Source organism: Drosophila kikkawai, chromosome 2R (genome assembly GCF_030179895.1).
Source record: "Drosophila kikkawai strain 14028-0561.14 chromosome 2R, DkikHiC1v2, whole genome shotgun sequence".
NCBI classification, from domain to species: Eukaryota; Metazoa; Arthropoda; class Insecta; order Diptera; family Drosophilidae; genus Drosophila; species Drosophila kikkawai.
Window position 1 is genome coordinate 7,265,725 of NC_091729.1, and position 144,179 is coordinate 7,409,903.

Genomic DNA, 144,179 nt, shown 5'->3' on the forward strand with positions numbered 1-144,179 from the left:
GGCGTTTTTGGCGAGATAAACGGATTAAATGAAACTTGGGGAAATTTCCCCCGTGGATCCGCCACTGCCTTAATAATAATATCATACCTTAATTTTCAAGAAAAACTATGTTTTTTTAGTTTTATAAGTTAAAATCGAATATTAATGTTGCTCAGATTTTAAAGTTGTTTTTGTATGTTCTTATTTTTATTTTGACCTTTACGAATAGGTAATAAAACAAGCTTGAATTTTCCATTTTTTAAATTTAGTTTTTCCTAGGTCATAAATTTTATTCGGGTTTGAAATTGAAAAAACAAAAAACCGAATATTAATGGGATCCACTGTATGTGCTTGGTTACGTGGCTCTTCTTGCAGTTTGGGAAAGCAACAAACTCAGTGTACCCTTATTTTTATACCCTTGCAGGGTATTATAATTTCAGTCAGAAGTTTGCAACGCAGTGAAGGAGGCGTTTCCGACCCTATAAAGTATATATATTCTTGATCAGCATCAACAGCCGAGTCGATCTAGCCATGTTTCTACGTAAACTAGTCCCTCAGTTTTAAAGCCATCTGAATGAAACTTTGCATATAGTCTTCTGTATACTCTCACTGCTATATACATATACATATATCGGAACGGGCCGGATCGGACGACTATATTATATAGCTGCCAAACGATCGATAAATTTTTAGAAAAAAATTATAACTTGGCTGTTTTTTAACATTTCTGCACCATTTTCAAGACGGCGATCTTTTATTATTTCAGGTTTTCGGGTTTAATTTTATGAAAATCGGACGACAATATCTTATAGCTGTCATAGGAACAATCGGGAAATTAATAGAAAAAATTATAACTTCGTTGTTTTTCAACGTATTTTCACCTACTCAGTGGTATAAGCTTTTTTTTTTATTATTTTAGAGTTTTGGTATAAATTGAATGAAAATAGGACAACTATATCATATACAGTGGCTCACAGCTTATTTGACCCACACCTAATAAATTCTAAACCATAAGGGCAACCCACAAAAATTAAACGCAGAATCGTAAGCTGATATTTTAACGTAAATAATATAATTTTATTTATTCATTTTGGCCAACAACTTCTTAAATATATAATAAAAACTTAAAATACTGCTTATTTCAATATTACAGCTTATTTAACCAAGGGTCTTTGATTAAGTAATACAAAATTATATACTTTTTTTAAATTGTAATATTTAGTATGTCCGCCCTTTTGGTCAAGAACGAATCGAATCTAAGGTAATTAGGAATTGATTCCACCAATTTCTTTGTGGTTTCTGGTGGGATTTTAGCCCATTCCTCAATTAAAGCAGTTTTTAAATCATTTTTGTTTAAAATATGACGTTCACGAATTTTGGAGCTCAGTATCGACCACAAATTCTCAATAACATTTAGATCAAAAGACTGTGCTGGCGGTTTCATGACATGATGACGTTTATATATAAGCCAATACTGTACAATTCCAGACTTACATATGCTTCGGGTCGTTGTCTTGGTAGAACCGACCATTTTCTTTTATACCCAATTTCTCAGCACTTTGGAGTAAATTATCCTTATGGATATTGAGATAAACATGTTTATCCATTGTGCTTTCAATAAATTGAAGGGTCCCGACTCCTGCTGCGGACATACAGGCCCATACCATAACATGGCCGCCACCATGCTTAACGGTTGGTTTCAAATGTTTGTCTTGCAGCTTTATATTTGCTTAGTGCCATACGTAAGAACGACCATCGGACCCAAAAATATTTAATTTTGACTCATCCGAGTACTTGCTGATGTGCTCTTTTGCAAATTTCAAGCGACACTCTCGATTTTTTTTATTTATAAACGGCTTCTTACGTGCAAGTCTACCGAGAAAATCGTTATTTCAGAGAATTCGACCTTTTATACCCCGACAAAAAGGATTTATTGTTATCGAAGTGGGCTGACTTCAAAACGAGTGTTATAGTTTACTATGAACATAATATAACCAATAAATCCTGCAAAGAGTATTTGAAGACAGCAAAACTTTCCACGTGCAAACCTAAAAATTTCATCTAATGATAATGCATTATATTGAAATGGAGGGGGCGGAGTCAGCCAAAAGGTATGCGTCCTTCTCGGGTGATGTCGGTGGCCGCTGGAATGGATGCTGAAGGTGGCTGCTGACTCCCAAATAATATTCCAATTAGAAGGCGAGGAGGTAGCTTCATTATAATCACAATTAAGTTGCTTCACTTCTTGATTAATACTAACTTATGTCTATGTATAAAGGGCTGCAGGGACCGCGGAGTGGTGAATTCGCGGGCTGGAGAGTAGCGAGAGAGAGGGAAACGGGCAGAACGGAGGAGACAGCCAGCGGGAGCAAAAGCTTAAGCGCAAGCGTTGGCCACTTATACTGCCGACCTTCTGGCGTGAATTCCTCCCCTTACGCTAGAAAAAGAAAACAGGATTGGCAGGATCATGACTCCAGAACTGCTCCGGAAACGGTCCATCCGAAAACGGTGCTCTGAGCAACGGGCAAACCATCCTCAAGTTTTAGGAACCCCGGATGGATCAGCTTCGCAAAAACGTCTGAGCCTAACACGAGGGAGATGGTTGCCGGGCGGTGGAATTGCTCATCCGCAAGACGGATGTGGCGTCGCTCAGAGCCCGAATAGGAGTCTGGACCTTTAGGCTCGGGTCGAGCTTCAGGACGACCTCGAGCGGGGCCGGAGAGTCGCCGAGCAGACCTCGTCCTCTCCCAGACGGGTAATGGGCAGCCGGACAAACCAACGTGGCCACCGATGGGGTCGGAGCGGACACCTCCGGACGTGGACGCTTAATGGCGACCCGATTTGGCGACGGAGAGCGGGAGACGGACCTGGCGGAACGGCGGGGATGCGACCTGGCGTGTTGGCGAGGACGCGAGCTGGCGGGTTGGCGCGCCTTACGCAACGGGTGTGGTGGTGACGACGGCAGCTCCTCATGCATGTGAAGCAGGGTGTGGTGGTTCCCACCGCACTTCTTGCAGCCGCCTTCGCTGCGACAGGTTGGTGGGCGAGGCAATTTGAGCAGTACTTATTAATAAGCACTGCTCGGAGGCCCTTCTCGGTGCTCAGCTTTCGGAGCCTCTTGCATTTCTGAAAAGGATGGATTCCCTGGCAGACTCGGCAGCGGTAGGATTGAATACCTCGGGAACGTCTGCTTTCCAAGGACTTGGCGGTGCGAGGACGAGCAGCCATTGTAAGAAAAAACGGGTCTTGCGATGAAAAGAACAAAAAAACGAAGTTTTTGAAAGGGTGGTACGAACCGTCGAGCCTTGGAAACTGAGAGGCCCTAGTCCCAGGGAACGGAGGATTCCTTATCCTCCGCAGGGAGAAGTATGACCTTGTGGACTGTGCGGTTAATTGTCCCACGACCTGTGAGGTTCTCCACAGCTCTAATCAGGTCATCGGCTCCTGGGAAGACAGAACTAATTCTGCGGAGCCGCCATTCGTCCGATGGCAGATTGTCCTCCTTGACGACTACCATGTCGCCGATTTGGAGGTTCCTGGTCGAATATTGCCAATTGTAGCGTTTGTGGAGTTATTTTAGATATGTACTCCTCTTTCCACTGAACACTAAACTGCTGATGTTGTGCCTTTAGATGTTGCCATCGATTGAGTATCGACATGGCTTCACCCTTTATCTCGGGCTCCGCCGTGGAGAGCAACGGTCCTCCAACAAGAAAATGGCCTGGTGTGAGGGCCAGCAAGTTTGAGGGATCTTCGGACATCGGGGAGAGGGGTCTTGAGTTGAGGCAAGCCTCGATCTTTGCGAGGAGCGTCTCAAGTTCCTCGAAAGTGTACTTGCGGGTCGCGGAAGCTTTGTAGAACAGAGTCTTGAAACTCTTTACTCCCGCTTCCTACAGACCCCCTATATGTGGAGCCCCTGGTGGGGTAAACCGCCATACAGTCCCTGACGTCGAAATCCGACATTCCGGCTTGGGAAGACATGAACACCTTCCTAAGCGAAAGATATCGCAAATTAGAGGCGATCGAGGATATGAAACCGACTCAAGCAGTCCCAAAGAAGCTTCAATCGTTCGAAACTAAAGTCAGCACCAAACAAAAAGGGTGTGACGCTCTAAAGAGAATCGTCCAGTACGATTGTGCCCGCTGGAGGCATCATACGGTGCTACATCGCAGTGCAACTCCTGCAAATTCGAGATCCTCCACGCCCTCTGCTCAACCATCCTCAGGACCCCATAGCAGTAATGCATCGACGCGCAATCCAACGGTGCAAAATTACTTCGCCTCTGGCACTACAGCCGTTCAGCTGAGCACGGAAATTATCGACGCGTATCATCTGGGCACGAATTACCGAGCACGAGCCTTAATCGACTCGGGATCCGAGGCGACTTTCATTTCCGAAAGCCTCTTCAATTTGATCAAGCTGCCATTCCGCAGCATTCAAATTCAAGTCTCCGGGCTGAATCAATCTATTTCGGCAAAGTCTACCAGACTATGCCATGTTCAAGTTCGATCTCCTACTAAGCGGGTTTTCAGGTAGACACCGCAGCCTACGTCCTTCCGGCATTGGCGGGCAAAAAATTTTATTTTATAATTTTATTTATTTATTTATTTTTTTTTGTACAGATACGGAGGATTTTCTATACACCTTTTGCTTACATCAGAGTTTCTGAAACGGATTGCGTATTGCTCAAAATTTAATTCGTTTTTAGAAGCGCTCGACACTTGCTTTAAAATATTTCAAGTGTTAAGCCTAGTACTCTGACGACGAAAATCCGCTGTAACACGTGTGATAGCGAAATCGCTCTATATTTGGCTACCGAGCTAGTGCGACCAAAAAAATTAAGGAAAAGCCTGAAACGCCATGAAAAGGGTAATACTGAACAGCTGTCAAAGAACAAATAAGCAAAGATGAATTCAAACCGATTGGATTTTGGTGTTTTCTTTATGTATTTCCCCGCTAAGGAGCTGATTAAGAAAAAGAAAACTTTGAGGAATTGTTCACCTTAGTAATACCGCATTTGGTACAGAACAGAACTTCCCGTTCGGATGCAATACCACTGGAAGAAAAATTGGCCCTTACCCTTGAGTAACAACGGTACGGTAGATGTATTCATAATTTAACATTTCATATTCTAGGTACCTCGCTTGCGTAACCTTGCAACGTCATATGGCCTCATGCTACCACATAAGTAAGCAACATGTGGGTGTTATTATTCCACAAGTTTGCGATGCTATATGTGTGGCGTTGTCTGGTGATATCGAGGCATGGGATGTAAAAGCAATGAAAAGAAGAGCTCAGGAGTTTCAAGGACTATGGCAATTTCCAATTTGTATTGGGGCTATAGAGACAAAGTCCTTCCTAAGCTGACATAATAGTAATAAACTGTGCATTTACAGGGCTTTCATTCAATAATACTATTAGCTATATGCTACGCATCCTGCAGGTTTACGTTTATAGACGTTGGTGCATATGGAAGCGAAGGAGACATGAAGGCATTCTCAAAGTCTTGGATTGGAAGGGAGCTACTTGAGGGTAACATGGAGTTTCCTGAAGACACCACACTCGGTGGAGTTCGGACTCCGTATTTCTTTGTTGCAGATGATGATGCTTTTCCGCTACACAAGCGGATCATAAAGCCATACGGCACCCGCAACCTTACTAGAGAGGAGAGAATTTTTAATTACCGTTTGAGCCGAGCCCGACGGTGCATTGAAAATGCTTTTGGCATATTAAGTGCGAGGTCGGCTGCTGTGCAACGCACTTAACTATGCCATCCTGACAGAGCAAAAAAAAATTATTTGTGCAGCTTGTGTGCTGCATACTTATTGTATGCGAACCAACCGGGCTAACTACGAGTTGCCTGTGATTTCTGTGGAGACTACCGATTCACATACAAACCGTGGGCGGCCTTGCAACTATCCGAAATTTGTGCGAAATAATATAAAAAATTATGTTAATTCGGATATGGGATCTGTTCAATGGCAAGACGATTATGCAGGCATTTTAAACAATTAGGAAAAAGAAAAAAAAAATAAATATGTAGTAAATTTATTCATAGTTTTTTGGTCTTTTTTTCAAATTCCACAACAATTTGGTTACACGTTCTCCCGCTTCATCTTTCAGTTCTTGTGGCAGCTCTTTTATTATTTCGGCCCATTAGGTGACCAACTTATTAACTTCACTTTATCCTCGCGGGCTCTTTCAATTTTCGCTCCATGTTTGGGGTGTAAAAATAAGTCAAATGAATTATTGTTACACCCCGAGATCAGCTGTTTACTATTTTGATCTGGCAACGCCATTCAATTTGACAGCCATCATTTTCGTCGTTAGAGTACCGGCAAAATCTAGGAGGCACAAATTTCTTCTTCTTCCTTTTTTTACACCGTTTTTTTATATGGAGTTCGGCCGCTGTAACACGTGTTACAGCGGATTTTCCCCGTCAGAGTACTAGGCTTTATCGTTAAAATATCTGGACGCCTGCTACCACACTGGTTATTTATTCAAAAATACATTTAGAAAAAGTACGTAAAGAACCAAAAAATATTAATTATATGAAACAAAACATGAAAAATAAAGAAAATAGTGAAAATTACAATTATTACAATTGCCATAATGATTTCCAAAACATATTTTTACATAATGAAGAAATGTGTGAAGCAGTGAATAATAATGAATTTAAGTTGAGCACAGATGGCACATGTCCAGAAACATATGTTAGAAACAAGTGGCTATAAGTTAAAATTTTGTTAATAAAATAAGATAATAACCAATGGAATATTAAAATTTAAGCTTCAACAATAGGATATCAGAATTTAATGATAAACAATAAGAAATATAGGTATAAATTGAAATTACATTTAAAAAATAAAAAAAATAAGAAAATATAATCTTAGTAAATGTCTTTTTATTCTTAAATGAAGATAGCCCACAATCTTGGAATAATCTTTTTTGGTATATAGCATGAAGAAGATGATATTCCGGAAAAACTAATAACGTTTTCTTGACGTTCGGAAAAATGGATTCCAAAGCATTCAAAATCCTGACTAAAAAAATTTTTTCCGGTCTGAATATGCCAGCTGTGAATTCCAGGAATGTTATTGATGTGGTTTCGGAAAAATGCGGCAAAATAAAAGACAAACTTACACTTAACTTAACTAAATGGATACAGCCACTCGATGTAATCGAGGTATTCTTGGAGTCAATGCGCAATTTTATAATGGAAGTGAAATTGGGGTTTTTACTTTGGGTCTTAAAGAGCTTAATAAAAAGCATACGAGCCGAAATTTGTGTGCTAAGGTTACATCCCTTTTAAATAGATAGAAGATGATCAATGGTTAGATGATGAAAATCTTCTTAATGGCTTTCGCACTTACATCGTCCAAGCTGTTAAAGGTGCTGCACACACACTACAACTCGCTATTAAAGACTTCTTTAAAGAGCTTGAGTCGCTTAAAGGCAAGCCTTTAATTAGGGAAAAGTCTCTGCCATACCCTCAATTAGATGTTCCTAGGCGCTGGAACTCATCTTATACCATGTTCAAGAATTTGTTAAGTTTTGAACAGTTTTGTGAAGAGCACTGGGACCCTAACCTAAAGCTCACGGGCGCCGAATGGGAAGATCTAAAAGAGCTAGTTGAAATTCTGGAGGCAGCTTTCATTGCCACATAGAAATTGCAGAGCACACAATTATATATGGGCGACTTCTACAAGCTTTGGTTAAAACTAAAACTTACTATTGGGAATAAGCATGGCAGTATTTTAAAAACGTGCATCTGATCTCTAGAAGTACCGTTCATGGAAAATAAAGGGGATTTTGCTTAAAAATCATATCAGTTTGATGCAGGCAAGAGCTCAACTAAGCTTTTTATTGTTCGAATTCTGAAGATGGATTCCGAGGATATTATATTCGAATTAATTATATTTCTTCCGTAAATTTTTGTGACAATTCTGAACTTCTCTGTTTATAGGATGCACCGCGGTGTCTTCGGCCATCATCAAATTCGCAAAGACCTGTCCAAAGTCTGCAACCGATTGAGGAATCGAATAACTGTTCACTTGTAACTGACTTCCTTAATTCTATTGAGGTTGTATCAGAGGACAAATATTCAAAAGACAGCCAATGTGAACATATAAAGGCTTCCCAGCTAGAGATTGACAACTACAATTCAAAGCCATTTGACTTGAATATAGACATTATGGAATATTGAGAGACTAAATTTACCTACCCATATTATTTAATGCTGGCAAAAGTAGTTCACGTCGTTCCAGCAAGTCAAGTCAGCGTGGAAAAATCGTTTTCGGCTCTTAAATTGGTGCGATTTAGGAACGAATCTTTCTGCAGATTTATTGTAAAAGGTGATTTATGTTAAATTAAATAAACAAAATTCTTGGTTAAAAAATCGTTATAGTATTTTTCTGGGTTCGCAGATTTCGATTCATAGGAAATTACAATTAAGAAAATTAGTTTTTAATATCCAATTGTATTCATATTCGCGCTGAAAATCTGAAATCTTGAAGAACAAGTCTCAATATAATTTCTAAAAAAGAAAAAGTTTCATAGCAAAGGTAAGATGTAAAAAAACATAGTTTTTTGATTTGATTTTATTTGCCTTCCTAACGCTACAAGTTTAAAAAACCTATAAATTAGTGCGCTAGTCACAAAGTTTCTTAGAATTTTTTTTTTTTATTTTCTTTCAGATGAAAATTATTAATAACTATTTTGATGGCTGTGGCGGCCAACGTGGTCGTGGCGGCCAGGAAGAAGGACGCGACAGGCCCCAAATCGGCTGGAGAGGGTGGCGTTGGCCGACATGGCGGCAAAGCATTACCCGGCGGACCAACAACGCCTGATCCGCCGCGCCATAATGGAGACTCTACGACCTAAGCAGGCCCAAGATCAACGGCAGCAACCAGAGCCCCTGGAGTGACGAGAGCCCCAGCAACACCGGAGCAGATGGAGCAAGCCTTCGGTTTAATAAATTTAAATTAAATAATAATAAAATACTCCGAAGTTTTATTCCTTCTCTTGACAAACACGTCACTTCTGAGGTTTAGGATCCAGTCGATGGACGACCTGAGTCTGGGGAGGAATGCAAGGTGTATGCTTTTAAAAAGACAAATTTTTACTTTTTAAAGAATAAACATTAAATATTTATATAAAAAATAACAACCCCGTCCAATTTTTCCAATTTTTAGCTCTAGACTTTCAGCTCAACCAGTCTGCAGAAGTCATTATTTATTATTATTATTTTTAAGCACATATATGTATAATCCATTTCTTCGCCTGATTTTAAAAGAATTTATAGATAATGTTAGCCTTAATCACTAAATTTATATTAAATCTGAATGTTTAATGAAATCATGATGTCTTAAATATCTGCGTTTTACCGACTCGAAGATGACTCCACGGTCATAAGGATCAAAAGGGATCACCAGAGCCATGCTCTAGCGGCAGGTGATCGTAGGTAGGGTGGGCAACATGCGAGCACAACAACATCTGTGTCTCCGCAAACAAATTAATTTTCTCTCTGTCCGTCTATCTTTTCTCTAAACTTCTGCTTTTCCTCTAACTTCTCTCCTTCAGCGAATTTTGTTTATCACATCTTCCGATTTAGTTCTAGCTTTTATTTTTTTTTGTCGCAGCACGCTCAATTTCTTGTCTTGTTAGTAATGATGTGTAGTCCGTGTCCGAGGTCTAATAGGGCATCGGTGAAAAACCACCATGCAGCTTTGGAAGCAGGAAAAGATTCAAAATGATACATGGAATGAGTTAGAGTTTTTTAACGTAACGCAAACAGTTTACCCCCGGCTGTTGGCCATTTTTGCATATTTTGAATTTAAACTCCCAGCTGACTAAAAAGACAATTTCTTTAGAATTTTTAGTTCAAAAAAGAAATGAGTTGCCGCTAAGACTTTTTATTTATTTAATGCCTGGATGAATATTAAAACTTCAAAATTAAAGCTTAATAAATAAATAAACATTGTATTATTGTTGTTTACTTGTCCTTGTCAGACTCGGCAGCGGCAGCCACTGGATTCTGGACAAGGGGAATGGCCAATCGGCTCTTGTCGGTGATCTCTGTCAATTTGCTGCGCACCAGATCCAAGTAGGTGTCGATCGATTGCTTGTTGTTCTCGTAGACCTTGGGCAAGGTAAACCGCGACATAGGGCAAGATGACCAGAGTCATGCTATTGAACCAGGCACCGATGTAGGTGAACACCCACAGAAGACCGCCAAACTTGATCGAATCGATGAGATCCTCAACCAAGAACAGACGCCTCAGCTCTGCGGTAAAGCCATTGATATGTGCCACAGCCACGCCGACAATGTTCTGCACCTCCTCCTGCGACAGCGTCAGATCCAGTTCCAGGTATTCTTTGAAGGGGTGTCCGTCGTTTGTCTTTGGCACGGCCTTTTTCACGGATTTGTAGATTACGAAGACCACAGTTCCGATGAGAGGGAAGAGCGACAAGTAGGCAAAGACTCTGATCACCGAGAAGCCGGAGATGGCCAGCAGTGTGATCAGGCCGGCTCCGAAAACAATGCCGGACTTCTTCACATCGCGCCAGTAGATCGGCGACATTGCAGACATTGTTATTACACTTTCTGTCGGCACCAGAATTTCTTTTCTTAGCTGTTTAATAATTTTCGTGGTTTTTCCGTTTTCTATTCGATTGTTTTCGTTTGCGAGAGTATTACGACGTTAACGTATTATTACGCTATAAGAATAAAATTTCACTTCCGTGTGTGCTGCGGCCTCACGACGCGTATAGAGATTCACTGAGCAGAGGAAATTATTAAAGCTTGTTACTGAAAAAATGGATTACGCCACATCGCCATTGCCACAAGCTTTAGCAGTTTTTGCGCATTTTGAATCTAGGCTCCCATTTGACTAAAAAGACAAGACGCACCGCCCAGCCAGACCGACCCTATCAAACAACGGGCGACGATCCATGGTCTGGCCCTCTTTATATAGGGCCTGTCGAGGTTTAGTGTGGCCGCCACTTTTGTACGAGATTATACCTTCTTGGTGTGACTGTCGCCAGCTTGAGCAAGTAAGATCGTGGGCCGGCGCGCCATTCTGATTTGAATTTGTGTGGAAGAATTTAATTTTTGATTTTCTCAAAATCTGTCTATCCGACAGGAAATCAATAAGATTTAATTCGAAATTGGAGCTAAATTTTCTCTTTCGATTGATGTTCGCAGAAATTCGCTGAGCACTGCAAAAAAATTTTAAAAATTAGCGTCGAAAATATCGTATGGAGCACGACACATCGATAGGAAGTGGAACGCGCTCCTATCGATACGAAGCCAGTGTTAATTAATTGGGGTCGGAAAATAGAAGCACCTGATTTTCTCAAAATCTGTCGGATAGAATTCAATAAGATTTAATTCAAAATTAGAGCAAAATTTTCCCCTTTTTATAGCACCATACACACTCTTGGAGGCAAATGCCTCTTTGTTAGAGAAAAATCATTGTAAAATCTCAAATTCCTCGTCATCTATTTAATTATAGTTTGATGTAGTTTTAACAGCAATTGCCCAATATTGCCTTAATGGTAACAAAAAAAGATTTTAAATAAATTATAGTTTTCTTTTTATTATTTATTATTCTATTTAATTCCTCTTTTTACTTCGAATCTCTCAGAAATTGGAGAAGCTCCGATTGGAACTTCTCCTGGCCGTATGCCATTCTTTGCAGAATCTCCCTCTGAGTTCGCTACTCCTTCAGCCACTCTCCAGCAATTTCGACCAGCTCGCTTTTCTGGTCTATTCTTGTTCTTTTCGCCGGAGGCAAACTGCCGGAACGCAGACCTCCGCAAAAATTTTTTTTTCTGGGTCCTCCACAACGTCTTCCGAAAAATACTCCGTTGTATCTGTAATAAACATGTTATTAATTGAATGTAAATAAAAACTATCTGAGAGGGAACATACTCTCGTTGTCCACCGTATCCTGCTCCATGTTATGGACACGGAACGAGCCGAGGAACGCGTGCAGCGTCTCGAAATGCTGCCACACAGATGGAGTCCCACCGCTTGGCCCCATTTTGTCTTTTTCCTACCTGCAAATGATAATAATTTCGCGGAATAATACAATTAATGCAATGTATTCTGGTACTCATATTTACTTTTATTTCCTCAAGCTTTGTCTTGACTTCCTTCCATGACACATCATACCCAGCCTCCATCATGGTCTCGAGCATTTCCATATAAACATGGCTGTTTTTGCGAGATCCTCACAACTGCTCAGGTACTCCACCTGCTGGGTCCACCTCAGCTTGCCACCGGCCGTTCTAATTTCAACTGCAAAATTAAAAACAATTATTAATGTTAAAATGTAAACAACCTGTTAATATACAACATGTTTCTTTGGCACCTTCCATATTTCAATTGTTCCTCGTCAACTTTGTTTACAGAAGGAATAGTGAATGGTCAAATTTTCACTGTTAAGAAGAAAAAATCAGAGTTGCACCGAAAAACTATCGCTAAAAAACGGTGGTTAATAGGGTCTTCCCACACAACATTAAAGCGCATTTAGCATCCGTTGAACAAATGCTCCATAAGGTTTTGCCGTTCCGAATTTTCCCAAATGGGCCGGCGTTAGTTCAGCATTAAAATCTAACCACGGTTTGTTTGGCGATAGTTAGGCGATAGTTCTTCGGTGCAACTCTGAAAATTTGACCATTCACCACGAAAATGTAAACAAACTTGGCGAGGAACAAATGAGATATGGAATTTAAAACGTGGCGCCAAAGCTACAAGCATGCCCAAATAGTTGTTGGCGTTTTTTCTGTATATTCTTGCCCCAATATGTCCCCAATTGTTACTATTTAATATAAACCGCCTACCTCCTACCTTATTTTAAAGATTTTGGATGCCTATACCACCTATAGACACTCTTCGGGGAATTTGCTCTTTGTTAGAGAAAAATCATTAGAAAAACTAAAATTCCTTGTCATTTAATTCTTTTAAATTTAGTGCGGATAAATTCTGACGCAATCTGTGCATAATAGTTGTCCAAAATAGTTGGTAAATGCTCCATTTCAAATTTGCAACTGCCAATTCGACAGCCTTTGTTTACGTTTTCATGAGCCACAGCTGATCGATCAGCTGTTCGGATGCTAAATGCGCTTTAATGCTGTGTGGGAACACGAGTTTCACATTTGTGAAAAATCCCAAACGTTCCTCACAAATGTGCTGTGTGGGAAGACAGTATAAGAAATCAGAGTTCCACCGAAATACTACAGTGAAAATTTGACCATTCACCATAAAAATCATAAAAAAGTTACAATTGGAAAATGAAATTTAAAATGTGGCGCCAAAGCTATAAACATGCCCAAAATAGTTGTTGGTGTTCTGTATATTTCTGTATATTCTTGAACAATCCCAACGGCATAGCGACATAAGTCCGCGTTTTTTTTCCGGCGATCTTATGTCGCCGAAAAGCGTCATAAGTTCGCGCGAAATTATGGCGTTCAAAAATTACTAGCGGCGGTCTTATGACGCTTCAAAGCGCCATAAGTTCGCCACAGAAAAAACGACATAATTTCGCCAGTCGCGATCTTATGTCGCCGAAAAGCGTCATAAGATCGCGCGAATTTAAATACATACATATGTTCATACATTTATTTCGTTTGTTTGTACATTGTAAATATGTACACACATGTAAAAATACAACAAAATGTTAATTGTCTGGCCGATTTTTATATGAAAACACTGCTATGTAAACTTTGTATTTTGGATTTTTTTTTTGTTGTTTTTTTTTTTTAGGCTTTGCTTTTATTTATTGAATCTTCTCATTTATGAGAATAACAATAAGTTATATACAATAAAATCTTACAATCCTACCTAACTAGCAGTCATGAGACTGGTACAGAGTAAATGGCCCTGAATAATTATGGCTTCTTCTGGAAACTCGTATCAAGTCCCTTGCTAAAGGATTTGGATGGGTGGAGAGTTTTTCCTTGTAGGACGCTTTTTGTTTTTCTATTTCGTTCTTAACTGCAGGAATGCCGAGATCCCTGTGGATGTGTTCGTTGCGAATATACCATGGTGCCCCAGTGATAGTTCTCAGGATTTTTGATTGGGCGCGCTGTATGATGTCTAGATTGGTACTGCACGCGTTCCCCCAGAGCTGGGAGCCATTCGTCCATATTGGCTTTAGTGTGGAGTTGTAGAGCAGGACCTTGTAGTCCAGACACAGGGGCGATCGGGAGTTTATGAGCCAGTGGAGGCTGCTGGCTTTTAGTTTTAGATGAAGTTTCTTGCATTCAATATGTCTTCGCCATGTTAGGCGTCTGTCCAGGTGGACGCCCAGGTACGTTACCACGTTGACTTCGGGGATCAGTGTGCTGTTCAGGTAGAGCGGGGGGCATGTTTGTCTGTTGAGAGTGAACGTTATGTGCTTACACTTTTGTTCATTTATTTTGATACGCCAGTCAGATAGCCACTTCTCGACTACCTTGAGGTGGTTGGCGAGCTGGGCTGTTGCACGGACTGGGCATCTGGAACGTCTGAGGATCGCAGTGTCATCAGCGAAAGTGGATAATGTTAGCTGGTCGCTTGTGGGGATATCCGCTGTGTATAGAACAAATAGGGTAGGCCCAAGTGCGCTTCCTTGTGGGACTCCAGCTTCGATTGAATAGGTGCCGGATGTTGTTGCGTTGCACCTGACTGCGAAGACTCTGTTGTAGAGATACGACTCAAGTAATTTGTGTGTGTATACCGGCAAAAGTGTTTTTATTTTGTGCATGAGGCCGTTGAGCCAGACGCGGTCGAATGCTTGAGAAACGTCGAGAAATATCGCGCTGCAATATTCTCGATGCTCGACGGCTGTGCGAATTTCTGATGTTATTCTGTTAACTTGCTTGATAGTTCCATGTTTTTCTCTGAAGCCAAATTGATGAGCTGGGATGATGTTGTGAGCTCCCAGATAAGGAATTATGCGCTTTAGTAGGCATTTTTCAAATAACTTGGACAAGCATGATAGTAGGCTTATTGGTCGGTAGGATGATGGAATCGTGTGGTCTTCTCCGGGCTTCGGTATCATTATAATTATAGATTTTTTCCATTTAGTTGGGTAGTGGCCGAGACTTATGATCCCATTGAAGATTTTACAGATGACCTCAATAGCACAATTCGGAAGTTCATCATTTTTTGAGATATTAGGTCATCGCCTGGAGCCTTTTTCGGCTTCAGTTCCCTGATAACCTTCGTTATCTCGTTCGGACGAAATGATGCTGGAGTAGATTCCGTTTCAGTGTGGATTTGCGGTAGTTCAAATGGATTTGCAGCAGGGTTCGGCTGGAAAACGCCCTGGAGATGTGAGGCAAAAGTTTCGGCTCTGTCTTTGTCGCTGCGGGCCCAGCAACCAGTTGACTTTCTTATCGGGGTGATGGTTTCAGCCGGTGAGCTTAAATTTGGGTGAGCTCTCCATAAGGGATGCTTTGTGCTGGTTGGCGAGAGTTTTTCCATATATCTTAATTGTGCTTTTTCGGCATCTTGCTTCAGGGCACGGCTTAGTTTGCGTGTGGCTTCATTTAGACGTTGCTTTGAGCATGGCGATCTATTGGCTTGCCACGCCCGTCGCAGACGCCTCTTTTCTTGGATAAGTTGTTCAATTTGCTGGTTCGTTTTGAATTTGATTTTTTGCACATCCGTCTGTTGTGGTGTTGAGATTCTGGCTGCAGTCACAAGTACCTCTTCCAGTGCGGAGGTGGAGGAGTCGATGTCGGTTTTAGTATTGAGCTGGGGGGCTAGCTCAATGTGGGAACTCACATACTTTTTGTATTTCATCCAATTGGTTCTGTGCGACGTCAGCCTATGGGGGCGATCCGTAGTTTCTGGGCTTTGAAGGAGGGTTATCAGCAGCGGCGAGTGATCTGAGGAAAGGTCTGGAAGGGCCTTGGCGTTTATTAAATTTCGTGGGATGTTTTTTGTCACCGCGAAGTCAATTAGATCGGGTATTTTTCTGGGGTCTGCTGGCCAATATGTGGGGCTACCAGGGGAAACGTAGTCCAGCTTATTTCTCACATTGATGAGAGCGTTGTACAGTTGTCTTCCCTTGGGGGTCACGAGGCGGGATCCCCAATGCGTATGCTTGGCGTTGTAATCTCCTGCAGCTATAAATCGATCTCCAAGTGAGTTGTAAAAATCCATGAATTGACCTTCAGAGATTGTAAAGCGAGGTGGGCAGTAGACAGCAGCAATGCAAAGGTTGCCGTTACCTGACTGCACTTTTACGGACGTAGCTTGCAAGAAATTTGTTGCAAACCTTTGGTGAAAATGGTGTTTGATGCGTTCTCTGATGAGGATGCTGGTCCCGCCGTGGGCTTTACCATCTGGATGATCTGTGCGGTGGAAGGTATAACCTCTTATATGAAAGTTGTATCTGCTTGTGAGGTGCGTTTCAACCAGTAGCATGGCGTCGATGTGGTTTTCGTTTAGAAATTGTGTTAGTTCAAGTTTATGCCGTGAGACGCCGTTGGCATTCCACGTGGATATACGTAGATTAGACATTGATTATTTCGACTGTTGTGCTACAAGCAACTGTATCACCATATTCTGATTCTGGACAAGTGTTTGCATGGTCGTTTTCATAAATGACATGAGTTCCATCATACTTTGTTGCATGGTCACCATCATGGATTCCAGGTTGTTTTGTGACTGCCCTGGGGCCTGCTGAGCGTTTACCAAGTTTGAGGGGGGAGGATTTTGCATACCTGTTCGTAGAGCTTCAGCGTAGGAGATGCCCGTGGGGGCACTTGGCGGACCAAAAGAGGATCTGGCTGCTTTGGCAAAAAATACTTCTGGAGTAGTTTTTGAATTATAATACACATTTTGTGTATTTTGTTGGCGTGTAGCTGTTGCTCGTCGCATGCGACTCTTCAGCTCCTTGTAGACCACGCAGCCTCTGTAGTTAGCTGTGTGATTTCCTCCACAGTCTTCTTTGTTCGCAGGGCAGTGTGCGGAATTGTGGAAGTCTCCACAGACTACGCAGACTGACCGAAGGGTGCAGTATGTCCTTGTATGTCCATACTCCTGGCAATTTGTGCATTGCACAGGACCGTTGCGTTTGTGCGGTTCTTCCACGGTGATTCTTCGATGCAATTGGAACTGCAACTTGTAGATCGGGTGAACTTCATTCTTCTTCATGGTTTTACTTTCTGGCTCCAGTTCGACTTTGAAAAGTGGTTGCGGCTTTTTGTTTTTATTTATAATGTTGCTGACATTCTTGGCAAAGAAACCCTTGCCTTTCAGGGCTTTCACTATCTCAGAGGGGGCGACGTCTTGTTCAATTCCTTTTAACACGACTTGCAGTCCCTTGCTGCTTTTTAGCTGGTAGGTGTAAAAATTCTTTTTGGATTCTTCCAGGTATTTAGACACAGCCCGGAAGTGTTCTTCTGTTTTGGTTTGAATTTTTGTTTCGCAAATGTTCCCTTTAATAATCGGAACAACATGAAAGTTTCCGTCCCCGACCAGCGCAACAATTTTGTTGACCAGGGCGTTTGAGCTTTTCTCCCTAATATAAATGGGTGGGGGCTTTGGCTGTTTTTGGGTCTCCTGCTCCGGCTCTGCTTGGTTATTCTCATCAGCTGCTAGCGGAGAAAATTTGTTGGTGTTGTTCGGGTAGTAGCTTTTGGTGATACGGTTGATCTTAGGCTTGTTACCAACCGTGTTATGTGGGCTGAGCTTACGCTTAATTTGGATGTAGCGATCCATGCCAGTCTGTATGGCCGGAACCGCTTGTTGCTTTTCGGAGTTCACGGTTTTTGTTACCATTGAATTTGGTGATGCGGCCGTTGGCACCGATTTCGCAATATCGGTCGTTGGTTTAGTTGTTGCTGTTGCTTTTGCTACGTTTGCAGAAATTGCAGCTCTGCTTGTTGTTGGTGCGTCTTCCATCGAAGCCGGTGGTGGTGGGGTTTGGCATTGGGAGCTCCAAGATGTAGGAGCTGGAATGAGTAGGGCGGGTGAGCAAGAGCGCGCTCTCGTGCCGTCGCACAGTAGCGCCTCTCGAACAAAAGCCGTTGCAAAAATCGAAAAAGTCATAATCGCAAAATCGATTTAAACCATAAGAAATCGACAGCGAATTTCCCAAGGATTCCGAATCTGTAACCAAAAAAATTTTCCGTTTTTTTTTGAGGAAGATATGAGCATTCAAAGTCGAAATTGTTTTCCATGTATGCGTCATACAACAAAAAATAGGTAAATTAGTCGACTTTCAGGTAATATTACACAAAAACTACATAACCAATGGTCTTGATTTTTTTTTTAAATAACAGGTATATTCATTACCTCTTATTCAAATTAAAAAAAAAGGGTAGTTTTGTGTGGGCTTGTACAGGTAAATCGCTACCTGCCAGGTGTCTATTTTTTTCACCTTTTTCAGGCTAAAGTAGTCTATAACTTCTGAAGCTGCCCAGAGCCGGCGACTACACTATGACTACGCACTGCGTGTATCTTTCCTGAATCAGAATCCGTTTAGAAAGTCTGCGTCCAGCTGCGACTCTGGCATTGCGAAGCAAAACACTGAAACAACTCAGGGTAAAATATACCAAAATACCGACACAATTTCATACAAACCAACAAAAAATACTAACTGTAGCGCTCACGGTTCTGTGGCGGTTAAACATAGAACAAAAAAAAATTTTTTTTTTCAGTTTTCAAATTATTTTTATTTAAGCAAATATATTAAAATAAAGANAAAAAATTAAATAAAAAATATTTTTAAAAAATTGTCTTCATTGAGAAAAAAATATTTCTTCACTTTGATACCCTTTAAACAGGCGAATGAGTGGGCGTGGCAGATTTTCCAATACATATGTAAATTTTACAACAATTACCTGTCAAATGGCGTTTAAATTATTTAGTTATCTTGTTTTGTTCAAAAGTTATGATTTTTGCAACGTAAAATGAGAAAAGGCGCTACTGTGCGTCGGCGGTCAGTAGAGCCGGGTTGGGCTTGGTAGACGTTTTTTCTGCTTCGTTATCGCGAGTTGAGAAATAAGTGAAAACACCGTTTCTTTGGTTTACAGAGGTTCTACGCTCATTCTTTTGATCGCCGCTCATTATTTTGAGCTTGTTACGCGTGGCACCATATGAATGAACTTTGCAGCTCAAAAACACGTCTCACGCACTAGTGTCCGTATGTCATACGCACTGTAGGGCTTGGCCTAGCTGACAGTACGTAGTTTAGAGTTCCGAATTTACTTTTTCACCATGAAAAAACACTTCGAGAATAAACCCCGCGTAGCGGTCCAAAAATAAATTTTCATAATACAATGAATACATAGCTGTTTTCATATAACAATCGGCCAGAAAACTAAAATTTTGGTATTTTTTGAGCATTTTAAGAGCATTTTTATATTTAATTTTTCGAATGCAAAACAAACGAAATGTTTTCCCCTTTTCTAAAAAATCTTCTCTAATAACTTGATTTCAAGAAAATATGAAGTTATTTATACGAAAACGTAAGGTTAAAACATAGAAAATCTTGTACCGTTCGCGATGTAACGTTACAAATCGGTTTATAATATAATATATATTATAATATGTAATATTTTGAATTGAATTTGTATTATAATGAAATAATGGGAAAAAATATGACCATTTTCTTAAATGTTTTTTTGCACGATCGATGCATTTGACCAGTACTAATTGTATTATAAAAGGCAAACTTTGGGGAATTGTCATATTTAAATTATTTGCAGAAAACAATGCATCGCAAACGGTACAGAAAACCTAAGTCTTGTTTGACTTCAGCCTGAAAAACTAAAACCACAATAAAATACTGTTGCTTTCCATTTATGAAAGTTATTTTTATTTTAGAAACTTAAGCTTAGTACTCTGACGAGAAAAAATAAATTTAGACAGCGGCCAAACTCCATATAAAAAAAAACGGTGTCGAAAAAAGAAGAAGAAGAACTTTTAGCCGCGTCGCACAGTAGCGCCTTTTCTCATTTTACGTTGCAAAAATCATAACTTTTTAACAAAACAAGATAACTAAATAATTTAAACGCCATTTGACAGGTAATTGTTGTAAAATTAACATATGTATTGGAAAATCTGCACCCGCACACTCATTCGCCTTTTTAAAGGTTATCAAAGTGAAGAAATATTTTTTTCTCAATGAAGACAATTTTTAAAAAATATTTTTTATTTAATTTTTTATCTTTATTTTAATGTGTTTTCTTAAATAAAAATAATTTGAAAACGGAAAAAAAAAATTTTTTTTTCCAAGTTTAACCGCCACAGAACCGTGAGCGCTACAGTTAGTATTTTTTTGTTGGTTTGTATGAAATTGTGTCGGTATTTTGGTATATTTTACCCGAAGTTGTTTCAGTATTTTGCTTCGCAATGCCAGAGTCGCAGCTGGACGCAGACTTTCTAAACGGATTCTGATTCAGTGCGTAGTCATAGTGTAGTCGCCGGCTCTGGGCAGCTTCAGAAGTTATAGACTACTTTAGCCAAAAAAAGGTGAAAAAATGGACACCTGGCAGGTAGCGATTTACCTGTACAAGCCCACACAAAACTACCGTTTTTTTTAATTTGAATAAGAGGTAATGAATATACCTGTCACTTAAAAAAAAATCAAGACAATTGGTTATGTAGTTTTTGTGTAATATTACCTGAAAGTCGACTAATTTACCTATTTTTTGTTGTATGACGCATACACGGAAAACAAATTCGACTTTGAATGTTCATATCTTCCTCAAAAAAAATCTGAAAATTTGTTTGGTTACAGATTCGGAATCCTTGGGAAATTCTCTGTCGATTTTGCGATTATGCCTTTTTTGATTTTTGCAATGGCTTTTGTTCGAGAGGCGCTACTGTGCGTCGTTTTTTCCGGTACTCTGACGACGAAAATGAAGCCTGCGACAATTGAATGGCGTTGCCAGATCAAGATAGTAAACAACTGATATCGCGCTGTCTAAATAATTCATTTGATTTATTTAGACACCCTTAATGGAGGGAAAGTTGAAGGAAAAAGGTGGCATTGATAGGGGCTGTCAAGAGGAAGCCCATAAATTGGAATTTAACCCACAAAGGACATTTTAATGCCATATTTATTAATATTTTTTTTTGAATATTTGTTTACAAACAGCTGTCCAGTGTGACCAAAGAAAATCCTTAAACGCCATAAAAAGTACATTTTCAAGGCATTTCAGGATTTCCATTAAAAATTTTTTTGGTCACACTAGCTCGGTAGCGAAATAAACAGCGATTCCGCTGTCTAATTTAGACAGCGGGTTTTTCTCGTCAGAGTACTAGGCTTTATTTCAGATTTGTAACGTTACATGGCGAACGATACAAGATTTTTATGTTTTTACTTCACGTTTTTGTATGAATAAATCAGGGCACGTAATCATTATAAGTGAAAAAATAAAAATCAACCATTAATGATTATCTATTGATTTTAAAATATATTTCGCTTGCCATTAATAATTATAATTTTATATTTACTTCATCGCTCAAAGAATAATAATTATTATTTTGAGCGAAAAAAGTTCGATAAAAAAATAATGATCATTTTTTGAGCAATATTTTTTCGCTCAGTATTTCGCTCAATGTGTAATAACTTCTTTCTGCGAGGTTTCTTCGAAAAATTGTTTACATGCTTATATGAATCGAAAACAGACGAACCCAAAAATCACATTTTTAAATTAAAAAAAAAATTTGTTAATACCTTTTTTTATTTTATTGTTTTTTAATAAACTTTTTTTAATTTTGTAATATAATTTCTTATGAATCGAGAACCGACGAACCCAGAAAATGCATTAAAAAAATACTATAATGATTTTGTAAATAAGAATTTTATTTTGAATTTTTTATGCCGACGCGCTGGAATAGCGCATACGAAATGATCAAGCGAGTAATTCTGACAAACGAATATATTGGTGTAGTATTGGCTGTATCTCACAATGCCCCTTCACCGTTGTCTGCCGAAGATATTGACGTTTTAAAAGAGATTTCGATATTGCTTGCTCCATGCGCGGATGCAACCTTGTCGGTTTCGACGAACACCAATGTCTCAATTTCGTTGATCATTCCTGTAATTTGTGAACTTTTCCACAAAGTTAATGGATTCGATTTAAAAACAATTGAAGGAATCGCTGCCGCAGATTACATGAAGATTCGTCTAAGGGAAAGATTGTTTGCATATGAAACTAGAACGATTCCTCGTATCGCAACAATTCTCGATCCGCGATTCAAGAAGCAAGGGTTCCTTGCCCAATCGAACTCGGAGGAAGCGGCCAAGGCTTTGCAGGAAGAGCTGAACTCCGTTATGACAACAACTCCACGACCGCAGCCAGCACCACCAACAGAGGAACCTACACGGTTCTCATTCCTCAAAACTAAAATGGAGACAACAGTTCAATCACTTCGGGCGGATTCCATTATACTCTTACGCCAACATCTAGAGAAAGGGAACCAACCGGAAAAGTGCGATCCCTTGGCGTATTGGGAGGTAAAACTTTATATGCTAAATCTTTTGTTCTTCAAATATTCAATTAAACAAAATATCTTATTTCAGATGTCAACTGATGAACCATTTAAAAAGATCTCGAAAAAGTTCCTTTGTATTCCAGCGTCCTCATGCGAGTCTGAACGCCTCTTTAGCAAGGCAGGCCAAATGATTTCGGACCGTCGCACTCGCTTATCGCCATCAGTCGTCGATAAGCTTCTGTTCCTTAACAAAAACAAAAATATTAATAAAATTAAAATATAATAACAAAAAAAAAAAAATTTTGTTAAACATCGATTAAACATCGATGTTTTTCACCAAAAACATCGACGTCCACAAACATCGATTATTCTCCACTTCTACTAGCTTGGCAGCCTTTATCAGTTCACTATGTCCTTTATCAGTTCACACTGTCTTCTGAGTCTTCGTCCCCTGATGCAACCTCAATGGAATTAAGGAAGTCAGTTACCAGCGAACAGGTATTCGATTCCTCAATCGATTGCAGACTTTGGACTGGCCTTTGCTGACTTGATGATGGCCCAGGACTATCAAAACACCGCGGTGCCTCCTATGAACAAAGAAGTTTAGAATTGTCATCAAAAAATTAACGGAATAAATATAATGTTGAAATATAATTACCTGCGATCATCTTCAGAATTTGAACTATTAAAAGCTTCAGTTGAGCTCTGGCCTGCATCAAACTGATAGGATTCTTAAGCAAAACCCTTCTTATTCGAGGGTCCAAATATAAACTGCAGACGACAACGTTGTTTTCTATAAGAGATGCCTCTCGAGATTCGATGCACGACTTTAGAATACTGCCATTTTTCTGCTTTACAGCCCCAACAGTAAGTTTTAGCCCTAGCCACAGCTTGTAGAAGTCACCCATATATAGTTGTGTGCTCTGCAATTTTCTGGCTAAGAAAGCTGGCTCTAGAACTTTAACTAGCCCTTTTAGATCTTCCCATTCGGTTTTTTACCATGTTACGTCCGTTGTCTGTTGTGACGGTATATATTTGGTCTTTGGTAATGCCAAAGCTATTTAAGAGGTATGTAACCTCAGCACACAAATTTTGGCTCGTATGTTTTTTATTAAGCTCTATAAGGCCCAAAGTAAAAACAACAATTTCACTGCCATTATAAAATTGCGCATTGACTCCCAGAATACCTCGATTACATCGAGTGGCTGTATCCATTTTTAATGAAATTATTTTGCCTTTTAAAAGACTCGTAATTTTGTCTTTTATTTTGGCACATTTTTCCGAAACAACATCCATAACGTTCCTGGAATTCACAGCTGGCATATTCAGACCGGAAAAAATTTGCTCAGTCAAAGTTTTGAATGCTTTGGAATCTAAAATAGCAAATGGCATTTTCTCGACCGTCACCAGATCAACGCAAGCCTCTTTCACGGCACTTTGACTCATAGTCGAAGAAAACTTTATTAGTTTTTCCGGAATATCATCTTCCTCTTGCTGGGCCAATTCAGACAGATATATTTTGTTGTGCTTGGATTTTAAATGCCGTTCCAGATTGCAATTATAGTTTCCGGAAAATGTTTTATTGCATACTTTCCACTTCAATAAGTTTTGTCCCACGTCGAAATCAAAAAAACTCCGCGAAACATAACTACGATTACGGCCCATTTTTTTATTATTTGCAATTTTTTAAGCGAGTACGATTAGCGAGCGGTTGCTTGTAAAGTTTAACTGCATAGACTGCCAAAACATACAGGCCTGCCCCGGTAATCGTAAAATTTTTTCGATTTCGTTTTGGGCGTTTTTGTTTTTTTAGCTGCTAGAGCTTTGGGCTTTTATGTTGTAAACAAGACAATGAGCATTAAACTAGGTACACTTATATGCATAATAATAATAAGTAAAATTAAAAATATAAATTAATATTATAAAATGAGTGAAATTAAAAAAAAAAGTATTAAAAATTTTTTTTTTAATTTAAAAATGTGATTTTTGGGTTCGTCTGTTTTCGATTCATATAAGCATGTAAAAATTTTTTCGAAGAAACCTCGCAGAAAGAAGTTATTACACATTGAGAGAAATTCTGAGCGAAAAAATATCGCTCAAAAAATGATCATTATTTTTTGATCGAACTTTTTTCGCTCAAAATAATAATTATTATTCTTTGAACGAGTAAATAAAACTCAATTAATAATTAAAATTGGTTTATTATATAAAAAATCTAGATTTCAGCAATCATTGGTTATCTCGAAAGAGCATCCAAATTGTAGCCGATTGGTATAATTCGTTTCTTTGTGCGACTTTTCCAAGTGAATGATTTTTTTGTTTAAAGAAAACATTGATAATCATTATTTACGGTCCCTCGAATAAATTCATATTTTCTTGAAATGCAACTTATAGTATATTTACACCGACCTGAGTTACCTATCGAAATCGAAATTAACGCAATAACGCAAGATGCTAGTTTATACTACAAAAGTTGCGTTATTGCGTTAGTTTTTGACAGCCTGTTTGAAATTATTTGAAACAAAAAAAATTACGAAAATGAACAACGACGAAAGCTTGATAATATCAGCAATAGAGCAACATAAAGATGAAGTTCATGGAATTGGCTGGGATGTCTCCAGCAACCTTCGAGGAGCTTCAAAATTCAGGGATTGCCCTGAACACCTTTGGATCCTCTGCGGAATACCCCACTATAGCGAGGTCCCTTGCCATATCCAGAGCAAATAAGTGCAATAAGGGATGGACAACCCGATCAAGAAACTTTTATAGGAAATGCAAGCGAAAATGCTAAACGCATTAGGTAAGCGTTGGGCGTACATTTCCAATAAATAATTTGCATATACATTTTAAATTTATAGATTTTTATTTTAATTGTTTGTTTTAAGTTTGTTTCTGTCTTCCTGATGAAGCAGAGTCTACCAGTTCTTCCAATTGGTCCCGACAATTCTTTCGCTGCCCAGTCTCAGGAATGGACGACTGGCTAAGACATTTTCCCCCCAATCCCCTAGAAGTGCGCCCAACGGCAGCTCTTCACACATTGTGTATCGCACAAATCTATTTTCGGCCATTTTTGAAATCAGATTGAATTATTTGAATTATCAATCGTCAGCTGCTTAGTTTTTTTTTTTCGATTTGGTGGTGGAACTTGTTCGATAGTCCGAATATCGAGTAGAAATCTAACAAATTTCTTGTAATCGACACGACAATCAAACACATCTGTTTTTTTCGATATGAACGCAACTTGGACGCAACTTAGACGCAACTTTTTCCCATCACTAAAAACTACTAGTAAAAAAAACTACGTTTACTGAGTTAACGCATTAACCCAGCCTGGTGTAAATAGGCTTTTAGTGTGTACTTAATAGATATCAAAGAGAAAATTGTGTAGAAAACATTTCGTTTGTTTTGCATGCAAAAAAAAAAAAAATAAATAAATAAAAATGCACTTAAAAATACCATAAAAAAACATAAAATACCAAAATTATAGTTTTCTGTCCGATATATAAGTTATGCATGTATGTACATACATGTTCATACATACATACATGTTCATACATACATACATACATACGTACATCCAAACCGCGAAATGATGTCATTTTTTCTGTGGCGAACTTATGGCGCTTTTCGGCGACATAAGATCGCGGCTGGCGAAATAATGTCGTTTTTCCTGCGGCGAACTTATGGCACCCGCAAGCGTCATAAGATCGCGCGAAATTATGTCGTTTTAAAACGGCAAACTTATGGCGGCGGACTTATGTCGATACCCCTACTGCGATATTAGGTCTATGACACAAAATTGTATATTCAAACCGTCTAGAGATCTGAGGGCATATGCGTAAGCGACATATTTGCTCGTATGGTTTTCAAACTGAAAATATTCTTAACAAGAAAGGAAGCTAACTTTGGCTAGCCGAAGTTGAAATACCTAACCTAACCTAAGTATACACTCTTACAAGCTATATTTAGATTTATGATGGCTATAAGGTGTTTTATATGTAAGGACAACAGCTTTTGGAACTCCAGAGTCAGAAAATATCCAATCAATTTGGGTTTGGTGTTTTCTTGTTGCAAAATTATACAATGACAAAAGATTATGTCTATTCAAATATTCCTCCAAAACATCGCTCGCTGAGGATCTGCAGATATTAAAATCTCCTGATATTACCACTTTATTATTATCTAAATGACGTGTCAAGACATTTAAAAACAATCGATTAGTGGATTGCTCTAGGTGTTGGCGATTTCTTTGTCTCCAAAAAGAAACTGCACATTTGACGAAAAACTTTGTTTAGCATATATACGTATTCCGTTTTTTCTAATACCATTTAACCGATTGCTATCAATTCTTCTTATAATGTCGACATCCTTTAATTTTAATTTTTAGATGCAGAATATATGGCAGTCCCTGGGTTTCAGACATTTTCATATTTTGGGCATTTCTGAGAGTTGTTTCTTTGTTTCTTACTGATTTCACAGTATCTATGGCAGTTGAAACGAACTCTTCTGTGGCGATTTGAGCGAGCTTTAAGGCGTTGTACTGGTCGAATTGTTTCAGTCATGAAATTGTGGGAATACTCTAGCTTCCTTTTATGGTGAACGTGTATGACATGAGTCAAATCAAAATCTGGGAAGTCAAAGCCTATAGAGAGGCAAAGGGATGGTAATTTGCCCTTTGAAACGCTCTGACGACATGTGCTGCAAAACTGGTATTTGCCGAACGGACTCGGAAATTTCCTACTTAAATAAAATGCGTTGTCTACATTTAAAGTGGGAAACGTAGCAGGTATAGAAATTTTATACCCAAGCCATTGTTGGACTCCGCAGCTTCCTCTGTGAGTTCTCCAATTGACAGCAACGCATTTTCTATTACCTACGCACCATGAATTAAAATTTAGTGCACTGTCGCTGGAAGATAGTACCATGGATACTTTTTTATTAACTGCTTAGCAGTATCCAAGGCATAGGTTTCGAATTTTTTAACATTAATAGAATATCCTGATGCTAAAGCTTGCAAGATCGTCGCGCATCGGGTTATCACATCTTCATCAATGCCTGTAATCTTAGCTGCCAAACTTGGGTTACCAAAAAATTTCCTGTCAGTATTTCCATCGTTGGAAGTTCCTTTTCCTCCGTCTCTTGGCTTATCAACAATTATTTCCATTTCTTCTCGAAATTCCGCTTTGATTCGTTGTTTTCTTGGCAGTACGTTAAGCAAGATCCGCGCTTGCCACATTTTTGTTTCTAACTTGTATGATATGTGCAAAAAATACTCGAAAAAACGTATATAGGAATGAAGTGGAGATAGGCCGAATCCGAAAACTTTTTCTCAACTTTTTTTGTAAGACATATTTCTAAATCATTCATTTCGGTGGGTTTTGCACCGCATATAAAACATTTCATGGACGACGTGTGGCTTAACGAGTTGCAAACTTTACCATCTACCATAGTAAGTTGCAGACTATGTTTTATGAGTAATTTCTTACAGAAAATTTGAAATTCGGCAGGCATTAGGTTCTCTATTTTCTTTTTAATATACAATTCTTCTTCAATGGCGGTCTCCTTCTTAAATTGAATCGTAACTGGCCTACAATAACGTGTAGATGATGGCCTAGGATTTTTCCATATTATTTTGGAGTTACTTTCACATATAAGCTGAAGTGGGACGAACGATGTTGCAAAGAGACATCTATCATCGTCATTACAATTGGAAAACTTTTGCTTGTACTCACTGTGCCCAGTACTGCCATCAAACCGCCATTTTCCAATTAATGTTAAAGCGTTCTCCATGTCATCAAGACAATTTTCAATTACAGTTTTTTTGGAGCTGTAAAATACCAATAGCTGTATTATCTATCAGACTCTGCAGCTCCACTTTTGCAAGTGTTTCATCTACTGTTATGTCCTTTGGATATATTGAAGAATTTTTCATAGCTTGGCAATACGCATGAAGAAGCTTCACTATTTATTCACGAATAAGCAAGTATTGGTGTTTCGTTATTCCTGTGTCCATTAGAAGCGATAAAACCTTTTCAATATCAGCTTCGGATGACTTCAAGATCTGTGGAAAATCGGCTGAGTGCAAAACAGAAACTACAACTACTCATCATGTTTTTCGAGCAGCGGTATCCGAAGACGTTACGTAATTTTTGAGGACTCAGCTAAATCAACTTTTGGTCGTCCATGTTCAGCACTTGAAATTTTTTCAGAGGCTGCAAATTGTTATGTGCGAACTCTAAAAAAAGGAGAAATATAAAAAATTGTTTACCAAAAGCCAGAAGATGATCGGTATGTCCGATAACCGGTCATCGACGACTCGTGAGTCCAGGGAGTCGGGTAACTGAGTCCAATACGGAACTGGTTCCTTAAACCGGATGACTCCAAAAAGGAACCAAAGTTTGAACCCGAGAAATTTTGAGTGGTTTTTGGGATTAAGAGAGGCTTAGGAAAAAGGCAAAGGTGAAGTAAAGGGCGAAGATCCGTGGCAGCAGGCGGTTCGAGTAGCAGAAAAATTACGCAAATAAAAAAAAAAAAAAAAGAGAAAAACGAGTTTCTACCAGTGAGTTGTGACAAGATATCCTAGTGAGAACCAAAAATCCTAGTCTAATTAATTATAGCATATTCCGGAGTGAATAATCCTGGACCAGGAACGATATTTGGGGAAAAAACAGGAAGATCAGCCACCAGGAAGAAGACGACTTTTCGAGGAGAAAAATTGGCCACTCCTTCCTGGGTGGAAACAGGTTTTTATCCCTAAATATAATTATAAAAACAAATACAACCGCCAAAAAAAAAAAGGAAATGTAGCTCACAGAAAAATATAAAGTAATTTAAGTCATATTTATTCCACATATCTGTTAATTCATCTAAAACATTACTCGTCATATGGTTGTTAATTAATATTTATTAAATTATTTATTTATGTAATTATTTATAAATGTTCCTTGTATGAAGTCCTTCGGTACCGTGGGTAGGATATTTCTATGTTAGAATTTAAGACAGAAAATGAAAATATAGTGAAGTGATCGAAATGAAGTTCGAGTAGACATTCGTGTTGGGGGGGGATGTGATGATTTGAGCAGATGCAATCCACTATAACAATTTGGGAGATGTGTCGGAGGATACACTCATGGTTGGGAGGGACTCCAAGGACTACGGATGAGCCAGGTAGTCCAATCCAGAAGTTACAAAAATCCGTTGCCAAAATGTTAGCCGTTGTCCAAGTTTGAAATTCCGTTTTGTTTTTGTTGTTGTGTCTGCTGGGTGATATATTTGTGGTCGTTCCCCTCCTTGAGAGAGACTTTGCCTAGCCGGCAACGAACGCGCGAAAAGCTGGACATAACAAAATTGCAATGATTTCAATAGCGTTCAGCCAATTGGATTGTTAATGAACAATTGAACTTTTGATTCGATTGTATTTAGCCCAATAAGCAATAATTTTTTTGCAAATATAATACAATTGTCAAGATATTTTATATAAACTGCGTAGCCTTTGTTATTATACTTTCTTTTACTAAATTATTCACATCACGAGTTTTTTTTGCATTTGCTTCCTTTTAAGTGCACCAAAGATCAAAAATGTACATCCCTGAAAATTCACAGTTACATGAAGCACCTAAAGAAAGCGATAACATAAAAATTGAAAAAAATAATAAGCAAAATTTTCGGTAAACAGAAATGACAACACGAATGACGAACGCAAAAGAAACATCACAAAAACAAACGAAGAACAGCAGTCTGCGTCGAAAAGTTGATCTTGGAAACGGTAAGAGAGCTTGAGGTTATTAATTATTATACATATGTATACAAATCAGCAAATATCAGCATTTAACATTTTTATTACCTTAAAACATTGACAAATACCCTGATAACACTTATAAAGGGGTGATCGGGGGGCAACATACACTAAGCTAACTAAAAATCCACTTAAACAGACAAAATGACGATCACAATACATTGGAAATTGGTATTAATTAAAAATAAACAATAAAAAATAATAAATAATTCAAATTAATTTTAGTAAAAGAACTTATTAAAGTAAATGCCAGAGACGTTTGAACCAGTAAGGTATTTAATTTCTTTTTTTCGTAATTTTTCTTTTATTTTTTATTTTTAAGGCCTAATATCTTAAGAATATTGTGTCCAAGTTTTACATCGATCATGGGAAAATTGACGAAGTTATGCAGAGTTGAACGAAGGTCGGTTGGTGTTAAATGCATGAGAATCACAAAGTTTAAAGCGCTCTCCTGGAAAATTCAATTTTTCAAATCATTGTACACGATTACAGAAAAACTACTGGACCGATCGATTTGAAATTCGGCACACACATTCTTTAACTAATTCCTCAGGTATTCACTTCGGCCTTTTTTTAATTTTTAATTTTTATATATATTTAAATTAAGAAATAACGTTTTTTTTAGTCAAAAATCGGGATTTTGACTTTCAAATTTCCTCAAAAATCACAAAAAAACTAAAAAAAAAAAACGCTTCCTGAATACCTCGTGAAGCTGTCGGGGCCGTGGCAAGTACAAGTCCAGAAAATTCCCAATAAAAGCAGGCAGAGGTTTTGGATGATGTTGATGAGGAGGACAAACGATCCGTCTTCTTTCGAATTTATTTTCAGAGTAATAAAAGAGAGGTACCACTAATATGGCGACAGGTACATTTTCCCCAGAGATGCTCCCCTGGCGATATTGCCCCTTGTTCAGCATGAACATTCTCCCCCCCTCGCAAGAGGAATACTTGCGATCTACGAAAGGGAACACCGTCCGGAGAGGATGCTAACCCTTGTGCGCGCCAGGATAGGCGTGCACAACCGGCTGCGGGATGGAGACATATCCATTGGCGTGGCGGGCCGCCGAGGTCCGGATACAGGCGCCTGCTGGCGCTGCTGTGGCTGCCGCTGAGGCCGAGAATCCGAGGGTGGGTTGCGCCTTTGTCGGGGCCGCGAAGAGCGAGGCTGCCCAGTGTGGAGGTGCAGCAGCGTGTGATGAGCCTCCTTGCCAGACGGTTCGCGCAGTACTGGCTAATTAGTACCGCGCGGAGCCGCTTCACAGCCGGCAGTTGGAGAAACCGTTGGCAAACCCTCAGAGCGTGGACTCTCCCGCAGACTCTGTATACATTGCTCCCGGATGAGCGACGAGGATTTCGGTGGGTCGTTGGAGCCATTGTATACACGGATCTACGTTAAAAACAGAGAAATGGATAAATATGAAAATGAAGTGTTATGGATGAGGATGAACAAGACACGTGGACGGAACGACGACGTTGGATGACACAACTTAGGACTAGTAAATGTCAATTGGAAGGACTAATCTATTGAGGAGTCACTATGGTCAGTGGGGCCGTCCATTGGGAGGCGAATAATTTTCGCAGCTGGTCGTCGGATGACGCCCCATGTTGTGGCGGTCGAAGGTAGAAAAACGCTCCAGGCGGGGTATGGATATGGACCTGACTAGCAACTCTGGCTTTGGATGTCAGCCGATGGGTACACCAGCCATCAGTCGTTTCGACTCGGATGAAAATGGCAGCCCCATACGCGTCCTGGTACTGCAATTTGGCTGCAGGATGGAAACGCACCCATGTCGGACTACGAATTTCCCTCAGGATTGGATACCCTTTCAAAAACTCTTGCCACTTGGTCACAAGGTCGGTGGGGAGTGGCTGATCCCAGCCTAGCTCCCGTAGCCAAATTTCCTGCATGAAAATCTTGGCTCGGATTACGAAAGGCGATAACCACCCTGCTGGGTCGAAAAGTTTGGCTATCTGAGACAAAACCTCTCGTTTGGTGTAGGCAGTTTGCAGGGGGATCACCATTGGAACAAAAAAGAAACTATCGGATGTAGCTTGCCAACGGATCCCGAGAGTTTTCGCCGTGCTGGCATCTTCCAGCTCAAGGAAGTCTGCACTGACCAAATGTTCCCTCGGAATCGCTTGTAGGAGTCTTCTTTCGTTGGAGGTCCACTTGCGCAGTGGAAAACCGGCACTCTCGAGAGCCAGCCGAAGCTCTTTAATGGCTAAAACTGCCGACTGCCGAGTGTGAGCCCCTGCGAGCACATCGTCCACGTACATAAAATTCGAAATGATGTCGCTGGCCAAAGGATATTGGCCTCGGATGTCCTGAGCCAACTGCTGAAGCACTCTGATGGCCAGGAAGGGCGCACAATTTACGCCGAAGGTGACTGTGTCGAGTTCATTGTCACAGAGCTCACCGTATTTGTTGCGGAATAAGATTCTCTGAAAGCGCGTGTGATCAGGATTGACCCGGATTTGCCGATACATCTTTGTGATGTCCGCATTAAAAACATACTTAAAGAAACGCCATTTTAGAATCTGAATAGTCAGATCGGACTGTAGTACAGGCCCCGCATGAAGGATATCATTGAGGCTGTTCCCGTTTGATGAGGGATTGGAAGCGTTGGACACGACGCGAACCTTCGTCGTGGTGCTATCTGGTTTGAAGACAGCGTGATGAGGCAGATAAAAACTGCTAGAGTCGTCAGGGGAGACTTGGTGCATATGACCTAAGTCTAAGTACTCTCGAATGACTGAGTCGTACTGCTCCTTCAATGGAAGATCTTTACTTAATCGCATTTCGTTTCGGAGGTACTGAGCTAGTGCGATGGGTCTGGAATGTCCAAGCTTAATATTGTCCGGCTCTTTAAAGGGCAGCGAAACAACATATCTTCCATCCTCACTTCTTTTGGTGGATCGGATAAAGTTCTCCTCGCAAACCGAGGTGGATTCCTTTACTAACTTCACTGGAACATCCTCCACCTCCCCAAATTTGGTGAGGATGCTGCCTGGTTTGGACTCGGTCACTGCTAATCGGGCTGAAAAAGAACAGATTCTGCTTATGGGACTCGTTGCAATAGGACCGCAAAGAGTCCACCCGAATATGGTCTCTTGACCAAGGAGTGTTCCACAAATATTGGAATGGGAGCCTCTGAGCATGATTGATGGCAGGATATCGGCACCAATAAGCACGTCAATCGGCGAGCTCCGGTAGAAATCTGGATCTGCTAGTTGCAGAGGTGGAAGATCCTTTAATGAATCCTCTGGTATAGTGTAGGATGGGAGATTCCCGGCTAACTGTGGTAGCACATACGCACAGGTTTCAATTTGGATATGGGGCTTGACGGGAGAACCTAGTCTGAATTGACAACGCTTACGGGGCTGAGCTGCAACGGAAAGGTTGACCCCTGAAACTTGCGCTTGGATGGACTCATAAGGCAACTTAATCAGGTTGAACAACCGTTCTGAGATAAAGGTTGCCTCGGAACCTGAGTCAATGAGAGCCCGTGCTGAGTATTTGATGCCCAAATGGCAAACTTCTATTATTGCCGTACTCAGGAGGACCCCTTGCGTGTTAACGGCAAGAAACGTTTGCACATTCGCTTGACCCGTCGATGGAGTGGACTGTATATGTTGCTGGATTGCTGTGGATGGATGGGACTGTTGGTCAGGCATAACCACTGAATGGACTGGCGGAGGGCCGCTTCGATGCAGGAGAGTATTGTGACGTCCACTGCAGGTGTAGCAATTATGCGTGCTGTTGCAGTCCCGGAGCAGATGCGTTCTTGCGAAGCAGTTCAAGCACAACTTCTGCTGTTTCACATGTCTCTCTCGATCTGCGACTGACATTCGCAAGAATAGAGGACATACACGGAGTGGATGGTTCTCTTGTGCACAGAGTTTACAGGATTGCGGGTTTACCGTAACTCTGTTTTCGAAGGTTTGGATCGACCGCGAGCTATTGTCAGCCCTCAGTGCCCTGGATTGAACGCTCGCGTTTGGCTTGAACTCCTCAATCGCCTCAAGCGTTCGATGACGATCTTTTAAGAAGGCCTGGAATTCAGCCCAGAGTGGAACCTCTGACTTACTTAGCAGGGACTGTTCCCAAAGAGCCAACGTTAGTTTTGGCAACTTGGACGAGCACAGGAAAACAAGCAGGCAATCCCAATTCGTGGTCTCGACTCTTGCTAATTGCAGGGCCGTTAAACAACCTTGGATTGTGCTCTCTAAATGCTTCAAGGATTTTCCGCATTCCTGGGCAACAGAAGGCAAATTAAACAAGATCTTTAATTGGCTATTGACCAGCAGCCTCTTGTTCTCGAACCGATTCTGCAAGTTTCTCCACGCTGACTCAAAACCATCATTGGTCAACGGAGATAAGGCCACAATGGATTTGGCCTCGCCGCTCGTCTTCGCATTGAGATGGAACAGTTTTTCGACTTCTGAAAGCCGAGGATTGCGTATATAGATGGCGGAGAAAAGGTCCCGAAATGTGGGCCATTGAACATAGTCACCATTGAAAACTTCGCACTCGACTGGAGGTAAGCGACATCCGCCCTGAGACGGCGTCAGATTGGAGGACTGAACAGACTGTTGTGCGCGTGAATCTGCAATGATCTCATTGAGGCTTGCTGCGCACCGCTCGTAAACGGTATAACAGTCGTCATACTTGGATTGCATGGCTGTTATTTTGTCTTTGCAGGTTTGACTGGCCACAACTTCGGAGCACGTCTCATATTCCTTTTCCACCTTGTCCCAGAGGGCCCTGATCTGTTCGAGTCGAACCCTACTCGTGTGGATGGACGGATTTGTGTCCTCATTGGTATTGATTCTGGCTTCAAACTGACTCACCCTATCGGTTATGGTCGTGAACTTCCTCAAGGCCCTGTCTCCCTCAGCTTGAGCCATTCTGCCACTTGCTCTAGTGAAGTGGGGAGATACGACTGACCTTGCGGCTTTTGTGGATGGAACAGACCGTGGAACTTCAAGCGACGTGCTCGAAGATCTTAGTGGAGTTGCGGTTGTCAATGGGCCTTTGCTGCGAGAGGGATTTTCGCTTTTGGAAGGCACAGTAGATTCACTCTTCTCCCTGACTCTGTGAGACTCTTTTTCCTTAGAAACGGCCAAAAAGGATTTTGGTTCCTCACCGTCACCAATTGGCTCTCGTAGCTCTCGTAGGAGCCGGAAAATGTAAGTGAGTGAGGTAGTCTATCGACTTTGACGTGGTTCGGAGAGGGGCCGCTGGATACGCGCAAAAAAAAAAAACAGAGTTAATCGAAAAAATGTTATCGATTTCAATTAGTACGGGGACGCTGGATGAAGCGTTCAAAATTGATGGTTATCGATTTTAAATCAATACAGGGACGCTGGATAAAGCGTTCAAAATGGTTATCGATTTGAAGGATAAGGGGGCGCTGGATGGCGCGTTGACACGGATGTACTCGGTTCGAAAGATATGGGGGCGCTGGATAACGCGTAGAACAAATTAATCGAAAAAATGCTATCGATTTCCAATTAATACAGGGACGCTGGATAACGCGTTGACACGAATGCACTCGGTTCAAAAGATATGGGGGCGCTGGATAACGCGTAGAACAAATTAATCGAAAAAAAGCTATCGATTTCCAATTAATACAGGGACGCTGGATAACGCGTTGACACGAATGTGCTCGGTTCAAAAGATATGGGGGCGCTGGATAACGCGTTGGCACGGATGTACCCGGTTTAAAGATATGGGGGCGCTGGATAACGCGTAGAACAAATTAATCGAAAAGGATGTTATCGATTTTAAATCAATAGAGGGACGCTGGATAAGCGCAGGAAAACAGAGTTAATCGAAAAAATTATATTTATCGATTTGGAATAAGTGCAGGGACGCTGGATAAGCGTAAATAAACAAATAATACTCGAAAAGGATGTTATCGATTTTAAATCAATACAGGGACGCTGGATAAGCGCAGGAAAAACAGAGTTAATCGAAAAAATTATATTTATCGATTTGGAATAAGTGCAGGGACGCTGGATAAGCGTAAATAAACAGATAATACTCGAAAAGGATGTTATCGATTTTTAAATCAATACAGGGACGCTGGATAAGCGCAGGAAAACAGAGTTAATCGACAAAATTATATTTATCGATTTGAAATAGAACCGAGAAAAAATATGTAGAATCAATTATTCGGGGACAAATAAATGTTTGTCGAAAAATACTGTGGGGTTGGAAAGTGAAGACAAAAGGATAAATCGAAAATGTATGCTTAATCGGAACGGTGTACACGATTTGGAAAAATTAGGTTGTAAATTAGTCGAATTGAAACTCAAAAAACCAATAATGCAAAAAAAAATGCACCCAAGTGTGAACGGCTCATTAACAGACGCGTATGGTAATAGCGTCGCAACCTTGGCGGCCAGTACTTACATACATATGTATTTACGCAAAATAAACAAACAAAAAAACTATTAAAAACGCAGATTTTTTAATTTTGTTTGTTTCACTTGGTTTTGTGTTTGAATGCAGCGACACTGATAGCTGCCGATGCTCAATTGCCGGTCCAGCAATTTATGTATATGGATATGTGCATATATGTATGCACGTATGATCGGCCAGCTGGAGGAGGGGGTTATCTTTATTTATCTTTTTGTTTTGTTGTTAATGTGCAGTGGATGGAAAATATGTATATTTGTGGTGGATGGAATATGATCTTTATTTATTTTCTCTTCTAAATGCCGCCGATTTGTGAACCAAAGGTGATCTCCATATGTATGTTCATAAATCGGCAATGTTCGTACATACCTATGTGCGTATGCAAATTGTGTAAGTATGTATGTACGTACATATACTACGGAATCGGTGTGGATGTATGGTTTTTTATGTATGGAAAAAAAAACTGGATGTAAACCCTTTCGGATATTGGCTGATTTAGAAAATAGGAAAGGGGCATATAGCCATGTAAACACATGCATATATATACATATACTACTGCCCAAGTTGGTAGTGCTTTAAATAAATTGGATGCAGCAGTATATCTACATATATATGCATGTATGTACATACATATATGATGGGAATTTCGGCACCGTACTTATCTTGGCAAAAAAGGCGCTGGAATATCTCGGGCGAAGGACCAAAAATGAAGCTGTCGGGGCCGTGGCAAGTACAAGTCCAGAAAATTCCCAATAAAAGCAGGCAGAGGTTTTGGATGATGTTGATGAGGAGGACAAACGATCCGTCTTCTTTCGAATTTATTTTCAGAGTAATAAAAGAGAGGTACCACTAATATGGCGACAGGTACATTTTCCCCAGAGATGCTCCCCTGGCGATATTGCCCCTTGTTCAGCATGAACACCTCGGGACACTTATCCTTTAACGAATGAGGTATAATTTTTTTAGAGCGGATGATCCTGTGGACTGTTGGGATGTACACCGCAAAACAACTTTTTTGGAGGCGACTCGGGAGATTTCCTATAACTTCTCTACTTTTAAATATTTTTCAATACAAAATTTATTAAAAATTATTCAAATGTTGTGTTATTATATGGTATTTAATTAATTAAGCAAACTTTAGCCGTTCCGCCACAATATTTTTTGAAAAGTGGCCTTTTTTGCACCGAGATAACCTTACCACCTAAATCTAGAAAAATATTTTTATGAGTGTAGGTAGTATGGTGAAAAAAGGTTGCAGCTAATCGAAAACCTTGCTCCCTCCGTAAGACACGGTAAAGGTGGGGATGTATGGTGGCTAGTCAAATGGATAACTTCGAGTTCATTGAGTCCACCATGATAACTATGGTAGATGTATATTGAGATTTTTAAACACAATTTGCTTCTAAGCGCTGAAAAATTAGGACAGAGAAATAATTTTTGGTTTTAACAGGGCAATGATCCAAAGCATTGTGTCCGCAGTACTAAGCTGTGGTAGCTTAATAATGTCAAAAATCAATCCTATTGAGCATTTGTGAGACTTATTGGAGCGTAGGATCCGCCAACATACTATAACATCGAAGGATATGCTCAAAATGTGATGCAAGAAGAGTGAACCCAAATAATGGCAAAGGATACGGCGAAATTGGTTCACTCGATGCCAAATCGATTGGCTGAAGTCATTAGACGAAAATGATTACCCACTTCGTCCTAATATATGGGCATTTCCATGGTGTCGCACGCGACATTCGTACGCATTCAAAGCAAAAAAAAAGTATGGTAAATTTAATTTTTATTTCTTTTAAAAATATTAACTTATAGCTCTTGCCAAGGGCTATAATTGGTGTTATTATTGATTTTGAGTGTATGCTCAAATTTAAGAAATTTAAAAAAAATTTAAGGGTTCGCACGCGACAAAAACAGAAGTCACTTTACGCGGCGAGCTGTTTAAACACTGATTTTAGCGAAACGGCTGGGAATATTTTAATGAAACAAATTTTAAAATGTTATGCGATAATATCAATTTCATATGCTTTTATTTACGATCAGAAATTTAGCGTAGTTTATTTTTTATTTAATTTTAATAAGGTGTCGCACGCGACAGTTTTTATCATCATACTTTGCATGTAATTTTTTACTATTTAAGTAAATTAGAAGAGCATATATCCATTTTATTTCGACTTTTTGCATTCTTCTTGTGATGTTCGTAAACAACAGTCAAAGCATAATGCCTCGGTTTGGATGTAATTATCAAAAGAAAACAGGCCCATTTTTATGATGTTTTTCATCAAAATAATGAAAAATCGTGTTTGCGCGAATATGCATTCGAATATTTCGAAATTTGTTTTAGAATATGATAAAGCCCTTCAAATTTAATCAATTGACCTTTTCCTAATGTTACTATGTTGGAAAAAAAATATTTTAGAGAAGTTTTAGTCTTTTGGCCGCGGTTGACATTTCTGTGGAAATGCCCATATAAAAAAAAAAACGATTTTTGATATATATTTTTGTTTTTGTACGCATACTTTTTTTGAATGAATATCAGATCATTTTGGTAATTTTTATACTCTTCAAGGGTAATTTGAGTCGGAAGTTTGCAAAGTAAAAAAGGAGGCGGTTCCAAACCTATAAGGTAAAATATATTCTTGATCAGCATCCACAGCCGAGTCGATATCAGTCTGTCCGTTTCTACGCACACTAGTTCCTCAATTTTGAATCTGAATGAATAGTCTTCTGACTATTCTCACTACTACATATATCGGAACGGGCTGGGTCGGTCAACTATATCATATAGCTATCATAGGAACAATCGGAAAATCTAAAATTTGAATTCATGTGCCCATAGCTCTAAGTAGCGCAACAGAAACCGTTACTAAATTTAAATAAAATGTAAGAAATTAAAATTCAGTCATTATATAATAATTTTTATTAGAAATATTTATGTAAGTATATGAATATGTGTGTATATGGCAACCTTAATCTATTTGGTGAGTGGCCAAATGTTTTTGGTATTCCTTGAAAATGTTGGTCTTGAAGATCTCATTTGGCGCCTGATCCGAACACTTGTGGCATTCGTAGATGAACTTGCCGGGATGTTTGCTCGTCTTGACAATGTGCTTGCGTAGATTATCGATGGTGCTGCACTGGAAGTCGCAGTGGGGGCACTGGTGGGGCTTCTGTCCCGAGTGGCGTAGCGAGTGCCGGCGGAGGTGACCCTTGGTGCGGGTCCTAAACTCGCACTGATCGCATGAGAACCACTCCCTGGCGTCGTCTCCCTCCCGGGAATGGGCTGACTTGAGGTGCCTGGGGAGAAAAATAAGAGAGGCAGCTTGAGCGAAGCCATATTTAAAATCTCAACGCTTGATTAGGCGGTAAATTCCAGTGGCGGCTTGTCCCACCACCGAAGTCAGAACTAATTGCTAATTTTGTATTCGAATCGCACGTTCGAAATCAAAATACGAGTAAGTTGGCAATTGGCAATTGCTTTTCGGCCAGTGGGAGAAGCGGTGGTAGGAGCAGAAACCGCAGAAAGAGCAGCGAACCCAACCAATCCAGACTTGGCTTAGATGGAGATCAGCTTTTGGGCAAAGAGCGCGAAACCACAATTGGTGGTCTGGTCTTCACGACTGCGCAGTGAGCTACTTTTCGGAGTCCCAATAAAAAAAATAGTGACTTAAATAAATAAAATCTCTTCAACGATTTAAAAACAAGAAAAGGAGCTATTGTCGATTTTCGATGTTTGCTTTGGTCCTGTCTTAGGATTCCCAACGACTCCTGGCTAAGATGTAGGGTAGAGTACCAAGAAAATTAGTGATAGTCAGCGAGTGGTCTGATGATTAAACGATCGTAACCACAGCTGCAACTTGTCTATTGACAAATTGTTTTTGTTATTTTTGGCTTAAGTGGCGGCTTTGATTTTTACAACATCGAAGACGACTAGTCCTCGAGTCTGAAGAACTTTGCAAATTTTCTAAATATTTTTATATAAACTCTATATGTACAAATTATTTTACCACCATCGCACAGTAGCGCCTCTCGAACAATTAGCGTTGCAAAAATCGAAAAAGTCATGTTCGCAAAAACGATTTTAACCATACTTATTCGACTGGAAATTTAACAAGGATTCAGAATCTGCAATAAAATCAATTTCAAGATTTTTTTTGTAGAAGTTATGAGCATTTAAAGTTGAACTTTGTTTCGTTTTTTGCATCATACAAAAAAAAATGTGTAAATTGGTCGACTTTCAGGTAATATTACAAAAAAACCATAAAACCAATGGTCATGGTTTTAACTTTAAATGATAGATACATTCATAAACTATTAAAGAACCTAAAGAAAACGACACTTTGGTTTGGGCTTCTACAGGTAAATCGCTACCTGCCAGGTGTCCATTTTTTTTCACCTTTTTCTGCCTAAAGTAGTCTATATCTTTTGACGCCAATGCCGGCCACTGACTACACTATGACTACAAGTTCCGTGGATCTTTCCTGGACCAGAATTAACTTTCATCGGCTGCGTCAAGCTGCGTCTGCGGAAATGCAACGCAAAAAACCAAAACAACTCAGGGTAAAATATACCAAAATACCGACACAATTTCATACATTTCAAGAAATATACTAACTGTAGCGCGTGGCGGTTACACTTCGAATTAAAAAAAAAAATTTTTTTTCAGTTTTCAAATTATTTTTATTTGAGCAAATACATAAAAATAAACATAAAAAATTAAATAAAAAATATTTTTTAAAAATTGTTTTCATTGAAAAAAAATTATTTGTTCACTTTGATCCCCTTTAAAAAGGCGTATTTGTGGGCGTGGTACTTTATGCAGTAAATATATACATTTTACAACAATTACCTGTCCAATGCCGTTTAAATTATTCGATTACCTTATTTGGTTCAAAAGATATGATTTTTGCAACGCTAAATGAGAAAAGGCGCTACTGTGCATCGTTAGGAGTACAATTCTATAAGTAACAGTGAATCAACATGTTCCTAACAATAGTAAGTTTAATTTTTATAAATTTAAGCATTATTGAAAAAAATGAAGTGCCTTTTTTCATGTTGCGTTTTTATTTCACCCACAATGTACACTCAACTGTAGCATTTCTACACCATTGTAAATGTTGCTACTATACAGACTAGTATGTATATAAAACATTTGACTGAGCTTTACTAAACCATTAAAACAGTAACTGTAGCTTTCTTACTTTCTTGTCTTTTGTTTACATTATAAAATCAATCTTACTTTTAACCCTTAACTTATAATTATGCACCTACTACTTGACTGTTTTATTTAGTTTGTTTGTTAACCATTAAAACCCAATATGCTCTTCCAAGGAAGAAGGGGCTACCTCACTTACACTATCGCAGTTACGCGCCTTCAATTACGCCCCGGTGCTCCTTGAGCGCTTCCCCAAAGCCCCAGTGAAGGAGTCTGGTGGCGAGTGTATGTGTGTGTTGTCCACTCCACTTATCAGCTACTGTCCAAACCGAAGACTCACAATTAATTGCCAATGTTTTTTAGTGGACTCTCGGGCCGCCGGAATCGGAATCTGTGTGAAATCTCAAGCTCAAACTGAATAAACTGAAAACTGAAGCCCCAGCGGAGTTGGGCGAAGCAGACGGACGCGTCTCATGCGCGCCTCGGTAGGCTTAATTAGCGGCAAGTAATGGAGCTTCAAGATCGTTCCGGGGCAGCCCCAAGTTGTAGGAGGCCCTCTGTCTACATCTCTGTGTCGAATGCCGACAAACTCGCGGATACAGATTCGCAAATCGAAGCCGAGGATGTGCTGGCCGAACGCCTTTTTGGCTGCGCTTTGAAATTCCTGGATCACCAGCGCTGCCTTTTGATAGCTAATTGAAGATCTCGGATGTGAGTTAAGCGCATCACGGAGCTCTGCCGCAGAGTCCGGAATTCTGGGCAAGATTTATGCAATCCCTGATTCTCAACTAAGGTCAACTTTTTCGCATTTTAATGAGGCGAGGTTTTTGTTTTTTTGTTACTGTGAGACTTGCGTTGCGTTCGCTGAATGAGTTCGTTAAATGGAACCGCGTTGAATACTGGAAATATACCTAATAATTGGGTTTGTGTGAATAAAAATCCATTCAAGGTATAATTAGTTCACAGTGAAATTTTATAAATATATTTTGAACATTTCCAGAATATGGTTTTCCTTAAGCGTACACTCCATTGAATATTGAGTATATCATTTTTCCCATACTCCATTCTCGTGTTCCATAAATAGCCCACGAACTGATCCAATATCCATTACTTCTCCCAAATAAGAAAAATAGGTAGCCAAAGGTTAAGGCGCTCTAACCATTATCCATCCCACTGCGTCAGCATTCAAATCAGCGCCGAACTCTTGGACCACGTCCAATGCTAACACTTACCACTGCAGACTGCATCTTGTTTTCCCTTTATTACCATTTTTCCTCGTCGCGATCCCTTGCGGCGGGCGGGTAGCAGCACAGTGGCTGGCCAACAGTGGCACTGCCATACATATTGCCGGCAATTTGGCCCTGAACTGACGGTCGGGATTCCTGGAGATACAGCGAGAAGGCGGAGTCAAGCGGAGGAGAGCCAGGGAAATATTACAAGAATTCAATCCGCATATCAAAGGCGATCGATAAGTCACGATTTTTCGTTTGGGATCGAGCGGCGACTCTTTCGACTGTCCTCCTCCAACTTAACCTCCTTGGAAGCGGTTCTGTGGCTTCTTGTTGTTGCTTCCATCAATTTATGCAATTGCCCTTCAAAGTTCGCAATTATGGATGACGTTTTGTTCTTATTGTTCTTTTCTTTATACCCAACCTAGTACTTGTAGAGTACAGGGGTAATTTAGCTCTTGTGAAAATGCATTCAAACATCCGAGCTAGACATGTTCGTTTGCATAAATACCCACATTATAGCCAACTATCAGTTTCCGACCTACGAAAGTAAGTACAGACCGTATAGACAAGCAAGTACAAGGCTATTATTAGAGTTTTCTATATGTAATATTTTAAATATCAAATTTTACCTAATACTTAAGCTCTTATTTTCTCAGAAATCTTAGTCAACAATACAATCTAAATTAGTTGAATAAAGAAAATGCAAAACAATGTTGATATTTATAGAAATGAGAAAAGTCTGCCGCGGCCAAAAAATTGTAAGTTCTCAAAAATCTTTTTTGTAAGAAGTGTTCTAATTAATAATTTTCGACAGAATCTAGCATATTTTTAATAAGATATAAAAATATTCGAATGCAATGTAGCGCAAACTCGAATTTCATTATTTATATGAAAAAACATGATAAAAAGGCAATGTTTTATTTTGATAATAACCTCTAAACCAAGAAGCATTATGCTTTTACTTTAGCTTTCTAAAATCACTCAGAGAATGCAAAGATTTGAAAACAATCGGAAAACTTAATATATCCGATAACTAATTTGCATTATCCCTTCCTTTTATCCCCCTAGCAAATTTACTTAAAATTGAAAAAAGCAAGTCATTTTTGAAAAGACTCATTTTAAGTGGCATCAGAGGACAAAAGTTTACATTTAAAAAGTTTGTAATTGAATTGGGGACCTTAAAAGCACATCCGTTTTTTGTCCCGTGCGAATTACTTCAATTTTGCAATTACCTTACACATGAATAATTACCCATAATCAATCATTGCACTAATGAAAAAAAAAATCGATTCCTTTCTACAGTTTTTTGGATCCCTCCGCGATTTTGGAAATGCGTAAAACTACCATTCCACTTGACTTAACGCAAACCTGACTAATATTTTCTTAATTTTCAGTATTTTCTCGCGAGTTCAGTACAATTTACTGCAAAAAACTCCCTTAGGCTCAGAACATTTATTAATTAATTCTTAAAATCTGCTTAGAAATGATCACTTACCTCTTCAGATGTAGGCTGCTTTTTCCCACGTAGCTGCAGTTTTCCCGTTCACACTTGTGCCTACCCTGGGAGTGCGAGATGAGGTGGGTTTTGAGGTTTTCTTGGTATAAACCCGCATAGGAACAGTCTGGAAAGTGGCAGCGGAAGCTTCGCTCTGCTCCCTGAGTGTGACTCAACTCGTGCAGTTTAAGGGAATGCCTGAAAAAGTTCGAAATGTTAAATAAAAATTAAGCAAGAAAGGAAGCTAACTTCGGGACGCCGTAGTTTGTATACCCTAGCAGTTTGCAATTATAGTAATTATAATAATTATACTAGTTTTTTATATTTAAAGTGACAGTTTTACATTCACAGCTTTCGATGTTACTCGACATGCTCTGATCGTTTTTATGGCAACTATACATATCTAGTAAAGTCGTCCGATTTTCATAAAATTAAAATCGAAATTCTGAAATAATACAAAATAGTTATAGCTCGCAGTACATTAAAATATGTGAAAAAAAGGTGAAGTTATAATTGTTTTTTTTTTTTTCTAAAAATTTTAAGATCGTTTCAATGGCAGTTATATGATATAGTCGTACGATCCGTCCGACTCCGACTTATATGTATATTAGTGAAGTAATCAGAAAACTACCTGAAATTTTGCATTCAGATAACTTCAAAACTGAGGGACTAGCTTGCATCGACTCAGCTGTTAATGCTGATTAGACTTCTGCATGAATGCATCCAAAATGACAAATGAATCACTTATTCTAGAAACGGGAACACACTTTTTACTGCACAGTATACTTGGGTGTGAGTGAGTAGGGTAGTATTTTCTGTTTTGACAGACAGTTTTCTCACTCATTCCATAGTTGTACAGCTGTTTATGAGTACACCAAAAATTGTGTGCAGTAGTCAAGGCACTGTACAGTGTTTTGGTGTGCAGTTGACTTATTGTACAGTGAGTGAAAGTTCATGACTGGTATGTACATGCACACATATAGAGTTCTCGTGTGTACTATGCATTTCTTATAAAGAATTTTATTTTATTAAAGAATTTATATTTAAATTTTTAATATTAGAATGGAGAAACATTATTTTATGTACCATTTTTATGCACTTATTGAAGAATACTGAACTCATCTGCACAGTTGTACACATACAACTAACAAGCTGTACAACTAACAAGCTGTACAGCAAATATAGTACTCACTCCCGAAGGGTACAACCATATACTGCACTCACGTAAAGTGGGCACACTAAAAGTGTTGTGCTATCTACTTCTGGCCTATAGAGTATACTGTACAGAAAGGATTGGGTGCAGTATTTTTAAGAACTCTACACTACTGTACAGATCTGTTATGCTACAAATGAGTACACTCATGCAGAAGTCTAATGCTGATCCAGAATATATATATTTTATAGGGTCGAAACTGACTCCTCCATTGCGTTGCAAACTTCTAACTAAAATAATAATACCCTGGAAGGGTATAAAACTGTATGTGTCTGTCGGTCACTTTATTAGGGCACCACACTCCCTCTCCCACTCTTGACGAAACTTTTTTTGTTGAACTCCTAAATTTTTTAATTACATTAAATCAATGCAAACGAAATTCGCAGCAAAGTCACGTTTCAGGAACGGCAATGACACAAGGCACGTCCACATCCGAATCCAAACCAAAGATCCAACCTGACCGGTTGCGAGCCATGTCCACGAATGTCCGGCAGCAGCGTTTCAGTCAAAGAGACCCGCAAAATGCAAATGCAAACTCCCCTAGGCAAAACTTTTCGGTACATCAATTACGGATGCTAATTAATCGAAACAGCTGAGAAGGAGAGAGGGATCTTTTTATTTTAGGACATTTTCACAGTGGCTAAGGAACGGTTCGATTTTAATAAGACAGGACAGGGCATTGTTAATCAGACTTTAAGATTTTATTTAAAGAGTAAGGAGAGCACACGTTCGATATAGAGATTTTTAATGCGTTTACCAATTATTACTTTGAAGGCATGACTTGATTTCGTATTTTAGGTAAAAGGGAATAACGTATATTTTTCACAATCAACTTGAAAACTACCAATACTCAGCGTTACAGGCTCTGACGAGTTAATTGGACTTATAGGATTCAGTGGAGGAAGAACCCTTTGGGGACTAAAGTCTGTATTCTGAAGATGCAGCGACACATTGCGATGTAACTCAGACTTTTAGCCTGTTCTGTTAACTAATAAAAGGTTAATTGGTTACTGGCAATACCATAAGTATGATTTAGTTGTTTCATCCTTTAACCTTTACTATACATAAGTTTTATAGCAATTTAAAATAATTAAGAATACGTTCCCTTAGGGAATAAAATGTATATATATTTATTACTGTCCGGTGACAATGAAATGTATCTGTGTACCAATGTTGTTTCTTCTTTATTTTTGACAAATATTCAAAATCCGTATTCTTGGAACTCGGGTTTATCCCAGAGCTTTGGTAATTTCCACAGCTCTTATCGTATTCAAGGCAGCAAAGGATTCTTCTTAATAATGCGCGACATTAGCAAAGTTTCAATCTTGAATCTAAATTCCCGTTGCGAGACAAACACCGAACAACCGATTTCGGTGGTGCGGGTGGTGGAGGTGGTGGTGGGGCGACAGTGTCATGCATTTCTAATGATGCCATAGCGTACTCGGAAGAAGAAGAGCAGGAAAGGACAGGGGCGAAAAGTGGGCGTCGTTGATATGTGAAACGTCACTTTGTATAGAGCTTGAATAGAAACGACAATGACAACGACGGCGACCAAGCGAGCAGGGTGACGAGCTGGGGAAGGATGCAGAGAGGGCAGAGCCGGATGGTTGGCAAGCAGCTCCTTGAAGGTATTGCAGGTCTTGACAAAAGGATGCCATTTCACCTGAAGGAGTTTGCCGTAAATTGTTCTTGTTTCTGTGGCTCCTGTTGCCCAGGATAATGGCGGCAAGGAACAGTAACATAACGCTGAAAGAAAGCAAAGCGAATTAGATGCAACAACAGCACAATGCCAGCAACAACATTATCTGGCGGCTGGTTCGTTTCCCCTAGTTCCCAGTTGTATTTTCACATCCAACATTAACTTTTATTTCCGTAAATTCATTCTCCCCCGCACTGCTCTCTTCTCCGGCAAGTTCTTGATTTTACTTAGCCATAACCGTCTGTCTCGCTAATAAGTTTGTCTCTCAGCAAAGTTCAGACCAGGCAGCACTACTCCTGAATTGAATACGAGGCAGGTGTCCGAGATTCATATAAATCTTAATTTAAATAATGCGACTGTCTTTAATAGATATATTGCATAATTTAATATTGAACCTATATTGTTTTAGTCAACACCGTGATGCATATTTAACTTATTAGAACAAAAACAATCTTAAGAATATTGAATGGTTTTAGCAAAAATACTCTATGAAAACATTTTGACATATGTATACGCATATTCCATTATCCCACTTCTATTTGCTAGACCTTTTATAGTTCGTAATCCTCACCATCAAATACTAAAATACTATTATTTTTTGACAATATCGAATTGCATTGTAGAATAATTCATTTCTATTTTTGCAGATATGAGTTTTAGTATAAAATCATAGGTAAGTGAACGCTTTTTAATTCCTATATAAGATAATCCTTACAGATACATTGATATTCAGAATCCGCTTGAAACGAAACGAGAATTAAATTCACACGAATGCCTTTAATGATAAGAGAAGTTTAGAAGAGGACATATCCTGGGATCTCCAGGCAGCAGCTTCGTTTCCGATTTGTTGACGAAAACGAAACGCCTTGCGAAGAAAACTTTGCCCTTTTTAGCGCCAATTTTGAATGGGGGATGGGCTAAGGTTCAGTTGTCATCAACACCCTTCTGAAAGGGATGCCCAGGCGCAGGGATGAGTGCAGCTGCTGCAGGCCACGAGACGACGCTGTTGGCCCTGTCGGGTGTTGTGTCAACTTTTGCACGCCATCCATTAGAGGAGCGTATCCTCTGCGGAAGCTCCTCCCCGTTTTTCGCCAAGAAAATGCTGAGCTAACATGTTGCGGGTGTGGCAGGTGCAAAGTGTATCCTGCTGCTGCTCATTGTCAGCTGCACGAGGATGCGCGGAGGTAAGGGGTAGAGTTTGAGGGGTGGGGTTTAAGCTTCCAAGAAGGACTCCTGTCTGTGGCTGTCTTAGACAATCGCATGTGTAGTTTGGAGCAGCTGAATGTTTGCCTTGGTGCGCTCGCATTGTTGTTCCCAAAACTCGCATAAATATTTATGACAGCGTCTTTCTTGTCTTGTCTTGTCTTTTGGGCGCAAACTTCTTCCCTGCCGTGGGGTGTTAGTCAAGTCAGCCCCTTGCAGACTGCTTCCGGTGTCAGTCACCGGGATGTGTGCGCACACCAGGGCTGCCAACTTGGCGTGATTCCCGAAAAAGCGTTTCCTACCACGATTATCAGGGGTATTCTATTAGCTGTTGAGACAGTTTTTTGTATAGTGTCTGAAAAACATACATAGGTATATCAATTAAAACAAGTCAAGTTACCTTAAAAGGTTCACTTTTACAACGATCGACTTTAACAAAAAAAAAGCCTACCTTGGGGAAGCCGTCCTTTTAATAATGTAAACATAAACAAGTAGTAAAGCTACAGTCTACTTTAATAGATTGTGAGATACTCGGTACCCGAGCCATTGTGGGTGCTAATCTATGGGGGGGCAAGGATAAATCGGTACAAAACGGGTTACATTTCAAAACACTTTTTTTTCGAAACGACTAAAGTTAGTTTTATTAATTAAAAACCATATTAAAAGACAATAATTGTTATAAGGAATCTCCCGTGTCCCATCAAAAGAAGTTGGTTTGCATTTAGATCCTAACTGAGTGAGGATTATCGGATATCAAAAATATATTTTGCATTCGTTAAATAACAAGTGTCCCGAGGTACTCACGAGGAGTTCTTGATTTTTTATTTCAGGAGAGCCATACATTGAACATCAAACGACCTCCGTTAAACTACGCATAGTTCGGTCAATATTGCTATGATCGATGTGAAACTTTGACAAAATACTCCTAAGATATTGAATATTTATAATAAAAAATAACAAAAAATTACGATAAAATACCATACCTCCATCCCCCTTTAAAGAACAAGGAACTTTTGTTAGGCAGACTGGAAGGCAGAAGAAAATGTTGACAAATAAATTTTAAATGTTGCTAGGAACATGTTGCTTAACCCCATATAAAGTGAAATGTTGCTAGGCAAACGCTTAGCGTCACCCATTAGTGTTGCCAACAGTGCAGATGTTGCAAGATTTGAATATACCCAGACTTTATTTTTAGCAACCGCACTGATTAATAAATGAATATCAATATTTAAGCAAAAAGTTACAGTTATATCTTAGTTCTTGGTTTCATTATATTTTGTGGTCGGAAATGGGAGTGGTCAAACTTCTTTCCCACAGACACAGACTCGGCTAGTGATCATAATCAAGAATACCTGAGGATTGCTTAGTCAATTTAGGGATATAGCATGTTAAGGATGTTTTTATGATTTATAAATAAAATGAAAAGGCTTTACCAAATCAGAATTTCCATATTCATTTTGGTAGATACTAAAAGGCTGTCTGAGATTTGTATTCATAATAATTTTAATACAAAAATCTCTTTTTGATTTGACAACACTGCCGAGGCACACCCTAAACGCCCCAGCCTTTGCTTCTTCTCATGTATGTAATTGGTACGTAAGTCCTGTCCTGCCTCGCCTCTTGTCCTGTCCCCCAGAAGTTGGGAGTTGTTCTTCGCTGGCGCGACATTAGTAGGATTTTGATGCCTTGGCCCGTGCTGCATGTGAAATTAGTTGCTGCAGCCGCGCCGCACAACACCATCCTACGCACAGGCGGCATTTATATACACACCATGTGTAATTAGGGAAGTGCCTCGGATACTTTCCTTTCCATTCCCTGTCGTTTGGACGACTCCGTGCCGCTTATCTGGCAAACTTGAGCGAAACAAAAATCGTTGCAGGAAATTACCGTTAAATGTCACCCTTGCACTTGTCTACCGAACACGCCCACCAACCTCCTTTAACCCCTTTTAGCGATACGTGTGTGTACTTTCTTGACTTTGTTTGGCTTTGGCATTGTTATTAATGCTTGGCCGGGTCTTAACGTGAAGTTTTTAATGTTCATCTTGGCCGTCTATTTGAATTAGTTACATTGGATGGTATGGGCTGCGAAGCCCAACTCCTGAATATTGATGTACTGTTTACAGAACAAAAAATTTTTCGTAAATGCCTTCTTGTTGAATTGTGACATGATTTGATGAATTTGATAAATACTAAGGAGCATTTCCAAAAAGAAAACATTTTCTAATTTTAAAAATTAATTAGTTTTATTCTTATCTGAGCTGATAGCCTCAGTTTGAATTTCGAAACCATTGTTCAAGACTACATCGAGATGGTCACGGAGCAACTTAAGTGTCTAAATAAGATTATTATAATATATAATATAATATAATATATATCATAGGAATCGCCTTAGGAAAACGTTGAGCACAAAGTGGCCAAATATGTATCCTTAAAACTATAAATTTACCAGTTTTACCAGTATTCTGATGTTGCTATTAATCGTCACTGAGTGTACATATTTCTTATATTTTCATTCCGATTCTAAGACTATGGCTGTGCTATACAAATAGCATACTCTAAACTTTAGAGTCTAAAGTCAGAAATCCCTCTTCAAAATAACAAGATTTAGTTTGATTTACATTAAATTCTTTAAAATAAACAAAAGTACAAGTATTTTGATTTCTGTTGAAGGTATTCGATTCCCAGATGACACCGAATGTGCTCCAAAACGCTCTGACTTATGCGTATTCTTCAAAAACATTCTTAAATACAGCTCATAATCCAGACTTATAATTTAGAGATCACCCAACTATGTAAACTGGGAATAAGAAGTAAAAAGTGTTGTCAGCTAAATATTTTCAAAGAAAAACTGATATTTTTTCAAAACTCTTTCTAGTAACTTTCAATAACATACTGTACTTTTGCAGTCTTTGCCCATGACGTGTAGTTATGCAATCTGACATAACGCTCATGAGATGAGAGAGTCAGGTAACCACTCCACTGAACTCTGGTGGCCCAAACATGCCAGCAACGAAAAAAGCGTGCACGAAGCCCTTGCCAATGGCCATCAACAACAAGCCGGAATCCGCAGTGAGATGGGTGATTGCGAACTGAGACATAAGAACGAGGACTCGGACGACCCACTCCAGTGCCAGTGCCAGTGCCAGCCGACCACAAACCGAACATTGTCCGACTCAATTTCGCAGATTCATAAAAATGAATGAGTGCAATGTGGCAGGAGAATCCCTAAATCGTCAGATATAGCGGAGCGAACCGAGTTATAGGAAATGAAAAATCAAGTTTTGCGGAATTGACTCTCAAGTGATGGAACTCCTTGGAACTGGGAGGGCTCCCTCCCCCTCCCGTTGAGATCGTTGGAGGACGACGGCTGCCATTAAAACGAATTGCACTGCACTTTGTGCCATCAACAGAATCAACTGCCGGCAAACGAATGATGCACCATAGGATGACTTAAAATACAAAATAAAATAAGCCAGCGGAATAAGGAAAAGCGAGCGGACGAGAGGAAAGAAAAACATCAGCGCAGAAAAGAGGGAGGAAAAGGGGGCAGCGGGAAAGCGACAACAGACGGATCGGAAAAGCCAGGGCCCAGAGCAGGATGGCGCGAGAAAGGAGATGAAACCGAATCCAAATCCGAACCCGACTCGCAGAGGCAGCCAACAGAACATTGCACGCCATTTCAATAAAAGTGAATTGCCCGACGCTGCGATGGCGACGTCGTCGTCGTCAGAGGACGCCTCAAACTTCAGGCTCTGCCTCCTGCAGTAGGAGGACCCTCATCCGCAGCGCCTGGCCAAAGAATCCGAAATGGACACTAGTCGGCGATGGGAACGTGACACGGCATGAGACAAGTAAGGGAATACTGATGATTATAAATATTTTTGAGGATAATGAATCACACTGTCATTTATGTTTACTATACCAAAATAACAAATCGAATAAATTAGTTATGGAATTCGATTTTTGGCTTCGCCCTATTTAAAGGAATCACATCTGAAAAGCTGAGCATAAATAAGTACACTAAACAAATATCAGAAAAGTAAAAAAAATGTGAATAATAAGAAAGGAATGTTTCTGGTTCTTTTAAGATTAGTTTTGGTTTAATCCTCAGCAACTTAATTCTATGAAAAAGGGAGTATATTTTGACTGAGTATCAAATACGTGACAGTCTTCCCTTGTCAAGTGTACATTTCTCAGTGTAAAAATTTCGATATAAATTCAATAGATGATATCTCCGAGAGTTATAAAAAATATTTTTTAATTTTAAAAATTGATTTTAAAGGGCAAGAATAAATATTTTATTATAACGAAACGTTCGTTTTGAATAAAAATTTTTACCTATTTAAGTTACAGCACCTCTGCACTTTTAAGTTGGAATATCTCAAAAACCTGGAGTATACGAAAATTCTCTGAGGCAGGACTCGAGTTTAGTGAAACAAAAACCTTCGGAGAAGTATATTCCGATTCTTGGATCCAAAAAGCTGTCGGCCTGGTTAATACTTCCAAGTTACCGAGTTAGAAGAAAATATATTATTTTAAAGACACGTCCAAATTTACATGATCTTTCCAAAGTTTCGATATATCGAGTTTAAGAAGGCAAAAAAGTTAAATGACCACTTTTTATTTAGTACTACTAAATATGAAATGGTCCTGAACTACACATGAAGCAGAGATCTATCAAGAGATACATCTAGTTGGAATTGTACGTAATTTAAGTAAACACTTTGGAAATTTCAGTTATATTTGTATTAACGCATAATTGCAGAGATGCGATAGAGCACGGTTAAGCTAATTACACAGTTAAAAGAACAATTTCTTTTGGGTGAATTACAGTAAAGCTACAGTCCATGTATTTTGTTGTTTTGACTGCACGACAGCTTATTTGACAGTCAATTACAGACACCCTTATTTACGAGATTGTGTGTATATTTTTTGTCGGATTTGCGAACAGTAGTAACTGTCAGCTGCAGTCAAAAGACTGGAGGTTTTACGTAAAAATTTTCTATTTTTAGCTATTTTTGACTCAGTGGCCCAGTTGGTAAGCGGACGGTCTGTGAATTTTGAGACATGGGTCGAGTCCCGGTCGGGAATCAAGAAATGTAAGTTTAGGTGGATTTTAATATGTTTTATACACTAATTTAAGTGATTTAATAACCATTTTGTAGCTCTATAATTACAGATAAAAAAACTTTTACAACAACAATTGGTTCAGTTTCTACAGTAAAATAGTGAATTTTACTGTTTTCGTAGTTTGTCGGCTTTCAACCACAAAATCGTGGTTTGATTTATTGTACAGCAGTCATATCACATAACGTGTTACGACGTTATAGTGCAGCTTACAGTTTATTAAACCCAAAATTTTGGATGTTGTTTTTTGACCCACAGAATGGTTGGATTTACTGCAGGAATTATGTCTGTGTAGTCTGAATTTTAAAACAGGCTTCGAATTAGTAATTCAAGTACTTAACTGAAGCTTTCAATCCATCGATAGCAACATATTTAACTTTCAAAAACAGTAACAAACCCAGACTTATTCAAGGCCTTTACAGATCTGTTCTGTTAAATTAATTCTTACAGCCGTGTATAAAAAACAAAAATAAATGTATAACACTTTTGAGGGATGAATAATTCTCTAGTTTAGAAAAAAGTAAATTCCAGCTTGTATAAATAAAGCTAAAACACATCTCGCACGCATCTCTAACACTGCAATCGTCTAAAATTGCGATCTGAAAAAGCGACCGTAAAACGGGAGTTAGCTGGAGTCTGGAATTCCGGAAGCGTGTGTAGCAGCGCTCCACTGTTGACATGACTGACGACGATGTCGTCGTCGTCGTCTCTGGCTCCGTCTCCTTCTTTCGGGAGCCGGGACTGAGGCGTTCTCTGAAAGTTTGTCTTAGCTCAGACACTCCTCAGCTCCGCTGCTGCTCGCTGGCTGGCCACTTGGTCTCGTTAGTCGTAAAAGCAAAGTATCTACATCAAGCGGGCACAACAATAACTTCAAATGAGCATTTTAATAAATTTTTCAAATAATCACTTGAAAAGTGGAAAATTCTTTACCCCAGCGACGACTCTCAGTCTCCGTTTGCAATTCAACTTAATGTTTGCTTAAGGAATTAGTTGGCAGAGGCGACCGTGAAGTGGAAAAAACTTAGCAAGTTATGAGTAGTTTCGAGGAACAACGGAAATTGGACGTCTTGGATCGGGCAGAGCTAATGCTCTGATGGGAGCTGGATGGCTTAAAAAGCACACCATTTAACATAACGCCGTTAAAAATAACCTTTAATACGAGAAGTAGTAGAAATAATCCGAGAAAAATACACTCGTAGGACAATGAATCCTTTTCTGGTACCCAAAAGGCATGAGTATTGGGACTGGACATTCCTATCCTTCCCGCCTCCATCTTTGTTCATATACATAAATATTTACACCCGAGTGTAAATGGAAATTGCAGTTTTCGGTGGAATAGCCCCAGGCTTGATTTGCGAGTGCATTGCATACTTTGTGGCTGCTGCAGTCCACACATGAGGAGGGCCTCCTCGCGTTTTTTGGGGCAGGAATCCCCGCACTTAATGAGTTGTATTTTGTTGTACTCTTTCGGTTACTTATTCTCACATACTGCAGCTCGGAATTTTTAATTAATGCAACCCACGAGCACGAGGTTCCACGGATTTCATTTGCAGGAATTCCCAAACCAACAATTTTTTGCTACTTTCTTGTTTATTTGAGACTTCTATTAACGGCAAACTATTTGGGCGATTTTCGGGGACTACAATTAATTTGCATGACATTTTCATAAGGACACCGCTTCGATAGCCCGGGGCTATTCTGAGATTCTAATTAGCGGTCTTTGTGCGTGGAATTACATAGTGGAAGGAAGAGTTATCGAAAGGACTTCGGTGGGAAATGTTGCTTAAATTACTTACTTTTTGGACAGTACTTTGGCACAGGTCCGGCACTGATATTTCGGCTTTGCCACTTTGGTCGAATCGTCCTTGGCTTTGGGAGTATCCTTTCTCTCGCCGTGCATGGTGGCCACATGATTCTTGAGGTTGTGTCTCCTTGCGAACTTCTGGTGGCACTCTGTGCACTCGAAAATCTTCTCATCTGTGTGGTTTCTGAGATGGGCTCTGAGAGAGTGCTTCCTGAACTGCTTGGGACAGAGCGGGCACTGCAGCAGCTCGTCTCTCCCTATTGTTCCCGGTCGCGAGTGGAAAAAGCGGTGGTAAATGAGATCGGACTCATATTGCGACTGGAAACTGCACTTGTCGCAGGAGAACGCTGCGGCGCTTTTAGCCGCAGCTGCGTTAGAGGCACCGGAGGTGGTGGCCAGGGGCTGACAGCTGCGCGTGTGCCTACCCAGCGCCTGGGCGGATTGGAAGCTCGATCCGCAGCTGAGGCATACATGGTTATTGTCCGGATGCACTTCAGCTCGATGATGTGCCAACCTTTGTGGGGAGTCAAAAACCTCCCTACAATTTGAGCACTTTTTCTCGGCCAATTTATTCCTCTTGGCAGGCGGACTGTGGGCCGGTTCTGCCAGCACTTCCCTAAGCATATGCTCTATGTCCTTTTCCGGTTGGGAACTGGAAATAGGTGCCTTGGTTCGCGACCTCTGCTTATGTTTCACCAAGCTCCGGTGACGTCGCGCCTGCAAAGGTGTGTCAAAGTCCAAGCGACATATGGCACAGTAATACCTTGCCAGGTGGTGCTTGTGCTTCTCGTGACGCTGGAGTGCCAATCGCGACTTCTGTGGCGTGCCACACAGCCCGCACCGAAATCTGCACTGATACTCATCAGCTGCGGTTCCCGAAGGTGCCAGTCCGGGATGATCGGAGGCGAAGTGCCGACGAAGCTGGAAATTGTATAGAACGCTCAGCCCGCAATACGGACACTGGATAGGTCGCCGCTGGGCAATGCATATGGGAACCGACCGGTTCAGGACCAAGAGCACTTCTTTGTGAGATGCGTGCAGCAGGTGGAGCCACATGGACTCATTGGTGGCGCACTCAAACTGGCAGTACCCACACCAAAAGGATCCCCCCAGCCTCTGGGTTAGTTCCAAGTGCTCCTGGCACTGCCAGTGATGCAGAAAGGCATCCTCCGTGTTGGCGTAAAATCGGCACGGGAGGCACTGAAACGGCGCCTGCCTCACGATGCTGCCCATGTGGCTGAGAATGGTCTGCAGGGACAACTGCCTCCTCAGCGGATTCTGCTGCTGCAGGCGCCGGTAGTGATAATGGGATATCAGGTGCTTGCCCATCAAATGCCTGGGCATCCTGCGGCGACAGAGATCACACCGCAGGAGACTCGATCTCCGCGGTCTCTTGGCGGGATGCAGCTGCAGCTCCTCCTTCTTCTCGCTGGTCTCCACAGCAAAGTCCTTGCTAAGGGTGAGTTCTTCTCCGAGGGTAGCCTGCTCCAACTGGCACTCTGCATCAGCCCTTTTCAGATGGTAGCCACTTCTCAAATGTTGCTCGTAGTTGGACCGACTTTTGAGGCGCCGGCAGCAGATGTTGCACCAGTAACTGGTCCCCGGCTGTTCCAGTTTTGTGAGGTCTATATTTTCCCGATACTCCAGCTGCTTGCTTCCGGGCACCCACTTGCCCTTCGTATGATCCGCCGGAGGGTGAGTGTACGCCTCCTCGGGTGGATCGTCCCAGCTGGGCGATATTCTCTCGATATGCTGGTGCCGGAGCTGGGGACGGTGTTCGGGCTTCCACTTACCGCCAGTGTGGGTGGCGGGCACTGTGGGCGGAGAATGGTGCCTGACATCGTACTCCTCCTCATCCTCTTCCGCGTCAAAGTCATCGGCTTCCTCGTCGTCGTCCTCTTCTTCACTCGCTTCTGGGGAGTCGTGGTCGAAGTTCAGGGGCTTGAACACCGCCTCGTCGTGTTCCCTCACTGCTTTCAGGAGAGGATCGCCCCTAGGCGCTGTCCAGGACTCCTCTTTGGCTCTATCCTGGCGCGGCACCGATCCGGTTTTGCCCCCAGTGGAAACACTTTGCAACTGCAGCGAGGAGAAAAATAGGTCAGCTCCCAGCTCGTACGGCAGATCGTAAGCTTCGGTCAGGGACTTTGAGGTTTTGCCCCCATGACTGGCAGTTGTTTTCCGGAGGTAACTACTTGGGGCCTCCGGTTCGGCAAAGTGAAAGCCATCATAGGTGTGATCCAGATGACTGCTGCGACTGATGATCGTCTGGGACACCACTGGAGTGGGAGTGGAACTGGTTTCTGGCCCATCTGTAGCTGGCGTACCTTCTGGCTTCACCGTCATCAGGCAATTTCGCTTCCTGTGCTCAATGTATTTGGTGAGTCCCAGAATCGTAGCATTGCACTTAATGCACAGGTGGGTGTCCTCAAGGTCTTCAGTGTTCATGATGGAGGCCTGGAAATAGTAATGTTAAAATACGTTCTTAATAAAATACACCCTTTGACGATTGTAAATAGATAATAAAAATTTCGTATATTATTTAAGTGCATATATTTATATTATATGGCTAAAATAATCGTGTTTCGGGATTTTAATTTTAATAAGTAAGAAATAGTCCAAAATGTCTTGATTTAAGCTTCTATAGTAAGCTTAGAAAAAGTTTATTTTTAGCTGAGAGCGATAGATTCCGATTTTATTGGTACAAGGTCTTCATAACGGTACATGCTTAAAAATTATTATTTTTTAATTGGTTAACTACTTTTGCTAAATTCCTAAACCCACACCATTGCCTTCATCTATTGCTTAGATACAAAATGGGTAAAAATATTAGTTCTGCGGGCAAACCCAACCACATGTCACAATATGATTCAATAAGATCCTGCCTCTCCAGCTGTCCACTGGTGCGTTACCCTGAACGAACTGTTCTCGGCTCCGATTGGGCAATATTTCAAGCCGGGACTTATTCATTAGAAGTTCCGGGAATCCACTCCGCAGTCCTCAATCCTTGCGTCCTCTGGCAACAGTCATGGGCCACCGCTGCGTTGACAAGGCTGTGTCCTCTTTCGCGTCCCTGTGTTCCGTATCCGCTTCCCCGTTACGTATTCGCCGTGTTGCGGCCTGTCAGAAATGAAGTTTATTGCGCCTGTGTTGCTGCGCCCATGTATGTAAGTCTGTCCTTGTCCCTGGTTCACAGCCATTATCCCTTTCCGGCCCCCGTTCGCGATGCTAAATGTAAAAGTGTCATTTCCGCCATATGTGAGCGCGATGAACGATGCGTCGAAGTCGACGTTGACGCCAGGAACTCTGATGTTGCTGCTGTGCCGTCGCGCTGTTCCCGCCGGTGTGTCCTGCCTCGGTTGTTAATAATTTCAGGGCACATTTGCAGCAACAACAATCGGTGGCAGCAGTTGGCTGGAATTTATACAAACGAGGCCCATGTCTGAGGTTAAATACGAAAAACATAACAATTCCAATGCAGAGGCTCATTCCCATACCCATATACCCATACACATACCCATTCTCATTGCCATTTTCATTGCCATTCCCGGATGATGTGGATCCAAGTGGGAATGCGTGATATGCAATACGGCTTGTATGGGCGATGAGCCATGCAAACATCCGCAAATGCCGCCTTTATTCATCTAACAAACAAGGACAATGTGGGCCTCCGCGTTCCACTTGTTGTTTTTGTAAGTGATAAACGAACATTCGCTTAACAATTAACGTGCTGGCAACAGCATCCCTCGCCCCTCCCACATTTACTTGGTCTGTACATTTTTAGACTTTCACCAGCCGTTGCGTTTTTTATAGCGCTAATTAGTTTGAAAGGGTGGTGACGCTTGCCACGTCAAACAGAGCAGCAAATGTCTCTGATTTACGATAATAGCTTATTATACATTTTGAGTTTGGCAAGCGAAAAAAAAGAGTTTATCCCAAAACAATCTCTTTAAAGATAAAATAGAACAAGAAAGGAAGCTTAGCTTAGGCACGCCGGAGTTTGTATACCCTTGCAGTTTGCAATTGGATCATTAAAAACCGATCCATTATGATTAAAATATATATAGCATAAACACTTCTAAACATTTGTCGATTATTTGCATGGCAGCTATATGATGATATATTCAGATAGAAACGGACAAACGGACGGACAGTCGGACATAGCTAGATCGACTCGACTTCATAGGGTCGGAAATGTCTCCCTCACTGTGTTCCTGTGTTCAAAACTTCTGACTGAAATTATAATACCCAGCAAGGGTATAAAAATGTAATTGTACACCATACAGTCTGTGATTGTCTCTACCGTCAATGCAAGCATTTAATACATTAATTCGTCAAAAGTGTGTGCATAAACATCATTTCATGTGGTCAGTTATACACGATTGTTCACTATGTATTTAAAATAGAGGTCAACAAATTATACAAATTGCATTAAAAGTGTCAGTAGGTAAAGGGAAAGAAATTCATTTTCAAAATATTTGATTTCAACAAAAATCCGACTTCACTATCTTTGCAAGTACAGGATCTTATAAATACATGAATTTGTAAACATAAACAGGGGTAATAATAGGTTTGATTTTGTTATTAGCTTTTAAACGTTGTGTCTCTGTAACAGGAACACCGACTTCAAAGAAATATTTCTTAATTTTTTTGTACGATGTATGCTTAATTCTAAATTAAGCTACATGATGGAACAAAGAAATATATTTTTGTTAAATTAGTTTTATTTGTATATAATTTTTACTAACATTTTACTTCCGACTAAGAGAAACAATGTGAACAAATTGTTGAATTTCTTTGAACGAAAAGGATATACACTTATGGACAAAATAATAGGTGTGAGATTTTTTATGTTACATCTTTGAAAAACATGAGTTCAAACTTGTCTTTGGAAATATTAAAAATATAGCTTATGTTCCCAGACTTGTGCAATGTCTTTATAAAATGTTTGTTTTGAATATACAATCGAAATGTACGTCCCCCGATAATCGTCCTCGTATGTGTGCAAGTTCATTTCCAGTATTTCTCTATTGAGGAATTAAATAATAAAAGCAGTTAAAAAGCTGCACAGCACAATTGTCCCATTATTTGCATTTGTGACAACGAACGACGGCGACGAAACAATCCCCGCCCCAACCCAAACCCAAACCCAGACCCAGATCCAGACCCAATCCCTATTCCAATGCCAATCCAGGGAAATCCGGACCAGAGTCATCGTCAGTGCCTGCGTCATCAACAACAATAAAAGCAATGGCGGCAATAGCGTAACAACAAATAACATGACAACGTTGTTGCTGCGTTTGCCGCCGATGTTGTTGTTGATATAGCCGCTGTTGTTACTGATATTGTTGGTATTGGAGGGCATCATCAGCAAACACTGTACAACACAATCGAGGAAGGGATGGTGCGGAGCGGCGACGAGAAATCCTCGTGGTTGTTTGATTCGAAAATTGAGTTTTAGCGAGACAAATAAAAATAAAACTTAGAACACCAGCGCAGCAACAAGAGAGCCAGGCCAAAGCGCACCCATTAAAAAGGAGTTATCACCCAATTTAGTACCACAAGCGCGGAATAACGCACGCACTTCCAGGGGGGAGGGGGTCGTAGGGTGTGGGTGTGAGTTTGTTTGTGTATCCCGTGCTCAGCTTGTCGACGTCAGTTGGAACAGCAAATAGACATACTGCAGAGCAAGCCATTTGACGTCAAATCCATATGAAATAGAACTTGGGATATCTCTAGCCGAAAACCTACGTGTAATAGGGGTTTGAAAACATTGAATATTTCAAACAGCGATGTTTTCTAACATTTCGATGTTTTTAAGTGAAATAATCGATACATCGCAATAATCGAACAAATTTAAAATGGAATAACAAAAATGTATTTAAGGTTAAAACAAGTTAAGGAAGTTATTTAATGAGATTAATGTTGATAAAAAGTAATTTGTCCACTACTGCAGGCTTCAGCGAGCACCTTCGGTCCGATATCAGTAGCCCTGCCACCTGGTGATGAGGCTATCCGATCAATATTTGCTAGTTTTAAGTAGTTATTTATTAGCATATTTAACGTTTAATATATAACTACCTTCATGTTGGTTATTACACTTTTTACGCTCTAAACAAAAACATCGATGTTAATATCGATGCTTCAAATCATGTATCGATTACGGGTATCACTTTCCAAACATCAATATATCGGTAAAAAATCGATTTATCGTCAAGCCCCTACGTTTAAATATACGTACATAATACATTTATAAATGTACAAGTTGTGTGTGAGTTCATTTCTATCCTGGTAATATAGTATTCATTTCAAGTTCCATTTCTGTACCTCTTCAAGTTTCCTCGAGTCTCGAGTCAACCGAGATCAAAGAAAACAGGTCAAGCCCCTTAAAATACCTCATCTGACGAAGCTTAAATAAAGTGTCATAAATATATCGATTTAATGATAAAAACTGCACAAGTTTCATTGCCAAGCAGGCCTTCCTGGCAGCTTGACAAACGTCATCAAAAAATTTTACGACTCCTCTCTTATGAGCGGACCAAATAAAAAAATTATATGCCACATAAACCTGATGACCGGCAGGCCAATCGGGCGGGTACCACTCAACAGGTAGGCCCTGGCCATCCCCGATCTCTGATCACGGATCCCAGGTCCAGGCCCATGAGTGGCATCTGTCGGGGCTGTAAAACAGCGAGGGGGGATTTCGATTGGAAATTAAAAATGCTTGGCAGCTGACGAGGAGAAATCAAGAGATGCCAATAATAATAAATTCGGTATTGTAAATTATTGGGCATCGTAAACGGGAATATGCTAATCGAATTCATTAATCTGATAATGAGGGTAATTAGTTCTTTGTTTCGACCGAAGGGTCTCTTTGGGCCAAATAAAAACTCACTCAAAGGAGCGCCAATGTAATGGCTGCCTCATTCAGAAGATTTTAGGAATGCAATTAACTGGATAATTCAGGGGGTCAGTATTTGCATTTGAAATAAGTAAGTTAATAATGATGTCACCATATCCTTAAATATTTTGAGTACGAGTCCAATATCCAGGGCCAGAAAATTGATTTTCCAAACCATCCGCTGACCGACGAATGGAGCCATTAGCATTCAGCATAAAGACCGACCATGAAATCGAACCGAAATCTCTTGGCTAGAAATTAACTGCAAATCGTTAACAATAATTCAGCGGGCAGCTCAACACAGTTCCACAGCTCATCGGAGGGGGATCGGTGGTGGCCGAGTGGTTTGCATTTAAGGCGATGATCGTACATTTTAATGGGCATATTTCACGCCAATCGCCCGTCGACGTCGCCCGATCCCATCCGTGGAAGCCGCCGGCTGGGGCGGCTGAGACTGGGGCTCTCGGCCCACGACGAATTCATAAAGTATCTCGCACTTTTTTTTAATGATATCTGAGTTACTAGCTAGCCGAGTGGGATCTTTAACTCTGATTTCCCTGCATCTCGCAGCAGGTACAATGCAACAATTTGGCGGCAACTTATGACAGCGCGGCCGTCGCAAATAAACTCAAATGGCGCACCACACTAAAAACTGATCTGCGGAGCGAGAATTTATGGGTCTTTTTTAAATGCAACAACAACCGCCGAGTCAGCCGAACTGTACGAGGCGGCGGCCTTCGTGCGCTCCTAAGTTATGAATATTACCAAATGGGTCAATTCGAAATAAATAAGCAACGGTCTCGGGGATCCCAGGAGTCTCCTGGTCCTCGTAGTTGCCGGGATTCCAATAGAGTTGTCTGTGTCGCAGCCTCGCAATGAGCTGTCGCCTGTTGCCAGAGAAGAGGCCTCGTTTCCTGCCAATCCATGCGCCTCCTCTGCCTCCATCCCCCTGCATCCCATTCCCCCGGCTGGGAATTGGGCGGCCTCGCCTGTACTATCGCTCATGCATCTGGTAATCTATGAGCAATTAGCGGCGTACATCAGATTTAGTGTTCTGATTGCTTTTGCTTCTCCTCTATCTATCTCCCTCTCCCTGGCAGATATGGACCGTAAATATGATTTGGAATGTGTTGTTGCTATTCCGCTCCTTGATCTGGCGGAGTGGCTCATCCGCTAGATATTTAACAGACGGACAGGAAATGCATTTAATTCCCTTGGGTGAATTGTTTGCTATAACTGAATGAAAAAGATAACCAGATATCAAGTGGGTTGTGGTTATATAATTATATTATAGTTAATGTAATAACAATTGATAATTCTATGTTTGCAATGTATGGAGAAATAACTTTGATATTTGACATATTTACTCTTTTTCTCTTTTATTTTGTGTTCTATTGTTCCTATAGAAGTAGCGAAACTAAATTTTATATGTTATTCTGTACAAGCCCGCGTCTCCTTGACATGGAGAAAAGCACGTTGGATATTTGCACAAAGTTTAAGTAACTATGAGTAAGTACATATTAAAAGTTTTCTTGGCAAATGTGTCCTGACCTTAGTCTGATTAACAATCGAGACGACACACCTTGGGTGCTATGAATTAGTCAATGCTACTTAGGCGGTTCGGGAATTGCTTAATATACAGTTTTCCATTGGGATCATTAGGAAATTTCAAATGAAATTAAAAACGAAAAGGAGAGATATAAAATATAAAATATGTTGAAAAACAGCAAAGTTATAATTTTTTTTCAACAAATTTTCGGTTCGTTTCTTGTTAGCTATATTATATAGTCCTCCGATCCGGCCTGTTCCGACATAATACTAGTGAGTTTAGTCAGAAGACTATCTGCTAAGTTTTATTCAGATAGCTCCAAAATTTAGGGACTCGTATGCATAGAAACGGACAGACGGACATGGCTAGATCGACTCGGCTGTTGATGCTGATCAAGAATATTTATAAAATATATACTTTTTACGGTCGGAAATGTCTGCTTAACTGCGCAGCAAACTTCTGACTAAAATAATTTGTTTCATTTTTTATTTTTAGCTATTACAGTGTTTCCTATGTATATATTACTCTATTTGTTCCAAATTGCACAAGGAGTAGTGTACAAAATTGTTTGCTTAGGTTTTATAAGCGCTCGAACACAAAAATATTTAACGTCGAATCCCTTTTTCCCCTTCTGTACATAACATAATTAAAATAAAAATAGTAAAATTAAAGCAAATGATTCAACGGGTTCAAGCCAATCCTCACAAACTAATAAATTTCATTTCTAGTTAGTTACTGTTTTATTGTTATTTTAAAAGATTTTTTAACCAAATGGTAAATAATGAATTATTCCCAAATAAGCAAATCAATTTTTTGTATAGAGTAAAAGATGTGTCAGCAATCACGTACTCATATGTATTACAAATTTAAGGTGTTTATAAAGTTAGCTCTTTGTATTATTCGTTGAAATAATATTCTAATAATATCCATATAATGGTAAAATCTCCAATTAACCCCCTACCGCAGTGCCCGCATTCAATTCGAAACAGATAAAAACTTCAGAGCCTATAAATATACCCATCAATTAGCATTTGTACAGATGGCCCAGCCCAGCCCAAGTCAAGAGCAGTAAGTCCGACTTCTTCTGCTCGCATCCTTATGCTCTGGCGATCTTTATGGCTCCATGCAGTTCTGTGGGCGGAGGTGATAAATCCCAGTTGAGTGGCTCCCATTAGTGCATCGACTGACTCTGGTGACTTTGCGTGACTTCGTCAAATGGTCGAGGTGCTTCCGTTTCCCTTTGTTTTTGACGCGTGGGATCGTCCCTCCCCGCACTTCCTCAGAGTTCATGTACAACTTGCTCTCGAGACGCTAAATTGTCGAGTGCCATAAATTTTTATTAGTGCTAGGCATTTGCATTCTCACGAGCCAACGAGTGGGCGTCGTTCGAGTGGGCTTCAATCTAAGCCAAGACAAATGATTAAGAGGACCGGAGAGACATTTAAAGTTGGCGGCAAAACCATCCAAAAATATATAATTAAATAAACAGACGGCTGGACCGCTGAGGTCCTCTCACATGTCTAAGACTTTACGACCTCGTTTTAAGACGCTCGTAAAATTAGGGGTTTTACGAGGCCGTCATTATTTGACAGTAAACAAGGTTAAACAGCGCAACCCCGGACCAGGTGCCCTGAGACCCGCAAAATGGGCGTGACAATATTGACGCTGACCCGCTCTTGTCAGTTGTCAAAAAATTGTCGATGATGATGGCCATTAAACGCGGCCAGCGGGAAAAACAAGCAACGCCGGCCAAACCACAAAGGATCAAATCAAAGTGACTTTTATTGCTCTTTAATTGCCGACTTGTGTTCCGCCGACTCCACAAGCGTTATATGTACATAAAATTTAATTTTATGTTCCGAAACAATTTGAAATAGTCAACGCGACTCGAAGTGACCCGTTGGCTTTTAGTGTGAAAATCACTTAAGCGCGTTTACCGAATTTACGACTCTAACGATTCTTTGAACAGCGGATGAAAAGCGTTTCCGCACTTATGAGCTTATTAAGATGATTTCACGACATTATTACAAAGAGAATTAAACAACGAAATTAATATTAGTAATTCACATGTATGTATATAGAACTTCTATATATAGAAGTGTGCTTGGTGAGGAATACTTGTACTTTGGATAGTATCTTACTTCAGGAAAAATATAATGACAGTAATTGCTTTCAGCGTAGGAACAGTGTGAATTATAATTGAATTAGAATAATATTTATTTATTTATTTATTTAATGCTAACTAATAGTTATAAACTAAAAAGTTAACAAAGGTTAATGAGCAATGGCTACCGAGGCCTTCCGCTCTACAGTGTATTAACAAAGATATGTGTGTGGAATATGTTATAATTAAATTTTATGTATGAGATTCATTTTGTGTAGAAAGTATATAATTTTATTTGAGTTTGCTGCTGTTGGATTCGCAAGGAGATGGATTGGGTTATCATTGGAAAAGCAAATTGTTCTAACATGTGAAAGTGCAGTGCAGTCTATTAAAATGTGTTGGATGTCTATCGCTGAGGTGTTGCAAAAGGGACAGATACTTGTTAGGGATCTATTCATATAATGGGCGTTTGTGAGTTGTGTGTGTCCTAGTCGTAGTCTATTTATTATAATTTGTTGTTGTCGGTTGAGGTTTGTGGTTTTGAAAGAGAAGTTTGCTGGGGTGTTTAGTAAGATCTGTTTGTACCATTGGGTAGTTTGTGCTTGAAGACTGTTCAGTTTATCGGTATAGTGTTTTTTAAGGAGTTGTGTGATGTCTTTGGTGTTGAAGTTGTCTGTAAATATTAGAGGGTATTTGTGTGTTTCTTTAGCTGCTGTGTCTGCTCTCTCATTGCCTTGTATACCTATGTGGCTAGGGATCCAAATTAGTCTGATTTTGGGAAAGAGTTTGGTAATAAGTGATCTTATTGTATTAGGGTAGTAAGAGTAATTGCTTTCAGCGTAGGAACAGTGTGAATTATAATTGAATTAGAATAATATGTATTTATAGAATTCAAGTATAATGGAAGAGTCTGTTACAACTCGAACTATTGCTATTGGACTAATTTTCTAGTGTTTCTGAGAAGACAAGAATGTTTGTTGCCGCCTTAATTTAAGTTTAATTTCACTTTCTTTGATATAACTATCCGATCATTTCCTTTGTTAAATATCGGTAGACTTTATCGATGTACCGATATAAATGTATCGAGTGTCATGTACGAGATCTAGAAAAAAGATCGAGGGAAAAAGACAAAAGTTTTTAAGCAAATAATGAATAAATATGTTTAACGCTATCCGCCTGTGTTGTTATTGTGTCCCGCTCTAAAACCGAAACTTTTCCTTGTCAAAGTCTTTGCCAATTACAATGTTTCTTTTATAATCATTTGATAAATTAGATTATTAGATATGGGAGTACTTTATAATATTTCTGACACAGTCCTAAAATTATGAATTCTTATTTAAGTAGCAGCAAGCCAGTAGTCGTTACAAATAAGTCAAACTACATGATCCTGAAACGAGGTAGTTCCACAAGGCTCTGTCTAGGCCCTTTGTTATGTACCGAGGTACAGTCTATATGTGAACTTCATACGAATGAAAAAGATGATTTTCAAATGTATGTTATGTCAAATTAGTGATTGTGTTAATATTTCTTATGTAGCGGTAATGCATGTTAGAAATGGGCATATAAAAATTGTCTTAATGTAAATGTTTCACAGAGAATTTAGACAAGCTTATCGAGGAACTAAAAGTATAGACTTGTTGCCAAAGCAAAGGACCTGGGCAGTATCTTAAATAATACCCTAACATGTACTGTTGGGAAAACCTAAGAAATACCTAAAAAACTATCATTATGCCAGAAATGTCTCCCAATAAATATAAAACTAATGGGGTAGAAATTTTCGAAATATCCGAGGCATACTTTAGTGATCTTTACCCGACATGCACTTCAAAAATCATTATAAATCCATATGGATTGCCAATAAAATTAAATTCGACAATAGAAGAGCAAAGTCTTGAGTCAAATTTTTTAGCAAAGTGCAGTGTAAGCCCGCCTAATTATGTAAAGCAGGCGTCGTTTCAGTCAAGCTGCCAATAGATTTTTGGTAATCTATTCCCAGTCCCACTGGCGTATCCTGTGTACTCGCACGATTCCACATCATATGTTCCTTGGCGGAACGACGAGAGCTTGGCGTTGGGTTTAATCTGATGATTTATAGAAAATTTAGGTCGCCATATAGTCGCATTAATTACGCCTCATCATGAGTGATTTATGCGCGAGCTCAGCCTGCGCCCGCCTAGGAGTCTAACTCCAGCCTGCATTATTCCTTCGCCCGACTTCCACTTCCCCGCTCACATCACATCCTGCCGCCATGATAAGAAATGTTTTGCCAGCGCCAACGCACAGTGGTCGGGCCCATAGGCCAAAAATAAAAAAATTGATTTTGAGCTATCCAAGCGAAACCTGGTTTTTCTATCAGCTGATTGTCCAAAGTTTACCATGCAATACGGTCTGCTTGGAATTTCTAACGGGACTTTCTGAAAATAGATTGACAAAAGCGTTTTTGTATTCATGCACTTTTAATTTGTCAGCTGTGGAGTGCACAGACCAAATTTAAAAATTTTAAATATAATATAAAACGCTGTTAAACCAAAAACAATTGGACTGGATATGGTAGATAAAGGTATATACTTTATTTGTACAGAAAAATATATATATAATTTGTGTTGTGTTTCGTGTAAATCTTTGTTAAAAAAGTGCGTCTTTTTAGTTCGTATATGTTGAGTTTACGTAAAGTTTTAAGTATTTTCCCCCCGTTGCCCCCAAATGAAATTTATGTGCCGTCATTAACTAATATTTAAAGATTATAAAAATGTTTACTTTAGCTGCGGCTACCTGCGGCTGCAAATTTGCCATTACAAAACAAATTACCCTAATTTTTTAGCCAATAATCCGGGTTGTAATAGAAAATCGGGAAAAAATTTTAAAAATAAAAAAGTTACCTGAGTATCTCGGAGCACTTATCCTTTAGTGAATACAATACATTTTATTGATATCTGATGTTTTTGTGGACAGTTAGGATAGGATGTACACCGAAAATAAACTTTTTTGTGGGGACTCAGGAGATTCGCTATTACTCGTAAGCATGTAAATATTTTTTAATACAAAAATTTTAAAAAAATTGCTCAAATGTTGTGTTATTATATGGTATTTAATTCATTAAGCTAATTTTAGCCGTTTCGCCACAACATTTTTTTGAAAAGTAGTGAGTTTTGCACCCAATTAACCTTACCCCCCTTAAGCTGTGTAAGTTTGTTGCTGGACAAAATAAACACACAATATATAAGTGAATAATTTTTTTTTTACTTTTGGGCACTTATATTTCACCAACGTTCTCATTAAGAGATCAAAAACTAAAAAATTAAAGTTAGGTCTTGGAAAAAAATGGTTTTATAAAAATGTTGTATGGGAGCTATAAGATATAGAGATCCGATTTTAACCAAATTTGGTAAAAATGCATAAACCTGTACCAAACATATAATCTGTGAAATTGGTTAAGATATCTTGAAAAACAAAAAAGTTTTTCATATTAAGTATTAATTTTTAACAGATTGTTCCTATGGCAGCTATATGATAAAGTCGAGCAATATGGCCAATTTTTTGTGGATATACCTTAAACATTTTTCTAGATTTTTGGTGAAAGTTTCATAGCGATAGCACATCTAGAAGTAGTTATGGCCGCGGCTCCATACAAGCTCGACCACTGTGCAACGCCTGCGGCCAGAAAATCACATTAGCACAAATGCCCGTAATTATGCTTTTTATGATGGCAGTCACACCCCGCTCCCCAGATAAAGTATGTATGACATTTAAAGCAGGACCTCGCCATCCCACGAGGGCCTGTGTGTGCCTGTGTGTTTGCGCTGCTGACTCTTCATAAATGCGGTAGAAGTTTTTACGTCTTTTTAATTCCACTTTTATGTTTAAGCGGCGTCAATCACAGCCGTATTTATAGTTTCTTTATAATGTGTTTCCCTGACTGATTTATGGACCCCACCCTGCCCAGTATCGCAAAACATTCGAGGCGTGTGGTCCTGCATCTGACCTGTGATTTATGTTAGATTGACAACAGCAGCTGACAAATATAAAAAAGAGGAAGGCAATTCTTACAATCACTAAAGCCAGAAAGAATGTGGTTAAGCTAAACGTAATTTTAGTTCAATTTACGTTTTAAGGACCTTTGACATTTGGGGACAAAAGCAATACATATTAACCAGATATTTATCTATGCAGTACGAGTCGTTTTCGTACGCATATGTGCGCAGTGCAGGTCCGTTTAAGGCAAGTTCATGACCAGTGTTCCTTACGACACCTTCTAACTGGCCCTCGCCAGGAGTGGTTAGTAGCCTAATCAAGAGCTCAGAATGGACCTCATCCTTCGGTCGTTGCCACTTGCCGGTAGCCAACACTAGTTTCAGTGACAACTTGTGGCACGGTGGAATATGCATGTGCAGAGCCCTGTTGATGCTTTCGACAATAAAGAGAGCGGCCTGTAAAACCTTCCGGTCCGTTATGGACACTTCTGCAAGCTTCTGACTCTGGCAATACTTCGTGGGTACTTCAGCTGCGCTACAGTCCCTAGAGTTCGGCACTGGTAGGAATAAGCTTATTCCCCGCGGCAGATCCCTTCCCTGGGCCACAAGATCGAGACTGCGCTGCTCGACCCAATTATCTTTGATGGACGTCAAGTAGGCCAAGTCCAGGAGCGTGGCGTGAAGATCGTAGGCCGTGACCAGGCGGTGATTATTCACCCTTAGGTTGGAGATGAGGTAGAAGAGTAGGGCCAGCGGCAAATTCTCCTCCACCTTTCCCGTACCGTGTCGTAAAAAGAATCCTTATTTAGCCCGTCTACCACAGAAAAGTGAAGAACCGATGTCTTCGATGAGGTATCAGGCTTTCGAAATTGCTGCCTAATCGATTAAAGCCCTTCAGTTCGACGTGTGGCAGCGAGAAGAGAAAGTTGGCGGTCTGGGGCATACTCCGCGCAAAGTGCAGTTGGGGGACGGAGTCCAAGTCCAAAATCAACACCGACAAGCTCTCCGGAGTCCGGACTAGAAGCAGATCTCAACGGTGGCAGGCCCAGAAAGCTGCGTTGCATTTCATCTGGCGGGCGGACATAGAAGTGAACTCCATTATACCATAGATGCTCGTCCCGTTCAAGAAGCACTTGGCCCGGATGATGTCCGCAATCGGCTCAACTATAGTATATGCTATTCCCTCATCAGGCTGAATTCCTGACTGTACAAAGCCCGATTGTCGTAGTCGGAGTGCCGCTCCATGGGACTTGCACTTGAAGCTCCGAAAAGTCTCAGCCCAAAACTCAAGGCCTTATACGAGTTGCCTAAAACTTAACTGATCTAATAATGTTAAGGATTTTGAATTCATAAAACAAATACAGACAGATACAGACATGTGTCTGGTTTGGTATTTAAAACTTGGGTGATTAATACTCTACCATCATCGGGTAATAAGGGTTCAAAGACAATTTTACAAAACATTTTCTGTGCCATCGGCTATACATAGTAGGCACAGCTATACTAAGAACAGCCGATTAATTTCTGGGCCACTTTTCGTAATTATTTTATTCAAGCTGAGCTCCTTTTTAGCTGGGTTCCTTTTGAAAATAACAATAAACTAAAAGGTCCACTCGTGCATAAAGCATTCCCATCCGCGCTTAGAGCTCCAATTCTGGCCAGAATGAACCAAGAGCGGCAAAAGAGGCACGGGGCAGTGGCGTTAATTTATCACTTAACCTTCTTTAGCAGCCAAGTTTATAATTTCGATGGCAGACCCAAAGCGACGATGACGGCGAGGCAGCCAACTGCGGCACTTGAACGACGACTGCCCATCAGTGAAATGCCGGACCCGGGAACGGAATGGAATGTATAAGGGTGTCGAATAGAGAAAAGGGCGATAAAATCCGAAACACTGAGGATAACTGGTGGTATTAAGAATCAATTTTTATACCTAGTACTTGAGAAGTTGGAGGGTATAAAGGGTAAGGTGACGAGAAAAATGTATACAGTTATATATTTTTTCCATTTGAAAGCAAATACAAAAATGTCTCCTCAATTAGAAGTTATTTGTAAGAAATGCTTAATGATTTGTAATTAATTAAAAATTCGAAACACACAGTGAGGAGTACTTTTACTGAGCTATCGATCCCAACATTTAGCCTGTTTATAACCCGATTATAGCAGCTGAATACCGAGTTGGGAGTTTTAGAGCAATCAGCGGTATCGAGCCCCTAGTGAGATGCTTGTCTTTGGATAAGATCCTTATTTGTTTTGTCCAGTCGACAAGTCTCTCAAGAGAAACCGATGTACTTTATTTTCTTTAAGTGCATTGTCGCTGTAGCGCGAACTCGAATAAAATAAAATAACAAACGGCCGCCTGGCTGTATATACTTTTTTCCATTGTACATTTAGCCAACTGCTTCACCCTGATTTCCCCGTAAATTCCCTCCCAGCACGCCCATCGGGCGCCGTCGTATTTCTTTAGCTTACGCATCAGCCCCAAAGCCCCAAACTATGCTGTGGTGTTGTCCTTTTGTTGACGGTTTACGCTCCTTCCAAGCGCTCTTTGCAAAATGAAAATGCAAAAGGAATATTCATGAGGAGATTAGAATTATTTTTCGTGCTGCCATTTTCATTTTCCCTCCACCTTCTACGCATTTCGTCTCGCAATACCCTACACTCGGACTAATTTGAGTTTAGCGGGAAAATCTTTCCCTATGTAGAAGAAAACATTCTTAATCCGGATGATTGATCCTGCTGAGATAACCTTGTATAAATATACAGATAATTAATTATGAAAATGAAAATAATATATATATGTACATTTGGAATACACTTATCTTATCAAGAGTCGCCCGAAAGTAGGCAATGATTGGAGGAATGGGTACACCCTGGTCGGAACCCTTGATTTTACGGTTTCTTCCGTTTTCCGCTGAGAACGAGAAAAATATGATTTCTTTGTGCCAAAAGGGATTAAATTTACGCTCGTTTGTCCTGTTTATGATGAGTGCTGTTCGCTGTTTACTGTATAAAATTCAGCTGCTGTTGTATGTTTGCTATCTTGCATAAAAGTTTAATGACACAAACACCCAGGCAGTGACATGAATCACACGATGCAAGGCAGACACGGCTACAAAAAAGGAAAAGGACCCCCGAAAAAAAAAAAAGAAAGAAAAAGCAAACACCCGACCAACGTCGCCATCGCATTTGAAATATTTTGTGAATTTGTTATGAAAATGCGTAAAGGGATTTAATAAATAACTGTAACTGCTTCTCACTCACCCTGCTACTACTCCCCCAGCCGCCCCTTGCCGTTGCTCATTTGCCTTTTCCCGCCATTTTACCGTAATTCATAATGTTGTTTTTTTTTCCGGCGCTCTCCATCCAGACCGTTCTGCTTCCTTGTGCATCTGTGTGGGATGTTCTCGCTCCCGCTCTTGCTCTCTCTCCCCGCTTGTGGAATTATGTTTTATCCTGAATTATGGATTTTGTTTTGTTGTTTTCTGTCAAAATCATATTTTGTACACCACCCCCTGGCTAACAACTGCCATCCCACCCACTTCCATTTTTCCTCTGATAACCCAAGCTCGACTCATTTACATGCTTAAAATTTTGGTACGTCTGCACAGTGAAAAATATCCATCATTTTGCATTAATCTTCTCGTTTTAAATTAATAATAAAGTTCGGTTTTGTTGGTAGTAGTTCAGTTTCAATTAAATATGGAAATATTTAAGATAGGATATTTAAAATAATCGTGAGATGATATGAAATACGACCTCCATAAAGTTTGCTTCACAGTAGAGCTAAAGCCGAAGAGCGATTAAAACGATCTTAAGTGTGATATTTTAAAGATACATCACAGTTTATTGCAATTTAACAAAGTTTATTTGGTTTAAGAAATGTTTAAGGAATGATTCTACATCAGCTCACACAAGGATCTGTTGTTTTTACATTATTCGCAAATCAAAATAGATACATATAGAACATATCTGAACCATTTGGATACAGTTTTTCATCGTCACTGGTTTTGTATTCTTCACTTTTACAATGATTTAACAAGTTTTACTATACAAAGCCAATAAATATCTGTCAGACTAAAACAAAATTCCATTCTTTTATTTATATTTTTGTACAAATTATATTATAAAGTAGATACTTTCCGCTTGGCAGCAACTCCCATTTTAAAAACGAAATATGTAGCACTAATACTACTGTTTTCTAACCGTGTACCATTTTTAGGTTAGCTCGGTTTCAACTACAGCCTTCGCTTCGCCTTTAATGAGAATTTGTTTGTATCGACGGTCGGGTCGTGGGGGTGGTTGGCAAGGGGGTTCCTTCCCGCCTTGGTCGTTCCCTTTGGCTCGGCTGCTCAGTATAGTTGTAAATTTACAACAACAACAAGACGCCGGACCGAAAAAGTTTTTCAAATAATTTCTACTTAATGTTTAGAATTATTTTTAGCCGGAAATTAGAAATTATGAAGAATATATCACATAGGACAAAAGGGACACAGACCAAGAAAGCCATGAATGGAATGAATCATGCATCTCTGGCTTGTTACCATACACATAATTGTGCCAGCAAACTGAACAAAGTCGTAAATTGTACACTTAACCATTTATACTTATTTATGCTGTGTTTAGTTTTGCTTAATTTCCGTTTTAATAATTGCTATGGGTTGACATGGCCTACTGGGTTAAGTATATAATTTATTAATGCTAATGTAATGCTGTTAAGTTTTAGTTTGTTTCGATATTCCAATATTGTAAGTTTTAAATTGTTTTGAAATAGTTGGGATATTAGGGTGCAAGTGCAAAAGAAAGTATTTAAAAAGTAAGCTTACTATCGACAGTAGCTTTCCTACTTTAAGTTGAATTAGTTAGGATATTTTGAATTAATTTTCTTCTTTTTCTAATTTTAACCGAATACTAATTTTCTTTCAAAAGGTGATTCCTTAGTTCTTAAGTTATAAATAAAAAACTGCAAGAAAAAGAAATTCCTTTAATTAGATTAACTGATATCCAGGTATGCTTCGAGCTCTCGCAAACCTTTATTCGATTGTCAGTTTCGGGGGGCATAAACATAATATCAGGTGAGCCCTTGTGGGTGACAAATTAATGTGGAGCTCATTAACGCGCTGAGCGAGGATTACGGATGTGATTGAAGGTCCTCTGGGTATAAGTGCGCACACAGACGCGGCGAGGTTATGTACACAGATAAGGCGCACACAACGGCGCAGGCTGTGTTCACATACAGACACAGACACATTATCTCGCCCCCATTTCCAGTGCGCAACACCAACAACAAGCGAACGGGAATAGTCAGCGAAAAGTGTCATTATGTGTACATATAACGGATCCGACTCCACCTACAAGCCCCCCCTTCCCCTGGACGCTCTTCGAAATCCGGATCCGAAAGCCAACAAACGACAACGAAACGACGGCGCAAACAAGGAGAAAATGTGTACATAAAACAATCTCGTTATGTCGGCATTATCCTGAAGAATTCTGGTTCGTCCTCGTCACTCGCAGCGCCATAAATCACTCACACGCTTGGCACATTTCCACCCCTCCTTCCAGGCAGCTCTCTCTCGCTCTCTCTCTACCTCTCTCGGTCTCTGTCTGTTGCGGAACCGTTGCTTTCCTGGCGCTTTGTTTGCATTTGTGTTTGTGTTTGTGGGGCGCGTGTCCCGATCTCGTGTTGTCCTGCTCACATTAAAACATAGAGAAGCGCCTTGTTTTGGGGGGATTTTCTTTCTGTTTGCTTTTTCCCACTGACCGCGACCTTAAATACACTGAAAGTAAAGCGTTGGCTGAACAATTTATACGAATTTTCCGATTTTAAACTAAAGTTCTTATAATACAGAATATATTCTTTTAGCTGAATCATTATAAATTCCTCTTCTACATATGTATGTGTTCCAATTTTGTAAGGGTATATCCGCTCTCAACTTACTTTCCAAGTAAACAAATTTTTTTGCTGTTCTGCATTTTTTCTATGTTGGTTTGCCAGTAATTCACCCCGCGGTGACATTTTGGTGTGACAGACAAGACGTGTCCTTCGTCCTTTTTGCATTTTTCTCGGTTGGCTGTCTGTCTGTGTGTGTGTGTGTGTGGAAAGTTTATCGTTGTTATACCCTTGCCATAGGTTATTATATATTTTTTCCAGGGGTTTACAATGAAGTCTAAAATAGTCTTGATCAACAGCATTCCACCACATTTTAGAAAACCGATATTTACATATATAAAATATCACTTTTGATAATCACTTATGTATGTATCGCATTCTTCCAGTTAACTAAATAGGGTATAAACAGGCCATATTGAATACTATACTCTTTGCCTTGGAAGGGTGCTTTACACTTCGGGCTGCGACAATGGCCTTCCTCCGTTGTTTATGTTGATACAAGCCTGCGTCGCGGTTCGCTGCTAGTCCCCGTCCTGGTCCGCATGGGGATAATAGGATGTTAAGTAAATATTTAAAAAAAAAAACCCCTCCCACAAAACGAGCAGAGATACCCCTCAAGCAATTGAGAAATTGTAGGCGACCCGGCCGGGGTTGGGGGAAAAAAAGTTTCCCGGCCATGTCCATTTTCGACGGGTGGAAAAGTTTAGGCGGGTGGGAAATAAAATGAGCCAGCGCTGGCACTCTCTAATCCAGTGTTTGGCTCCGGCTCTCGGCCAGGACACTTTCTGGTATAAATCATTTGCATACAAAATGAGTCCAATGAGAGGAGCCTGCGAGTGAGCGTCGAAGATGAATGCGACAACGACAACGGCAACAACAACAACAACAACAAGGGAACAACAACAGCGTCACCAAGAAGGGGCCGGAAAAATCCTTTCAATTTTCGCACACATTCAATTTTATTAATTAAAACATTTTTTCCTCCCTTTCTCTTGGCTCCTTCTTCTGTTTGTGATTGGAGGAGCTTGGGCAATTAATTCCAAACATTCAGGACGCTTTTTCTTTGTTAAGTTCGGTGGAATTTTTTTGCTTTTGCCGTTTGTTTTGGGTGCGCAAATTATCCTTCGCTATCCTTGCGCGAAATAAAATATCACAAACAGTTACAGCCCTCCATAAATAATGGGAATTTATGCCACGCAACAGACCAAAGCACCCGGCCAGCCAAGTAGACCCGAAATACAAAGGGCACAAGCCGAATTTTCTCGCTGAAATTACCATTCAATCATTTTGTAATTGCTAGCTAAAAAGGGCGCAGTTAATAAATGGTAACAAGTTGGTATCTTTACTTCACTCCGCTGCCAGTGCTCATTTACCTTGCCAGGCTCTTAATTTGTACAATCTATTCTAATAAGCCTTCTGTTCCATTACATTTTGCATTCAAATTGGATATTTTTTCATTAGGCCTTTTGTGGAGGAGGACTAAGGCTCTGAGAAGAGAGATTAAATTATATTGACTTTATGCTAAGATAACTTCAAAATAAACGAAAAGGAAGGCAGGAAGAAAGTCACCTCATAAAATGAAGTTTAAGGAAAGATAATTTTAGATTTAGGAATGACTTTTTAGTATTACTAGCTAATATTCACCTCCCCCCGTTGACTTGCTCTGGCACTTCAAAGAATTCGTTGACATTTACCAGAATTTCCCGGCCGCCAAATCTCATTTGGACAATTTTGCAATTTTAATCAGCTATATCTTCACGGGGCCTGGGCCCCAAGAGTTCAACCCCCAGGCACTTTCGTCTACGCTTTTGGACACCGCTTCGGCTGCTGTTTTTCATAAATCTATCAAGTTTAATGGCCGCCTCAGCGCAACACATAATTTTATGTATTTTATGCTGCAAATTGTTAGCCAAAGCGCACACAAACACAAATCAGCAGGAGCAACCCTCGCCAGCACGGGCCGCACGAGACCCCCCGAAACCCACCCACCCACTGAGAAAAGCCACCCCAGAGGGAAAGGAAGGGAAGAACGGAGACGAGAACACGAATTTCCACGCACATCTCCGAAGACTCACAAATTTCATAAAGTGGCAATTCAATCAATCAATTCTGACAGGGGGTGGCCATTGGGCTGAGCTGCCCCGGCTTGGCCCAGGCTTGGCCCCGGCTCTGGCCATTGGAGTCGTTATGCTCACGTACACAATCACACAACTCAAACTGATTTTCCTACCGGTCCGGAAAAATGTGGGAGGCAGGAATGAAAAACAAAAGCAGTACGGGGCGTCACGGTGGAAAAACAAAGGACGGGATCCCCGTCAAATAAGGTCGAAGAAAGTATACACAATTTTCCTTCTGCTCCCCTTTATTTGGCCTTGGAGGCGTCAGTCCAGCCAGTCAGCTCAACCAGTTTAAACATTTTTTAATGGCCCTTCGTGTCTTTCATCTATTCACCCTGTTTCAACTTCCAAACTCACCCTTCTATCCACCCTCACCACCCCTTTTTGAAATCATTTGTTGGCCCTCTCCGCTCAGTCCTAATCCTAATTACATGCGGGACTCCAAGACAAAGAGCTATATACCGTTTGTGAAACTTTATATACCAATAAGAGGAAATGGATCCTATCATATATACTATGTAGTTACATTTTTGACCAGAATTACATACCCTTGAAAACCCCAAGAACTATTTTATCAAATCCACAAAACCCAATTTGCAAACTTTCCACGCCTAAATTATTAAAGAATAAAAAAAGTAGATATTTCAACAATGGTATGTTTTCTTTCTCTCTTATTCTCATTTTTTTAATTAATAACTTTTGTACTTGCAACACATTTTAGTTGCCAAGCAAATGTTTCTTTAAGAATCTCATTTTTTTATAATTTTTACAGCAATGCAGTAAAGAAGTCTTTTCGACCCTAAAAAGTGTATATATTCTTGAGCCGCATCAACAGCCGAGTTGATCTAGTCCGTTTCTACGCAACTTAGTCTCTCAGTTTTGAAGCTATTTCAATGAAACGTTGACTATTTTCACTACAAGTCGGACGACTATATTATATAGCTGCCATAGTAACAATCTTAAATTGTTTAGAATCAAATTATAACTTCGCTCTTTTTCGACATATGTATTTTTATCTACTTAGAGATATTGCATATTTTTGAATTTCGGGTTTAATTTTGTGAAACGACGAAATCAGAATAAAAGTATTTCATTTATTTTGGTACTCCACCCCCTCCCTGACCACAAGCCGGATCAACAACATATAAAGAGAAAAAAAATAAATCAGAAGTGGTTAAATTCACTTCGTCCAACTTTTTTTTTTTTAATATCTAAGATATATAAAATTGGGTAAGAGAATTGAAACATCAAACATGGTAACGGGGTGGCCAGATTCTTGAAATTAGGGGCGATTTTATTTTCAGTGAATGCATACGGGGTACTCAGTTGCACGATGTCTGTGTAACTCGAGGGATAGTGAGCGTGGCCATTGTGACAGGTGATTGATTGACAGGCGGATGGAGAGCGTTGTAAGAGCGAGACAGACGAATTTGTTTGTTCTCTATCGGGTTGGTTTTGGTTTTTATCTTCGACTTGCGATGAAGGCTGGAGAATCGTTGCTCCGCCCCGCCCCGACATAAACGAAGGAGAGATATGTACATACCATGTACATAGTCACTATGTCATAGAGTGTTATTTGTCGACTTACCATACGTTTTTCTAAAAAAAATTTTTAATTTTAAATAATCCATTAAAAAAATAGAAAGCACGCAGATTTTTACAATTGGATCAAAAAGAGAATATAAGTAAAAGCACTGAAATTTGCAATCTACAAAAAATTATGATTCAATTTTCATTAAATAGAAACGTTGTTTTAAAACAGTATCAAAAACCTGTATTCCCAAATTTGTTCATTTATGTTGACAACAACGAAGAAATGCCATCTTTCATTTACCTTTACACTTTAACTTTAAATCTAAATATATAATATGTGCTTTTGTAATAAACGTTGACATTGTTTTAATTGTTTTCAACTTATACATTCCATATTTCAAACCTGAGATATTTGAAATTTGATCAAAACCGAATTATTATGTTATATATAAATACTCTATATACTATCTCCTGAAAGTGGTTCTTTTCATTTAATAAACTGGATTGATTCTGCAAGTGCATACATACTTTGGCATTGAGGTGTCTTTAAACATGTTTGAATATATACATACATGGATAATGGATATAATGGAGCCAACATATTTACAAATTTTGAAGATTTGTAAAGATTTCCTGAAGAAACCCTGTCTGAGTTTCTAGTATTGACTTGCCTCAAACTTATTGCTAAAATGCCAAAAAAAAAATTATAGCGAAAGTGAAACATTCAATGCGTTCCGAGTTCTAGGCTTAGAAGAATTATTTTTTTTATTATTTCTATTATTTATTATTAAGAATAGCAAATAACAAATGACTGAATTTTTATTATTTTGGCCAACTCCTTTTCTTGCTTTTTGGATAAAATTCATCCCTGTCTATAAATTTGAAATGTAATATTCTTCTGAAAGTTATTTTAATTATCTAGGATAAGTACGAAAACTCAAAATTCAGTGGATGTTTGCATTAAGTTTATTAAACAAATTATATACATATATCGGCCTGTAGTTTAGAATACGGTCCCAACAACGCTGAGTTTTCCTAATCCAATTCCTAAAACATTATCGGACAATCGATCGTATATTTTAGTGTTTATTCTTGTTGACCAGTTTTTTTTTTTTTTTTTTTTTTTTGCGAAAATGAACGGTTCATAGGTAATTTCTAAATTGTGAATTTGTGTAAATACTTTCCAGCATGCAAAGTAAAGAGCGCTCGAACCTATTCAGATCGAGCATAACGAAAGTGCAAGTCGGACGTTCTTAAGTGGTGAAAATTAAAAATGCGTAAATATTGGATAAAAACAGACGTTAAAAGTAATTATTGCAATTAAATTTATTGTCCTTTATCAGTATAAAATAGAATACATATCTGTTTATTTTTTTAAGCGTTTTTAATTAAAAATTTAAAAACTAAAAAACAAAGTTTGCTTCAAACTGCCAGTAATTATGTGTATTATTATAATAATTGTTATATTAGGATTAAGTATCATACAAAAAAGTAATAAAAGTTAAATAAATAGATTAAATTGTAATATAAAGGTTTAAATTGAAGAATTATTGTTTAAGATTTCATGATTAAAATATCATTTTTAATTTAAAATCCATTAAATTTTTCCAAATGATTTCTTTGTTCTTCTAATCTTCAGTCAAATAAAAAATACAAAAACAAACATTTTTCCAATCAAATTGTACAAACCGAAAATAGTCATATCCGAGTTATTTAAGTGCATTAAAAGGCTAGTTTAATGTGCGTTTTCTGAGGGAGAAAAAAACCGTGATCAAGAAAAAACCCTTTTTCCGGACTCTATTTTGCGTACTTTATGAGTTTAAATGTTAATAAAAAAGTATCAGAAAAGCGTCAGACAACGCTCATGTTGCTAGCTGGGATCTGTCCTGTTGGCTTTTTTGTTTTATTTGAACGCAATAGATCGATTTTTAATGGTCCAATTGAAAAGAAAATACAATGCTTTGTTATACATCAAATTGTATTTTATTTACAAAAAAAAAATAGTTGAGTTCTTGGTATATTAACGTGTAGTTGACACGAACATTATTTTTACTTGCACATGGCTCTCTACAGCGATGTTACCCCTTAATTAGATAAAAACCGGAAGATTTGTTTAGGGGAGAGCAAACTTTCATCTGGAAACACTGGAATACATATTTGTTGATATTCGAGATGCTATATTATATATATATATATATATATCTCAAAAAGTTTAAATATTCCCCCAAAAAATCCAGTTTTCCCCTAAAATTTTAATAATCAGTCAGTTTCAAAATTATAAAGAAGAAATATCTTATTGTTACTTTATATTCACTTTTTTTATACATATGCCTTGAGAACATATTTTGAAAACTCGGTTTTGTAAACCTCTTCGTTCACAAAAAGATTTGTTCAGTTGGTTTAAAGTTGTCGCAATTGTCGCATAAATCATGAATTGTACAATGCCTGTTCAAAAGTATTAATAAAAGTTTTAAAAAACTCTACATTTCCCCCAAAAATTCTTTCCTCCTAAAATTCCCCCTAGGACATCAAAACACCCCTATCTCAAGAAAAACCCCTAACCAGAGAACATAAAGTTTAAAATACTTCAGATTAAGAGTCGCATAATTAAATATTTTTTTAATGATCAACGACAAATCAACACGTAAGAATATGATATGATATTCTTCTTAAATTATATATTTTTTTATAATGCTAAAAATATCCAACAAAACCTTAAAACACCACAAACTTGACTTTTCAAATTGTTTGATACTTTTTATTAACGGCTTCAGAAATGACACCAATACCGCTTCCTATTTACAATGTGTACGACAAATTGAAAGTTTTTTATTTCTGATCTTGAAACTTTTCCGCTTAATTGCGTCCAGCCCATATTTAATAATTAATTTAATGTCGAAATTTGATTGCTTGGAAAATACACCATGTTACAAACATGTCTTTATTTGTCTTTAAAAGATCCATACTTATTAACAAATTAAATGTTCAGACCATATTCTTTTTAAAAATCTTCAAATACTTAACGGTCAAAGGGTTGTGATTTAAACACACGTGTGTACAGATTCACATATGTATGTACATACATACGTATTTCGAACTTTCTCATGTTTCGACCTCACTCAAACGCTCTTAGAACCTCTGTCGTTGCTCTCTTACGCTCACAAATTTCGAAGTTACGCTCTGTACAGTGGCGTACCGAAAGCAGGCTCATTAAATAATAAAATGCAATTAAATTAGGCAAAACTGATTAGACTATATTAAGGCTTAAAAAAATTTTACTTTTGGAGTAATTGTTGTTAAAAAAAATAGTCTGACAAGCTATAAATTTACTATTACAATAAACCCCTTTGATGAAAACGTGCCAGCGCCACTGCTTGCAGCCATAAACAAACAGCTGATTTTCTGCGGACGCCGAAAGAATGAAATTAAATGCGATTAATACCTGAAGGAAATAAAGTTTTCGTTGCACTGCAGAACAAGCTTTATGGGTTCTTTTTATCTTGGTTTTAATGGAATCGCGGTATTTTGTCTACTTTCGTTTAATTTAATCAAGAAACTTTACTTTTATTCACAGCGCACTTTTCACTAGCAGCCGTACGTTGGCGTTGCTGTTGCTTCTCAGTCAAGTTCGAATTTCGAAGTTCCGAGAGAGCGTGAGCGCATCACTTGGTGAGAGAGCGCAGTTTTAGTGAAGAGCAATTTTCGAATAACTGAGTGGTTCTCGACTTCGAATGAGTTCGTTTTGCGGCATTCGACAGAGAGAGTATGAGTATTGAGCGCAATGAAACTACAATTTACAGTGAGCTTCGAGTTTGTATTTTTAATTTCTGAACTTAATATTAATATTATAAATATTTTGTATATAAATTAACTATTTTTTTTCATATATGTATGTATCTATATATTTATAGATATGTATATACATATATTATTATAAGGTATTTTTTTGGAGATAGACTCTTTATGCCTTATTTTTTTTTATCTGACTAACAACTCATTGCTCTAGTTTTCAGTTAAACACAAACTGTAAATTTCTTCGATACAACACAGCTTATAGACAAAAATGTACCATACATTATAAATTCGACTGTAAAATAAGAAATAGCAAAAACTTAAACTAACTTATTTGGATTTTTTAAATCGAACCTTTGCAGTATGGTAATAATTATCTAAAATCTCCCCAATGGTGATTTAAGGTAATTTAATATAAAAAAGGAAAACAGTTGATTCATCATTTTGTGACGTTTCATAAAACTTCTGCCACCAAAATATAGCGTATTAATTAAAAACATTCCACACATTTACAGTGACTCACAGCTTATTTGACCCACACCTAATTTCCAACTTAAAACAGCTATAACAGAATGGTAAGCTGACATTTTAACTTAAAAAATAAAGTTTAGTTTATTCATTTTTAACAACTTTTTTTATTAATTAACAAAAACAAAAAATACTGCTGTAAGGGCAGAAATTCGTAAACAAAAATAGGTTTAGACTCCGATATTTTGAAACCTCATAAAATAAAGTGTCCTTGACCTTCGAGATTATAGTGTGGTCTCCCTGGCCATGTCTACGAAGCTGTGTAATTATCAGAATATTAATTAGACATAATTTTAATCAATTCAAGTTATCTAGTAATCTCGATAAAACTCAAAACGTTTCCCGTGTTATTAGCCACCGGCTTTAGTGATCGAAAGGAAGAGGCTTAATCATAACCTCTCATTTTGCACCGCAGAAAGAAAACAATTTCTCAGATGTCACTGGGATAATTCTTATTTCTGATTATTCCTTCAATCTCCGGAGGAGGGAAGTGGTCGAGGGGCGGAGGGGGAGACAGGCACTAGTGGAGAACTAATTGCGTGTTCAGTGCAAAAATCGTTTCAATTTATCGCCTCAGGTTGATTTTATGCTTCACATATACACACATGCACATACACACACACACATCTACATATTAATGAAGGCTCCCAAGGAGTTGAGGAGAAAGAAGGACAGAGACAGAGACAGCTCTCGCGCTGATTTATACGCTTCAATCCCACATTTTTATTTCGTTGGCTGCCATTTAGCTAAAATATTTCATATCTGCCATCTCGGGTCTTCGCTCCTTCTTCTTTGCGCTTCCAGGCAGAAGAATCGAGCGAGATAGACCGATCCCAGCACCGGGAGAAGGTGTGAGTGCGAGCGAGAGGGCAGGCAATGGACGCTCGCTGCCCCGTAATTATGCGATTTGTTATTCGAGATTTGAGGCGATTGTGACTGTGACTGTGAACCACGGGGACGTTGGGGAGAGGTGCAGGGAGCGGCACCACTGGGAGATGATTTAAAATGCGATTTCAATTCTGGCATTTTTGATTCGCCCGGTGTCTGCACTCGAAGTCCTCTCAGCTTTAGTCCCCTCTCTCCCGGGCATCGCATGCCGATCCGGTCCCGACCAGAACCAAAAGTCCAAGGAGGAGGCGAGGCCAGGGCCATTGCATGTGCATGTGGACAGCCAGACGGACGACGGCCCACCTCCTGGCCCGAGTCGCGGACAAACGGACAAGCGGACAACACTCGTTCATTCGCTCGCATCCGCTGACTGACTGACGTACTTGGGGGCTGACTGATATGGGTGGAACCCAAAAGTGCTCCGGCGGACTGCGTCTCCCTGGAAGCCGTTCAGCTTGGTGCACTCAGTGCTTTCGCAATAGACTTAAAACGAATGAATACACTTACAAAAGGTAAGAGTCGGTTTCTATGACAACATAGTTAGCTGAGCTTTGGATAATTTAAGTGGATAATTTGGATAATAGTGGGCATTAAACATACATATCGATAATATCACATTTTTAAAAGTCTGATGTTTATATACTTCAAAGAAGTACCTGTAACCCAAAAGAGTTTCAAATAAATTCAATATTCTAAAGAAACTATTTCTAGAATTGAAAGAATGTAGTTTCCTAGTATCATATATTAATGTTCTATAGTATATTGTAAAAAGTATAATGAAGCTACAAGGCTACCCCACAGAGTCCCTTTGAATTATATTTAAAAAAAAGGTCATTACTTTATAAAGTTTCTAAATAAATAAGTCGGTGAGCAAGATGTGTAACGGAAAGAGCAACACTGTAGTCAGTCACTGTGCACCACAAAACTCAGGATTTGTTATTGCCAAACATCAGTGACTTATTTATCTAAGGAACCGCAGATCGCCAAGCAAGAAATAAACAACAAATTTTTTAGAAAAATTAAATAAAAACACTCTTAAATGTCTTTAATAAGGAAGTTACACACTGCCACTTGTGCTTATCGGTGAGCACGACAAGTTCTAGTATTTTTCGTATTTACTGTAGGTCAAATAAAGCTCGAAGCTAGAGTCTGAGCTCACTTGCTCCTTAGAGTGATTGACCCTGCCCGGATATGTATGCGCTCCTTGGGTGAGTGTTGGCAGGGCTTGATTGCATTGCACGAAGCCTCTGAGAAGGCCTTGTCTTCTTCTGGTTCCATCGAATCTCCGTCGTCCGTCGTCATCGTGTGCATCGACCATCTTGGAAGCAACATCGTCAGTTTGGCTTGGATTTGAGCTTGAGCTTGAGTTTGAGCTTGGGTTTTGAGGTTTTGGACATGGGCTTGTGGCAGGGCCAGGGCCAGGGCTTGGGATTCGTTAGCTTTGGGAGCGGAGATCGCGAGCATAAATCACTCTCCCGGCCCAAGGAACGCAGATCGCTGATCCCGCGGCAAGGGGCTGTGGTGGGCTGGTAGACTCCACCTCCGTGGAATGATCTCCTCCCGCCTCCCCGGAGCTGCATCGGTTCGTTCCGTTGATTAATAATTAATTTGCGTTGCCTCTTGCCTGTGATTGCCTGCGGTTGTCGGCCTCTCTTTTTCAGCTCACCTGACGACCTGACTCCTTTATAATGAACGGTTTGAGTATCCGTATACGTCTGCCAGCATATATAGTATGTGGCCATATGTATGTATGTATGCGAATGTGGCAGGGCATTCGTCGTACATCATCCCATCCCGAAAAGCGCGCCCAATGTTCGATGTTCGATGCTCCGCCTGATTGCTTCGGCTCACAGGTTGCTCCTCTAGTGCATAAATTCCCTGACTCCGAACAGGTATTTAAAGAAAATACAAACGATACAAAAGGAACGAAAGGCATCCCAGCTCAGACGGCAGCGGCATAAATTAAGCGAAAGGTGTTTATGCACTCGACAATAAATCAATTAGCAAATTTGTAATTATTACGTTCATAAATCTTTTGGCAACTTTTCGGCAGTCCCGATGAACAGGCCAGCACAATAATCCAAGATTTAAGTATTTTGATAGCATCGAACGACACGATAGTTTGGCCGGAGTCTTCGATCAGTGGGAAATGCCTCCATGACCTTGCTGAGGGGGAAGAACTTGTGGGCGTTGACCGGCTAGTTGAAAATCCTTCTATGTGAGCTTAAGGAATTTTGCTCGCCCCAGGCTAAGGCTGCATGCGAAAATGATTATGGAAATTGGTTAAGGCTAGATCGCATAAAAAATTTATGAATATTTAAATTTAATGGCCTAAGCCACATCTATGGTGGAAACCATCTTTTACAAATCTGTAATCAAAGCAAAGGATTTAAAACTATTTTTCATAGAAACTGTAGCTTTCGACATTTATTTCTTTTGATGATAATGATAAACTCGAATAACACCTAAGGAGTAATGTTGTTATAGCTGCCAGGGTTTTCGGCTTTTACTTTCTTTTCTTTTCCTTTTATTATCTGGACAGACCGGTTTCAGCCCACCCTCCCCTAAAATATGGTATATCCTTTGTCATTTGACTTACATTCTGTTTTTGTTTAATTAGCTTTGCTTTGATTAGTTATTCCGAGTTCTTTTAATTAATTTTTTGTTAATCCAGCATTTTTACCATTTTCCAGTAGCACAGCTCCTGGCTGTGTGTTTTATCTTTCAAATTTTGGCCTTCGTATCCGTCATTTAAATTCAACCAGATGACGCCCAAATTTTGGGTGTTTATTCGCCATTATTAACACGTCATAACTCAGCACAGGCCACAGTAACAGCCAACAGCAATAAAGTTATCTCGGCAGGAGAACGTCAGACCACTTAGTCTTTGGCAAGCGCCGAAAGTTGCCATCAATCAGCGTTGGGAGTCAGTCCAAAAGGATAAGCCAGCGTCGTGGACGCAGTGTGCCCTTCGAGAGGCCAAAGGTGGCACCACAGCGGTGAGGAGCCGAGCCTCCCTTGCTTCATATATCGTTTATTTATGCATAACATGAGGCGAGGGCGAAGCCGCAAAGTGATTTTAAATGGGGCTCGCACACGCCGAAGCACAGGCCTTTGGAGCTGCCTGATAAAATGGTGAAAAAATTGGGGAGTGAGACAGGAACAGGGAAGCATGGACAGACTCCAGTTAGCCGCAGTTACTGGGCCATTAAAAAATTTAGCTTAAAACCGGAAAAACAAAATTAACACAAATTGTCTGCGTTTTTTGACGGGGGTTACCGGGAGTCACAATAATTTTTAAATTATTTTAAACGTGGTATTGGGATTAAAATGAAATGTACTTAAAATAAAGAGGGGGCTTAGGATGCCAAAGAATATTTCAGTAAAGTCAAAAGATTTTGATCTTATATTAAAGAATTAAAAATGTTTTAGCATCTTTAAAAGATTTTATAAAATTATTCAAATTATAATGTCATCTGCTATAATATAAAACCACCATAGGATTATTTTTAAGATTATTCAAGACTTAGCTTCGATATCTCCAGAAAAAGCTGTAATTTTTCGTAAGTACTTATCACCAGACGAGACGATCTAGCTATTTTCGCTTACTACTTTCACAAAAGTTAAATATAGTAGTTGCTGAAAGAACATTGGCCAGAGTTATCATAGTTTTCCTTTTTCTAAGGGCAAGTTATTGACAATTAAATAATATATTACTGAACAAACAACTTATCTCTTTTAAATAATTGTTACTCTTGCAAATGTATTCCATCGGGTCCGTAAGTAATGGTCTTTTGAACAATTAAATAACAATAATATTTATTAATAAAATGGCGACACGAAACGAACTGGGTAGAACAGGAATTGTATTGCACTTTTTCGATTACTGTTGTGTATTTTAAATTTGATCATCCTCAAAGGATGGCTCGCGGATGCATAAATTCCTACCGTAATAAGATATTTCCAATTGCTTAACAATTTTCTCAGTCAATTACCAAGCCAACCAGAAATCATAACATGGCAAAGGACTTTGTGCTGGCAAAATTAAACGGAGTCGCCTTTGTTTTCGCTGGCTTCAATTCAAATTCAATTTCAATTCCCCGAAGCAGAAAGCATCCTTTTTCTCTCCCTTGATATCCTGCGACCATCGAGCAAGCCAATCGAATTCAATTCGCAAATATTGCAACTACACTGAGGACGAGGATGAAAATATGGGCGAAGCATTCTGCAGTTGTTCCAGCTGCTCCATATGGGGATTGCCTGCCCCTTGCTTCTGTGTTCTTCCCACTCCGTGGCAGTCGTCCTGCTTGCTCAGTAAAAAGCCGTAACATTTTCCGTGGAGTAAATCTAATTTCGCTGGACAAGTGACTGTCATTGATTGCCAATATTTAGGAGACCTGCAAAACACTAGCATTGCCGACCAGCCGAGTCCCGGGATATTCCGTGAGTGTGGTGGGACTCGCAGGATGCTTCCAATCGTCAATCGTGTTGCGTGCTAGCCAGCATAAAAACTGCCCGTGTGCAATGTTCGCCATTGGTGACTCCACAGGCTCCACAGAGAATCGGGTACGATGGTCCAAGACCTAAATGTTAGCGATGCCCCAAAATAATATTTTGAGCGACTCACTATTTGTCTGAAATGATATATCCGCATAATTATATTCTTTCAATAAAGGGTTTATTTTTATATTTAAACAAAAATATATATATTTAATGTATACTTCTTAAAAATACAATGAAATTTCACGCTAAATTGTGCACATTAACCACCTGATATTTTACTTTATCGCTCACTAAAAGGTATTTTCCATCCATCGAATCTTAAAAAGATCTCGATAAAAGCCACTGTTCCAAACACCAAACCAACTTTTCCGATTAGTCGTCCTGGCCTAAAACGCATCATTTCATAGTCGATTGGACAACGGCGACGTTGGTAAACCCAACCACTCGTCCAACCGACCGCCCAGCCCAATCCAATCGGACTCCGACTCCCTGGCAGGAAGGGACTTTCTGATGTCTGGTATCCTGTGGGCGGCATGTGTTGGAATGTGCGTCTGTGTTTAGAAAATAAAATTGCATTTTCATGAACCTTTTGGGCCTGGAATTTATCTGGCGCACAGATTTCACAACGGCACCCGAATGGGCAGGGCACGCACGATGCATAAAGCGCATAAATAGCTGCACCCGGTACGGTCTGCCCCCCGTCAACTCCCAGTCCCCGCGAGCAGGCCAGCAGACGAGTGGCCAAACCTACCCGAAAATCGCCCAACCACCCATTGAACATGGGCCTGGACATGCGTGCATATTTACGAGCCGACTGCGGCGGCATCAGCTGCACCAAAAACTCGATTGCCCGGTCAAAGTACTGGGCCTAGCAATGCCACCGGGGTTCGAGGATGCAGGTCCTGCCGGTTAGCCTCCCATTTGGCGTCACAAAATAATTACCAGAGCCATGGGGACCACTCACCCAGCTCGGCTTCACTCCGGTGATTGAGTTGGTAAAACGTTGCACTCGATTTTGATTTTTTGGTCGGGGCAGTGGGCAGTGGACGGTGGGCTGTGGGGTTGCGGGTGAATTTATGCGTACGCCATTGGGAATGGGGCCCAGGCCCTGAAAGTTTAGCTCGGTTTTTAAGCTAATTTCGGCACGGACCGAAAAACCAGACCAGACCGACCGACCCGACCAGCACAGAAACACATTTGAGTGAGTGAGCAAGATTTAGTGGCACACATAAATGCCAAGACCGAAATGCTCGACTACCAAATCACGGATGCACCAATGACACGCCCCCTTCTCGACTCGTGGGCCTGGCCATGCCGTTGCCAAATATCACTGCCTGGCCATGGGGTGACCCTGGCTCTTCGGGAGCCTAGTGCAGATACACAATTTCCTGAAAACCTGCCTGGCTTTTGAGCAAGTGCAGCTGGAGACCTCATGATTTTCCCATAAATGCAGCAAAAACAAGGACAAGAAAGGCATTAGATACGAACTGGGTGGGGGTTTGGTTTAATTTTGATTGAGAAATGGTTAGGCAAGTGGAATAACTTATCCAGAGGAAGCTTCGGACGATTGCTTGTCGTCAAATCTTATTGTGATTTTTTTTGGTAGATGTCTTTAAATGGACTTAGTGATATCTACTAAATTAACATTCTAATATGGACTTACATACCTGTATAATATTTTCTCTGAAAAGAAAGAAAAAGAAGTCCTATAGCAGAAGTTTGTGTGATACTTATTTCAATTATAGTATAAAGTAAACCAATTCCTGGAATTCGTTTGCAGAAAGATGGGACAGAGAGATACATTGCTATGTCCAGACGTTTGGTGAATTAAGAATAGTTAAGAATTATATACGCCTCCAATAGAACTTTTGGTCAGCACTATAAACCCAGAAAGGCTACATAAATAAATCCCCTGATGAAATCGTTACCTTTGAGGTCATGTACCCCTCAGCTGTGCCTTGTCAGTCACCTGCCAGGTCACATCAGCATCTGATCAGTCATCGTTTTTCCGCTAAGCCAATTGGCCAAGTGCATCCTGCAGCTGTGGCTGCTCGTCTTGTGTCCTCCTGTCCGCTGATTTGTCACGCGTGGTCTTCCCACCACATTGGCACCCCTTTATCCGTACTGTCATTGTTGCGGGGCTCGTTGGACTCCTCCAGTGACTTGGGAGCCCCTCAGTCCTCGATGCCAATAAATCAGTTTGATTTATTCACCTCGGCTGGTCGTTCATTTTTCGATTGTTGTCGTCGTCGTTGTCGTTGCTCGCGGTTCTTCGGTTGTTGGATGTCTCTTCTTGCTTGTCTCTTCACATTCACCTCGAAATCTCGCATCTCCCATCGCCCGGTGTTAAAAGATCACCTAAGTAACCAGTACCCCTAGTCCAATTTGGCCCCCAGTCTATTCGGTTACATATAGCAAATACCCATATCGTGACTTTTGATTTCATATTAAGATTATTTCCTCTGGCTCGCTTCGAGAGGAACTACTTACAGTCTCTTGGGGTCTTTGGTGTGTATGCTTATGCAAATTTATGTCTAATTTGTCTTGGGTCAGCATGCTCTCGATTACGATTGTTGGATGTCATTCTAGTTTATTTTGGGAAAGTTCACTGAAAAAATTGTGCCACATTAAGCAAACCTACCAGAGAGAAAAGTATTATAATGCTAAATAAATTTTAGTTGGGAGTGCAGGCTACAATATTATAATATAATCAATGTAATCGATGACAGCTATATAGGGATGAACATCGAGAAAGAAAAGTCTAAAAAATGAGTAACATATGGGATTTATTATCATATCCGAAATATCGATTTCGATAAATCGAAATGAATATTTATTTATTATATTTCTACTTTACATTGATACGCAAGTCACCAATAACTTAATTTTTGAACAATTTTATTTTCCTATCGGGTATATTTATATATTTATACTGAAATTCGGAAGCCCTAATCATTTATTGTAGACCTCGCGGCGATTCCATTGCGGGACTCCCGATATGGGAGCTCTTTACTCCACGCATTCGCAGACGTAGAATTAGTGGCATAATTAAAAACTGTCAGACTTGTCTAGGACATCAATTACAGAGGAGGCCATTCGGTCGATTTATGAATGAGAATACTCTGCAACTCATTCTCCGGACCCCCTTCATCGCCTTTCCCCCCCGAGCTTCCGCCTTAATGCAATGCAGTTGCGAAGAGAGCAACAAGAAGAGACTCGCAGAGAGTTTTGGCAACTGGGTCACTGTCTATGTCTATGCGTAAATACGCAAAGGGGGAGGGGCAGGCCGAGATGGAGGTAGCGGAGCGAGAGAGGCAAACAAACGCGAGAGCTAGACAGAAGAGCGGAGAAACCGACGAGTGGAGATGAGCGGATTGAATGATTTATTTTTGACAGGTTTTTAACTTAAAATTAAAACGGTAAATCAACTTTTGACAGCGGAGGCTGCGACAAGGCTGCCAACAGCTCTTTTACTAATGATGATGACGCTGCCAGCGAGAGCGAGTGCGACAGAGCGTGTGGTGTGTGCTGTGCCTTTGAGTGGCGTTTGACTGTACCCAAATCAGGCGACAAGGCGAGCGGAAGGAGCGGGATGAATGCCAACAGTTGCCGACAGTTGCCGTCGCTGCCGAAAAGAAGAAACTGTCGCGACAAAATGTGGCTGTCGCTGGATTGTCTCCTTGTGCTGCCTCCGTTCCTGTCATTGGGTAGCACTTGTCCTTGTATCGCAAGATAGATCTGATCTTGACTGATATATGTGTGAATGTATGTGTCTGCTAAATAAGCGAATTCGTTCGGGTAACGCGATTGATGAGACGGAAAGAAAACGACGCCGAGCTCAATATGCATATTTATATAAACGCTGCCTCGCCCCCTGCCCCAGCCCTTGCCCGCTTAATACGCTGCAAACAATGCCATAAATTGTCTGTCGCTTAATTCCCTGTCAGCTGAACTGTAATAAATTAATATAAATTTCTTGTCAACCCGCAAGGGAAAGAACAGTTAGCAGAAAAATGTCAAAGAACTGCATGAATCGCGCAAAATCTGGAGCAGTTGTCTGAAGTTCAGTCGGTCGAAGGAAATGTTGTACTTCAACTAGGGATCGACTTTTTTTCGATCGGATCTAAATATTGTTATTATTTAATTTATTTAATAAATAAATAGGCAATATCTGTCATTATCTATATAATTTGTAAATCATAGCCTCATCTCTGACCGAATAAGGAGTGTTTTTTAGTGCTATGCTCCGACTCACATCAGGTGGGCAGTGGCAAGATATGAATATTAAAATCTAAAGACATTATCAACAAGAAATAACAGTCATTATAAAGTTAACATACAACGCGAAAGGATCATGTATCTCAAAATTCGTTTTGCAAATATCAAGAGCCATCGGAAGGAAAAAAACGTGATGGCATTGCAGAGACTGAGAACCTTTTTTGACTTAATAGATAGCTAGAAAAAATATGTTTATTAATAAGCTTGTGGCGGAACATCACACCATGGCAGGTACGATACATAAAGGAGGCAGGTACCAAGGAGTCTAGAAGAAAGGTGACGATGTCTAGTTTAATCCTCGAAGACTAAACAAAACGAATGGTTTTTTTACCCATTCAATAAAGTCCTGATATTCGCATACCCTACACACGAACAATATTTAAGAATTGTACGAACCAGAGAGTTATAAAGGAGTTTTGTGGTCATCAAATTCCTTAAAACTAGGTTTAATAAAGGAAAACCCCTTAGAGGTTTAACATGTAATCGGATATGCTTATGTGTGGTTAAATACAACTGTAAAATGAGTTCAAGATGGGTCCCAATGAAATAATTGGCTTGGAAATTATTTTTCTGGAAGAACGACATGAAATTATGGATGCACCAGGACCAAAAGTTATGTGAACAAGGTTGTAGAATGAACCCTTAAAAGCTACTCTTTGAGTACGGTTCGATAAAAAAAATTAAGATCCACTTGGTTAAAGTGACTGGGAAACCCAAGTTTGCACAAAACTGGAGATGGTTTGTAGACGATGATCTGCATTTCATAAAGCCGACAGGTACACATACCAATTCTAAAACTCATCCTTTAATAGAAGCGATAACAAATTTACTTTTTCAATATATATTTTTATGTTTTTGTTTAACTTATTATTTGAAATTTTATTTCTAGTTGTGAACAAACTTTTCAGTCAACTTCGAATTGAAAAAGTTCTTCTTAGATATATCTGTGGTGAAATTCCCACAAATTAAGGAATACACATAGGAATACTATTTTCTTACCTCATTTTGCAACCACCAGTTGGGTCTTTGTTATCTCTTCTTTATCACTTTATTTTTTGCAAATTGAATACATATGAAGCATATTATTATAAAAACTATTTAAATTATAGTAATTATAGTATATTATTAGTGACTTAGTTATAGTTGTAACATTAGCTTATACCATTGGGTAATTTGTAACGTCATGTACGCGCTTACATCACTACTCACTGACTGCCTTGATTAAGATCAATTACTTCGCTTAAACTTTGTGCAACCTATTACACTCCAACCGGTTTAAGTTTTATTTCTCGAGACCAGTTTGGAGACAGAGTCCGTCAATAGTGACAACCAAGATCTCGAGAGGCCCGGCAATCGAGGCTGAGGTGTGCAGGCAGTGGGAACTGCAGGAGAATGTTCACACGGGTCCAGCTCAAAATGATAATTGATGCATTCAAATCGCGGGGCGAGCTGTGATTGATTATGACAGGTGTGCCCAGTCATGTGGAAGCCAGAGTTGGAGCCGAAGTCGGAGCTAAAGCGAATTCCAATGTCCGCCAAAATGATTGGACTTGATTGACAAGCAGGTCAATTCAATCTGCGATCGGCATTAAGGCTTCCGATCCGCGACGCGACGGTCGCGGTGACTTGCAGGCCCCGCCGACTGGCGACAAATTTACGCGTGGTGCGACAGGTTCATTAATTGATGTGCACACTGTCGGTCCACAAGCTCCACGGTGCTCCAGCTCCAGCTCCATCGCTTGAGTTGCGTGCGGTGGCCCCTTTTTGGTGGATTTCTTAATCGATATCGAAATGATTTACGTTTGCTCGCCTAATGAGTTGGCATACAGACATATACAAACTTATATATGTACATATATGAAAAAGTGGACGGATGTCGGGGTTTCATTCACGCAAGCTAAGCTTTAAAGAATCCAGTCTGGATCTACCAACAATTCTTGATATGATGCAACGATTGTCTGCACAATCAATCTTCCCTGTGGCAGACTTTTATTACCTCTAAGAAGGAGGGTTTAAAAACCCACTGTTATAATGGGAATCTAATTAAATTGATAAGTCTAAAATCCTCACTATGATGACTCCCTTGCTTACCGAAAATGTTTTTCAAAATGGGTTTGTCCTTTCTCATCCAATGAAGGGGGTATAGCCAATAGAAACCTTTAGATACTCCTCGGTTTTGTTTCATCCATTTTATGTGAAATCCCAAAGCCTGAACCTTAATGACAGCAATCCATCATGTTGTAAGGGTAGTTTCTCTTAAATCATGGCCTTGTTTACAACCCCTAAATGTGATTGATTGGTTCATGAGAGAAGTGGTTGAATATGCAATTGGGTGATTTTCTCAAAAAACAAATACTATTTGAATATCAAAACATTTCGATCGTAAGGATTTAACTGTTAATTGCCGCACATGCGAACGTTCTCTTTCCCGTGGAAGTACCATTTACTTTAGATGAGCACGCCTAGAAACCTTTATAATTTTCCATCACGTGGAGAACCTCCCAGCAATACACCTCCCACAGATGATGGTCGGCCAACCCTGATGGTGCTTGGCATTTCAACGCACTTCTGGCTGGCACTCTTCTCATGTGCGGGTGCTGTGGACATATTTATGTCGCATTTGGGAACATTTCATCCTCATAAATATTATTCATCCTCTCGTTCACTCTTTCGGGGGGTTCGTTCCTGCCGCCACCCCCACGTAGTCCCTTTTACAACCCAACACCCCGCAGGATTGCTGAACTTTCAAAACCGAAGAAAGACCCCCGGAAAGCTCGTAACTGTTTTCGTCGGCGGCAGAATATGTGAGGGCAGTATCAAGGAATCCATCAGATAAGTGGGAATCAACTCTAGGGATGCTTTCGTTCACTCGCTCTGCTTCGTCTCCGGGCTTCTTTGCCAGTAAATTGTCAAAGTGACAGCTCCCAGAAATGAGTCGGAAAGGGAAAAAAGAAATGAGAATTAAGAGGAATTTCGACCACTACCTTTCCGGTCTGCTATCCTGCGAGTTCAGCCATTGCTCAGGTTTGATTTAATGTTGCGTGTGATATATCAGAGTCCCCTCACGACATTTTGCTTTTATTTCGCGCTTATCGACTGCGTTCTGGGACGGATCGGACTCGGGCTCTGGCTCGGGATCCTTTCCTCCGAACCACTTTGAACATTTAGCATTTGGACGCTTCCTTCCCTTTACCCACATCAGGCTCAGATGCCATGGCGTCAGTCTGGCACTTAGTCAGCTCTGACACATCTTATTCACTCGCTTCTAGCTACATGTCTCTTTCACTGCCGCTCTCGCTCCACATCTCTGTCCTTAGCCATCAGCTTCAATTCATTGCCGCAGCCAATAAATCACTCATTTCATTGTGGTGTGTGCTTTTCGCTTCTCCTACGCCGAGCCGAACCTTGAAGGTACAGTGGGGCGATGGTTAAAAAAGAAAGCATTTATCTGGTGCTGAAAGAGTTTGGCACGGGACCTCGGCATAAGTCTTATTGCTGCCATTAAAACAATGGAATCCAAATTTGGTATATTTGATGAAGATGTACAAATACAAGTTGGAAAATAAGAAAAGCGTGTGAACGACTGTGAGATACCCGGTACGCAAAGCAGTGTGGTAAAATTAATTAAACTTAACCCCAAACTTAAGCTAAAAATATTCAACCTTTTATTGAATAGAAATTAAGATTAAATCATAAATCTTAAACCCAATTAAATTATTTTCTAATGTCTATCCCACTGTCCTCAAGTCAAAATCAGACCAAGTATGTCATTGGATTTCTTCAAGTTGGTTGGGGCCCATCATGAGAGTTGGGTGGGTCTCGGGTCCGATTGCGTTGGGATTGGGTGTGGGCCGGGTCTCGATTCAGTCTCAGTCTCAGGTGGTTTGATTTGATTTCGACACTTAGGGGGCCTGTTTGGGGTGGCTACTGTACCGAGTGCGCCGTTCGGCACAAGTTCAGCTTTAAATTGCGATGACGTCAAGTTGGCATGTTCCATGATTATGTCCCTTCTTCATTCCCCATTCCCTGGATATATCACTGCTCTTCGTCGTCTTTGAGTCCTTCTTTTTTCTCTGAGTGCTTCTTCTCCAGCTTGTTCGCTGGCCCCAAGTTGTAAAAGTGCGAAAACGAGACGAACCACTTCTTATCTGGCGGGCCACATCGATAGAGTGATTTACCGTCAATTGGGAATGTTGTCTTCAATGAATTTCTTCCATACCGCTCTGCCAGTTCTTCTCTTTCCTCCCTGATTTATGTTTATATTTATTTACGGTGCGTTTCGCCTGAAACCGAGTATCTCTTCAATCGTTCCATCGCACACACTCACACTCACTGCGCCGAAAGCTATTAAGCAAAGTCACAAGCTTGCATCCACAGTGTGAGGGCTGCGAAAATTAATCAATATTAAATGCTTGACTTTGAATTAAAATATAGAACAAATTTCGATTGAACAGCCCGGCTTATGGGGGGAAGGAGGAGGCGGTTTTAAATGCGTCGAAATTTCCTAAAACGACTTTAAAGCTTTTTTTATTTGCTACATCTTTAAAGTTGCCTTAAGAAATATTAAATATTGTAGGAACATAGTAGGAACACGAAATGGTAACATGTAACGTAGGACAAGTGTAAACAATCAATAATAAATAAGTAGACACATATCGACGCATTTCCGCAAAAGTTCGTATGTCGCTTTTTTTTCGAAATTGAGATTTTAATGCAAAATTTTTAGGCACCTAATGTCTCACTATCCTGTGAAATTTTTATAACCTGAAACCCTATAGTTCATTTTTATCGTATGTTACAGTTCTCTTCAATGTGCACACGAAATTATCGTATGTCCTTACAAATTTTTTTTCATTAACTTTTTTAAACTCCCCCGACCAAAATTTTTATTGCTCAGCAAATTGTAGACGAGGTGAAGAGAGGTTGTAATGAAATCTGCTTTGTATTTAATTATTTTAGATAGGAAGAAAAAAACAGAACATCTAAGCCTTTATTGTGACAGTTGCGCTGGCCAAAATAAGAATGAGGCAGTGCTAACAAAGTTAAGAAATTTCTTAGGTTCCTCTAAATTTTTAAAAACTATAAAAATTACTTATTTATTGGATTCGGTACAAAGCACTATTGAATCTTTTATAGGAAATCGAAATGTATGGGCACCCAGCGAATGGCCGACACTTATTGGAAATGCTAGAACAAATCCAACCTGATATGAATGTAAAGAATTACAGTACACAGACTTTAAAAACTAGAAACTAATTTCACCCAAATAATAAAATCACTATATAATTGTAAGCTAAATATTTCTAAGAAAAAATTTGATTATCTTATTAATTCATGTAAGCAAAATAGTATACCTCCTCAGATACCACAATGAATATAAAAGTTTGGGACATTCTTCGAAAGTATTAGATTGTTTAAACGAAACAGATGAAGACGATGATATTTTGGTTTAATTTTTCATAAATATATTACAAACATTTTGTATATAATGTATATATAATGTTGTTAATAAAATTTATAAACAAATGGGTTAATAATATTTTAATTTCGCATAATAAATCAAATTTTATTATCGTATGTCGCACGTTGTGTCCAAGGGTATGAAAACAAAGCGTGAAAAATTATCGTATGTAATTATATTTTTATTTTTTCATGAAATGTTGCCTTTATCGACAAAAATTAAGTTTTCATTCGTTATTGTAGCTAAAACCACGACACCTTGAAAAATATTTACATGATTTTCTCATTCCTAAGAGATTAAATAAAAAAAACGCTTCTTCTGTAAAATTGTATTTTTCAACATACGATACATTCGCGGAAATGCGTCGATATATCGATAGTAAGCAAGGGAGATCTAAAATCTAAAATATAAAACGCCTATAATATTATATTCGTTAAAACAAATTGGGAAGCTGTATCAGACATGACTTGCATTTTGGAAAAGTAAGATTAGTCAATCAAGTTGCTAAGAATATTTTAATTTTTATTATGTGCTCTTCCTGTAACCTTTTACAAAACTTAGATGAAAGTTTTCTGATCCAGATAATTATTATGATAATCATGAGTACACAAAATCAACCTAGCCTCTTATATTAAGAATGGGTAAAGTAACATGTAGAAAACTATTAAAATGAAAATTCCATAATGCCTTGGCATTGACAGGCTTCATTCTTAGCAAAACCGAGGGAAAAACGGGAAACCTGTATGGCTGTAAAATATGTCTTTGGCACCATGAGAAAATATTTGCAGTCAGAGAGAAGTGAGCCAAGCGGAATTGCACTATCGAAGCCTACGCACAAAGGCACAGCCGGATTGCAGAGTCCAATAACAGAACGGGTTTGGTGACATCGTCAAGCCATAAATGTCACCGAGAGAACATTAGTGTTCTGATGGATTATAAATGTTCGAATTTACGCACACACGAGGCGGAGTGGGGGCAGGGCACGAGCCAAATGAAAACACTTCCAGACACAACCATTTCAATTCCAGATGCAATTTACATGATTATTATTAGCATTGACATTCCGCTCAACTGCAGGAGACCCCAGACAATTGCAACGCAGAATCAATTAGTCGAGTATTTGGTAGACATACGAGATATGTAGGGAATATAGTACAAGCAGGGGGAAAGGAAGACATTCCTATACATTTCTATTTGAAATTATTCATATTTTTGCGACCAATTTGCGGCTGCTTAATAGAAGAGAATATAAAACTACAACAAATACCTAAATATGTAGGTAAGTTTACAAATTAAATAGTTGATAATGGACTAATGGACCACTATTAGACAGGTTTTTATATATGAATGTTAAACTTAGAAGACAAAAGTGGCATCTTCCATTTTATAAAACATATACATTTTTTAAATGTCATCAACTGGCGAGTCGATTTAGCCATCTCCGATTGTCCGTTTCTACTCCACTCTCTCCGGATAGAACTTTTCAAACATGAATAAAAATATTTAAGTCAGAACACAGGTGTACACATAAAGGGGTCATGTGAGTTCTTGAAGAGCTGATGGTCATTTTAGAAGTAATTTGCGGAATCCGAATTCGGAATGAAAATGTGCCTATCACGTCAGGATATACTTGAGATATGTGAAGTTATGAACGCCGTTTTTTGGGCACATAGCCCCAAATATCGTCAAATTCTGCAGTCAGATATCGATTCTACGCAGCAAATTACTTCAGAAATGACACTCAGCTTTCCAACAACTGAACCATGTTGACCTGTGTAAAGGATCAGATCGGACAACTCTATTTGTTACTATACCGAAAATTGACGCCTACTTAAGTACTCGCTTGATCAAAGCATATATAGAGCATGTCTAACTTATAAGCTGCACCTAATGGAGTGCTTTGATTTTGTGTTGCACTTACTTCTATCAGATTGGAAAATGTTGCATGTCTGTCGACTGGCCGCCAGCAGGATCAGTGCCTTTAGCTGGTAAATTATTCAAAATATTGTTAAAATTATTGCCAGGCACATTGCCAACCTACGACTAGGTAGATCTTGTTGTTTTCTAGTTTGTGGACTTGTAAATTTCTGTTCCCCTGCTGATGGGCTTGTGGCGGCTGTTGTTTTAGCTGCTGCGACCTCAACCCAGAAGCGTTTTACAATCAAAGTACTCGGATGTTAAGATCAGAGCGGAGGACACCGTTCCCATCATGTGCACGCAATCGGCGAGCCGCCATCTCAACCTCATCCAGCAGGCTGCACCACATGTGGTCACTTGACTGCCGGGGATCTGAGGAGGTAAGAAGTTATTGAGACTCTTGGGGAATCAATATAAAAGGAGGAGGGGAAGTCATAGACTAACCTGTTTTCATATGTGTTGTTCAATATTGATACAGTTTACCTTTTCGTAAATTGAACATTTAGCCATTATTCTAATTAGCGGTTTTATTGCCATTTTGATTAGCTTTACACTTTATATTGACATTACCTATAACCTCTCAACAATTTGACTTGATGCTATTTGTAAACGAGCATTAAAAATCAATTGCACAACCCCCAAAGTGGCTGAAACGATTGTCAAAATCAGACTGTGAAAGTCGAGCATTTGCCAAAAGCTGTCAATTGTAAAGTCAATTTAATGCAAAATGCGAATTGTTTGCCATCTTTTTTGATTAGCAATAAACTAACCTTTCCAACGGTGTTGCATGCAGTTGTCGTTGGCCAGACAGCCAGAGCACAAAGGAAGCAGCTCGGTGGATTCCCTATCACGGGTTTGTGCATTTTTCCACGAGGAATCTCATCAGTGGCAGTCGGCAAACAAGAAACAACAATGGCAGCAGGAACGATTGCCCTGTGTGTGTGTGTGTGTGTGTGGTCAGTGGTCAGGACGGATGCTTTCGGAGGGCAAAATATGTTTATTTAGAATATCAAAAAAACGAAAGTAATCGATTTAATAAACTGTCACCAACATGTGACCCATCGGAGCCGAGCTGTTGTTGCTGCCTTGCATTGCGGCTTGTCCGGAGCCCGCTCTGGCATCCCCCAGTCACGATAATTGCAAATGTATCTCGGAGATACATACATACATCCACCGGGCCACACACAAAGAGCACACACAGCTCACTGCATTGACGTTCGCCTTGGACAACATTTCATAAAGGGTTTGCCCTATGCGCTTACGATTTTTCCTTCCTTTCTGCTCAGGTCCGTGTGTGTGAGTTTAGTTTTGTGCACTATGGTCAAAAAGGTACCATTTTCTTTTAATATTTTGGCATCTGTTGATTGAAAAACGGAACACTATTTACAGAAATGAGAGGGTTAGATAACGTGTTGGGTTTTGCTTAATATATTTTTTGTATTTTTCAATCCTAATAAATATACTAATACTAAAAATAGGTCAGAAAGAGCTCTCGGTAAATGCTTGACTCGCACCACTGTGCCGGGCTTTGGGCAGGGCGAGGAGGGTGAACGTCGTCAATGATATCTACGTGGTATCTCGTTAAGCGTTTCCATGCTAGCATCAGCAGCAGAAAATTTCATATATGCTTGTGTGAAATCCTTTATGTTGATTACATTTCTGGGTTTATTTTATTAAAAATACTCTCGCATCGCATCGCAATGCAAGGATAACACACATGCCCCTCACACATGTATATTTGAGTAGAAGAAAAAAGGAACTGAAGCGAGAACTCTGGCTCAGTCAATATTGGCAGCGTCCGAGGAAGCCCCCTCCCCTGGTATCCTCGGCGTCGTCCTTTTCTGGATATTGTTCCGACTGCCAAATGCAGGTTGCATGTTCGGCTGCAAAAATTTGCGATGCAACCCGCCTCCTGGCAGGTGGGCATCAATAAAAAGACGGCCCCTGCCCCCGCTCTCGTCCTTTCACGAGTTGCAAGTATGATGAGTGCACTCGACAGTACGAAATGATGCCTTGAAAGGTGGATAATATTGGTGAATGTTGGTGGAACGAAAAACTGCCAGTGTTGGCCCACTGAAATCGGTCTTGGATATGAAAATGGTATGACTTTAAAGTGAAATTAAATGGGTTTCTAGTATTGAACTGTGATGAATGTGGTTCATATATTTTAAAGAGTGCTTTCTTGTTGTTTAATAACATATTTTAAAATGGTAATACGACGATGGCTACAATAATCGGAGCCAATTCCGCGGCTTTTGTAGCCGATAATTTAACCCTTTCTTATAAAGATTACATATATGTATGTGGAAATATATTATCAACAATAAAGATATCTAACTTGCCCGTTGTAATTGGAACATTAAGCATCGATCTATTTTCGTCAAATGAATAGAAAAATGATCAAAAATTTTAAAATATATATATTTATACAAAGCTAATAAAAATAAGGTTCTCAGTAAATTTAAATCGCATAAAATTACAACATTTCAGGTTTTAAATATACTATGATAGAATAGAAAATTTAAATCAAAGTAATAGCAACCTCTTGATATTATAATAAAAGTCTTACAGTTATGGGTTTGCATTCACAGCTTTGTTCTACATTTACAGATCGTTTCTATGGCAGCTATATGACATAGTCATAGTTTTAGTCAGAAGTTTTCAACGCTGCGAAGGACTTTTTTCCAACCCTTGACTAGATCGACTCGGCTTTTGATACTAATTAAGAATATATTTACTTAAAAGGGTTGGAAATTACTCTTTCACTTGCAAAACTTTTGACTAAAATTATAATACCCTGCAAGGATATAAAAAAGGGAGAAGTTTTTCTTGTTTTTAGTGTATCCACATTATTTAAAATCAGTGGTGAACAGGCAATAAATGGTTGGTATAAATGATAACGCCTAGAATAGTAACTGTTGACAGTTTTAACTAAATAATTGTTGTTTAGTTACTTTTCATTTAACGGAACACTAGACAGTGGAATAAAAAGTGTTTAAAGTATTTAAATAATTTAAAAATTTGCATGTTTATTTAGTTTTTTTTTTCTCCACAAAGGCCAATGTTTCTACTAAATCACCCAAAGTTTGTCCCGCAAAAAGCGGCTCACCTGGGGATTAGCTGATGAAAATCAATTTGAACAAAGTTTTTCCTTTCCATTTTTGTCTAGTTGTCAGTGGCCGCGGAAGGGGGAAGAAGTCGTGGCAGCTGCCATACACTCAACACTTTCCGCATCAATTACGTCATGTTAATCCCAGTGTCCACTGCATGTCCGCAAACTGACCGACCATACATCACCCGCCCCGGGGAGGGTGGTCGTGGGGTCGGTCACTCGGCGTCAGGGTGCAGCATTTGCTGGTGCAATGTGCACGAAAAAACCGACTGCCAACCAGCCGACATTTCAACTGCTTCGATGCCCCCTGTCCCTTCCATTTCCCTCCCTTCTCCAGGTCCTCCGTGCCAGCCAACATTTCAATCAAAGGGCTGACCGTGCAAGGGACGAGCTCTGTGGCACAGCACCCATCGTGGGGCAGGGCATCTCGATGGCGCACATAAAACCCGCAGCGTCAGCGTTCAATGCGTTCCGGGTCCGTCGCCTGTCCGTGGCCGTGTCCCTGTCCAGTTTCCGGGGCTGACATCAGTTGCGATTCACTCACTCACTCACTTCATTTGAATTGTGGCGATGTGCAAAGTGTGCAGCGGGGCAGCGGGGCAGTAGCACCACCAGAGAGGAGCACAAAAAACTCAATTCGATTTAATTAAAACCAATTTTCGCCTTTGAGCTCTCTTCAGACGAAGTTTTATGTATCAAGACTGCCTGATACTCTCAAAAATGTTTTACTTAAAGATCTTAAAAATAAATTAGGTGGAAATCTTAAAAAACACATGCAAACAGTCAATATAATATATACCATTTTACGTACAGTCAAAAAGATGTTATAGTTTAATTATAAATTACATTTTATTGTTCTTAAATATACGTATAAATATATACTTTTAAGACCTTGATATACTATGTACAAATGAGAAATGTTCTTTTAAATTGAATGTTTTGACTACTATTATATTTTATAATTCAATTTTTATTTGTAGCAATAGCTAAAATAAATACCACAGCTGTTTCCAGGATATTTAAGCTTCGACCTCTCTGGCTAACTTTTCTCGCTTGTTTCCAAATTTTCTCCGAAAACAGAACACAATGCGTCTGAGTGCAAGCTGTCGAATTTACATTTCGTTCTTTCCTTACCTCTGCTGAATGTAAAACGTTTCACAGCCAGCTGAAGGTTGACTTAACCAATTTTTTCCGTTTTGGAATGCAAAATAAACAAGAAAGAATGTCAGAGTTGAAACTACAGACTCAAAGAATACCTGTTGCTAGTACAATGGTCAATGGTATATCAATTACTTTGATGATTGTGTTTAATTTGAATTAGCAAACTGCATAATTAAAATAAAAATTGTGATTTGTGTGAATAACAAACTTAATCCCTGTCTTTTTAGCATTTTGGCAAACAATATTTTAATTTTGATTTAGCTGATTTAAATAAGAACCAGCTCATGAATACATAGGTATTTATTAGAAAGTTTTTTTCTAAATTCAATACGCTGGCCTAAATCGAATATACCCTAATACTTTATGATTTCCAGGGTATAAAACACAGCACAAATGCTTCTGTTAGTGAAGCTGATTAGGTGGATGAAACGTGTTTTGCAAGTTTGATCAATTAAATATTCCTTCACCAGGATAAAAAAAACTAGCATTGTGGATATTTTGAAAATGTTTTTAATTGTATTTAATAAAATGCACAGACCAAAATGGAGGCTTTACTTTCACGAAGCTTTAGATAATGAGCTCTTCAAAATCACAATGACTAACAAAACTTATTATCCATAGACTCGACTGAAGAGCATAGGTTAAGAATTGGAATAAGTGTTCAATAAAAATCCCACACTTCTTAATTAAAGTTTCCGTACTGTTCTTAGGGCCTATAAAGTTTCGACCAGGAGATGACATCAGTTGCCTATCATGTACATACATTTGAGCGATAACATTGATAGTCTCAATTCATTTCCGATAGCCAATTGAAACGGTGAGTATGAAAACCGCCCTTATATAATTATTCTTTAATATAATTCATTTTTATTTAAGAAAATGCATAACATTAAATGAAATGAGAAAGAAAGTTAATTCGGATCGCAGATGTTTGTATGCCCCTTGCACTTTGCAATTGGATCATTAAGAAAAGAACTAAGAGGAGATATTTAACATATAATATATTTACCATATATCAAGAACAAAAACAACATTACCAAATATTTTACATATTATATTTACAGTTTTGAGAAGCTCTATATATAAATAACAATAAATAACAATTGTTACTCATATGTGATAGATTTTCAAAGATTTGCTCTGCTTACAAAATTTTTAAAATCTTGAGAAATCCCAAATATTCAGATGATCATTTTATGATGCTTATGATACTTGCTCCTAAGAAAAAATTAATTTGTGTGCTACTTAAAAATAGTTAAACCTTTATTTAAGATACAGAAACTAATTAAAAATTTATATATAAAATCTTTGGTACGAAAAATGTAAATGAAAGCACTTAAGATCGATGTTTTAAACGCTAAATGAGAAAATAAATGTTTACCACGAGTGAAATACATAAGGGATGCGATTTAATTCCCTCTCCCCAAAAATCTTAATATTCTAAAACTCTGATAATAATCTTAAAATAATTGTTAAGGTTCAGTAACTAACAATTCTCATGGTATTTTTAAAAGCTTTCTTTTGTGCCACATTGCATCCATCAAAGCTTTAAATAACAGGATTTATGCAGACTAAGACCCACAGTCCTCTGAATGGTGCACATCACTTCGCCCCCTCCATGCCTTATCGAACTTTTCGCACAATTCGCATATTATTTCAAGCACTTTCCGCACACTCATCCCTCCCCGAAACAGCCCACGTCCCAGCTCCCGCCTCCCACAGTCCACTGCTATCTCCCTCAACGAGCCGGGCAGCCTACGTTCTCTTTTGACATGGCCGGGCAGTGCATTGAAATCCACTTCATTTCATTGCGATGGCTGATCCGATTGGCGATGGCCAAAATCGGAGTCACTGCCTCGGGGAGCTGGCGGACGGACGAACAGAGCCAGCGCACATTGAAGGGTATTAACAGTTGTATTCAGTGATATCTGACTGCGGACATTGCAGGACAGGGACATCATCATTCGTGCGGAATGCTCGGCTTCGCTCTGCACGTTGTAAATGGATCGATTTCCCACCCACTACTGACCAACAGCCCTCGACGAGAGAGGATCAAGTCACACGGTGAGAAATAATTCATTATTATAAATGTTTCCTAAAAAAACTAGCAATTTAAAAAAATTTAAGAGATGTATACCTTTGAAAGGTAAAATTTTGGAAAGAAACATTTCTGGAAACTATGTACCATACTTTGTGTTAAAAATAAGTTCAATCTAAAGACTTTAAATGAAAAGAGTATTAGAAATAGATAAAAACTGGACTATTCATACAATCTCAGCACTTTCCTTATCAAGTTTAATATTTAAGAAAATGGCAAAGGTTTCTACTAACCGTTTTTCCTTGTGTAAAACTTGGGGGTGGATATTCCGCACACTGCATATGCATATCCTTAATTATGATTATTGTTATTTTCGACTCTGAATGTCGCATTTAATGCAAGCCGAAGCTCTGTGCCGCCCCTCCCGGCCGCTGTCCATCGTCTGGCTCGTTATGTTGTCATAAATTTTGCGCTGTGGTGGCAGCCAGTCTCCAAATGGCGGACCCCGAAATGACGTCTGGCCCATTAAAATATCGAACGCAGTGAGTCGCCCAGGCCCTTGGCCTTCACTTCCCCACTCACCCATTGGATTGCATTATGACGCCATTCCGAAAACACCATTCTTTTTTCGCACCCCCAACCCCTGCCGCCATTCTGTCACTTGTTTTTCGCACCAAACTCGTATGTTTTACTGTTATTGATGGCCGCCATTTTGTTCGATTTGTGTTTTTGAAGTCGGAAAAAAAGATCATATATGCGAGTTTTCCTTGTTTCCTGACACGTAATCACCCTTCTGAATCCAATCGGAATAAAGTAAAACAAAATATTTAGCAAGTAAACTTCCAAGTTTACATCTTTTGGTAAATATGCGCGTATCGACCTTTACATTATATAACAATTGTTAAACTAAAATAATAGTTATAAATGAAATTGTAGCAGCCCGGTCTCCCCATGTCTTGTCTTTCTACAAAATTATGCGTTTTTTGATAACTTTATACCAAAATGGTCAAATGGTCATACTATAAGGTGTTTACAAGCAGGATACTCTGGGAATTTATCGACGATATATCGAAGTAGTTAGTCGATATTTTTAGACGTAAAAGGAACAACCCAAAACGAAAACTCAGGAGCAAAACATTGATATACCATTGGTATTATCCTATATAATCTTCAATTATTTTAACCTACTGGACCTTATAGCAGTCCAAAACTTTGCTTTATACGAAGTCTTTAATCGATATTTTCACCAACTTTGGGGTCGCTAGATGACTGAAAGTATCGTAGAAGTTTGTATGTGAACAGCTGTTGTCAGTTACCGATATTTTCAGTCATTCAGTACTTCAAGGAAATATAAATCTGTAAAGCAAATATGATATTTAATTTACATTTTAATTATATACATCCAATTTCCCGAGACCAGCTGATTTCTAGATCTGCTGAGATAAAAACTAATGATCCCTAACAGTTTTACATTCAATTGTTCACCTTAAACCAACCCCACAGTTTCGGGGAAACCCCTTAATCTGTTCGTACTTAGTGTAAAAGGGTTTCCAGTTCGAACTCGTAATTCTCGCTTATGCTCGCCAAAAAGGGATTTAGTGTTGGGGGAGTGGAGCGAGTCCGGGATTGTTTTGAAAGGGGTTTGATCCCCGTTCGATTCATTGAGCAAACATATGAAAATCATTAGTTTTTAGTGCGGCTGGCAAACAATCAGAAAATTGCCACTTCAGGCTCCTTTTTTCTGCCAGCCTCGTTCCCCGGAATCGTTTGCTTTCTTGCCGTGTTCGATTTTGGTGTTATTTTTACGGCCTTTCCGGACTTTTTCACACTTTATTCTTCTTATTTTTGCGCCTCATAACGTATTCAAAATCAAATTGGTTTTACCACTCGGCCAATGCGATACTTTTACTTTCCATTTCAAAGCGGGCACAAAATTGAAAATAAAAAATCATTTTTCGCCCAATAAAATACCGAACCGAGCCACGAATCCTTTCTGTCCCTTCACCCCAAATAGTTTCCAGTTCTCCTTCTGGTGGGGTGTGGGAATTAGTTGCGCCTGAATTGGCGGACATTGGCCACGCCCCCTGCGCCCCAAAATGTTTGCCTTTATTTTTTGTTTGGCTCTGAACAATTTGAAACAATGTTTTCTCGCTTGTTTTGCGTTTGATTTTATTTGATGTGTTTCCCTTTATTCCCCCGTAAGCGACCCTTTTTCCGCTTTCCCCAACTGCATTTGAATGTGGACCGAGAGTCCTGCTTAATGGAACGCAAATGATTTGAGAATTGGCCATACGTACATGAGCTGGAGCCGGGGTTTTCTGCAAGGATTCGAGGAGTTACATTTATTTTTCGTATACATACAGCATACTTCAAAATAAAAAATAAAATAAAAATGAACTTTGGGGATCTGTAACTTGCAGTTAGAAATCTTGAATCGATATTTCCCATGTCAATTATAATTAGGTTCAGAGCTTTTAAATATATTTTGGATTTTTTTATAAATAATGTTCTACGATCATCATTTCTCTTCTTTTCCGCAAGGAATACAAATTAAATTCAGAAATTAATTTATTTTCTTCATTTAACTTGTAGAGATTTCTTTCTTATACAAGGTTTTAAATATGTTTCTGAAATCGTAAATAACTATATTCTAGAAAATCTATCCTAGTATATTGTATTACTTCCAATAGCCGATGGTTATCAACGATTCCTGTGACATCTATAGGTCAAAGTAGACCGATTTCTATCAAATAAACTAAAGGATTATCGGTTATGTAGATTTGTAAAGAGTAATATTTCGTCCTATTTAAATCTAATTTTAATTTTAATCTAATCTAATCACTTCCTTAATAATAATAAAAAGTATAATAGTGGAGATCTTCCGGCTGAAAGTCACCGCTACTATGGCCGATTTCATCCTGTAGCTTAAGTTTGCAACTTTTGCGTACAGTGTACAATAAATTAACAAATAATTGTGGAGAAAAAGGATACAATAAATTTTAAAGCTTACTTTTTATGCAAAATTAATTTAATTTTCTAAAATATACTTGGTACCCGCAGAATATATAAGAAGTAGTGTCAGTAAAAAATGTATCTCGATCTTATTTTAAACTTATCCAAGAGTTTTTGTCTTAAAAGAGTTTCTATATTATGAAAAAAAACCTTACTTTAAGAGAATTTTGAAGAGTGGTATTAGCAAGCTAAAGATCCATAAATATTCCCCTATGATAAAATATAAATAAATTTAATTATGATAAATTTAATTATGATACATGTTGTGCTTTGCTAAGAAAAACAATTTCATATTAGTTTTATTCTACATTTCCATTTATTTTCAAATAATGATAATCAAAGGTATCGCAGGTGCAATTCGGTTCACATTTCAGAATGAAATTCAATAAAATAAATGTGCTGCGTTGCATGATCTTTACTCTCTGGCATAAAATCAAAATATAACAATTGTACCTTTGTTGATTCAGATAAATATAAACGTTTCAAATGAATTTCCTCTGTATTTAATTTTCCTTTTAAGACTAGTACATTTTTTAAAACCGTTTTCCAGAGCTTTTGTTTAAATATAATTCCCCGTATATAGTCTGTGCAAATAAATAGCTATGTTATATATTCACATACATGTTACATATATCCAAGTTTAACTCTCGGCACGGCTGCGGCCGTCTGTTCCTGTCTGTCATCATCTAAACTTTCATTGTCCTTCGGTGTGCGCTTTTCCTTCGCCTTTTCCGGGCATCAGCGGCGGCTACGTTTCTTTGCTGCGTTATTTGACTAACTGCCTGACGTGTTTTCCTCACACTGGCAATAACATAAAATTTTACTATTATGCGTTTTAGCTGCTTTCCAGCATTTTAATACAATATTTGTTTTTCCCCGTGCCGGCACACAACACGAAGGAGGTCCTGTTCCTGGGGACCTGGGAGGGTTGGATAGAATTCATGGACATGCAGCGGCGTCTGAGAAAATTTACATTCAAATGTGATTCGCTTAGATGCGAAAAGCGCCTTCTCGTCGCTGGAAAAGTACCTCAGTGCAGCCAATTCCCCCGAGCAGCATATGTTCAGTGGAAGCGGAAAAGCGCCGAGGAGGGGAAAACGGAGAGTGTGGGGCGGCAACGGATTTTTGATGAAATTTCAAAAAATTTCCCACTTAGTGGCAAAATGACTGACATTAAATTGATTTGCAAGCGAACGACATGACGGACGGAACTGTGAGGGGGGGAAACTCCTTATCGTGGGGGGCGGGTATTTGGCAAAAATCAAAATTCCATGCACACTTGAGCATTTCATTTAGAGACCGAATGAGACTGGCGGGGCGGGCTGGCTGGCTGCGGGGCGGCTAACGGTGGTCCGGGGAGTTGGCAAAAGTGGAAAATATTCAGGTCTTTCTTTTGTTGCCGCTCCCTATTGGGCTCTGGGTGCTAATACAAATTTAAAGTTATGCCTTCTGCTGTGTGCATGTGCCCTCGCTCATTTATTCATTCCATCAGTCAGGTGCCTTTGTTTTCCCCCCCACTTTTTTCCTATATTTTCATAAATTGTTATTTTTCTGTATTTTGAGAAAGGGAGGAAGGAGTCGGAGCCGACATGAGAAATGAATAAAATAAAATTTTATTTTATGTGTGCAACATGTAAAATTATTCTCATCGGCCCCCTAAGAACGTTGCCAACATTTCTTCGGCATTTTCCGTATCGTTAAATTTAACGCGAAGGCATTCATTTAGCATTCAAAGACATAATGTTACGAAAATGCACTTCATAAAAAACCATAATTAATCATTTAAAATCGACTCTTCGTCGTCATAAGCGTATCTCAACTGCATGTGGCTTAACTTCTCCAAGCCCTGGTTCGCCTTCAAGACAAGAAAATACAACGTGGCAAATTTAAAGAAATGTAAACTCAAGCAAAAGGCATATCTTTTACTTAATTGTTGATGAATTTCACTTGAAGCTGGTTTAAGAAATAGATTTACAACTGTTTTGTGAACCTAAAATAAAATTATATTAGTGGATTAAATTGATATGATCACGAATTACCAACCATTTGTGCGTATTCCTTGGATACCATGGGATCGCCTCTTGTATACCGCAAACTGGTGACAAATATCAGATTTAGAAACTGATTTTCCAATCGTTTCCCTTCATCACTTATGTGACACAATATCGAAATGCTCACAAAATGCAGCGCCAAAGAAACATTCCAAAGATCCACGAAATTCAACAGCAGCAGTGGTAGGATACAGGAAAATACTTTCCAGACTTTATAGAAACTCATTTGAAGTTCAAAAATTGAGTAATTTACCCTCAGACAGCTCAGAAGTCTATCCACTTCAATCCTGGACCGATGACCCTCATTCTCAGTGAACTCTTTTAGAAACATAACCAGTTCCCTTCGCCACTCCACCAGTTTGGTCTGGAACAAACCCAATCCTAGGTACCAACAGCAGAACAGAGTATTGTAGTACATTGTACAAGTGAGGTGTACGATCAGGCCCAGCTTAGTCCAAAGGTCCAACATCAAGCGGATTATTGCCAAAACTAGTAGAACAAGGAGACAGCATGATGTGTGCTTCTCCGAGTGATTACTTTCCAGCTCCTTAGATATGTTCAGTATTTTATTCTGAATACTCATGATTCTACGCTGATAATAGTCCAAATGGGTCAAACATATTAGTGCCATCAGGGCGTACAGGCGACTGAGCCACAGGAAGCATTGACCGAGTAACAGAAAGTTCATGATATTGTCATCAAACTCCATGCGATGAGCGGATATCACAATGAGAACTACATCGGGAATATCCACTGAAAGCAGTGCAATTTTAACCAAGGTTACAAAGACCTTATAGTAAAACCATCTATGCTGAACGTAGCGTTTCCTCTTTTTACAATATCGCGCGGATGTCAACTGCAGCGTCCAAGCCGTCCAGTAAAGAAAACGTCCAATTATGTTGAGAAACATTTTCGACTGCCATTCACTGACCTTTTCCCCCCATGAAATCATCATTATACGTAATGAGCTTCTTCATTCATTCTAATGGTGTGGCATTTGACTGACATTACACTGTGGTGGGCTTCATTATGGCATTCAATTAACGCTTTTATACCCTTTCAGAATATTAACAATTTGAGCAGAAGAATCTAACGATCGCTGAAATCGAACTATATACTTCAAGGAAACTCATTCATAAATATTGATTTAGTTATCAACAACAAAATACTTTTAATCTATACATATCGGCTTGAACTTAATTTGAATAATTTTGATTTATTTTCCATGGACTCTCTTGTATTCCAACTTTCGCTGACCATTCATCAAAAATGTTGGATAGTTGAGCCATTACCAATATAAACAAAATAATCGCTGACACGTTGTCTTCGTGTCCGATATTCACATATAAAAATGATACAAAACCTCGACTGAAATCGATACGAATGCGATTGAGTAAATTTGCGTCCAGCGTTGTCGCAGTGCCCAGCTATCAATCAACAGAAAAAGAGTAGAACGCCACAAGCAAACTCTCTGCGATGTTTTAACTGATGGATGGCTGGTTGATCGATCGGTTGTCAGTTGGCCAAATGTCGATGTGTCTACGACTGATTAAGCCGCGGACCTGGGGCCGAATGGGGCGGCGAGGGAGCTCGGCCAGGGCGCTGCGTCATCCAAGCTCACGCAATGCGGAGGAGAGCCAGCCAGTCAGTCACTCACTTGGACGTCCGCCAACGTTTTTGATTGATGGATGACGACGAGGCGCACAGATTCAGATAGCCACCTAAAGTGGGTCGGTGCAGCAGTTGATCCACCTGAACCATTACCGGAAGAGCGTCAAATTTGGTTCGAGCGCACCTATAAGTGTATACATATGGGTATTTTCACAGAAATAAAAGTTCCCTAAAATCTTGTTTGTAATATAGTTACATTGGAAAGTGTTCCAATTTATCAAATTTGACGGAATCTAGCATATTCTAAAAAAGATATCGAAATATTTGAAGCGCAAACTCGATGTTTCATTATTTTGCTTCATTTTACATGATTCTTTAAACAATTATGTTTCTTCAGCCTTTGAAAAGACTAGTGCACATACTTTAATATACAATGCATTTGGTAAAGAAATACTGAAAGAGAGTGAGAAGTATTTCAGAGTCGAGCATAATCATCTGCAGTATTATTTTAGTCGCTGTGATTGCTAATTTCTGAGGCCATTCCAGCCACTTAGAGTATAGCTTTAAGAGGCCATCCAAGGCTAACTTGATGTCTACAAATTTTCACGTGCTCAGAGCTGAATCAAGCATATGTACATACATAGAGACATGCATTACATTTAGCAATATTGGGGCAGAGGGTGCTGCGGCTCAGCGCTGACGTATATATCGTCTAATACCTGATAAATCTGTCAGTTTGCTGTTTGAATTGGAATCTCTCACCACGGTGCCCGCCAGGGCCTGAAGTGCCAGTAATTGCTGGAGATCGGGAAATGGGAAAATGGAAAGCCACGCGACGGGGAATGAAAAACTCAACGCTGGCCCAATCAAGAAAACACACCAATGCCAGATGGATGGAGCGGGGGAGTGAGGGAGGGACATCCAGGCAAATCCGAAAACAAACAAACCCACAAGATGCATTTGCCGCTTCGCACAGATACAGATACAATTTAGATAATTTGTATCTCAACATTGTCAGGCGGCGCGCGTTGAGTGACATACTATTTGGATTTGTGAGGGAGCGAAACCCCATTTGCCCCATTGTGCTCTGTATCTGGTATCGCCGAGATGCGCAGCATCTCAAATCAAAACAAATATTGAAAAATAAAAGGCCTAAGCATCCAATTGAATCGCGCTGGCCAGAGGAATCAGTGAAAGATTTATGAGCCCAGTCTCTGGTATTTACGGCCCGCTCTTAAATTATTTCACAGTGCCACAAGGGAGGCGGCCATTCGCCCAGGAGCTGCCTACTCCAGCCCATTAAAAGCGCATAAAATTTAAGGCCAACTAAAAGACTTGAGTGTGTGCTGCAGCGTGTTTGTTGTTTTCGCAAGTGAAAACAAATAGATGCCCCCAGAGGCGGGAAGCCAGATCAGAAATCATTACCTGTACCAGTTGTGGCTCTCTGTTTGGCCCAATCAACATCACCGGAGTAGAGGAACACCCACTGGGATCAGCCAATTGAAAGCCCGTACGTCCAGCGATATGGATTCCGATTTGGAAACCTTATAGCCACCTCATACTATATAACTTAATGGAAGATCTCACATATTGATTCAAATTTGAATTGCCCTAAAACAGATATATTTCTCTGGAAGACCAAGATCCACGACTCTTGGAAATACAACTTTAGAACAGACCAACAAACAGCACAATAAATAAATAACACAATTGGTTAATACATCCGATTGAATGGGCCCAGGCCAATTGATCACTGCCACCACCCACTTGGAACACAGTGTTTACCCACAAATCACGACCGAACCCTAAAACAACAGCCCATTCATAGTTTATTTGCTTAATTTTTAACATTCTGTTTCGGTTTCTGTTGCTGCTGCTCTTGCACCCGGCCTGCCTTTGTTGAGACATCAATCAAGTTAAGAAACGGAAAGACGGGAAAATGAATTATTAGCGCCGCTCTTTTTCACCTGCTAAAAGCTGAACGCGTGGCTCAATCAATTTTCCAACTGGGCGAAAACTTAAGCTCGCAGAAGATAGAGCGATCGCCGGTGATCCATCTATCATCCATCTTAATGCGCTTTGGGCCCGAATCGAGAATTAATCCGTCAAAACCCAGACCTGTGCCCGCGCCTATTGCCAAATTCACAATCGATCAATGGGCCTTTGTTGGCGGTAAAGTGCGGTGGCTTGGCCTGGTCAGTAGCGGAGCGGTTAAACCTGCCGCTGGGCCTCGGCCAGTGGTCAGAAGGCGACTCACATCGGACGCCGTGAAATAAAACGAGGCAAATTAAGTGATTTACGCGCTAAGACCGTTGATGGATGTGCCGCTAGAGAATGCCATATAGAAACAAATACATATGATGCATGTGTGTGCCGTTATCAATTACAAAGAGGCAGCGCCCACAATCGGGCCAATTAGCCAGTCAGGGCAGTCAGGCCAGTCAGCGCTGATCAAAGGGTTTCGCGCCGCGTTCAACTTTGAGCGATGCCGCACCGCTGGCGCCCATCTGGGGGGCTGACTTTTCGGTGTTCTCTCTCCACCCACCCCACCTCCTACATCCCACTTGACCAGGAGCAAATACACAATACTATATATATTTATTTATCGCATCTGAAGCGCCCTTCGCCGTATAATCCGAGCTGAATTTCAGCCCTCTTTTGCTGTTGGATTTGCATCTGGCAATATTTGCATTTTGGCCAACAAAAAACAAAAACAAGAAAAAAAACCGCAGCACAATCACAAACACACACGCGCACAGGAGCTGACGTCATAATTATGGCTGTGAGTGTATCAGACCACTACTTTATAGTTAGCCGAGGTATTCATGGGCCTGGGGGAATATCCCTTTATTTGTAAGTGCATGTAACAGGGCGAAGGAGAATGTTCCATCCTATAGAGACTATAACTAAAGATTAGATAAGATTTAAGTAAATTATATTGAATTACATTAATTAAAAGTAAAGAATAAAATATTTCAGATCCCAAATTGCATTCCTAGTGGGTATACGACAACCGCTGGCCATTAATAACATAAGAAACCGATATGTGTATTCCCTACCAGTGTTTAATTTGACCCAAAACAATATTTTTTACACTTAAGACTTTATTATGAAAACCTTAAAACGTGCTAAATATAGAATAGAATCTTCATTTACATGCGAAGAAAACTGGCTTAAATTATACTTTAATTATTTTATTTTATTCAACGTTATTTTAATAGCTTTATGATGCTATTTTGTCACAATTTGAATGAAATATATATAGAATTATGTATATAAAAGTGTATATTAATGATAACGAAGTTATGCCGATTTTCATTGAGTTATCTTATTCATTTTATGATCCTTCACATGGTAAAAATTATTAAAAAATTAAAATTTTACTTGCTTCAAAGATAAGACTAATATATTTTAAAAAATCGCAATACATCATTTTTATTTCACTTTTTGTTTCAATGTAAGTCAATTAAATTTGAATCATTTGAAGGCATATCTTTTATATAGTTCAAGTAATACATAATTATAAAAAGAATATTAATTCCCTAATTAATAATTAGATATATAATTATACATATATATATAAATAATAATAAATATAAAATATAATTAACAATAAATAATGAATTGTGTGTATTGAAATGTATTATTAGTTTAATATTATTATTAAATATTTCACATCATTTAAATTTGTCCTCTTTTATTTATAGGTAAGCAATTTAGTCACACAAAATTGTTATATTTGTTATGTTCATCTTGAGCGAACTATATAAAATAAATGAATTATCAGGTATGCTGTGGTCGGAACAGCATAGCGTTTCACCGATATGTCTGTGTTCATAGTTTTTTATCGGCCTGTCGATAATTGGCGGCGCTAGCACAACAACGAACTCATGCACCACCTCGCAACCCCTTAACTGCCGCACCAAAATTATTGTTGCGTTTGCGGCTGATGGTGGTGTCAAAATTTAACAACCACAAAATCTGAGTTATTAAACTTTTCGACAACAACAAATAAATGAGATTGTGAAATGCTTTTGTTTTTGATGGCTAAAATGGTTAAAGTCCATGGAGAATTCTTTCAGGGAACTGAATGCAAAAATGTAAAGAACTATATTTTTTTACTACATAGTATATGCGACTTTGAAATACACATCAAAATAATATCCGTTGATGAACTAAGGTTAAGCTTAATACTACAATTAACTAGAATATATATATAAGCAGATTCTAGGGTTTTATTATACGAAATTGGAGGTCACAAAAAGCTTTACAACCTTCGTAACATAATATAACATACATCGTAAAAAACTAAATAAATTTTCAGTATGTAACCTCAAGTCTAATTTAACACATAATAAATGTATAGAGTTTTGATATTGTATTCTAGGACTTACAAGTCTTTAATCACACATCTTAACAACTGACTTTCTGGAATAGATGATCATAACCAAAGCATTAAAACTTGATGCGTTTTAGCACTCTGATTAACCAGTTTCGAGAAGACAATCCCCCATAGCCTAAACGTATTTTGATGGGAAAACCCATCATAAAGCTGAGCACTAAATAAAATCATCACAACTTTTGTTTCGACTCTGACCGAGCCAAATGAACACGGTCGTAAAGATCGGAGCTACACAAACCATAAGTAGTAGGCATAGCAGGTCCAATTCCGGGCCATGACCAGATGGGCTTTGATAAAAAGTCAAACATATTGGAGACATTTCCTGATTTTACGATCGCACTAAACACGACATCGGGCTGTGAGTCGGGGGAAATACTTTCCAAAGATACTTTCACATAAATAAACAGCAGGCCAGAGATCCACAGGAAGGGAGTCGGTCGCCGAAAGTGACGAGCGATTGCCGCCTGCAAGTGTCAATATAAAGTAACAACTTTATTGAACCTTATTTATTCGAGGGCGACCCAATAAAATGGGCAACTTTATAATGACGCACATAAATAACACCCTGGCCCAGAAGAACAAAGCCGATCCAGAAAGAAAGACCTGACTACAGGCATCCGCCGATGACGAAGAAACGGCCCAGGCGCAGGCGCAGCACAAAGACGACGACATCATGTCATTGACGACGGGCACTGAGGATGTGGATGCCGATTTGGTTGTTGATGTTGATGTTGATGTTGATGTTGATTCTTGACTCCACACAGAAAGAGTCTTGTTTATACGCCAAAACAAATTTACAAGTAACTGCTGACGCTGCAAAGTGGGCTGTCCGAATGCCGAATATCAGTTTTTCTTAGATATTTTTAATATATTAATAACAATTCCGAGGTGAATAAATATTTAACTGGATTTAAATTTAGTCCCAAAGCTCTGGCTTTAAATTAAATTTATTTACTGCCATTGGTCAGGGGCAGATATGTACTTTTAAATCCTGCGGAATTCGCCAATAAACGATGCCAAAAGGCCGTAAACTTTCGAGCTGACTTTTGAATCCCAGCCTATAAAAAATCGCAAAATACTAAATCCCTTTTCGCTGTTTTGTTTCCATTTCCATAAGTAATTTCTCCTGACTCTCGTTTTTTGTTTTTTGTGGTCCATCTGCTACGAGTCCTGTTAATTTACTAATTCCACAAGGATTAAGAGATTCGCAAATAACTTTACTACCCATGGGAATTTGTTTACACGATATTTTATTTAGGTATACATTATATTTAAAATTATGAAATTACACTAAAAGTTTAAGGATGACTAAAGTAAACCTAATTTATAAGTTCAAATTCCTCTAGAATTTATAGGTAAATCGCTTGTTATTCGATTGCCTCTCGATTTCAGCAATAAATTAAGTATATTCAATTATTTAAATTTGTCGCCAGTCATTAGCAAGTTGCCGAGTCAAATAAAACCCGAGACTTGGAACAAATTTCTATTTAATTATGACCATTTACGAACCCACAGATTTTAGGTGCCCAGATCATGGATGATCTTTCCCCCGTTCATCTTAGGAGTATTTTAATTTTCTACAAAAAAAATACACATCTGGAGACATATTTATTTTATTGATCTTTTGTTTAGTGCGCTTTTTAGCATTAATTAAAGCCGCTGATCGAAAGGCGAACCGAAAAGAGACCCCAACCGAAATCTTTGAGATCGTCTCCGTCATAATTCGTATGGCTTTGAGGCCATTAAAAAAGTCTACTTCAATCATAGCGAGTTTTTGGCGAAAACGAAACCAGATTTCGCTCTTGGAGATGTCAACCTGTGATCAATTTGTGGAATTCTTCTAGTGGCGCTATAAATTTCACATTCATAATGAACTTCTTAAAGTCTTTATGTATTCGAGCTTTGTTTATCCTCTTTCGGCTGGCCTTTTTTGATTTCTCATATTCATATCGATTTTATTTGTTGCCTGCTCTTTGTGCCATTCATTTTTATGACTTTTCGTTAATTGTAATTTATTTGATTGATTTATCGAATGAATAAATATTGATCAACGAAATATCGCAGACGAGTTTCGCAATCAACTTGGGATTTTAGTTTAATAGGCTGCCGCAAATATTTTTGAGAAGCTTTGACAATCCCACACGTGGATTGCTTTGTGGATCATTATAATATATGTTATATACACGCCGCATATTCCGGAGCTCATCAAAGTAATATTTCTGCTCGGGCTGCCCGAGATTTACGTCGCTTAATAATTCAAAATTGGATAGCCTCGGCTGAAAGAGTTAATCCCTCGGTCGCACGAAATCTTCGAGATCTTCCATTAAAAATAAATCCGCGGCACTGCTGCGATTAAAATCGTTCCATTTGACATCGCCGCAACGAATAACTCATTGCGAATCACGTGGGCGGATATATCAGCGTCTGAATATATATCGGGTCCGATCAGTTGGTGCCATTTGGAGATCTCTTTGTTGTCGTCTCTTGGCGCTGCCACCGAAATGGTCTGAAAAGGAAGCGCTGACATTCGCACAATGACGGATGCCGGTCGTCACAGACTTGATTTTCGTCTCACAAATGTTGTTCTTATTAATTTTAGCACCGGCTAGATGAGTTTTTAAGCTCTTGATTGTCTGTGTTCGCTCATTAAATTAATTGTTTGTCATATCTTTCTGTATTTTGCATGTATTCGGTGTAGGTGCCATTGTTTTCTTTAGAAATTTGACTCGTTATTATTAGAGAGATAATAACTTTTCTAATCTAATACAATTACGGTAGTGTTTATGTTCTTATACCCAGTACCCAAAGGATTCAGCATCATCAGCCGAGTCGATTTAGTCATGTTTTTTTATAATATTGAGCATTGTTAGACAGAGTGACTTAGCCCATAGTACTAAGTATCTCACAGTCGACTACTATAGTTTTCCTACTTGCCTCTTATAGTATAGTGTAATGAATGAAGTTGAATATTAAATATAAATATATAGCTGTATACACTGTATAGTACACTTAAATTATCATATAACAAGTATACTTGTCTTGAATTATTTTAGAATAAATTTAATATTGGTTAAAAATAAATTCTCCATTAAAATTCTAGATTTTCAAACATCCAGTTTCTATGAGAATTATAAGATATGCAAAATTCTTCTCGCTTCAAAGCTTTCCGCTCAAGAATGATGCTCGTAGATGGGTGCCTATCCGGCGGATACCTTTGGCATTGAATTCCAAATAACAATTTATCAAACCAATTTTTATGGTCGCTCACATAAAAAATTAATGCGGCCCGGCAAAAGATGCCTTGGGGAGGAGGGGACCCGACCCGATGAGATCTCTCTCTTTTTCACAGTGCAAGAAGAAATATTAAATACAAATGCCCAAATCGAATTATAAAATCGTAAAAGTATTTATTGCCCCAGGGACTTCGAGGATTCCAAAGATGATTATGATGAGGATGATGACGGGGCCCCAGAAGCACGTAAGCCAAGGCTGTTCATATCTCTCTGGCTCTCCGGCCCGAAGTGATTTGATTATTATCGGTTAATTGGTGGATCGTAAAACTTTTACGATTCGCTCCCCAAGCCTTTAAGTGGGCCCGTTTTTGGGTGCAACAAGTGCAGCGAGGATTCTCCGGTGATCAATAAATAAGCGGTAAAAAGGCCGAAGAAACGAGTTGTCCACCATTTTTATTCAACGAAGATGGCCACTTTTATGGCACCACCGGGCATTCGTCAACAAGCCGGCCTTAAAGTCCGGATAATGTACGCTTTTCAGCCAACGCTAATGGGCACCTAACCGCAGAAATGCTAATGACTGGATCGAAAAATACTCCTGTGTGTATGCTAATTATAAATAACGAGATTTTCGTAAGATTCTTGAAAACAATTTATACTGTCTACATGTCGTATGAGTAATATTAAAGACATTTTCAATGCACCTCATAATTTATCTTACTATTTGTATAATTAACTAATTAGATATGTAAATTTATAACACTTTTAAATATTTTAATACATCTATATTTAAATATACACGTTTTCGTAATTCGAAAATAATCATCAAGTGATTGGTACTATGTATGTACATATATGGAATATATAAGTCTCTTATCGCAATGTTACAATTTAAACTACATTATATGAATTTAAAAATTTTAAAAAATATATCCAAATTTTGTATACTGTCGCTTTCCTATCGGCTAAATAAATGTATTACCTTCTTTAATTTCTAACTGGAACTAAACCTCTTTCATACAATAGCAGATGACACTTGTCTACTTATTAATGTTTGAATTTATGAAAAACCTATCTATGTATATTAAACAGGTAAATGTTGCTACGAACATGCTGCCCAACACCTACATGAATGATGCAAATGATGCTAGGAACATGTTTTGCGTCAATGTTGCCAACACAAATGTACATAGATGTTGCAGAAGTTCACATACGCAGACATTTTACTTTCTAATAACGCCAATGTTCTTTATTCGATTTTTACTCAAATTAACTTTAATCCTTTAATCCTAAATTCATACATATGTATGTCTCGATTTTAAATCAATTAAAATAAAAGCCTCAATTACTGCCTTGATCACATTGAAAGTTTTGATTAATCATTTATTGTTAGGGCAACAAAAAAAAACTTACTTCAGAAACCGCATTCTTCGAGAAGCGAAGACAGGTCTTCAGGTCATAAAAGTGTGACATCCGAGAGGGACTTTCAGTTCAGCTGAAGTGTCGCTAATTTAATTGTTTTCGCAGCCAAAAGCTAAAAGCAAAAAACTGAAAAGTGGTTCCAGGCGAAAAAAGGAATCAACCCCATGTCCCCTCTCTTTCTCGACGACCCTACCTCTCTCGCTCACTCTCTCTCTCTCTTTTTCTCATGGCAATGCAACGAACAAAAAACGACAAAAAGGAAAACAGAGAGACTGACATGTCCAGTGGAGCGAATCCACGAAGAAGAAACTGCAGAGAAGCGGACAATAGGTGACAGCAAAGTGAGCAAAGGGGGGATGACAAAAGGCGGAAGGACGAGAGAGCGAAAGGGCAGAGCTGCTCTGCTCAAAGTGACGAACCAAAATTTCTATTTATTTAGCACGAAAAAACAGTGCAAGAAAGGCAACAATTTGCATATTGTATGTACTTACCTATGTACATATATATGTATGAAAATGTATGTATACATACATATACATATATGTCAAAACATACCTGTACATATCCATACATATGTACATATGTAAGTTAGGTTTTGTATTTACATACATTCGTACATACATACATACATAATGGGTGGGAGCGGGACAGCGCAAGCCATGAACTGTCATAAATCTTAATCGGAGTGATGGAATCGGAATCGGAATAAAACGAACGAAACAAGAATCAAAAAAGGGTGACGAAGAACGACAAAACAGATTTCACACATTTTCGGTGCGAGCGGGACAGCGCGATTCGCCGCCCTCTTTCATTTCATTTCGTTTCGCTCACGGAATTTCCCCTGTTCCGTTCCCATCGTTCACTTGTAAACAATTCCAATTGGCGCGCAGGGGAAATGATGGCCACGCGCAGGCTCGCTCTTGCTGGTATCGCTCTCTCTCTCTCTCTGGCTCTCTCCCTCTCTGTCCGTGTAGCTTTTACTGCTCTGCCGCTGGCTCTTCTCTTCCAGTTTACAACAAACCGTTACAGCGTACGATCATGCGAGAAAAGCTCAGCGGCGTTTGGGAAAACACGGTAATTAATTAGCCGAGTGCAGCGCTGCCAGCGTGCGCGAGCGAGACAGCAGCACATTTAATCACGGTGACAGCCAGCTGTCTGTGTCCGTGTCTGTGTGTGTGAGTGAGTAAGTGTGCCCGTGTGTGGGTGGGAAAGTGCGCAGCCGTCGCTTAAACGCAAAATCGAATCAGAAATTGCCGTCGCCAAAAACGCGCGCTTCGTGTTTGCTCGTCAAAAGAGCAGCGCAGCTTCCCAATCGCGCGTCTCTGCTTTGACTTCCCATCGTTACCTACCCCACCAGCCACCGCCGCCGCCATCAGCATCGTCACCGTCACGTCTTCTTCCCTCTTCTACTTCATTTTTTTGGTATCAATCAGCGGCTGCGGCAGAGCGGCAGCGCAGCGTTGTTCTTGCTGTTGTTGTCTGTCAGTTTGACAGCGGCAGCGGGCAGCGCAGCGGCAGAGGAACGCCGCAAAGAAGAAGAGCCAGGGGTAGTGACGAAAGAATCCAGCCAGCCGACAGAACTCATTCGCTTTTCGACGCTCATTCGCTTTTCGACTCTCAAACGTGTAACGACGGAATCCGGATGAAACCAACACAATCGCACAACGCGAGCGAAGTGGGAGAGCGATTCGCGTGTTCCGTAAAATATAACAACAAATACCAAGTGTGATAGAAATAAAAGAAATAGACGGAAGAAAGTTTAAGGAACCCGAAGTATTTTTCAAGGAGCACCAGCCGCCATATCTAGTCAAAATTGGAAAACAAGAACTTTCGAACGATATGTTTGATCAAGACTGAATAACTACGAAAAAAAAGTAAACTAACCCAAACACAAATGGTTCAACAAAGTATACGTAAAACAACCACAAATTATAATATACCACAAAAAATATATTTATTGAATTAAAATCATAAACGTAACTAAACAGAAACTGAAAAGAATATTTATGTATATTTAAACGGTATTTGCTCACCACATCAACTTACACTTTCATAAATGATGTAAAAACCAGTTACTTAAACAAATCAACAAAACCTAAACGAAGTATACGATTCAATGCAATTATTAAATTAAATTTAAACAACTTACAAATTACAAAACGCCTCGAAACAAAACAAATATTTAAAACTACACTTTTGTCTGCCATACGAGAAAAAATATATGTTATTAGAATAAAATAACAAAATTAAACAAAGTTATACGCTACAACAACAAATTCTATACGATAACGTACCAAGTGCAAAAAACAAAAATTTTAAAATAACAAAAACCAAATTTATGAATATTGTGTCAAATTAAGATTAAGTTTAGTACTTCAATTTATAACGCCGCCAGCAAACTTTAGGAATAGTTTGCTACAAAATTCAAAACAAAACCCATCTGCGTTCCCGAAAAGTCGTCAAAATTCAGCAAAATTTAAATATGTTGCACGAGGCTCTGATGCTCGAGATCTACAGACAGGCGCTAAATGCCGGGTAAGTGTCTTTATCTATACAAAATACCTAATCGGTTGTTTTAAATAGTGTAACTTAAAAATTGAATTAAAAAACAGCGGAAATTGTTAGAAACAACTTAGAGATGTGCAATTCATTTTAATAGCTATGGAAAATTGAATCTAATCCTTATATTTGTGTTGCCTAAATTATAATTTCAATGTAATTCTTAAGTAAAGGTATTTGTTAGTATTATATGAAGCATAAAATCAAATTCTTAGGATCATTTTAGGCATTCACTAAACCTAAACTGTAATCTTTTTCTCTTATCGATTGCGATCAAACTCGAATATTGTGAGATAACAGCAAGTTCTTAGTTAAAAAACTAACATATATTTTAAAATCATACACTCGACACCCATTCATCATCCACAAATAGAACACCAGCACACATAAGACGCTTTTGATAAAATCTTTCTGGTTTTCCGTTGTGTCACTCCCAGAGCTGATAGCCGAAATGGTTGAATGGGCCATTAAAATATTACTTTAGACTCTCGGTCAAATCAGCCAAATAAATATATCAAGAAATTATGATTTCATAGCCAGCGAGAACTGGGAGCACCGATGATGATTGGCACCAGCGTCCTCGACTTCGGCGCACACCTGTCGTTATAAATTCAGCCCCACGCCAATGGAGGCCCATATATCACAACACCCACCCCTCGGAACTGAGTGAGAGCGCAACAGTTCCCATGTGGAAACCAAAAAGTATTGATTTACTGTAAAGGCTCACATCGGGAAAACCAGAACCCCCGATCGATCGAACCAGACTCTTTATCAAATTGCAAAGTGCAAACGAAAAGCTTAATTTGCGATTTGTGGAATGGGCTAATACGTTGGGAAAATCAAACGCAAAATTGGCGGAGGTTTGATGATCTATCTTTGGGTTATTAATTTGTGTCTAAGCGTTTCTGTATCTGTGCGTGCCTACAGAGTGTGCTTAAACAAGTTTGAGATACATTTTTGCGTTCGCACTCTGACAACAAAATCCGAGCAGATATAAGTTGCAAGTTTAGAACTGGTTTTTCGACGAGTCGGCATTGGTGTAATTGGGGGAGATCTGGTACTTTACTTATGAAGTGCGACAAATTGTCCCGTTTTAGGATTCGAAGATTGCTTTGCACAAATATTCGAACGATTTCCCAAGATTTTTCCAAGGCGACGACGTAGGCAGCCGAATTGAATAAATCATACGAAAAGTGAAAAACTCAAAATGCGCTTCGCTCTGCTTGCCATCTTTTTCCCACTACCCCTCTCCCTTTCTCCGAGTGTGTGCTTGTGCAAATGTGTGTGTGTGTTCCTATTACGGGAAAGATTTATGTTCACAATTTGCCGCTGATTTGTGTGCATGTGTCCGTGTCTCTGGATCCTAGTGTGTGTTACTTTGTTACCTTAACGGATTAGTAATGCCTTAGTTTTTGTTTACCGAGTACAGTGCGTTATCTTAGTATTGTCTTTAAAGAAAGTTCAAATTAATAAATTAAGAACAGTAATTAAATCAATTTATACAAAAAAAAGGAGGTTGTATTAAAATAAATTTAATTTTATATTTAATTTTCCTATCAACGTATTATTTAATATTAATATTATTATATGATAAAGTAATATTTTATTTTAACTAGATCCCAGATATTGTAGGGTAATTTAACACGTGTCAAATCTCAATATAAAAACAACCTTGTAAAACATAACTTCTTTTAAATCTAATCTTTTATTGTTAATAATCATTTTAAACTAAAATTAAACTGTTATAAATCTTATAGATCTAATAGATTCAGTTAACTGTTTGCTGTTCATTTGTGTTCTCGTTTATTTACTATATCTATAAACTTTTAATTAATGAGATATAAGATAAGCCGAGATACAAACTTATTTAAAACTAAAATGATAAAAATTTACCCGCATCTAAATATATCAAATGTATGCATAATGCCAACACTCACTGTACATGGTGCTTGAAACATTGCATCTACTGACACCGCCGTATATGCAGATGCATATCAACCTGTAACTCTCTCAATTATTAATGAGAATCGTAATTAACTGCACTTGGCGGAGTTGCGTATACATATAAATCATTTTGATTTAAGCTTAATCGAATAACGAGATTGCAGATTATGATATGCCCCCAGAGGGGAAAACTAGTTGCCGGGAATTTCATTCTGACGGATGGAAAGAAGCCGCCATAAAAAATGCTTTGTATGCGGGCTTAATCGTCCCGTGCAATCTGGATAGCTAATTAGCGGTGAGCGATCGGAGCGCGTGTGTAATAAGTTATATTACTAATAACTATCTTTGATATGCTGTCACCTGGCAGGTGACTGACTGAGTTGGGAGCGCCTTCGCAGTAAGCCAAGCCGCACATGAATCAGATTTCACTTGACGGTTCCTAAGACCGCATCAATTTCGAATTTAGGCCCGATCTATTGTGTGTACTATCCATCAATTAAACAACTCTGCCGATGACAAACCTCCGCCGATTCCAAACAACTTAATGCCGGTGTTAGGGAGTTCATTTTTACGCTGAGCGATCGGTCGTCACACAATGGCACATGACAAATTGTGGACAGCCGAATATCTCTGGGCAAACATGCCGATTTAACGCGATATTAGTCCCATTGAAACCAAGGCACATTAACTCTTTGTTATTGACTAACCTCAGCTGTTTCCTCTTTTAAAGCAAAGCAGCCCACGCACACACACATATATATATATACATTATGTAGAGCTATCATAAAAAATGTATAGCATTTTGCATATACAAGTCAATCAGACAATCATTCAAAATAAGCTAAACGAAATCCGCCGAATTATGTTTCTGTGAAATATTTACAAAGCAAACAATCGGAGGTTATAAAAAATTATATATGGTTTCAATTTTAGCGTTACTGCACACTCGAAAAAAAACCAAGGAAATAAAATGCGGCAAATCATTTTCCTTATTATTTCTCGGCTTTTTGAGTGGCTATAAAATGGGTTTTATTTATTTCTATTTATGTACATTTATGAGCTGGCCAATTAATTTATGCAAACTATGCGGAATGTGTGTGTGGCTGCGCGGCCAAATGATAATTGCCGCCGATTTGGTCAGATATTTCGGATTTCATCTCTAAGATGCTGATTATGATCGGATTTGCTCATAACTCACGCCCGATCTCGAATTAAACGCCATTGTTCCATATTGACTTTTACGACCCTGGTCGAGGGGGAGGCAGGGGAGTGGGGGCCGAAAACACAGCTGGCTACGACAGAGTTTAATTTTTGGTACATATTCCGTTTTGGTTTATGGCGCTCTGAGATTTGAATAACAAATCGAAATGTTGACATATGCTTGCCATTGTTGGCATTGTTGTTGGCTTCCCCTCTGGCCAGCAAATGATTTAGCACAGACATGCCGACCGAATCAAAGTGTATACTTTGGAAGCCATAAAGATTTCGAATGCTCTTCATTGCTTATCTACCGGTTTGCTCTATAGGATAGAAAGAAGATCGGCATGTGAAAGTCACTATCTGGTGGCCACAGGGGAGAGAGAAAGCTATTTCGCGCTGACGCTATTTGCTTTATTGAGCTATTTTGGATTAATGTATAGCTGATTAGGTCTTAATGATGGGCTTTATCTTCTGCCTGAATTAAAATAGAGGTCAGATACATTGACGTACTAAGCATACCAAATTTATTAACCGAACCTTGTAAATTTAAGAGTTATTTACCTTCTTATTTTTATGACTTGATTCACAAAAAGTAGTTTTCAATGAAAATTTTTATCAATTTACTCCATTTTGGTGTTATTCCACCCTAGAACCATTAGTAACCATTAGTAATACCATACGAAAAAAGTTCTAAATTATTCTTAATTTCTTTACTTACAGCGCCCTGCCCACAGCTCGTCCCCGCTCCACGGAGTCGGCGAATTCCAGCGAGCGCTGCCCATCCCACGATTCCAACTCGTCGGACAATGGCGGCGGCGGTGGTGGTGGCTCTGGCAACGGCGGTGCAGTGGGCCAGCGCATGGATGCCGCCGCCATGTCCGCCGGTATGATGGCCGGTCCATCCCTTCACCCGACATTCCCGGCTGTGCCGCAGTCTTTACCCGCCCAGCCGCCCTCGATGGAGGCGTACCTGCACATGGTGGCGGCGGCTGCCCAGCAATACGGATTCCCGCTAGCTGCAGCCGCTGCGGCGGGTGCGGGGCCACGCCTACCTCTTCCATTGCCAAACGAGGCAGCCGCTCCATTCAAACTTCCTCCGCAAGCCTCGCCAACTGCATCATCGAGCAACCACTCAGAGGCTCTGGACTTTCGCACCAATCTGTATGGTCGGGCGGAATCGGCGGAGCCACCGGCTTCGGAAGGCGAGGAAGAGGACTTCGATGATGGCGCCAACAATCCCCTCGATCTCTCTGTGGGCACCCGGAAGCGTGGCCACGACTCGGAGCCACAGCTACTGGGTCACATCCAGGTGAAAAAGATGTTCAAGTCGGATAGTCCGCCTGCGAATCCTGGGCCTGCCACGCCTACAGCCAGTCAGCTGCTGCCAGGAGTGAATCCATACTTGGCGGCAGTAGCAGCAGCCAATATCTTCCGGGCGGGACAATTCCCAGACTGGAATGGCAAAAGTGATCTGGTTGTAGACCCTCTGGAAAAGATGTCCGACATTGTTAAAGGAGGAGGAGCGGGTGGCCTGAGCAGCAAGGAGAAAATGCACTCGTCGTCCAAGGCCACGCCACCACAAGCAGCTGCAGCACCACCACCAAAGAGTCCCGTTCAGTCGGCATCCAGCCATCAGAATTCCGAGTCTGGAGGAGCAGGAAGTGGAAGTAGTGGAGTGACCAAGGCCAGGCACAATATCTGGCAATCGCACTGGCAGAACAAGGGAGTGGCCAGCTCGGTGTTCAGGTGTGTGTGGTGCAAGCAGAGCTTCCCCACCTTGGAGGCCCTCACCACCCACATGAAGGACAGCAAGCACTGTGGGGTCAATGTGCCACCTTTCGGCAATCTACCAAGCAATAATCCACAGCAGCAGCACCATCAACACCATCAGCATCCAGCTCCTCCACCGCCACCGCAAAACCATAATCTGAGGAAGCAGGGTGGCTCCGGCAGCGGCTCGAATCACTCACCATCTGCGAACGTAAAGAATGCCTTCCAGTATCGAGGAGACCCACCCACGCCGCTGCCCAGGAAATTGGTTCGCGGCCAGAACGTTTGGTTGGGCAAGGGTGTGGAGCAGGCCATGCAGATCCTCAAGTGCATGCGGTGCGGCGAAAGCTTCCGTTCCCTTGGAGAAATGACCAAGCATATGCAGGAGACGCAGCATTACACGAATATTCTCTCTCAGGAACAGAGCATCTCCATAAAGTCAGCCAATTCCAATTCCAATTCGGATGCCAAGGAGAGCCAGAATAGCTTGAGTTCCGAGGAAAGTCGAACCCTGAGTGCCGTGCTCACCTGCAAGGTGTGTGATAAGGCATTCAGCTCCCTCGGAGATCTGAGCAACCACATGGCCAAAAACAATCACTATGCTGAGCCCCTGTTGCAATCCGCTGGAGCTCGCAAGCGACCAGCTCCCAAGAAGCGCGAGAAATCTCTGCCGGTACGGAAGCTCCTAGAGATGAAGGGAGGAGCCTCAAACCAGGAGGATCTGGCAGCCGAAAAGTCCGCTGTGCAAGGAAAGCCCGGCTTGGGACCCGGTGGTGGTGATAAAAACGATGCCGCTCTCTTTGCCGAGCGCATGAGGCAGTACATTACGGGTGTGAAATCCCCCGAAGAAATGGCCAAAGTGGCGGCTGCTCAACTCCTCGCCAAGAACAAGTCCCCTGAGCTAGTGGAACAGAAGAATGGCGGCGCCAAGGCGGCTCCAGGGGCATCCTCCGTGCTAAGTGCCATTGAGCAGATGTTCACCACCAGCTTTGACACACCGCCCAGACACGCCAGCCTGCCAGCCAGTAGTCCATCCAACTCATCCACCAAAAACACATCGCCAGTGGCCTCTAGCATACTGAAGCGCCTGGGAATCGATGAGACTGTGGACTACAACAAGCCTCTTATTGACACCAATGATCCGTACTACCAGCACTACAGGTACACCAGCAGCGAACGGAGCGGCAGTGAGTGCAGTGCAGAGGCCAGGCCGCGATTGGACGCTCCTCCCACTCCCGAAAAGCAGCATCCGGCGGCGCTGGATGAGGAGTCTTCCAAACCTGTGATCAAACAAGAAAGGGAGCAGACAGAGCCCGCCGAGTCCATCAAAATGGAGATCAAGTCTGAGGTCGAAGGCGACGAGCAGCAGATTGAGGCTGACGAGCCTTCCAAAATGGAGACAACGTTGGTGAATGGCACGGCTGCCATCAGCAATAATAACAATAACGTGGAAAGGAGCTCACCAAAGACACCATCATCGTCGGCAGCCAGTCCTCAAGCCAGGTTGCTGCTGCCTCCCAGGAGTCCGGCCGAGAGCCAGCGATCCGTTACACCCAAGTCACCCGCCTCCAGTCACAAGTCCTACGATGGCAGCTCCGAGGGCAACCCCAAGAAGTATCCCAGCGACTCTCTGAATGCACTATCCTCCATGTTCGACTCCCTGGGCAGCAGCGGTGGCGCAGGAGGCGCTGGCAATACGAGAGCCAAGCTGGTAGCTGCAGCAGCTGCTGCCGCAGGTGGATCCGAGTCTCCGGAGAATCTCAGTGGCAGCGGCGGAAACTCACTGGCGGCCCTGCGACAATTCTGCGTGAAGAAGGAGAAGACCGCCTAAAAGTCCGCAAAGACGAGACGAAAAGCGAAATCGAATCGAATCGTTTGCCTTGTTTTCGTTGTTTCGAGAAAAACACATTTTCAACTTTTTGGTTTGCCAACGCCGCCTCGCCTCCGCCCTGTTGAATCCGCAAAACCCACCATCTGTGTCCAGGGTTCAGGGTGTGTTTTGGGTTTGGCCTTGCGAACCGAGATTCACGTCGAAGTGTCACGCGGAAGAAGCCATTACTTGGCCACTATGGCCATGCATCTTGTGAAATGATGGCAGGCATGAACGACATTTTGTTTAAAACCAGAAAAAGACACCGAAAAGGGCAGAGGACCACGCCCGCGGAATTGGCGAGGATCGGTGCTGCAAAGCTGTAAAGATTAGAACGAAATAATCACAGATTCGACGCCCGGCAAGTGGAGTGGGGGTGTTGTTACCCAAAACGATTCCTGCCGCGTCCTGTTCACCCGGCTCTTCAGCGAAGCAGCAAGGCCTACTTTTTCAAGGTAACTATTGTTCACATCTCAATAGTTTTTAAAGCATTTCTTATATATATAATATATATGTTAAGTATGTCTTAATTGAAGCTTGTTCTCAAGTATTTAATCAACACGAGTATTTATCATTTGCTTTATAATTTAATTGTGCAAAAAAGATTGCTTAAGTTCTGCTATTAACACGACTGCAGTACACTCCCTAAGACGACATATTTTATTAAGACCCCTATGTTTTGTTCTTATCCTTCCAGGATGCAAAAACCAAATCGGAATCCTTGAAAGACTTAGGCTTGCAGGCTGATAGATTGCGGAATAGAGTACAAGACGAGTCCCTTAACCCGAAACACACACAAGCCCTTATCAGGGCTGCCACACGCCTAGGCAAAGAGTTATGTAATTGGAAAAGAGAGAGAACATTGTGATCAAATAAAAATACCGTTTTTATGGAATTAACAAAAACTCGAGATTCTCATTATTTTCTTTCCGGGAGGAACTTATATTTATTGTGCTTTCTTTCGGGGTCTCTCAGCGATTTCCCTTTGTCCTGGCTTAGCGGTGCCCGAAAGATATGAGGAGAGCATGTCGCCAAAGTCCGGTATGTCCTTTATTTTCGGGAACGGCATGTTGTCCAACTCCTTCTTGGCCTCTGGATCACTGATTATCTTCGGTAGAATCAACATGAAAAGCATCGGCACCAGCATAGAAAGAACCAAAGGATTCAGAAGGATATCCATTAGGCGCCATTGCTCCCGAAGACGAAAATAGTTTCGCCGAAAAAGTGGCTGCAGGCGCAGTGGATATGGCACCTGGTTGATCACTGATGGCTGGGTGTAGCTGACCTTGCGAGCGCGGTATTTTCCCTTTCCGTTGATCTCCACCTTCACGGGCTCGAAGTAAAAGTCCGGATGGTGCACCTCCAGAATGTGACTTCCGTTCGGCACACTACTTATTGTGAAGCGTCCGTCCAATCGCACGAATCCCTTGAACTGGCCATTATTGATCGATAGTGCTACATCCCGCATATCTAATTTCTGGCTTAGCGGCTTATGCGGTCTTAGGATGACTCCATTAATGTTGTAAAGAGCTTGATCAGATGCCACAGTATCCTGCGAGTCCAAATCTTGGAACGCCGAGGCGCTATTCATACACAATATAGATAGCAGAACCACAATAATTTTAAACATTTTTGTTTTCAGAAGTTAACTTTTGCCTTGAATGCCTAGATATACTGACTGCAGTCTGGCCTTTAAACTTAAAATTGAATATTAAAGCAAGGAGATGTATTTTAAATTATAACAAGAAAGGAAGCTAACTTTGGAGCGGCAAAGTTTGTATACCCTAGCAGTATGCAGTTATAAATATACGCTGAAAAAAAGTAAAGCCAACTTTAACTTATCTATAACCTATTGTATTTAAAGTTTTACTTAGACAAGCTGGATTATGCTTTATATAATATTTTATTCTACATGTCCGATCGTTCCTATGGCAGCTATAAGATACACTCGTCCGATTTTCATAAAATTAAAACCGAAATTCTACACTAACACAAAATGGTGATATCTCAAAATAGATGAAAATATGTTGAAAAACAACGAAGTTATAATGTTTTTAAAAATTGTCCTATCGTTCCTATATGGTAAAGTCGTCCAATCCGTTCCATTCCAACATATATAGTAGTGAGAATATTCACAAGACTAAATTCAAAGTTTAATTCTGATAGCTTAAAAACTGAGAGACTAGTTTGAGTAGAAACGGACAGACGGACATATGTAGATAGATCGACTCTGCTGTTGACACTATTATAAGCTCGGAAATGAATCCTTAACTGTCCTGCAAGTTTCTAAAATTATAATACCCTGCAAGGGTATACCAATACTGGTGTGTTTACAATATTATTATTTAGTCTTCCAAAATCATACGCTCATGAAATGCCGACGGCAATTGCGCTTGGTCTGCAGTGCGGTGATCATGGTGCAGTGCCAAGAATTCCAGCAATTGAAGCTGGTTTAATGTGACTCATCGCGACTGAAAGGTCGGCGTCGGAAGCCCTTCTTCATCCGCCGCTCCCAGAGACTTCCCCCTAGGCTTCTTCTCTGTGGAGTCGTGACTTAAGCGACTTTTGTTGGATCATCGGATGCAGCATTTGGCGGTACGTATGTGGAGACACTGTGGCCAAAACTCCCAGATTGTAGAGACCCAAAAAGCCTGCCAAGAAGCTGCCACAAATTTGCACTTTTGATGAACGTTTTCGGCTTCTGTGCGCTGGATTCACTGCAGAAACATGTGCAATAATTTTCAATGTAGCAATTTTCGCAAGTAGCTCGAGAGGCCTCAACAAGTGCTCAGCCATTTACCAATATAATTTCAGTCTGTCGAAAGGATCGCGCGCGTCGCAGGGCACCTTAGTGCCGTCATTATGGCAATTTCGTGTTCATCGTTTGATTTAGCGCCATCGCACCGGGTCCGGGCCCGGGCCCGTCTGTAGCCAGTTGTTTGTATTTAAATTAACCCGCCGCCGGATCGCTTTGCCCCCGATCCGCGTCGTCAAGGCAGCCATTAAACAGAGTCGCTGTTTAGATATTGCCTCCGCGCTCCGTTGACAGGCGCATGCGCATGAAAATATAAATTATGGTTAGCGACTACTCGCTGCCCATATGGATCACACCGCGATCTAGATCGGCGGGATGCGAGCGGAGCACATCTGGGCAATGCCGATGCAGATTAAGTTGCAGGGAGTCCAGTCAAAATTATCATTGACTTGAGAAAAAACAGCGTTGGATGGCGTTAGATGGAATTTATGAAAGCGATTTAGGAATGATACTTTAGTCTCATTCAAAATTAAGATCGATGAGAGAGGGAAAACTTGATCAGGCAATGTTAATAAGAAGAAACATAAATGAGACTAGATCGAATCGTCTGCTTAAGCTTAAAAATAATTAACAAATTGCTTGCATTTATGTAGATATATATTATATAATTAAAATATTATTTCCTCTTACTTTAAAATATAAAAAAACCTTTAAACTTGTGATAATATATTAAATTATTTGTATACTTCCAGCTACAGTATGAGTATCAGCCTTAGCTTCAGTTTCGCTAAAACTTTTAATAAAAATACTCATAACTGGGCAATAGCTCCGATTTTTGTGTTTAAGAGGTATTATAAATATAGTAATCATATTACATATAACAGAAAACTATTTTACCACACATTAAAGTACATTTCCCATGAAAAAAGAAAACAAATTAAAAGTAACATTAAAGCAGAGTGTTTTAGTAATTCTCAAGTCTGAATTCTGGATATTATATGATCATTTCTATTAATATTTAAATTTCATAATCATTATGATGCCTACGCATTTTGAACCAAAGCACTGCTATAAAATAAAAGTAAGAAAGCTTATAATAATAATGATAATAAACTATTTCCAATGCCCTAATAATCATCAATGTTTTCTGTGGATATCTTCGATCCAACTAAAAGTCCAGGTCAGTGCACGTTTTGTCTTATAAATGTTCTATAAATAATACTAATCTAATCTAACAAAAAGAACGAGAAAAATGATCAATAGCGATCAAAAACAAAGTATAAATCAATCACGGGAATTGATAGCTAATGACTGATTTACAATGCAAGACTCATGTCTGCGTCGTAAATTCCGCCAACGCAATCATCATCATCATCATCATCACCGTTCTTGTCGCTATCAGAAGGAAGAGTTTGGCATGACACTGAGCGGGCTTATCCCTATCGCTATAGCGCTATATGATGGCTATATGGCTCCGTATTCACCTGTTCGCCGAGCTTTTAATAATAAAACAATTTGAGCGATTGCAAGATAATCGTTTAATGACTTCGCCGCCGATAAGGCACAGAGATTTACTATTTCGATTGCGATCGCTGAGCCTTATCAGCGCGGCAGGATTGCCATCTGCAGTAAATCACGGCGAACGTGCCAAGCTCTCAAGCAATACCCTCGAATAATGTATGCTACGTTGGCCTGAAGACGACCCTTCATAACTGATTTGCTAGGAATCGAGAAACGTTTTTGGCTTTGGCTTTGGCTTGTTTTTTATGACCAACAACATGATATTCCACAAAATCGAGGCCCGCTGACGGCCATAAATTTCAACGAACCCACCTTTGTGTTTTATGCGGAAAAGGAAAGGGAAAAGGGAAACTTTTAAATATTCATGCGTGATATTTGTCGCAGCGACAGGATCGCCTTCAGATCCAACGATCGATTGTTTCTTCCCAAAGCCGAAACCAGACCAGCGACAGCATCCTCGGACCGATATCAGTCGTCAGGCAGAACAATTGTTTAGGAGCCAGCAAAACAATGGGTCATTTAGGACGGACTCTACGTATGCTCTGCCCCACCTCCGCTTAACTCAAAGCCGAAACGTTGCCCATCCTGACAGCCAACAAGCCCTGCACGATCCTCGAATCCGTGGCGAATTCCTCCTCCCGGAGGATCGGGGGTGTTGTCCTTGTGAGTGATTTATTTAGTTTGTATCAATTCTTGAAATTATTGGCCCCCAAATGCAAAATTGTTTCGGTTCAGATCGTGATGACGTCTACCTGCATATCTTAACACATTTCGGTATTCCCTGAAAGATCATTTCACAGAAGGTCTGGGATCTGAAATTTGTATGCAAATTGCGCTTGAGCTTGATTTAATGTGAGGCGGTTTTGACGGACTTTTGAGTATGTCAATTATTTGAAGGGATTGTGGGAGATTATAATGATTTCTAGGTATAAATTTCTATAGTATTTGTAACTGAAGTATGAAAGTATTATTAGATAGATAGATTGCACATACAACACACATTTACATAATGATATTTTATTATTCCTCTGTAAATGAATCCCTGTTTCTCAACCATATGAGGCCCACTTCTAATCACTTACAAAAGATTTATTATAATTTGCTTAGAAATACCTTAAGTAAAGCGAGCTGTAGTAAATGCTATTGGCCAAATATTCCGGCCATTTGGGCCCAGAAATGGACGGGAGCATTGACGGTGATGAGGCAGCCAGACGGCAAACAAGATGGAGTGGAGCTGAAATCGTGTGCAAGAGTGTGTGGACTGAGCGCTTTTTTAAACAAGTTCAGGATGCAAACAATGGATCATTATCCCCGGACTGGGACCGAAAAAAAGAGGAAAGAAAACGAAGATGAGAGCGAATCAGATACAATCGAGCGCAATCGCCACGGCATTCCCAAAGGTTACACCGGGGAGACGCAAGGTGCCACAGGTCCAGGCCAGCCCGTCGAATCCCATCGAATCCCATCTCATCCAGTGATCCCGAGCAAGCGAGACGACCAGCCGGTGCGACAGAGAGAAAAGGCCTCGCTGGCGATGGCTCTTGTTGTTTATTGATTACACGCTTTTTGGGGAATGCGCGATGCATTGGGCCACGGTGGGTTGCAACTCGCCAGCGACTCGCGACTCTTGGCCATAATGGTGCGGATGCCAGCGGCTGCAACATGCGCCTGTCATGCGATCGCCGCCAAGAACATAACATCCATTACATAGCCATCGACCAGAGCGGTCCAGCCATGGAGATGAAGCAGGGGTAAACAGGGGTCCGTGGCTCAGATCGAGACGGCCGGGCCCGAAACATCGGACTTGCTGTACGAAGGACAGAGGAGCACTGGGGCTATCGCTGGGGCAAGAGCAATATGAAATTCAATGCCACATTTGCTGCAAGAACTAGAAAGAAGTACGGAAAGGCTTGAGCTGCTGCGCTGTGGCAATGTTACAGAACATCGAATTCTCTATTAGACAAGTCTAGAGACTAGCTGGTTTTAATAAATAATTATATGTATAATAATATTTTGTCAAAAATAAATGTTTGAGTATAATTATTCGAACAATTTTATTAGAAAGTCATAATTCAAAATCCATATTAATAAGTTAAGTCAATTTTTGGTCTTGAATTATTCCGCTGTCTGAGGAAACTAACAATTAACAATGTTTAAAATTAGCTTATAAATAAATTTAGGGTCTTTATATCCTAAATAAATAATTCAAGTCGTCGAAGTACTTGTATTTTGTATTTTCTTTAGAAGAAACCAATTATATTTCAAGTTCAAATAGTTCTTTTATTCTTATCTTTTAAAATTATTATCATTTTCAGATATATCTGATGTGCTATTCGAGAGATCTTCACATACCCTTTCCGTTTAGTCTAGATTTTAAAGGATAAACGCTGCACTGCTCCATAAAGTTATATTCTTGCTTCTGGCAGCAGCAGCTGCTGATGCTGATGTTGCGGTTGCAGTTGCAGTTGCAGTTACTGCTGGCTTTTTCTATGTGGAATTTCAGCGTCCGCCTCCTTTGCATTTAAATACAAAATATCAAAATTAGCATTTGTAACAATGGCGAATTGGCCGGAAAATAATGGAACTGACCTGGCCAACGATGATCATGGCCGCGGCATCTCGGTATTGGCATCGCTGTCACCGCCGCTGCAGTTCCCACTTTTGCTCGTAAATCAGCCATTGGGCGAGGGAGGAGTCAGACCAGGGGCCCGGGAGCAGGGGTACCCAGGAATCAGCGCCATTTGGGGCGTGCAGAAGGCTACGACTGTGCACCAAATTCCCCACTGCACCCTGGTCGATCGGGGCCGGAGCGTAGCCAGCGAAAATGTGTGATGTCGCCTACGATGATGGCAACAACATTTACAACGGGAGCAGCTACAGGTCGTCCGGCGACAGATCTTGGCCATTGGCAACCGGCTAAAGGCCAATCCGGACCGTGACTACAACCACTGACATTAAGGCCCAGACGGCGATCAGCAATCGAATATCGATTCGCGCAAAGTCTCGCCATATTTGTAAGAGAGGCAGCGTCGATCTAGACAGCATACATACTTTGGAGCCTGGGCTTGCTAAGATTACATTTAAAGAATTCTGAACATTATCAACTTTTCTTTTAAGCAGTTATTTTTGTACAAAGAAAAATCCAGACTTTATGCTATAGACACATTGTTATTTGTTTGTATAATACGCTTTTTTACTTTGTTAATCTTCAAGTAATTTAATAATCGAGCTAAAGTAATTCAAGCTAAGACAAAAATAAGCAATTAGTCATTACTTCTGCCTGAAAATAATCTATAAATATTGGCATTATAAGCTGACAATTTACGGTCGCCCGATCGATAGCTTGATCTGGGGTTAGGCACACATAGTACACTTGGGAGTCCCGGGACCCTCGGGCGGGCAAAGAAGTCCATTTGAGGCGGCTGCATATGGACTAACCGTTATGATTTCCACTGGCGCTCAAGCATTTTGCACTTCATTTAATTTATATGGCAAACAAGTGGGGGCCAAGATGAGAAAGCGGCAGAGGATGGAGGGTGCATGGGGAGGTGGGGGCGCCACATCAGGCGCACTGGCCGTTGGGGCGTGGCAGCCGCAGCAACCGCCTCCAAGGCTGCTGCTGCTTGGTATCAGTTTCATGGAACTATGGTCACGATTTGGCAATAATGTTGCTTAAATACGCTCGCCACTCGGACTGAAACGTCCACTCCAACTGCGGCTGCGACTCCAGCTCCAGCTCCGACTCCGTCTGCGGGCGAGGGAGGTGGGTGGGCAGTGGCGGGTACAGTGGGACCCAGCTGGCTGGAAGCACCAATTGTAAAACATTCGACGGCAAGATTTGTTTGCGGGATAAAAATAAAATTGTTCATTTAAAGTAGCTGCTTCTGTGTTGGCTTTTTTTGCCTCTCTGCCGAGTGGGCTGCTGCATATTTCGTTCGATCTCTCGCCGCCTCCAAATTGGCTTTGTTTATGGGATCGGGATCGGGATCGTTCTTATCGTAGACCGCTGGGACCTGCGGGTTAATTTCTTGGCGCTACTTAATTTTCGGCTATTCTGTGGACTCGAGCTGCAGCCGAATGCTTATCAATCCGAATTTGATTTGGTCGCCACGATTAGATGTTTATGCTGCTCCTACGCTTGTTCGATATAGGCCGAAACATGCATTGAATGTTGTCTTTTTGCGAGTGTCACGATCCGGAGGAGTTGTCGATACGCTCGACTGGCGATCGATGCGATAGCGGAACCGGGGACAGATGGAAAATTGCCCAGAGAAAGGCATTTACATTCATTACAAATTGGTGAATGCGCTTTGCGATTTAGTTGTATACACGGATTGAAATTGTCTCTGGCATGCGGCGAATAAATATCTACGACAAGATACTACCGCTTTTATTAGCTGCAGGTGCAGCTTAAAGTACAATTAAACAGATTTTGTATCCTTTCAGGATGTGTAAAAACTCCAATGGGTGATTATATTACTTGATGCGTAACGAGTATTCATTTAAGTTCTGTTAAAGTTTGGTTCATTCACATATATTATTCTTTATTTTGTCAAAGTAATACTTGATGTTCAATGTAATAGTTATAAAACCCTGATATGTATTCATTATATTGCACTACCTTAAATTGCCTTGGGATCAGACATTGAGGTACCCCATCCGGGACGGCCCAACTTCCGCAGGGAGACCTCCAGGAGACCGGATGAAAAAGTAGCTGAATGAAAAAGGAATCAGAATGGAATAGCCAAAAACTGGCTTCATTCTGTCGTCCAGGTTCCACCTTCCAGGCCGGCGACAGTCGAAGGCCGGAGCTGCCAAAAAGCAATTCGTATGTGTGTGTGTGTGGCGGATTGCTTGAGAACCGCAGGAGGCAGTTTTCCAAAACGGAAAACCATGCCGAACCCAGGCGAACCGCAGCGAAGTGAAGCGAGAGAAAAACGAATTTTTCGTCTATTTCGATGGCAATAATTCAAAATATGAAGACGGCTCGATAGTCATAAATCTGTCAAAAATCCATTTCTTTCATTTTACCCCCGAAAACAGCTACAGCTACAGCTACGCCTGGCGTTTCCTTTGCCTCGATTGTGTGTGCTGCTGCCTGCTAAGCGTATCTTTCAGATACACAAGCTGGCACTTCAAAAACGAGCAGAGAGCACCGAAAATGAAATACTGTCCGCTTGTCGCCGTCTCCTTGGGTTCTGTTTTCAAGAGATCCACTCGAGTCGGCAGCCATTCGCTCCTCTGCTCCCCTCTCCTGCCGCTTTTTCGGAAATAGCAAGACCAGACATCAAGCCAAGCCAATCCAATCCAATCCCATCCAATCCCATCCAACTCGAGCTACGGCGCAACTGAAACGAAAGTGAAGCAGAGTATCTGGTAAGATGCTCGTTTGCTCACTTCACTCCCTGGGTCTCGGCCCCCTTCTGCTCTTTCTCAACCCCAAACAAGATTGAGATGATGGAAAGCAGCCATCGCACCATATTTCAGTCAATTAGAACTGTCATAATTCATTCTTCGGAGTTATTTAGTTTTTGCTCTGCTGCAGCTCTAGCTGCTCGCTTCGCTCCTATGTATGTACAACGCCACGGACAATTTATGTCTGCTCCGCATGATGAGTTCCAGAAAATTCAACAATCTTCCATGTTTCTCAACCCCGAAAAATACACAGGGAAAATGTTTTTTAAATGGCAATATTGTATAAACACATATGCTGGTTCACTCTTTGTGCGCATCGAAATTGGTGTGCCGCATAATTATCCATAAAAGTTTAACAAATTGGTTGGAATTGAAGAATTATAAGGGAACTCTAAGTTGCAGTGTATTTTAATAGCTAATAATAATTAATAACATTTGTTCTATCTAAAATTAATAACTAAATTTAGATTCGAATTGAGTCTATAGTTTAAAAGTGTATCTTTTGGGCCTTAAAATAGTCCAGTAACTGTACGCTGGTTTCCAATGGAAACTGGTGGATTCAACTTTAAGAACACTACAAAATGATGTTGTTATTAGAAACTTACAAATACCTTTCTCCTCAATACACCACAAATATTTCGCTGATTGCCTTAAGCTGTGACTGGATTACTCCTTTCACGTTGCGTACTATTTTATACGTCACTTTGATTATGCTCATAATAAGTTAATATTCAGCATATTATGTGGCGCAAAACCACATGGCTCTTCAATAACCATTAATCCGTTTTTGTGCTCGAAGCTCTCCTTCTCCACTTTCCGCGCGGCAACAAGAACTGGCTATCGAAATTGATGCCGCCAATTAACAGGCGTTGAAACACATTTCGACCAAATTGCATAAGCCTCGGGAGGCAGCATAAACTGCTGGGAGCGGAGAGGATTTCGGCGGGAGTTGAATACCCCTCAGTCACGGGCTTCCATATCGGAGCCACGCACATATCGGCACTCAAACAAAACATCCGACACAGCCAGCCCGATGTTGATTACGACATAAAAATCTAACAGAGGGACCCAGGTCCTGGCCACCCCCACGGCTCGCTGGCCTGGGTCAACAGTTTTTGATTACCTCTCGCTGTGCGAGCGAGCGCGAGAATTATTCCTAAAAACAAATACAAATTAATTTGAGTGGATTTCAGCGCCACCAGCGCCACCCACACGCATATCCTTTTAGTCCTTTTTGCAGTGCATTTTATGCGTTGCGCCAGCTAATGGTCAACGCTTTATGTCGACGCTGACGCTGATGATTGTCCTGCAATTTGTGTCCTCACTGCACTGGTCTGGCCAGGATTTGCGGGTTGGGGGGCCAGAGTGGCCGCGGAGAGCAGTACTGTGCGTTCGTGCTGGAAATTGCCGCTCTTATTGCCTTTTTCGAAAAATTATTTCGCGTTAATGGCAATTACCACTTATGTCCTGGCTGCGCTGCTGCTGATCCTGCCGCGCTTCCTCGTCTTCGTCGCCCGCACAAATGCAATTCGAAATTATTTTTAAACAAATGATTTTCAGTTAATTTATGTTAAGTGTAGTTAAGTGAAAATTGTGTTTGAAAATTAGCAAAGCGCGGGGCGTGGTTTATGTGGCAACTCAAATAGCCTTCTCTTGATATCATTTGCCAGATGTGAGGAAGTTAAATAATCAGACTAATTCTGCACTAAATGTGATAAATATTTTGATAAAGAATTTTAGGAAGTGTCACTAATAATACGATTTTTCTTTTAGTTTTCCTGGTCTTAGAAACAATCTACATTGTGCACTGTGAACCTATAGGTCTATAGATTTAAAATTTTTGATCCCTAGACTGAGATTATAATGAATATAAAGAAAACGAGAAATCAAATTCGATTAGCGCAATAAGCGATCAGTAAATCATACTAATACTTAACTTAAAATGGCATCGCAATATTTCTGAGAAGTTACGATTTCAAAATTCTTATATTGGGAAGAAGTTAAAACAGATTTTTAAAAAATTAGAAAAGTATACTGTTCATTTTTGATAAAAAAGATAGGAACATCAACATCATAACCTTAAGTTTAGAAAA

General features: G+C 39.9%; 4 protein-coding genes and 1 pseudogene across 4 annotated transcripts; 1 reads left to right on the forward strand and 4 right to left on the reverse strand.

The window, feature by feature from the left end:
- Positions 1-9,954: 9,954 nt before the first annotated feature.
- On the reverse strand, positions 9,955-10,631 carry LOC108075668 (reticulon-1-A-like; annotated as a pseudogene).
- A 28,989-nt stretch (positions 10,632-39,620) lies between these two features.
- Positions 39,621-83,258, reverse strand: LOC108081844 (zinc finger protein 425). Its single transcript, XM_041777033.2, has 4 exons — positions 83,086-83,258; positions 55,574-58,035; positions 44,534-44,731; positions 39,621-39,948 (listed from the first exon to the last, which is right to left on the reverse strand). Exons 2-4 carry the CDS (start codon positions 58,024-58,026, stop codon positions 39,621-39,623), a joined length of 2,979 nt encoding a protein of 992 aa, XP_041632967.1. The 5' UTR covers positions 58,027-58,035; positions 83,086-83,258.
- On the reverse strand, positions 70,233-71,364 carry LOC108081843 (uncharacterized). Its single transcript, XM_070284377.1, is given in 6 exon segments — positions 70,233-70,882; positions 70,885-70,947; positions 70,950-71,106; positions 71,108-71,206; positions 71,209-71,280; positions 71,283-71,364. Coding segments are annotated over 6 exon segments (1,107 nt in total). The 5' UTR covers positions 71,349-71,364.
- Positions 83,259-124,113: 40,855 nt separating the features above from the next.
- On the forward strand, positions 124,114-132,524 carry tsh (teashirt). The gene is made up of 2 exons (XM_017177104.3): positions 124,114-125,587; positions 129,476-132,524. Exons 1-2 carry the CDS (start codon positions 125,535-125,537, stop codon positions 132,354-132,356), a joined length of 2,934 nt encoding a protein of 977 aa, XP_017032593.1. The 5' UTR covers positions 124,114-125,534; the 3' UTR covers positions 132,357-132,524.
- Positions 132,525-133,341: 817 nt separating this feature from the next.
- Positions 133,342-133,986, reverse strand: LOC108081842 (ER membrane protein complex subunit 7 homolog). The gene has a single exon (XM_017177083.1). It carries the CDS (start codon positions 133,984-133,986, stop codon positions 133,342-133,344), a length of 645 nt encoding a protein of 214 aa, XP_017032572.1.
- Positions 133,987-144,179: the final 10,193 nt, after the last annotated feature.

Bases quoted from the DNA above. Each gene is read 5' to 3' on its own strand.
- tsh (XM_017177104.3), top strand. From the start codon at position 125,535: ATGTTGCACGAGGCTCTGATGCTCGAGATCTACAGACAGGCGCTAAAT. The intron at 125,588-129,475 runs GTAAGTGTCTTT...CTTTACTTACAG, and splicing joins AGACAGGCGCTAAATGCCGG to CGCCCTGCCCACAGCTCGTC.
- LOC108081842 (XM_017177083.1), bottom strand. From the start codon at position 133,986: ATGAATAGCGCCTCGGCGTTCCAAGATTTGGACTCGCAGGATACTGTG.
- LOC108081844 (XM_041777033.2), bottom strand. From the start codon at position 58,026: ATGAACACTGAAGACCTTGAGGACACCCACCTGTGCATTAAGTGCAAT. The intron at 44,732-55,573 runs GTAAGTAATTTA...GAACTTTTTCAG, and splicing joins GCCAAAGTACTGTCCAAAAA to GCATTCCCTTAAACTGCACG. The intron at 39,949-44,533 runs GTAAGTGATCAT...TTTTCTCCCCAG, and splicing joins AGCAGCCTACATCTGAAGAG to GCACCTCAAGTCAGCCCATT.